Source organism: Protopterus annectens, chromosome 12.part0, assembly GCF_019279795.1.
Source record: "Protopterus annectens isolate FY-2018-M chromosome 12.part0, PAN1.0, whole genome shotgun sequence".
In the NCBI taxonomy this organism is placed as follows: Eukaryota; Metazoa; Chordata; order Ceratodontiformes; family Protopteridae; genus Protopterus; species Protopterus annectens.
The window spans coordinates 713,878,452-714,022,630 of NC_056746.1; positions in this window are offsets into that span (position 1 = coordinate 713,878,452).

A 144,179-nucleotide genomic window follows, 5' to 3' on the forward strand; every position below is an offset into this window, starting at 1 on the left:
GCATGTATTGAAAAATACAGTCATTTCCCTTTATTTTATTCATATTATGCAATTTGGACTTTATTTCAAACATTTTTTGTACTCTTCTTCTTCTTCTTCTTCTTCTTTCGGCTGCTCCCATTAGATGATCTGCTGTGGCGACCCTTGTTTCCATTTCTTCCTGTCCTCTGCATCTTGCTCTGTCACACCAACCACCTGCATATCCTCTCTCACCACATCCATAAACCTTAACTTAGGACTTCCTCTTTTCCTGTTACGTGGCAGCTTCATCCTTAGCATCTTTTTCCCAATATACTAAGCATCCCTCCTCAGCACATGTCCAAACCAACATAATCTTGCCTCTCTGGCTTTGTCTCCAAACCTTCCAACCTGGGCTGACCCTCTAATATACTTATTCCTAATCCTGTCCACCCTCATCACACCCAGTGCAAATCTTAACATCTTTAACTCTGCCACATCCAGCTCTGATTCCTGCCTTTTTATCAATGCCACTGTCTCCAACCCATATAACATAGCTGGTCTCACTACCCTCTTGTAGACCTTACATTTCACTCTTACTGGTACTCCTCTGTCACAAATCACTCCTGACACTCTTCTCCACCCACTCCATCCTGCCTGTACTCTCTTCTTCACCTCTCTTCCACACTCACCATTACTCTGTTGATCCCAAGTATTTAGACTCATCCACCTTCGCCACCTCTACTCCCCGAATCCTCACTATTCCTCTATCCTCCCTCTCATTCACACACATATATTCTGTCTAAGTCCTGCTGACTTTCATTCATCTTCTTTCTAGAGCATATCTCCACCTCTCCAGGGTCTCCTTCACCTGTTCCCTACTCTCACTACAGATCACAATGTCATCTGCAACCATCATAGTCCACGGGGACTCCTGTCTGATCTTGTCTGTCAACCTGTCAATCACCATTTCCAATAAGAAAGGGCTCAGAGCTGATCCTTGATGTAATCCCACCTCCACCTTAAATGCATCTGTCACTCCCACCGCAGACCTCACCGCTGTCACACTACCCTCGTACATATCCTGTACCACTCGTACATACTTCTCTGACACTCCCGACTTCCTCATACAATACCGCAACTCCTCCCTAGTCACCCTGTCATATGCTTTCTCTAAGTCCACAAAGACACAATGCAACTCCTTCTGACCTTCTCTGTACTTCTCTATCAAGACTCTCGGAGCAAACATCGCATCTGTAGTGCTCTTTCCCGGCATGAAACCATACTGCTGTTCACTAATCATCACCTCCCTTCTTAACCTAGCGTCCACTACTCTTTCCCATAACTTCATGATGTGACTGATCAATTTAATCCCTCTGTAGTTACTACAGTTCTGCACATCACCCTTATTCATAAACATCGGTACAAAAACACTTTTTCTCCATTCCTCAGGCATCCTCTCACTTTCCAAGATTTCATTAAACAATCTAGTTAAAAACTCCACTGCCATTTCACCTAAACACCTAATTTGAATAATTGTATCAATATTGTACATATCGGTTTATGTGAATATTGTTTAGAATGTTCTGTATGCCTTGTTTCATATTTTGCAAATAAGAAATAGTGCTGAGCAAGTTTTAATATCTGAAATTCATTTCTGACCTGTTTTTGCGAAGTATGTACAGTAGGGATGATTCACTCCTGTATATTCCACCAGTTCCAAACAAGTGCCTTAAGTCGTTTTAGTCAGGCCACCTCTAACATCATGTCCTTTAGACATGCCTCTTCTGACACCATGTCACTCATCCTTCTCTAACATAGATGACTAGCAGGTGGGATATTTTGTTTAGATGCTTTAATACATAGAAACACATCAGGATGGATAGCAGCATCATAAAATATAAACAAACTTGTCAACAGACAGACCTTATATACATACATGCTTACATCTCAACAGTTAACTACAAAATGACAATCAGGCTCACAAGTGCTCAGTATTTATACACTTGTGCAAGCCATTGGATAGCTTCTTAAAGGTACATACACACACATTGATCTACAAGGCCTATTACCCTAGCAGCAGTGAGTGAAAAAATCATGCAGAAAATCTTGATGGAAAGTTTATTGCTTTTCTAGATAGGAACAATTTCTAGGACAGGACTCTAAACAGGTTTATGGCTAAAGGAAGCAAGCAAGCAATCATGCCTAATCCAGTATTATGATTGGATTATAGAAGAACTTGATTAGGTAACATTGTTAGACATGGTGCACCCAAATATATCCAACAGCTCTGACTCAGTCCTGCACTGATGGCTGCTAGTAAAACTAGATGGATTGTGGGTAGGATCAAGACTAAAGAACTGGGCAACTGCATTGCTGAAAGGTGTCACAGAGATACATTTGGTGAGATGAACAAAATCAGGAATAAGGAGATAGTCTGTTATATACCACAGAGCTTGGCCTTAGTTTTGCTACTTTTCAGACATAACTGAGGTAATAGGGAAAAGGATCAGTCTCTTTGTTGATATCAAACTTGGTACATCAGTGAAGGATGACGAGGATAGAAATTAAGCTCCATAATTTCACAGGCTCTTATTAAAGGAAATCTGGACCATAAATAATGGGGAGACAAAGACCCAAAAATAGGGACAGTTTTTAAATATTGCTCATACACACTTTGAAAGTTGATAGAATAACAGATTTTTCATTTGCATGCTTTTTTGAAGGATATGAAGTCTGAAACTCAAATGTATGTCATCATTTTATGACTTCAGTCCTCAAAGATTTGTGAAGGATTATTCAGAAAACCCAAATTTGATGAGGAATAGACCAACAATAAGAGGCAGAAATCTGGACATTCAGCAAAAATCTGGACAGCTGAGAGGTATGGCACTAGCACAAGTCTCTGAAAGGAGGTCACATATAGTTAGAATATTCAAAAACAGTATTGTAGGTAAATGAGTGTGTGATAAGGCAGATTTCTACAAAGATTGAAATGTGTAAAAAGGATAAAAAAATCATGTGAGTTGTGTTTTGTAATTGGTTCTTAGATTGGCAATCTAGTGATATTGATGGCAGTTTATTTCTTCTTTGCCGTGGACTGCATTACTACATGCTGTATGCTTGGCATATTTAACTGTTCCTTACCCTGAACACTGAAAATTGTGTATTAATGTATTCTGTTGACTTTGTTTGTTTATTTATTTATTGCTTGATTTAAGTTTGTTAACCATTTAAGTGAAGTGGTCATCATTCAGCTATTATGTAATTCCACAGGGCAAGAGCGAAAACATAGTATAACATTTTAAAAAACAATAACAAGTCGTACAGACAAATAGTAAGAAAGAAGTCAGTTATGTACAGAAGAATAAAGAAATAGTAATAAAGAAAACTAAGAAAACAAATTATGCATGTAACCTCTCCAGGGAAGAGACCAAGTTATTGTCTTAGGTTAAATCATTGAATATTAGGCTTATGCAACCTGATAAGGGTGGTGGTCTGGTGATAACAGATCAGCAAAAATATCTGAAATGGATTTATGCCCTTTTATTTGATAAGACTTACAAACAGATCTCAAGGAATTAATTGAACATTGCATATCAAAAGATTTGATTCCAACTTAGAGACAAATATCTTTATGTAGAGAATCCTGTTATTCCTACCATCTTTGGTCTCCTTAAAATTCTTAAAAATCTTCTTGACACACCTATGCATCGTATTGTGGATGCATGCAATTCTATTACAGCCCCTCTTGCTAAATTTCTGGATTTTAAACTTAAATATCATGTTGATGCTGAAACACACCTCTACATTGATTCTTGGGATTTTTTAAAACTGGAATGATCTTGCTTTTAATGAATCATTCTTGTTTTTAACTGCTGATGTGAAGGATATCTATTCTGTAATTCTGCATGAATTGGATATTTCATGGTTTACAGAATTTTTATTTAGAAAATGGGAGAATCAGGATCCCACCAACTTGTATGAAGAAATTTTAGAAATTATTTTGAAACATAATTATATCTTCTTCTTCTTTCAGCATTTCCCAGTTAGGAGTTGCCACAGCAGATCACCTGTCCGCTCATGATTGGCAGCGGAGTTTTACAGTGTTGAGTTGCCAGCCCGGTGACCAACCCTTCCACACAAGGCACACACATGCACGCACTCACACCTAGGGCCAATTTAGAGTGTCCAATCCACCTACAGCATGTCTTTGGGATGAAACCGGAGCACCCAGAGGAAACTCACTTGACCACAGGGAGGACATACAGACTCCACACAGAAGGCACCCCAGCTGAGGATCGAACCGGAGAACCTCTTGCTGTGAGGCAACAACACTAACTGCTGCACCACCGTGGCTGCCCTTGAAACATAATTATATATTTTTTGCAAATTCATTTTTTGTGCAGGAAAAGGGTGTTGCTTTGGGGGCCACTTGTGGTATTTTTTTCGCCAACATTGCCATGCTAGAATTTGAATACAGATTTTTGTTTAACAGTGAATGGGCATGTCAGGTATATCTCAGATACCTGGACAATAATTTTATTGTTTGGAGGTTGCATATACAAAAAATACAGGAATTTATTGACTACATAAATACTACTACAACTGTTTTATGATTCTGCTATGAAATTGGAGCTAATACCATTCATTACTTGGATGTATTGATTTAAAAAATTATGTTCAATGAGTCTATACCTCTATAATTTACTGCAAACCAACATATTCTAATATGATTTTACATTTTAAGAGTTCCCATCCCTTAGCCAAAAAAAAAAAAAAAAAATCAGTTGCAAAAGGACAATTTTTTAGAGCAGCCTATATGATAACAGCATTTGACGAATTCCTGGTGGAATGTGAGTTACTTAGTCTGATGTTTTTAGGAGGGTAGGAGGGATTATCCTAGAGAATTGTTTGATAATCTTAGGAATGAAGTGGTTCAAAAGAGGGTAAACAATTTATTTACCCCAATCTTTAGTGTGATTGAACAACAAACATGTACAGAAACCTGTCTCCTTTCTAATCAAACTGATGGATTGAAATTTTCCATGTCTTTTATATCTGTTTTTACTTGTAATAGTTTTATTATTTGGAATATTATTTTGAAAAATTGGATAATTTTAGATGATGATCGAACAGTAAAAAAACAAAACTTGGGGACAAACGCAACCTTATTTACAAAAAAGGTTCTAACTTTAAGAACATAACTGAACAACCATATGTCCCTAAAAAGGTAACCATTTTTTATGGTCAAATGTGTATGTTGCCGTTTTTGTAAATATATTCACGTGGGTGAACTTTTTGACATTAATGCTTATACCTTTAAGGTGAGGGGCAAATTTAACTGCAATGCAGGAGCTATCATTTATGCATCCTTTTATGTTGGGAAGACTGTATATATTTAAGGGATAGGATGTATGAACATCAAAATGATATTGACAAAAAGAAAACTACTAATGCATTATATCAGCATATTTTAGAATTTCAGGGCATAATTTTTAATTGTTTGTCATTGAAAAGGTTGTACCTAATGTTAGGGGTGGAGCTTGGGCATTATCTTTGGAGAAACACAAATTGTATTGTATTTTACATTCTAATGCAGTGAGTTGGCTTGGTCTTAATGAATTGGTACCTACTGAGTATCTTTTAAAATTAAAATCTCAAATAAGATAACTTATTATTTATGCATTTATATTAAGTTTTTATTTATATTATCAAAATATTTATATATTATTTATTTGTTTTGATTAAAGATACTTGATACTTGATTGTTTTTTTACACTATGTTTTTATTTGAGTTTCAACATGTGATTGTTTTTGCCATTTAAGTTGAGTCTGTTTTAATCATTTTGATCTGAAGTCTCTCTGTGACTGCATTTGAGATGAAAGTGGATATCTTTTGGATTAAATTTAATTTAATTTTGTACCGCTCTTAGTCTGGGTCTCATCTTTGTTTTAATTTCATTGGAGTTTGTTTGCTTTGTTGTTATAACTCAGTTATACACATAAGAATAAAGAAGTATATTATACACTATTTACAAAAGTTAAGATGAGTGCAATATTTACAGAATAAATAGTTTAATGCTTGTTATGCTACATTAATGATAAAAAACAAGGTAATTGTGCCATGTATTACCATTCCTGCTCTTCTCATCAAGAGGTGGGGTGGATTTGACTGCTGCTGATGAAAGCAAAAGTCTTTTTTTTGTGCTCTTTGAAGAACAGAGGAGAAAGTGGATTTGTAGGATGCTCAAAACAGCTACAACCATTAATGTGTTCCTCACACTGTGGATATTTGCTGCAGATCAGTCTGTGGAATGACTGCAAATGCCAGGTCCAAAATAGGGCCAAATTTTAAATATTGCTCTTATAAACTTAGAAAAGTCTAGAATAATCTATTTTCCATTAGCATGCACTTTCTTAAGGATATGAAATCTGAAACTCAGATGTTTGCCATTATTTAGTGACATCAGTCCTCAGAAATTTGTAAGACATCCCCAAATTTTATGAGGATCGCACCAAAATATCAAGCAAAAATATGGACAGTCTGCAAAATTCTGGACAGTTAAGAGGTATGATAAATGTTTAAAAGACCTGGTAACTAACCTAACTCAACAAAGTAAGGTGAAGTCAGATAACTTCATCTGTGCATTTAGATTCTGCTTCAAGCTGAAGTAAGGCTTTACGTTTTATGAAAAATACTGTTACCTATGGTAGTTTATGAAGGAAAAGGTTTTCAATTTTTATGGCCCATAATAGACGATGCTTTGTTGATGTAGTCTAAGAACTGATGAGGTATAACCAATGAAGAGGATGATGTCTCAATAAGTCCAAGTGTTGTAGTACTCTGTTTAGTTCTGTGTGAGATATGAGGATTTACAGAATAGATTGTAAATTAGACATTTGGTTTGGATACAAGTAGGCATCCATTTAGTTATGTATATGGGCAACAACAGTGATCTCTTTTTGAAGTTCCAGTCATAAAACAACATGCTTTATATAAAGTCATTTTGATGTAGAAATATTGGTTTGGTGGTACCTATCATGCACTCCATTATGCTCTTCTTCATATGATTGTTCAGGGAATTATGAGAAAGCAGTTCAAAGACCAATGAGTGAAGAACCTCAGTAGCAAGAGGACACTAGCATATAGTGCTACAGCTATATTGTTGGAGCAAGCCACATGTATGCATATGTAAGCATGCACATCTACATGTATGTGTGCATGTGTGCGTGTGTGTGTGTGTGTGTGTGTGTGTGTGTGTGTGTGTGTGTGTGTGTGTGTGTGTGTGTGTGTGTGTGTGTGTGTGGTGTGTGTCTGTATGTGTGCATGCATGCACGTGTGCGTGTGTGTGTGTGTGTGTGTGTGTGTGTGTGTGTGTGTGTGTCTGCATGTGTGCGAGCGCATGCATGCATGCATGCTCATGATTATGTGTGTGTATTATGACGGCATGCATGAAACTGTCTTAGTGTCTGTGTGTATATGTCTGGGTGTGTGTGCATGAGTGTGCATGCATGCATAACAGCAAATGTGTATGTGCGTGCTTGCGTGCCATGTTTATATGTCACTGTGCAATAGCATTGCATGGGTTTGTATGGGAACAATGGCATGGTTACATCTAATTGAGCTGTGTTCCATTTAGGGACATGCTAATGAGCCTCTAGTGAGCTTTTGTATGTCTCAAATTGTTTTGTTTTCTTTATCAAATTAGTGCTATTACAGTTCATCAGCAAAGCACTAACAGCACTACACTGATTGCTTATCTGAATATTCTCCATTATGTCTTGAGATATTTGAAATAAGTGGATGGGCATATTCAAAAGTCTGCATTAGAAGCTCCTTACCCACTGCAAAGTTAACCGGGTTAAATAACAAGCTGTCAAAATGGTAGCATCTGTTAAATCACTTAATCCATCTGAAAAACACTTCTTAATTCATTGATAATACAATTCAGTAACAGAAGCGGACATTTTGTCTGAATTTATTTATTAATTAGTATTAGTATTAATTAGTTAATACTAATTAATCATTAGTATCTCCAGCTACTTGCCCCATTCCATAAACCACAAGCCCAGTAAGTAGTCCTGGTAGCAATACCTGCTGAATCCACTAGGTGGCTCCCTTCTCCTAGAATTGTTTACCCCTGCAAACTTTTTCTACCTAGCAATTTCTATGTATCTTATTATCTGTTAGCCTTTTTGTGCTGTTTTTCCTCCTATCTCCTTTCTCTGATATTTCCAGCTTTACCTCACTCAAACCTCATACACCAAACATTCTTGCATCCCCTTGGATTACTTACCTTTACTATTAGCACTTCACTGATTGTTTTCTCCTCAACCTCTCTTCTTTGGCTCTTCCCGCTCCATTCGCCCTGCGGGCTCACTCCGCTCCTCTCCCTACCCCCAATTCCCACCCACCCCCAGGGGTCCTACATTTATCTTGCTTCTGGCCACACCCCTTGATATTCCTCCCCAATCATATCCAAACCTACCTAAACTGTCCAACCCTCCTGAACTTAGATACACCCACTTACCTAACATAACCACCCCCTCCCCTTTCTTACTAGCACACCTAAAACATCACAGCCCTACCATTTTCCCTACATTCCCAGGGTACTCTCACCTTACAATACACCATTACACTACATCTATCTTCTCTGCAAACCTACATCTACATTACTATGCCTACATCTATCCTCCATTCACAACTGAAAATACCTATCTCCTTTTTACTATTTTCCTCTCTTATTACTACTTACTTCCTAACCTCCTATGAACATTCCCTGACTGTTTCTCTCTCACTTCCCTCAAAACACACCTGTACACCTGCAACATCCCTATCCCCATCCTTCTTACACACTTCCTCACAATCCATCTACCTTCTTCCCAAATACCACAGGCTACTACACTGCAAACTACTAAAATCTAAAACAAAGAAAACATTTGACACTTTCCATAAACTTAGCCAAGAAAAATATTTTATATTTCTCCATCTACCACAAGATGGTGACATACACCCCAACCCAGGCCCACATGATAATAAAACCAACACACATCAAAACCATACCAAACCCTTCTCTCTCTCATCCTCTAAACCCTCTAACCTACTATCCATTACCCATCTCAATATACGTAGTATCTGTAATAAAATTAGTCAACTCCATGCCCTGCTTGAAACGCACAAATTTGATATTTTATGCTTATCAGAAACTTGGCTAAAGCCTTCAATTAAAGACATTGAAATTACCCCACCTGGCTATAACATTGTTAGACTTGATCGCACCACCAGAAAGGGAGGGGGAGTAGCAATTCTATATAAAAAAAACTAAAGCTTACTCCTCTAGACCTTACCCTTACCCAAAACAACAATGCCGAAGTAATTTGCTCCAAATTACAAGTCAACGATACTAAAGCAATAAACGTCATTTGCGCATATCTCCCCCCTGGAAATAACATCTCTACCTTAGAACATATTCTTGACCAACTGTCTAATAAACTCCCTCAAGAAACACTATTCCTTGGGGACTTTAACATAGATTGGAAATCCTGTAACAATAATAACCCTACTTCCCACATAAACCTTTATGGTTTCAAACAACTCATTAATAGTCCCACTAGAATCAATAAAAAAAGGAAAAAAGAAACCACCTTAGACTGGATCCTTACTAACTCCTCCCTGCAAACCTACCAAACTGGCATCCTTCCTGATGACCTTAGTGATCACTCCCTCACCTACGTCATTAGAGCTAAAACTAACCTAACCTTACCTACCACTTTCAGAACACTACACTCCAAAAAACAATTTAATCCCGAACAGTTTCAAACAGAACTTTCACAATACAATTGGACCCCTCTAAAACATCTCACACTTAACAAGGCAGTTGAACACTTCAATTCAACATTCCTTTCAATCCTAAATCAACATGCCCCAAGTCGCACCATTAGAACAAAATCTAAAACAGCACCCTGGCTAACCACTAATACTAAGCATAAAATCATCCTCAGAAATAAATCTTGGAATAAATGGTGTTCCTCTAAAAACCCAACAGATCATCAAACCTTTAGAGAGCTCAGAAACAGTACCAAAAAAGCCATCCTTTCAGATAAAAAGAACTATTACTTTGAACTTCAGCAATCCACCAGAAAAGAACCAAAAAAGTTCTGGTCCAGTATTAACAATCTACTAAACCCAGGCAAAATAGTTACACCCAACCCTCAGGATTCTGACCCTGATGATCCCACCTTAATAGCCAATAACTTCAATACTTTCTTCACTACTTCCATACAAAGTCTAGCTAACCACCTATCACCTGACACTTCTCAACTACTCTTAAGTAACCTCAATGACTCTCTTCCTCCCCTTCAACTACAACCTATATCTACCTCCTATATACAATCTCTTTTACAAAAACTTAAACCCACTACCCCTTCAGCAGATAAGCTTCCTGCTGAATTCCTGCAAATAGCAGCTAAAGCTATTGCCTACCCTGTCTCTATCCTAACAAACAGATCCATAAAAGAAAGTACTTTCCCTGCAATCTGGAAGATATCATACATCATACCCTTACACAAAGGAGGTAAATCTACTGACCTCTCTAACTTTCGCCCAATAGCACTATTATCTCCTCTAGCTAAAATCATGGAAAAATGTATACACAAACAACTACTTAACCATCTCCTCCATAACAACCTACTAGCTAACACTCAACATGGATTCAGACCATCACATAGTACCACCACTGCATTACTCTCTTTTACCAACACTATCAACTGTAACCGTAACAACAACAAACTAACCTCTTCTCTTTTCCTAGACCTATCAAAAGCCTTTGATATGGTAAACCATACACTTCTCTTACACATACTTAAATCCCTTGCCTTGGATTACTCTTCCTTAACCTGGTTTTCATCCTATCTTGAAAACCATCAACAAGCAGTACTCTGGAAAAATTCACTATCTGCTCTACTTCCTATCTCTTTAGGAGTACCTCAAGGATCTATACTAGGCCCACTTTTATTTTCTATCTTTATTAATGATCTCCAATCATCTATCCAAAGCACTACCTGTATACAATATGCAGATGATTCTACCATAATTTGTACTGCTTCCTCTCAAATAGAACTCCAGTCTCTCACACAAACAACCTTCTCAACCATTGAACAGTGGTTCTCAAAAAGATGTCTTCTCCTTATCCCCAAGAAAACTAAACTATTACTATTTTCACCTACCCACAAATCTACTCAACTAAACTTCACTATTACTGCAAGTGATAATTCCCACATTTCTCCCGACTCTACAACAAAACTGCTTGGTGTTACTATTGATAATAATCTTAACTATGATTATCACATCAATAACACAATAAAAGCAGTTAATAAAAATATTGGTTTGCTGTACAGAATCAAACCCTTCCTTACACCTGAAGCACAGACCACCTTAGCCCAATCACATCTTATCTCTACCCTTCTGTATGCTTCCTCTATTTACACTAATCTCTCTAAAAGTAACCTCAGGAAACTGACTACATCTTACCATAATATTGCTCGATTTGCCACAGCATCTCAGTCTAGAACTCACCACTGTCTAAACTTAAAACAATTACACTGGTTTGAACTTCCTAACAAGCTTATCTATCAACAACTCTTAATAGCACACAAAATCCTATATCAACCATCAAAAACACCAGCTCTTAGCAACCTCCTGACTCCCTATAATAACCTGAAACAACTACGTTCTTCTGAAAAGCTACAAGTTAACACTACTAGAATTACAAATTCTACAGGTAACTGCCTTTTCTCCAACTCAGTTGGCAAAATATGGAATAACCTTCCCTCACACATCTCCTCTCTAGCCACTCTTCCACTCTTTAAGAAACAACTTCTATTACATCTGAACAAATTCTGGCTCTGCTCTTGTACCAATCCTGACTAACCTACTTTCATCTATCTCCTATCATAATTCTTTATTCACCACTATAATATTCTCTCTGACTACAAATGACTTAATACCTCTATAGTTACTACTGTTCTCATATAGTTAAAAAAAAAAAAAAAAAAAAAAAAAAAAACAATAATCATTTTTTGTTTTATCTTTAACAATTATGTATTACATATTAAACTACGTAATACTTCCATTCTTCCATATTCTGTACTGAAAGTAGTTAATGCCTTACTTATTACTTAGTTGGTTTTTATTTGTTTTCTTTTTAGATTTGTATTACCTGTACTAAAATCTCTGTATTTTTGCTCATTGCCTTTGTAATAAGTGTTTATTGTTTATGTTTATTATCTTGCTTTAATCTTTGGAGCTTTTCTCCCCAGGCCTCCACTGAAAATGGACATTGATCCAGCTGGACTAGCCCGGTCAACAAATGTAAAATAAATAAAAATAAAAATAAATAAATAATTAATAATTCTGATACAAAATGTATATTTCTGTGCAATGTGTGGATAGGTCTTATATGACAGCATTCAGAAATATGTAACTATATGCAATGCTAAACATTATATTTTCTTTACAATATAATAAAGGTCTGTTGAAAATAACATTTTTCTTAATATTTTATTACATTTCAGACTTGCAAAAATGCTTCTTATTAAACATACATTTAAAACTTTAAATTTCCTAAGGTGCCTTTCTCATAGCAGTAATGAACTTCCACTAACAACATCCATAAAGAATTAAGCTCTGCATTATTTCACTATTCTTAAATCTATAATGCACATGCAGAATATGAGTTTGTTTTGTCCTAAAAGTCACATTTCCCTACTTTTTCTCCTGGGTTGTAAAAATCATTATGGCCTATCTCCTTCATTTACATTACCCTATGGTCTTACTGTGCTGATCATTAAACATTTGCCATGGAAATTTCAGCTTCAAAGTTATTTTCAGCTTCTGCTAGCAGGAGTACTGCTCCCCAGTAGACCTTAAACTAAATGTGGCAATAACCTTAATAACAGAGTGACACAAAAAAACGTGATTTTTTTCAGTAATTATGATAATCTGTAGAAGAGCACTTTCAGTGCTAAGAAGCAGACATATGCAATTAAAAGCAAGAATGCTGTCATTTTTTATTAACATGTTTATGCTTATAAACAATATGCAATAATTGTTGAACCATGACATAAATGGCCCTGATTCCAAAAGACTTGCTATCAGTGTGAAGTGACCATTTACACTGAGAGCAGGCTGAGAGCAGGTGTTTTGGAATCTCATCCCAATAGTTAGCTTGCTCATAGCCAGGCCTTACACCACAGTATGTCACTTACACTGAGAGCATGAAACAGCGACAGACCACTTTGCATTTAAGCCATGATAAATGACAAATTATTATTCCAGGGATAAAAATTCAAAGGCGGATATACCAGGATGAGTCCCTATCACGCTGCTATTCTGTCTTGCCCTTAACCCTTTAAGCTGTTTAAATAACAGATCATAATTTGACTCCTAGAAAACAACAATGTAAAGACGTCTCATCTTCTGTTTGTGGATGATTTAAAACTGTATAGCTCATCAGATGAGGAGCTGAAAGCACAACTGGAAGTTGTCAAAACTTTTTCAGATGATATAAGAATGCCATTTGGTCTTAATCAATGTGCAAAAGCAACCTTTTAAGCAGGAAAATTGCAGCACCAAGAAAATATCAGTTTGGGACAAGAATGTGATATAAAAGAACTTGAGCAAGAGGGAGTGTATAAATATTTGGAAACTGATGAAGGATCAACAATAAAACGTGAACAAATGTGAATAAAACTTAGTAAGAAATATTTTAGAAGACTTAAATTAAACCTGAAAACAGCATTGACATCTAGGAACAACATTCAAGCTATAAACTAATTTGTTCTTCTTGTCCTAACTTACAGTTTTGGAGTGACCGACTAGCCCCAAAATGTATTGGATAGATTAGATAGGAAAACATGAAGGATGCTTCATGCTCACCAAATGATTTATAAAGTTCAATGCATACCAAGATTATATATTCCCCATTCTGAAGGAGGTATGGCCCTCCTTGAAATTGATTATATGTACAGAGCTGCAATTGTGGGACTGCACACATATCTGTTGACCTCACAAGATCCAATGCAGTGAAAGTTTTGAAACATGAGGAGAATAAATTTAAGATGACTTCCTCTTAGTCTAGCAGAAGCATATTGGCATGAAGCAGGAATGGAAATCAAACTAGAAGTAGATAAAAATAAGGCATCAACTGAATGTGCCAAAAAAACGAAAGAATATAAAGTGCCGGATCAGATGAGAAGGCAAGAAATGTGGAAAATGCATAAATACAGTTGCAAGTATAGAAAACTTCTGGAAGAATGTCATGTTGATCAGGATTGAAGGCAGGAATTGTTAAGGAGCAGCAAATTCAAACCAAAAGATGAAAGGGTAATATTGGTGTCCCAAGATAGTGGGCTATTTACACGGTTTACAAAGTCCATTGAACATGTGGGAGAAACAGACAAATGTAGGTTTTGTAAGACAGAGTTGTAAACAGTCACACACCTTGTTGCTGGTTGTGACATACTAATGGCAGAAGTATTGTATACTAAAAAGCACAATAATGTGGCAAGACTGTTGCACTAGGGATTGTGCAAACATTATGGTACTGAAGTGGCTGAAAAACATTGGAAACATGAACCACAAAGCATCATAGGATCATACTAGGGTAATGGTTCTGGGGCCCTTACAAGCTTAGCGAAGAGTTTATCCCCAAAAATGAAACCTCAATCAGCATCTGTCGCTCCTGTCAGTGAGGGATACAGGTGGAACCCCTGGGACAAATTTGTGATTGCCCATCCACTCATCAAGGTCATGCTTGAAGTCGGACAGCATTGTACTTTGTTTGATGTATATGGGGAGTCTATTCCAGAGATGGAGCAGCCTCTGGGAGACAAACCTATTGTGCCAGCAGGTTTTGTTAATGTCACATATTAGATTTAAGCCTTTCAATCAAGTACTACTCTAGGTATTAGACATATTGATATGGAGCATCTCTAGTAGAGCAGGGTCTGAGATTGGCTTGTAGGCAAGATACAGATCACCTCTGAGCAATCTGTATGACACAGAGTAGAGTGATAGTGATTTGAGCCTGTCCACATAGGACAGGTGTTGGAGGCCATGGATTCTCTTTGTGAGGTATTTCTTTGGCCTTTCAAGTTGGTGCATTTGTTTGGAGAGGTACATACCAAATGGGAGATTGTACTCAATTGTTAGCCTTATGAGAGAAGAGTACAGAGAGGTAATAACCTCCTTTTTTTCTAGATGCAATCCCTTTACTTATGAGATGAACCAAATAAAAGGATTTTCTGACCACTGCCACTACATGATTGTCAAATGTGAGATTGTTGTCAACTTGTGTACCCAGGTCTCTCACCACAGGATGTGTGCTTAGGGGATTGCTACTAATGTGGTAATCAGTAGGCACCATGTTTTTGCTGAATGATATGATAATACATTTTTTTGCACTTAACTTAAGGCCATGACTTTGGCACCAATCATCTGTTGCTGTGAGACCCTTTTAAATTATGTTGGCATCATTTGGGGAGTCAAGGACAGCACCCAACTTAAAGTCATCCACAAACATGGTCAGCCACATGCCTTTTTTCTTTGCCTGGACCTCTGAAAAGTAAATGGCAAACAATAGGGGTCCCAGGATAGATCCCTGGGGGACACCACTAGTGACAGGTCTTCTATCAGTGGTAGTGGCACCTATTTTGACCTTGTGGGTCCTATCAGTGAGTCAGTTGGCCTCCCACCTGATGAGACAGAGATTTACACCAAGTTCTGTTAGCTTTTCGATGATGCCTGAGTGAGGGATTGTGTCAAAGGCTTTTGCCAAGTCAAGGTAAGGTATATGTACTGACTTTGCCTCATCCACTGCCTTGGTGACAGTCACAAAAAAGTCAACCACATTTAACAGGCAAGATCTGCCCTTGACGAATCTGAACTGGGTGGGGTCAAGTGCTTGGAGATTGCCTATGTTCTTGTTTATGAGGTCCATAATAATATGCTCCATAGCCTTACAGATCAGACTTGTCAAGCTAATGGGGTGATAGTTTTCAGAGTCAGTAGTGGTACGACTTTTGTGCAAAGGGATGGCAATGGCAGTTCTCCATTCTGCTGAAATGAAGCCTGTACTTAGGCTATAGTTGAAATGGGTGCTCAGTGGTGAGGCCAGTTCTTGCTGGAGATGTGGCAGAATACAGCCAGGGATACTATCAAGTCCCATGGAAGCTGTGTTCTTTGCTTTGGATAGGGCCTTTAATATTTGATCTATGGAGATGTGATGTGAGGGGCAAGTATCAGGGATGTCGAATGGGCCTTTGCGGGAAACAGGAGAGGTGAAGTTTGCCCTGAATCTATCTGCTAGCAGGTTGGCTAAGCCAACAAGATCAGTGTAAGTGATGAAAATAATGAAGTCTACTTTACACGGGATCACCCATTATCAGCAGTTCAAAAGATAGATGTCAGAAAACCAGATACAGTGGCCCATAAAAAGAAGATAAATGTAGCATTGATCATTGAAATTGCTACACCAAGTAACTACAGTGTCTTCCATACAGTGAGACACAATGTCATAAAATATGAAGATTTGGAGGCAGAAATGTGAGCAATGTGGAAGAAATATACTCAGACAGTTCCAATAGTAGTAGGAGCAATGGGTCTTATAAAAAAGAATATACAATCATATTTACATGTATTACCAATACATGTAAATCCATATGAATTTCAGAAGGAGTCATTACTGGGCATGTTGTGGGTGCTGCAAAGAACACTTTTGGCTGACATCAAAGAATGAAACAATACCTATTTCATGAACTTTAATCGTACTTTGATTTTGGAATAGGGTCTATTCCCGTCATGGTATTAGAAACCCAAAAGATTTGTAGAAATTAAAAAGAAGAGAGTATGCCTTTCAGAATTAGGACAAACTTACACTGACAGTAAATTTGGAATCTAGCCCATTGTCTGTTTTATTTAAGTTATTTTCCCCACAACTTCTTCAGTAGTTTGTCCATGAAACATTTCTCCCAATGACCCCTTCAGTAGTTTGTCCACGTATGCACAAGCATTTCACTGACATTATAATGAAACATTCTCCCAAAGCCCCATTCAGTAGTTTGTCCATGTATGCACACTGATACATATATGCACACACACACACACACAAACACACACGCGCACGCGAACATGCACACACACACACACACACACACACACACACACACACACACACACACACACACACACACACACGCACGCGCAAACATGCACACACACAGACACACACAAAGAGTTTAAGCTTCTTCACACATACTAGCAGTAGCACACATAGTGCCAGAAAGCATAGAAATTCTTAAAAAGAAAAGTTTTCCCGCAATCGTGCTTCCCCTTCCACATTATCTGCTTCCTTCTTCTTGGCTCAGGCTGAGCCAATAGGAAGAGGCCTCACTGCATCCTGCAGCAGACTAGTGAGCTGCTCATTGAGCAACACTTCTGTCACTGCTGAATGCTACTAATCAAACATGATCAAGGACCAGGAAGCCAAATGCTGGACCCAGTAATTGTAAGAAGCAAAATTTTGTTTGTTTGGTTAGAATCTCCTCGGAACTCTGCACATGCACATGCATGGAGTTCTATATTTATTTATTGACATTTGTTGACTGGGAAAGTCCACCAGGCAAGAGACCCATTTTCAGTTGAGGCCCAGGGAGAAAAGCTTCAGTTACAGCATACTAATATACATATTAACAGATCAAATTTTTTATAAGTTAATGTTCAAATTAATAAAAAGTGTACATAAACTATATTTACAATGACACAGGCTGTCCTATGGCAGAGCAAGCTGTCATCCCAAGTTCCTCTAACCCTAGGTGTCCCACAAGGGTCCATACTAGGTCCCCTTCTTTTCTCTGTCTTTATCAATGATCTGCACACCACCATCCCAGGAGCCACCTGCATCCAATATGCAGATGACTCAGTGCTAATATGCTCTGCCTCCTCTCCTACACAACTTCTAACCCTCACCCAGACCACTTTCAGCACGATAGAAACATGGCTAGCTAATCGCCACCAGCTTCTAAATCCTAACAAAACCAAGCTACTACTTTTATCCCCTAACCATAGAATTTCTCCTCCTTCCTTCAACATCAAATCTAGCAATGACACCATTATCTCCCCTGATGACCATACAAAGCTTCTAGGCATAATAATAGACAGCAACCTTCCATTTGATAAACATGTAAATCACACTATTAAGTCCATCAACAAAAAAACGTGGCTTCCTGTACAGAGCCAAACCTTTCCTCACCCCCCCTCCTAGCTAGGGCAGCTATTGCAAGATCACACCTCCTCTCTACCCTTATGTATGCCTCCCCTGTACTCACCAACCTATCCAAAACCGATCTCAACAAATTATCAGGATGTTACAATCATATAGCCAGATTCGCTACTGGCATGGCTTTTAGGACCCACCATTGCCAGAACCTCAATGCACTGGGATGGTTAGATTATCGTACTCTTCTACAGTTCAACCAGCTTATAGTACTGCATCAAATACTCCATCAACCTAATAACACCCCTGCCCTTAAAAATATTCTTATCCTTCATAGTGCTCCCAGGCCATTGCGCTTAGCTCATTTCTATTGATACGGACCCAAAAATCCAACAACTCTGCAGGCGATGCTATATTTGCCAACTCAACTGGTAAAATCTGGAATCTACTCTCTACTACTGTTATCAAGGAAACCTCACTACCCCTATTTAAAAGAAAACTCAAAAAATACCTCACATCTCATTGGCTGTGCTCTTGTTCTAAACCTGACTAACAACTTCACTAATACATGTCTTGCTACCCAACCTGCTGTTTAGCCAAGTATCTATGCCTCATAGCATTTGAATGTCTATGCATTGTGAATTACGAAATCTGATTGTATTCTATGTTCACATTTTCTGATACATCTCTGCCAATCAGATGTAAGTCTCTGCACATTGTGTATATTGATATCTGCCTGTATTCTTTGTCTATATTTTTCTAAACATGTCTGCCTGAGTTTATCACTCAGTGATGTATGTACTGTCTCTTTTTTGGTATGTGGAGCTTTTCTCCCCAGGCCTCCACTGAAAATGGACATATATCCAGTCGGACTATCCAGGTCAACAAATGTAAAATAAAAATAAATAAATAAATAAATAAATAAATAACTTTTATAAAATGTGGTGATTTCTTATTTGTAAACATACAGTAGACAGATTCATAGTAATCAATTCATAGTAAACAATAGATACATTCGTAGTAAGCAGATACAATCATCATAGACGGTTCTTATTTATACAATGAATTACAGTCTGTTTGCAAATTAATTGCTTAAGCTTGAGAGGGACCATATAAGTCTTAAAGTATGAGTCAGAAATCATAGATTTTGTTTATGGAGGTCTATGATTCTGGACACAAACTTGGGCAGATATGATTGTTAAGAAAATGTCTTTTTAGGGCAGATTTGAAGGTTTTTATGGAGTCAAGTTGTGTAATAGAGGGGTAGGGAGGTCCATAATTTAGCTATGGAGTGGGAGTAAGCTTTGACCAGCTCTTTTATTGGACTTGTATAGATTTAAAAGCAGTTTATTTGAAGACTGAAGGGTCCAGAAGGAGATGTAGAGTTGTATGATAGAATCAAGTGAGGGGCAATTTTCTGAGTTGTAAATAAGTTTGTGAGCAAGATTTAGGTGGGTATAATGAAGGTAGTGATGGAATTCAAACCATTTCAGCTCCTTAATAACTTGACAGTGGTGTGTGCGGTTTAGTAGACCAGAACCAAATTTTGCAATTTTGTAATAACATACGTGAAGTTTATTACTTACAGATGTGTGAAGGTTGGTAAAATTGGGGGAACCATTTAGTAGGGAGGAAGTAGGAGGGTATTTGCCACTTTTATTTTTGTGTGTTTATCAATGTAGAGTTTATGTCTATAAAATTTGCCTAGTTTAATTGTTTTTTATTGTGTTAAGAATATGCTGCTCGAAGGATAGTTTGTCATCTATACTAATGCCTACTAGTTTTGCTGTCTCTACTTCTTTAATTTCTGTCTTGTTTTGGGAGTAGATTTTAAAATCCTGTGGGGGTGGTTTGGAAGAAAATAGTAGGAGCTTAGATTTTTGTGGGGGACTAATAATAGTTGTGCTTCATTTAGCAAGGTTTCTATGGCTGAGAAGGCATGCTGTGTTATTTTTAATAGATCTGGGAAGTTGCTAGAGGAGGATATGATGGTAGAATTATCTACATATTGTACGAGTGAACATTGTACAGAAGCTGCGTTGTGATTATTTATAAATAGTCCACAGAATAGCAGCAGGCAAATAACTCCAAAGCATAAAAACAAAATAAAACACTGTGTCCATACAGAGTCTGTAGCTTTATTAAATCCAAAGCCAATAGTAAGCACTTTTGTCTCTTCCCTTGGAGACTTCTTCAGACTATGGCTTTGTAAATACAAAACATACATTTATACTTAAATGGCTCATTAGCCAATTAACATTTTAAAAGCACAGTATCATGAAAACATTTCACTATATTGCATAAATATATCTAAAACTATCTAAAACTAACTAAGTTAATGTTTTAGCCCCTTCCTTTTTAAATACATAATAAATTATTCTCTATTATTTAACCCTGGAGTGAAACAAGCATTTAGTTTCACTTGCCAACAGTATTTCAGCCATCCCAGTTCTTCCTTAACATTTACTATGTTAACATTAGGGTGCAGAACTTCCAAAATCATACATCTAAAATTTATTTTACATTTTTTCTCAACATACTGTTTACTCATAGCATTTTTCATATCTGCATGAGTGATAGCATAATTATGTTCATAAATTCTTCTGTATAGTTCTCTCTTTGTTCTCCCCACATAAAATGAGCAACACTCTAAACAAATTAATAAATAAAGCACATTTTTTGCTTTGCATGTAAACCTCCCTGGGACCTGTACTAATGTTTTGCCCACTAGCAGTTCATTGCTGTCAGTATATAAATATTGACAATAATTACAATTGTAATACTTTACCATCCCTTTTCTTACCTCAACTTCTTTAACTTTTTTCAATTTACCTTGGAAATAATCTTTAAAGTTTCTAGCCCTTTTTTGTACAAACTTGAGTTCATGTCCTATTTTCTCAATAATTTTTCTATTTCCTTTCAAAATCCCCCAATTTCTCCTGACAGTATTTTTTATTGCATTTGCATCTGTACTATTTTGTACTGCTAGTGCTGTCGTGTAGCTTTTAATTCTATTATTCCCTTCATTATTAACAGTACTTACTAAATTGTTTCTTTTTCTCACTTCTTCAGTGAACAACCTTTCTTCGTCTACTTGTGGGTATCCTCTTAATTCCACTCTTTTGCAAAAGTTAGAAGCTTCAGATTCGAACACCTCATCTTCTTCTGTTAAATTGTTTATCCTTTTATGTTGTCCCTTTATTATGTTAGTCTTAGTTTCTTTTTAGTTTTTTTTGGGATGTAAACTAGAATAATGTAAATACATATTATTTTGAAAATCCTTCTTATATATCTTGGAAATAAGTCTATCCTCATCTTTATATATTGTCAAGTCTAGAAAATTAATTTTATCTAAACTATAACTATGAGTAAATTTTATATATGAACAGACATTATTAATATAATTTAAAAACATTATTAACTCATTCATAGTACCATCCCATATTAAAAGGATGCCATCAATAAACCTGAACATCTTAACTATATTTGCATTATATTCACTTTCTAATATATTAGCAGTTTCCCAGCCCTGCATAAATACATTAGCATAACTTGGGGCTAAAGCTGCACCCATTGCAACACCATTTGTTTGTACAAATGTTTGATCATAAAAATCTAAATAGTTATGACTCAAAACTAAATCAATCATTTCCATTAATAATCCAACTGTATTTGGGGAGAACTCCTTAGATTTTAATAATTCCACTCTGACTGTTTCCATCCCTTCTTTGTTGGGAATCATAGTATATAAAGAATTGATATCTAGAGTGACCAATATATATGTCTCAGACACCCGAATTCCTTCGAATTTTTTCATACAATCATAACTGTCCTTAACATATGTAGTACATTTTGGTACTATTCTCTGTAAATGTTTATCAACACACACTGACATTTCTTCTGTTTTGCTATTTCTACTGACCACTATAGGTCTTAGTGGTGGTGAATCTACATTTTTGTGGATCTTTGGAATTCCAAAGATCCTACTTATTTTTGGATTGGTGTTGGATAGATTTCTTTTAATAGGGAAGAATTTATTATGTATTTAAAAAGGAAGGGGCTAAAACATTAACTTAGTTAGTTTTAGATAGTTTTAGATATATTTATGCTATATAGTGAAATGCTTTATGATACTGTGTTTTTAAAATGTTAATTGGCTAATGAGCCATTTAAGTATAAATGTATGTTTTGTATTTACAATGCCATAGTCTGAAGAAGTCTCCAAGGTAAGAGATGAAAGCGCTTACTACTGGCTTTGGATTTAATAAAGCTACTGACTCTGTACTGACACAGCGTTTTATTTTGTTATTATTTATAAATACATTGAAAAGCAGAGGCCCATGGATAGATCATTGTGGGACTCCTGTTTTGTTAATCAGATAACCAGAATGATTGCTTTACCATCCCACAGATTTCTCTCTGTTGTCCAGGTAGTTGGAAAACCAGGTTATGGTATGGTCAGAGCATCCTATTGCTGCTAGTTGCTGGAGTAGTTTAGTATGTGATACTATGTTGAAGGCTTTGGATAGGTCTAATAAAACTACTGTTGTAGGCAGACCAGAGTCCAGAGTTTTGTTCATGGTATCAGTGAAAGAAAGTAAGGCTGTAGTAGTAGTAGTACTATGTTTAGTGTTGAAGCCATTTCATGTAGGGGCAAGGAGATTATTATCAGAAAGGTGTTTCAATAGCTGAGAGTGTATACACTTTTCTGGTATTTTGGATAAAGGTGAGATGATGGAAATGGGTCTATAATTAGTTAAGTCATTGGTATTTGCACCTTTATGCAATGGATTATGATGGACTTTTTCCATATTTGAGGGATTCTGGATTCTATGAAAGATTGTTTGATTAATATACTGATAGGGTAGGCAATTGTGGTGGCATCAATTTTCAGTTATTCAGCAGGGAGGTTATCGGTGGATAGGGAGCATGGCCTTAATCTAGTTAGTCAATTTAGTATTAGAGAGGTGGGCACAGGCTTTTATGGAGAATAATGGAATTACTGAGGTATTATTAGTGGGTTCCTTGTGGAGATTGGGGTGTGAGATGGGGTTCTCATGATCTGAGTTTGTTGTGTTTGTGTTATTAGGATGGCACAGTGGTGCAGGATGGTGCAGTGGTGCAACAGTAGCATTGTTGCCTCACAGCAAGAGGCTTTCCAGTTCAGTTCTCAGCCAGGTTGCATTCTGTGTGGAGTCTGCTTGTCCTACCTGCATTCATGTAGGTTTCTTCCGGGTTCTCTGGTTTCCTCCCACGTTGTATAGGCATATGTCTGGATTGTTTCTCCTCGGGCCTCAGCTGAAAATTGTCTTCATTCTAAGTTGGACTTTCCTGGTAAACAAAATAATAATTAAATATTGTTTTTTGGTTTATTTGTTGTTTGAGGGGGTTCTTTGACAAGTTTAAGTATGCTGTCAATAAAGTGGGAGTTGAAAATGTGGGCTATATGTTGTGGGTCTTTATCAGGAAAAGGGGATGGATTTTGTCTGGTCCTGTGATTAAGGAAAGAAGAGACATTTTCAGATTTTTTTGGAGTTATTGTTTTGCCTTGATAAGTGTTGTGAGAAATATATATGTTTTGTCATTTGTAATTAATTTCTTTTCTTTGTTATGAAGTTGTTTGAAGTTAATTTTATTTGCTTGTTTTTTGTTTTTACACTGTTCTTTCCAGGCACGGTCTCTGGAAAGAAAAATTTATTTTGTTGTTTTTTGTGAGCCAAGAAGCATGATTAATTTTTGTTCTTTTGTTATAGAGTATCAAGGAAGACCTTGTCAAAACAGTTTACAGCTTCTTCTAGGGGTAATATTTTTAGTAGGGTCCAATTTTAAGCTTTTAGAGAGTCATTGAAAGTTATTTGGTTAAAGCTAGTTAAGTTTCTAGATATTCTATAGGACTGGGGTCTGAGTATTTGAATATGGGTTCTGTGCGTAAAGGCTAGTAAGTAGGTCACTGAGGGTATCAGGGAGGGTACCACTATTGGAATATTTGTGTGGATCTGAGACTAGGATCTAATCCAAGGTGGATTCAGGTTGTTTGTTTAGTGTTCATGTAGGGCCTGTGACAAGCTGTGTATACAAATGTATGTTAATATAATTAGCTGGGGAATTTAAGATTATGTTTTGTCAGTTAATGTTAGTATCCCCTAGAATAATTGTTTCATTAGATATGTTAGAGGTAGTCCAAGATAGAAAATCTTCCAGGATAGGGATGTTTTGGCCTGGGGTAATATATATTGCCGCTATGCATAAATATTTAGTCTTATTAATTTGTAATGATGCTAGTAGGATTTCCATGTTGCCAAGTGGATCAGGTTTTGGAAAAGAAGTATGTGAAAGAAAACAAAAGCTGGATAAACGCCTGGTATACACCTCAAGCAAAAAAAATTAAAAGACCAATGGTTAGACCACAGCTGAAGATAAAAATGGAATAATCCACGTCAGGAAATAAATCACTTGCAGCTTCACAGTAGTGCCCTTTATAAAACCAAAAGTTGTAACTGAGATGTAGTAGTCAAGGTAGGAAATGGTTCACTTGCAGTTTCACACCACTTTAATAAACAAGAGTAAGCGCTTTTGCTTTATAAAGCTTTATAAAGGGCACTACTGTGAAGCTGCAAGTGATTTATTTCCTGACGTGGATTATTCCATTTTTATCTTCAGCTGTGGTCTAACCATTTTTTTTAGAAGAGAAGTGATGGTTAAGGAGTTATGATAGATTAAAGCTACGCCCCCACCTTTCTTTTGAAGTCTATCTTTGTGAAGGATATTGCTACCAGTTGGAACTATTTCAGTGTCAGCTATGTGAGGCTTGAGGCAGGTTTCTGTAATAGCTACAGTATCAGGGGCATAACAAGAGAGCCAGACATGAAATTCAGTAATTTTGTTACAAATACTCCATGGGTTGATTGTTATTATAAATAGGTTTCAATTGTTAGTGGGTAAACAAGGGGAGGGAGCGGGGGGGTTGGGTGATTTTGGGAGCCAGCATGTCAATTTAAAAATAATAGTTGACTTTCTGAGTTAGCAGATTTTTTTTCTCTTTTCAGCTGGGGGTCAGGGTCCTACAGCCCAGCAGCCAGTGCCACAACCCTCCCCTGTATTTAAGATGTAGATTATATCATCACTGGGAATTGGAACAATGTCTAAAATGGCTGCAGTACAGGTATAGCAGTGATGTTGAGTAGCATGGCTTGGCTCTAAGTTAATTATTAAAAATAAAGATGCATTTAGTGTCTCAACTAGTAACTAATTAAGAACTATGCCTACATAAATGACATTTTCAGTGAATATGGGAGTGTACTGTGGATGCAGTTACAGACTTTCTGAACAGCAGAACTGGGATTGTAGCATGCACTTGAGTCTGTGCACGTACAAGATGAATGTTGTGACATTATAAGAATTGCTCAGAGCAATAATATGTGGCATCCATTATAGTACCAATTCTGTTCATTGAAATGAGAAGGAAATGGGAGCACAGGAAAATCAGAAAGGGAGAAGAGCAAGCAGAGAGGCAAACAGAAGGAGATAGGGAAGCAACCTGTGAGAGTGGGAGTGCGAGGAAGGGGTATTTATATATTTATTTATTTGGTGGACAGGTGCCCTTTTGTATTTTTTTTTTTTTTTACAAAGGGTGGATGGGGAAGTATGTTAAGGGAAGATGAGGGATAAAAAGTGGGTTTAGGGATGGAAGCAGGAGCAGTCAAACAGACATAAAACACAGGACAAGTGGTACTGGAAAGGACTGGACTGCAAAATCAAGAGGGTAATGATACACAAGGAAGAGGAACACCATGAATGGGGATAGGGAGGGGTGGTATGGTAATTGCTTTGTGAGTCAAACTAGTAGTCCATTTTGTCTATTTTGACTTTCCTATAACATTTTGTAAGGACTTTTAAGAAAATGTTCTTCCAAAACAATAATCATTAAAGCTGTAAGTCTGTACTTAATTTGTCAACTGTGTTATCAAAACTGTATTGTAGTTTAATAACCCAGCTTCAAAGACAATCTCCAAATTAAGCAGCAGAAGCATTTTGGCCATATTGTGCACAGTAGTGACATGAGACAGTAGTACTCAGCTTTCCATGTATGCATAATACAGTATATACCAGCATGTCTTGCAGTAGTCTTCATGATGATCATATCACTGATGAACAGATCATGAAGAATTGAATGAATATTTACCTATAAGAAGATACAGCTGGAAGAGGTGTGCATTGGGGCAGACAGTGCACTTGCAATAGTGTTAGCACAAGTGACACTTGGTGGGGTAAACAAGACATGAAAGCTATACAGCTGTAGTCTGTGCCCTCCTGGTAACTGCATGTCAAACACATCATGATGCAGGGACATGGAAATTTACAAACTGTTGCCTGAAGTACAAGTCCCAATCACTGATGTGAAACTGAGTTTAGGATGATGCTGAAGTATGTAGATGTACTGGGCAGCCCATGAGCTTTCATCTAGACAGAGACAGAAAAGCAAACGCATACATATGCACACACATATGCTACCATATTACATGCATGTGGGATGGAGGTAACACTAAACTGGTCATGTGCAAAGAATAGTAGAAAGTTCATTGACATGCTGTTGCAAATGGGACATAAGCAGTGTCAAATATAAGCATTTTAGTGTCTTTCTGGCTTTGTTTTACCTGTCATACTTAACATTAAACCAGCATTATAACATATATATATATATATATATACATATATATATATATATATATATATATATGCATGTGTGTATGGGACTGGTAGTTTTGAGCAAAATGTTCAAATGTGGACATTGGTTTTGTCAACATGTTTTAGTCAGCAGAACAAATGGACAAATGATTAACAGGAGTTTGAAATCAGCAATCTTTTGGGTAGGGTTATATGCCCTTACCCCTGAGATTGTGTGATCTAGGAGGTAGCATATATTAGCAGGGAATATGAGCAGTCCAAAAACGATGTCTGTTATTTTTCTGCTCCAAAATCAATCCTTGAAGTAATTGGAGAAGCATGTCAGTGTTCTGCTGTCAATGTTAATGTGCTGAAATTTTGAACATTGGTATTCCACCCTACTAATTAAATATTCTAATTCTGAGATCACACTATGGGGGGTAAAGGGACAATTCCCCCAGTCCTCATTGTCTCTTGATCTCATGCAACTCTTTTCCCATGTAATTCTATTGTTTAGTGTTTTTAAGTTAATCTTACCAGGACGCTCTTTTCCCACCTGATATTTTTGGGCTGTTGTCAAATTCATAGGCACCTGTATATATGTTATCTCCTTTTCATCCACACTCTTAATACATGAAAGAATAGAGCTCATAAAAAAACATAACTCCTCAAGGTACTATTAGTATGAAAGAAACTCTACTTGCGGAGGAGGGTGTATAGTGAATAGATCTAGAAAATCTTTACACACACTCACTGATACCTACACCACCCCCCACACACTTATTTTCCATGTGGACACTGAAAATTCTGATGCTGTAAGAATAATTAACTATGTCACCACACTATTGTAGAGAAAAGACATAAAGGGATGGAGCAAGCTGTGTTTCCAGACAAATTTCCTTTATATCATTCTTAGGTTAAGAATGTTCAGGGAGTCACTTTTGGAGAACTGTAACTCAAAACATCATAGGCCTGCCCTCTCACAGCCTTTATATCATATATTGTCCTACGTACTATTATGGGTGACTGCATAAAACTTTGCAACTACTGACTTACTTATCATTTTGATGTCAATGATTCCTGAAGTACAATAGTCTGTATAAGAACTGCTCATTTCATTTCTGTTTCGAACAAAGGTGCATCAGACAAATAAAAGGATATTTTTGCTGTAGGAAACCTTTGTAACGTTTTCTGAAACTTAGTAATGCTGAAGCTGATTTTAAATAAATGCATTAAAATAAACAAGCAAAGCTGTGCACCTGGTAGTTAGACTCTGCTTATAGTAAACAGTAAACAAGTATGTAGATCGCATAATGTATCAAATTCTAATGTAATTAATTTTGCTGGAAAAGACTCGTCATCCACATAAAACAAAATTCATCCCTGTCCATACTGAAGCACAACTTGGATCTATGGATGAGAAACAAGAAATTTCCCCCAGGACTGTCGATGTACTACTAATGGACAGAGGCAGCTCCTAAATGCTTTATCCCATGCATGGGTCCCCTCAAATTATCTGTGGTATGATCCTAATTATTCTCATTAGGGGTAATATATAATTATCGATCATCGGATGGGTAAGGCCAATCTACAGCTAAATGGGATAGGTTATTTTGAGCACAAAAAGGGAAACTGGCTAGGCTTAAAATGGCCCTCAAGGGCAGCTAGCCTAGTACTTACCTACAAAGCTGTGAATTAAACGTGTTGACTTTGGAACAACGCTGATCCCCAAAGTGTATTTTCAGACTCAGGCCTACAGTGCAAATTCAAAAATATACAAACAATAAAATATAAAAATACAGGGCATAAAATATATGCAAAAAGAAGAAATGCAAATATACATAATGGAAAAATAATGTTCAGTAACTGCAACACATATTTGATTTATAACACATACAAAAAAGCTATACTATGACATCAAATATACTGTGGAACTATATATGAACATGGAGTCAGAGAGAAAATAAGAAATAAAAGAAAAATAATTATCCATGGCAGTTGTACACTATCGATACAGGCATGATGCCGAAGTTTATAAAACTGCAAAGTATATTGTTGGAGAGAAAGAGAGAGAGGGGTGGGTCTTTGGGGCAATATTGTTATAAAAGCATCTACATTTAGTAACAAGAAGTAGACAAGTTTCAATATTATTCTGGGAAATTGGGTAGGATATGTTCCATTTTTGGAAAAGATAAGGGAAGCCCATTGGCTGGATGCTAAAAGATTTGTTTTCAGAAGTTGGCAGAAATAAGTCATTGGTGGCTATTGACTTGAAACTGTAATTTTTGTTCCTAAGCAAAAGCCTGCTGATTAAAAAGAGAAAAAACAATCCTCATTTTGAGAAGTTTGAAGGATCTTGGTACTTGTTCTGCTATTTAATGAACAGGGTGACATTTAGATTTAGCTAAGCCTAGGCAATCTTGCTTACTACAAGGCCCAAGAGAAATGAATATGCAGAATCTTATGGATGTTATCTACAAGAATGAATGTTCATTTTCTAGGATGGCTAGAGTGAAAGGGAGCCTGTATTAGACAAGTGCTAACAGATCTAATCTTCATACAGATGAGTGTTTATGCTTGGAGCTAGCGATACTAGCTGATACTTGAAAGTATCAGTGATGTCAATAATTTCTTCACTGCTGTGTTGGATGTGCCAAGCTTTTTGAGTCAAGATTGTTTTGTTAGTATCTGAATGCCATGTATTTGGTTTTCTTTTGGTTGATTATAAGTTCCATTTTGTGCAGCCTTGAGGAACCTTGGGGAAGGCCATATTGAAAGAGGTTTTTGATTATGGAAAGCAATGGAATAGATATGTATACATAATAGAAAAACTTTTTGCTGTGATCAGTATAGAGTCCGATAAAAGTGAAAATAAAAAGAGAAAGAGAGAGAGAATGAATTCTTGAGGAACATCCTCTGTCAATTTAACAAAAAAACTGTTGCATAAAGACATTCAGGAGAGGGGGGTGTCATGCAAAGGTCCAGCATTCAGCAAAGCAAACTCAGTGTTACAATATCAAAAACCTGAAAGAGTATAAAATCACAAAAATAAATCAAACAAAAACAGTATTTAAAAAGGTGAACACTTTGGGACAAAACTACAATATCTCATGTCTATCCTAAGAGTGCCAAATGAAATGCATAACAGACGCTTTTACATGCACTTATTTTGACTAACTGATGGTCAATTATCACCTTAAAAAGGAGAAAATCATCCAGTCAGCTTCATGAAATTTATGTTTTTATGCATATAAAGAATGAACCTAAAGTGATGCTTAACACAAAGTGTGCATGTAGTAACTGTTGTGTTACAAACTTTCATTTTTTTAGTTGGAAGTAGTGATAGCTGATAGCAGCTGCGCTGCAGTAACTCTTGGAGAAAATAACCTAATGACCATGTGAGTGGCTACCAAAAATATTTACCAGATGTATGGGATGTCTGTCTGTTTTTTTTTTTTAATTTCTCCAAAACATTTGGGTTTCTAATACCATGATGGGAATGGACCCCATTCCTAAGTCATACCATGATGGGAATGACCCCCATTCCTAAGTCAAAGTATGATTAAAGTTCATGAAATTAGTATTGTTTCTATTCTTGATGTTAGCCAGATATGCTATTCGCAGCACCCGCAATGTGCCCAGAACTGACTCCTTCTGTAACTCATAGAGTTACATGTATTGATAACATATCTAAGTAAGATTGTAAATTCTTTTTTTTATAAGACATATTACTCCTACTACTACTGGAACTGTCTGAATATCCTTCTTCCAAATTTTCCTCATTTCTGCCTGCAAATCCTGGTATTTTATGACTTTCTGTCTCTCTGTACATAAGACACTGTAGTCACTGGGTGTGGCAATTTCAATGGTCAGTGCTACCTTTGTCTTCTTTTCATGGACTACTATATCTGGTCTTCTCGCATCTATTTTTGAACTGTAGGTAAGGGGTGATCCCATGTGGTATAAATGTCATAATTTTCAATGATGCTTTGAGGCTCGTATTTCCAATGTTTTCCAACTACTTCAATATTATAATGTTTGCACAATTCCCAATGCAACAGTCTTGCCACATTATTATGTCTTTCAGTATACAGTTCTTCTACCATTAGTATATCACAACCAGCAACAAGATATGCAACTGTTTCCAGTTCTGTCTTACAAAACCTACATTTGTCTGTTTCTCCCACATATTCAATAGACTTTGTAAACCAGCGAGTATGTAGTTTACTATCTTGGGCTACCAATATTAACTTTTCATCTTTTGGTTTAAATTCACCTCTCCTTAACCATTCCAGCATTTCAAACTGATCAACATGAGGTTGTTCCAAGATTTTTCTGTACTTGCAACTATATTTATGCATTTTCCACATTTCTTGCCTTCTCATCTGATCCTTCACCTTATATTCTTTCTTTTGTTTATTTGACAGATTCAGTTGTCGCTGGATTTTTATCTACTTCTAGTTTGATTTTGTTTCCAGCTAGACAAAGATATGTTTCTGCTAACCTAAGCAAAAAAATCATCTTAGACTTATTCTTTTCATGTTTTAAAATGTTCATTATGTTTGGGTCTTGTCAGGTCAGCAGATATGTATGCAGTCCTATGATTGTCCTACAATCCTACATTACTCTGTGTCTGTCTGTCTTTTGCTATGTTTCTAGAGTTTGCCTATTTTCATCAGTGATCGCTCAGAAAAAAGAGAAGTAAACTTTAAAGGCAGGTAAACGGTGATGTAATAAGTAACTGTGATGTAGTTTTGTGGAATTACATAGGTAGCTAGGTACCTGATGGGCATGAATTCCAGAAGACCAATAATGAGTTTAGTGCCACAAGGTACTGTAGGCTAAGGGATTTGCTCAAGGTCACATATTAGGCAAATGAAGGCTGAGGGAATCGAACCCTGCACCACAAGAAGTAGATAAACTGCTCATAGCCTTAATTCTCTCCACCAACTTCCATATCTGGCAGTGTTTTTGCAGATCAGTGATTCTAATAAAAGTTTTAATCAGTCCTAAAAATGGGGTGTCTAAAAGTCAAATTAATTTATATATTTTATATAAAAGCATACAATATAGATTTAGATGAACAAATAAATATTGTTCTTGATTCGTCTCATATTTGTATTTTACAAGAATTTAGTTCAAAGCAATCCATGCAGGAATTTTAATTTAATAACAGACTTTTCATTCACCTTTACTTATCTAATATAAAATGGCATTATAATAACTTCTTTATATTGCTTCTTGTTCACAATGCCTCATTATTCATTGAGCTTACTTGCATTTCCTTAGATTACTAAAAAAAAAAAAAAAACATTAAGCAGTGAAAAGGAAATTCAGGCCTTGAATGCAGTTACCTAGAGTCTATGCACATTTCTACTGACAGAGCCAGGTGTAGCTGCAGGCTGTTGGTGGAGCTCATGCATCGATCCACATCCCTGGGGACTGTCTGCAAACAAAAACAACAGAAACTCGATCAGCATGTTTTCTACTGATGCAGAAATTTTAGAAGAAATGCTTGCAGAGTGACTTGGATATTAGAGCAGACTCAGATGACTGCTATTGAGACAGAAGTGTTTTTCTTATGCTATGCCTCACTGAAAAGGCATATTGAAAACAGTCATTCTTAATATCATGTTTGTCTTCCACAGTATCTCTGTGGTAATATATAAAGTCTCTTCTAAATAAACCCAAAGCAGCTAGAATAATATGGTTAGTAATTGTGCCTGGATTCTGCATTACATTTTACTTTTATTAAATGAGATAAAAGGTAAATAGGAGCAGGGAAGAGACAGAGAAGTAAACTTAACTGACAGATTTTGCTATTTTTTTTTTACTCCTTTGCTCATTAAATGATCTACATTTTGCTCAGAAATAAAATATGGTCAGAATAAATGACATGATGTGGAAACAGAAAGAATGATACTGGGGGAGGAGAGCTATCCCCAAAGCATATGGTAAATTGAAAACAGTCCGGTGATATCACCCATGAAACATCATTAAGTGCAAAATTAGAGAGTAAGACTCTGGGAAATAAGATACTACAGTGAAAATAGCACAACCTGTTCATTTTAATGCCTTTTACTGAGGGTCGCTAATTTTGTTTCTAACAATGTCTTTTGTAACAAGAAACTAAAAAAACGACACACTAAAGGAGAAAACATAACTTACAAGTCAGGACAAGACAAGGTGTTAATGAGTTATGCTTCTGCTATGCCCATAACTTCAGATTGCAAACAGAATCACTGAAATATTCTAATCTCACTAGATCACATATAATCTTTCATGTAATAAACTCTGAATCACAAGGGATACAAAGAAGAATTGTGTTCCTTTTATGATCCTTGGGGGCTTGGAAAGCTGTCTTCTAGAAAAACAGTTCATGAGTAGTTCTTTGCAAAGGCAGGCAAGTAGAACATGTAACTGTAAAGGTAACAAAAGTAAAGGTAATATACAGCCTGTGAAAGTAACAGCTGCACCATACCTCTCAATCCAGTGTGATACAGGTACATTTGCAGAAGTACCGATTGTCTTATAAGTTCTCTTAAAAGTAAGTTTAGAGCTGATGCCCCAGAGAAAAAGACAGGAAGATGTACAATTTATATACAGTTTCCTTTTAAAACATGAATATAAAAGCATTTATACAAAAGTGTCTCTAACTGAGTTTATTGCTGGAAGACATGATTCAGGAGACTAAAGACATGAAATATGTCTGAATGAGAGCATCATGTGTTTGAGAAAAATTGGTTAGAAGGGTTCTTGAATGAGGATGGCAGTTTCTGAGAATGCTCTATAAATAACAGAATGCTCGGTTGGTTTCAGGAAGCTTTGTCATTTGACATACAAATATGGGAGGCAACTGAGGGACAAATGGTATGGTTGCTGTAAAATCAAATGCCAGACAGCATTGTATGTAAAAAAAAGAAGAAAACATGAATGTGTAGAGCAGAGAAGAATGCACTAAATAAAAACTGAATGAGTCTTTCAGCAGATATTGGACTTTCCCTCCACAATAGGTTGTTAGATGTGGTTGACAGGAAGGACAAAAGGTAAAGATGGACAGGAGGGTGGGTATCACTGACAGAATCCCTGAAATTGGTTGTATGCAACAGACTGGGCGTGAGAAAGATTGAAATGTGAGCAACAGAGGGATAGAAGGAAATTAAGTTATCAAAGGGTTATCAGAGATGGTGTTGCAGACAAAAGGCAGTATGTTCAAGTGAGTTCAAGGATGTGGGTGAAGAAAGGAAAGGGAAGAAGAATAGGGAATAAACTTTCATGACAGAAGGCAATCATTGTGGACTGCAAAGACAAAATGAGGTAAGCTAAATGACGAACATAAGGTGTAGAAGAGTATGATACCACTAGAGGAAACTTGTGACTAGTATCTAAGCTGGGAAAGTACATGGAAGATATAAAACAAACAAATCCCAGTTAAGGGTTAGCATTTAGAAATGGTAGAAGTGCATTAGTATCATGTCTGTGGCACAGCAGTTTTTTTCCAAAGGAACATAAAAGACATAATATAATGGAATTAAGAACTTTAAGGAAATATTAGTAAATAATGGTCATAGTCTCATAAGGCAGAGTGAAACTGTTCTTGCATAGTAGATTTCAAGAGCATATTCACCTAGATGCAAAGAAATACAAACTATATGTGGCTTGTGACAGTATAAGTATAATATACATTATATAGTTTGTTGGTTAACCATTTAATATGCTGGGACCTGCTAGAGTGAGCCCCAAAACACAAAATCTAGATAGCCAAAAAATGGACTTACATATATTAAGTCCAAGATGATAATTTCTCAGAATATTCCATTTTCTGTAAGGTAAAGTGATCCCAGAGTTAGAGTTCAGTGGTGGGGTAGGGGTGACACTGGCCTCCCTGTAAAAAAGAAGTTTAAAGGAGAATAGCAATCTTTGAGATTCACTCTTCTTTTTCCATCATGTTGACACTCGCCATCTTGAGTGCTGACATTTCAAATGGGAGCCAGACTGCTGCATGTAGATGTTCCAGCTCTCTTTATTTTCTTATTTATTTACCTATTGAACATTGAGATCAGTTTCTGGTACAGGGACTTAAAAGGACTTGCTCAGAGTCACACAGTTTGCAATTAGATATAGAGAGAATCAAATCTAGGACCACAAGATAAACTTGTTAGTTGCTCCTAGACCATTTCAAATAGTTGGTAGTAATATACTAGAAGAAAAGAGAGCACTAAACACAAGAGTTCTTCAAGGATCAGTCATAGAAACATTACTGTTCTCCCTATATTTTAATGATACCATATATCACTTATGTAAATAAGACATAATTGTATAAGCAGATGATAGTCTCTTCATAGAATGTCATACAACCCATTAATCTGTACAGCAAAAGACTCAGTCGCAGTTCCACAACCTTTGCAACTGGTTTCACAGTAATGAAATACAAGTTAATAGCATGAAGACTAATTTCATGATCCCTTCTACAGCTAAAAAGTTTTATCTTCCTTTCCTTCCTGTACCTTAACCAACATAAAAGGGAATTGTATACAAAATATGAAACAGTGAGGACATTGATCAGGGAACTGTGGCTATTGCAGCTTCAGTGCCTATTGAGTCTGGCCATAGCCAAAGTGTTGGAGAGGTGCCACACAGGAGGATTGATAGGGGAGCTCAGATGGGGCCTGCTGTCCTTCCTCTATTTGGTGCAGGTGTCACTTCCCGTGCCACTCAATGTATGTTTGAGACCATCATGGAGGCACAGGCATGTTTCCATAGGTGCTCCAGACAAATGCTCAGGGTTGTGGATGTGGCACAGTCTGACATGCATGACTGCCTCCACAGGGTTGTCTGTCATAGAACAGGCAGTGCCTGTGATAGGATGTCTGCTAGGAGGAAGCAGCATCCTCGTGGACATAGGTCAGTCACATCATCTGCTGTCAGCCAACGTGGCCATTCTCGATCATGCTCCCATAGTGGCAGTACTTTCCAGTTGCATTAATGGATGAGCTGTCCATACCGAGATGTGGAAGGGCATGGGGACATGGCCCTAGGTATCCTTGTGAAGAGAGCTTGTCCAGCAGACATCATTCACATTCAAATAGAAACACTGCATCTGACCCTGGGTGTGGAGGTGCCAGTGCAACTCCTGGCAGAACCAGTTCACATGGTTGGGAACAACAATGAAGAACTGTCATCTCTATCATGCACAGCTCACACCTGTCTGACAGACCAAGATGTCAAGCTAGCACAGAGCTTGGTTGCGTTCATGCAGACACTCACACACCAATTTCACCTGGAAGACCCCTACAGACACACATACAAAACAGTTATTCATTTTGTCTCACTCGCTATTTGTTGTTTTGTCCCAATGACTGCTTTCTTTGCCTTCTTATTCACACACACTCACTGACCTTTTGTGTCAACCTAGGCTTTGCGCCCCCAGACACACACACAACATCCTGTGCAAGTGATGATAACTGTGCCATATCCCTGTTTTCTATCTTTTGGATTTAGGGATGCAAAAGCTCTATCTGATGCTCAGGGTGCATGTTTGAATTAGTGCTTAGAATATCTGCATTTGTGTTGTTGAACTGCTCATTGTACTTTTGACTTACATTGGCCTGACAGTTGAGAGCAACAAAATTTCACAACTGTATAGTGAATGATGTTGTAAGGGTTGTGAAGTCAGAAACTGCATTGTGTATCATTACTTTCTAACATCTGTCTTTAATGATTTTCCAGGACAAACATATGGTGCACATCACAAGTCACGTCATCATATTCAAATCTTAGGACTGTTGGACAGCACTGTAGTCAAACCTCATTATCTCAGTACACTATAATGCTCTCTTTTGCATGTACTTCAACAGATACATGCAGCAGCTTGCGAGACCACAGGGCTTTCTCAGCAAGATAACACAGAAGCTACAAACTGTCCAGTGATAAATATGGATAAAGTAAAAGCCATGCCACTTTAATCTGTATTGTATAGGATGAGGTGATGTCTGTCTGGCCTCCAGGCCATGACTGCATATCCAAATATCTGATATAGCTGATGATATCAACAGCGTTTGTTGTGAATATGTAAATAACAGTGTCCCACATGATGTGATAAAAAGCTCACTGTAATACACGCGCACACACACACACACACACACACACACACACACACACACACACACACACACACACACACACAGTTGACTGCAATGAGAATAGAACCTATCAATTTAAGTACACAGACTACAGCACACAGTACTTAATGCAAGCACCATAGCACAAGTCTGACTTTTGCGAGACTGCAGCTGAACTTGTAGTACAGGACATCAGCAGGTCATGTGTGAGACAAGAAATTGACAGGCCTGCATAGGTTCATAGCTTCATAGGTTCATATGAGGCTACCTCCATAATGGCTCTAGGTTCATAGGTTCATAGGAGGTTACTAGGCTAATTGCCCTAGGGCATTTTCAAGCCTAGCAAAGTTGTACCATTGTTCCCTTATAGACCAAGATATGTAGTCCATATTTGAGAATCCATGATCAATACTGGTTGGCCCTGTCTAAGAGTGATGTAGGTAATACCACCAGGGTACATTTATAATTTCCCATCCAATTGTCCATGTTACATTTAAATAGGGTCATTGAAGAGCTCAGTTTCATGTGAATAGGGAGTTTGTTGCACAGCAGTGGCAATCTCTGGGAGACATATCTGTATCTCGAGCATGTCCTGTTTATGTTGCAGGCTAGGTTAAGGTCCCTAAAGCGAATGAGTCTTGTCCCATTTGATTTGTGGAGGTGCAGCATTTCCATTAAGGCAGAGTTTGAGAGTGCTTTGTACGCCAAGCAAAAGTTGCCTCTCAGCAGTCTACACAATACAGAGTACAGTCACAGGGCCTTCAGTCTGTCCATGTAGGTCATGTGTGGAAGTCCCTTGATTTTCTTGGTGATAAACCTCTTACATCTCTCCAGTTGCTGCTGCAGATGTCTGGTGAGGTACATGCAAAAGGAAGCATTGTACTCAATTGCTGGTCTGAAGAGGGAAGAGTGCAGTGGATAGATAACATCCTTAGTCTTGGATGTTATGCCCTTACCTATGAAACGTTCAATGCAAAAGCCCTACCTTACTGTAGATCAGAGTATATAATATAGCTTTAAGAAGCTTTCCAGTGAGTCAGCATATGCATATAAGTACTGAGTATGTGCAAGCAAGAGTGCCATTTTGAGTGAAAAGCCAGAGTGGGAGCATGTAAGTATATAGTCAGTCAGTTGGTTAGACAGTTCATTTAAGTTTAATGTTCCTGCCATCCATCCTGATGTATTTGTATACAATAAACTACATAAATGAACACACAAGCCTCAACGTATTCTTAATGCACATAAGAAGAGCAACACTTACCACTGTGGACACATGATGATCAAAGTTGACTTTGCTATCAACTTGCATTCCCAAATCTCTCACCATTGATTTGGAACTTAAGGGGGTATTATTAATAGTGTAATTTTCAGGGACCTCTCCTTTGCAGAAAGTGATAATAGTGCATTTTTTTGGGTTAAGTTTAAATCTGTGGCTTTGGCAACAATAATTTATGTATCTAAGCCCATTTATAGCATGTTGACACATACCAGCTTTACCATCTACCAGTAGTATTCCTATAAAACCTGTTCATCACATAAATGACCTGATGGAAATTAAAGAAAATCCTTTCTTGAATATCTCTTTTAACACAGCCGACACCGAACTGGACACTCCTCTGATAAAAGTAAGTGAATTCAAGGAAAAGATTAATTGTTTAGAAAATTTGATGCATAGCTTTAAATGGCTCCAATGGCAATGACTTTCATTCAAAGCATGCATTGAATTAAAAGTGGTACCAAGAGGTCTATGGATTTTCAAGTTACCTACTTATAGGGACACTTATCCTGAATTACTTAGAAGGTGGCAACATTTAAATCTGCAATTATCTTTTCAGTACATAGTGTTAATGAATGAGTATTTTGAACCATTTGAACAGCAGTATAAATCTGAAATTAGAAAGCTATTCGATGAACTTATTAGCACGATAGAGAATAATACACATTTGTTGCTTTTAAGCAATGTACTTGACAAATTTGTGCAGTATGAGCAACAACTCAAGGAAATCAAGACAAGAAAACTTAAACAAAATTTAAATGATTTTTCAGGGTGGATATGTTTTCTCCTGGCCCAATCCATGAAGAACCAATCAGAGAGAGGATCTGGATAAGCAACCTACCAATCCAAATACAGAGGAGGTTTCTGCTGAGGCAAATGACATCACTATTAGCTCGGTAAAGGAAAAAATGGCAATGAAAGTAATGAAAGCCAATATGCAACTTCAGCCTGAATGTTGTGAACAAAGTCACAAAGTTACGGGTGATGCTACATTGGTTTCAGCTTTAGATCCAATGGAATTACCAGAAGACAAAGTTCCTGCTGACAGCAAGAACATTCCTATTCCAAAGAAATTAACAACGGAAACAAACCTAGCAAGGATTTTTTTGTCATCTGAAAGAACCATTTCCTATTCCACCCAAACGGAAATGAATAAACAGCCAACCAGAGAGGAAGAAGAGCAAAATGACATAGGAACAGGTACTGTGCAATCTAATATTGTGTTTAATTTATTGGACTACAGACTAAATGAATGTGAGATTAAAGTTTTAAATAAGGGTCTCACATTCGTTCTAGCAACTACAGTGAATATTTCTTGCACCATTACCGATTTTAAATTGTTTATTCGAAAACTTAATTTAAAATCTTTTTTCTATCAGCAGCCTTTTATTGGACAGCTACTGCATAGTAAATATAAGATAAATAGTGCTTTTATACCACCTGCTAATCACATTATTTCATCATTTGAAAAACTTGTAGAATATGACTTATATAAATGTTTTACATATTAAACCAGGAAAGAAAGCTTTTTACAATGTAAGCAAAGAGGAAAATGTAGACTTCATACAATAACAAAAATACTGTAAGTAAACCTGCTGACAATGGAGGGGGTGTATTGGTGATGAATATTGAAAGATACACTGTATCCATGAATAAATTGTTGGAAGCTAGTGATTATAGCTGTATCACTACTATTTTTGTTAGAAGAATTATCCAACATGTTTTCCTCACCCCATCAAATATGTTACAATAGGACAGAAAAGATAAAAAATGACTACTTTGAGGTAAAAAAAAAACATAGTTTCTGTTATATACAGAATTCCAAAAATACATATATCTTTGGTTGACCCCCCCCCCCACTTCATCCTATAGTTTCAGCACGTGTATGGGTCACTGCACGAATCTTGAAATACTTATAAAGTGAGCTAAAACAGGTGCTCTATATTTCTACCACAACAGTCAAAGATAGTAGTGAATTTCTTGAATTGTTATATCAATGGTGTCAGGATAATTCTGTGCTTACTTGTTATTCAGTTACTCTCAATGTAGACTCTTTGTTTACCTGTATTTCTAATGATGAAGGTATTAGAACGCTTAGACAATATATACTTGACCAACCTAGTTTAACTAATCTCAAAACTGAATTAATATATGACTATTACGCTTAGTATTAGAGAATAATGTTTTTCTATTTTACAAGAAATTCTACAGACAAGTGACAGGGGTAACCATGGGCACCCCAGTAGTGAATACTTATGCCGACATAGTCATGAATTATTGGGAGCTTAAGACAATAATAAATAATGATGAGAATTTACTGAGTAAGAAAATAATCTTTTGCAAAAGGTTCGTTGATTACCTATTTTTATATGGGATGGTTCGCTTGTTGAACTAAATGACTTTATTACATACTTACACACTACTACAACATTTTTAATGTTTAAAAAGAATGTTCAGTGTTGAACTATTGACTTTTTAGACATGACTTTAAAGAAAAATTTTACTGGTAAACTAGAAACAATGTTATATAAAAAAACAAGTGAAAAAATGTACTTACTTATCTAGGGATAGCATGCACCCTACCTATATGTTTCATAATATAATGCCAAATCAAATGGCAAGGGTCAGTAAACTAAACACACAAACTTATATTTTTGAAGAATGACTAGATCAAATGGTGAATGATTTTGAAGCATGGGGTTACCCTAGACGAAGAGCCATAAACACTAGAAATGAAGTATTAAGTAAAAGGGAATCCCAGTACCCACCTATTTTTAACATATATAGAAATAAATGAAATAATAACAATAAAAATATACACGTGAAAGAAAAAACAAACTGCAGATATATTTTAATATATGTCCAAAACACCAGTGTCATAAAGTACATAATTAATAAATGCTGACCACTTTTATCACAGGTTCCTGAAATGCGTGATGTTTATCTAGAAAAACCTTCATTTACATATAGGAGATGTGCTAACCTTAAAAATAGAGTATGCTATAAAGAACAGCATATTTGAAACACCCATGGTCATTTGAACAAAGTGGTAACATATAATGTCATTGGTGCTCCCTATCCAAATATATTTTTACTGATACACATTTTGACCAAGTGAGAAAAATTAAGTTTAACATCCATGCTTCTGGAAACTGCGACTGTGAACCCCAAAATTTGGTATATATGGCTAAGTGCATGAAATGTGTTTCATTTTATGTTGGCAAAACTAATCAGATGCTTAAGAATCAAATTAGTAGTCACATAGCTGAAATAATACGAAACATTATGACAAATGCTTTGTTTAAGCATATATTAGAAACAGATGAGTCACGTAATTTTAAGTTCTGCATACTAGAAAATGTTTATGATTCTTTGAGAGGAGGTGATATAATAAATATAACAGAGAGATGTGAAATAAGTGGATACTTTACTTCAGAGCCTTCTCTCCCCCTGCTTAAATGTTTTTTACTCTTTGAAGCCTGAGTTAATACATTTACAAGATTGTGTTAAGTAACAACATTATACAGATTGCTTTAAATGTTTTTTTATATATGTGTGCTTTATATGTGTTTTTTTATATGTTTTTATGTATGATACTTTATATAATGTTTTATATATATATATATATATATATATATATAGTCTTTTAGTATAGGTATACATAGTAAATTCTAGCAATATGCATATAGGTTCATAGGTTCATAGGTTCATACTAGGCTATCTGCCCGAGGGCATTTACAAGCCTAGCCCATAGTTTTGTGGCTTACGCCACCCCTTTAGTATGGGGAACTATACCCATTATTTTGCTGTGCCTCTGTTGAGCAGTGACACTGAGGTAATCCCTGGGGTATATCTGCGATCTCCCATCCATTGGTCAAGATTTCTCTTGAACAAGGCCAGCGAGGTGCTCTGCCTCACATATACCGGGATTTTATTCCACAGCATAGGGAGTCTTTGGGTGATGAATCTATCCCTCCAGCGGTCCTATTAATAGCCGTGTCGAGGTTTAAGTCTCCGCCCTTGTGGCTCTGACGGATCTAGATTTTTGAGGTGAAGCATATTCATCAAATCTGGGTTTGACATGGCCTTGTATGTTAGGCAAAGGTCACCTCTGAGCAAGCGGTAAGCGACTGAATAGAGCTGGAGTTCTTTCAGTCGGGCAGCATAGGACAGATGTTTGAGACCCTTTATCCTTTTGGTGAGGAACTTTTGTGGCCTCTCCAGCTGCTGCAAGTGTCGGGTCAGATACATTCCGAATGGGGCATTGTACTCAATCATTGGTCTGATGAGTGATGAGTATAGGGAGACTATGACCTCCCTTGATCTAGATGAGAATCCCTTCATGATAAGGTGGGCAATGTAGAAGGTCTTCCTAACTACTTTAGCTACATGGGTGTCGAATGACAGACTACTATCAACCTGGGTCCCCAGGTCCCTGATAACTTCTTCTATGCTCAGTGGATTGCCACCTATTTGGTAGCTAGGGGTAACCTTGTTTTTCCCGAAGGGTATGACTATGCATTTTTGGCATTTAACTTTAGGCCATGGCTCTGGCACCAGTTATCCGTTTCTGTGAGACCCTTCTGAAGGATATCTGTGTCAGATGTGTTTTCCACTATGGCCCAGTTTGCAGTCATCTGCAAACTTTGTCAGCCATAACCCTCCTGTGTTTGCTTGTACTTCGGAAAAGTAGATGCCAAACAAGAGTGGGCCCAGGACTGAGCCCTGTGGTACACCACTTGTGACAGGCTTTGAGTCTGACATGGCGCCAGCAACTCTGACCCTGTGGGTTCTGTCACTCAGCCAGTTTGCAACCCATCTTGTGATGTATGGGTTAACATTTAAGCTGATGAGTTTTTCAATGATACCCGAGTGGGGTATTGTATCAAGGCCTTCGCCAGATCGAGGTAGGCTGTATGGACTGCCTTTCCTCATCAATGGCTTTGGTGACTGTTTCAAAAAGTCAACCAAGTTTAGAAGGCATGATCTGCCTTTGACAAAGCCAAACTGGGATGGATCCAAAGTCTGCAAATTCCTATGTCTTTATTTATGAGGTCCATTATGATCCTCTCCATGGCTTTGCAGATAAGGCTTGTCAAGCTAATGGGCCGGTAATTTCCAGGGTCGGTGGAGGCACCGCCTTTGTGAAGTGGGACCACAGTTGCAGTGCGCCACTCCCTGGGTACGTATCCAGAGGTAAGACTATGATTAAACAGCTGTCCTAGCTGTGGGTTTAATTCCTCGTTGAGTTCGTGGAGCACACAGCCGGGGACACCATCAGGTCCCATGGATGCTGTGTTCTTTCGCTTGGGAGAGAGCAGTTCTCACTTGGGCGTTGGAGATGTTGGGGGGGCTGCAAGCGCTTGGTATAGATATCTCTCCTTTGGGGGGGGAGGGAGAAGTTTGCACTGAACCTGTCAGCCAGTATGTTGGCAATGTCTGTAGGATCAGTAATCTTCACATCATTTTGAACTAGTTCTGAGCATATCTGGGAGGTTCCTCCCAGGTTTCTAACATAGCTAAAGAAGGCCTTATGATTGTCTTTTGAGTCTTTAGCTATTTTTCTCTCAAAATTTGCTTTGGATGATTTTATGAGAGCTCTTAGTTTTTACTTATAGTGATCAAGGGTGTCTTACCTTTTAAGGATTTTGCTCTATCTTGTAGTAGCTTCCTCCTTTTGTTGTAGAGTTTGTTTATGGCTGGGGTCCACCAGACTGGACGCTTGCCTTTGGTACAAAGAGTCTTTGTTTTGCTTGGGATTGCCTTATCCATGCAGTCCTGCAGGTGCTGGTAGAAGGCATTTGTAAGTGATTCAGCGGCTTGAGTACTGTTTTCCCGGCTCGGGGCCTTAAAGGAGACCACACTAGTCTTTAGAAGTGTGAAGTCGGCTTTCGAGAAGTTCTTTACTGTGGTCTTTTTTATTTCAGGTGGGGTGGGATGAGGACCTCCAGCGAGATTAGTTTGTGATCTGATCTCACCAGTGAGGGTATACTTCGGTGTTGAACATTGTGCTCCCATGTTCGTGATGATGAGATCAAGTATGTTTTCTCCTCTTGTGGGGTTGGTGACTAGTTGTTCCATGGCATGTGAGTTTATGAATTCCAGGAACTTTTGGGCTAGGGTGTTTGGGCTTGAGTAGTGTTCCCAGTCTATATTAGGGTAATTGAAGTCACCTAGTATGATGGTGTTTGGTGATACATTTATCCACTCTAGTGTTTTCAGGAAGGCCATGTGAGGTTCCTGAGTTTGTGAGGGTGGCCTGTAACATGCTACAATTTGCAGAGCAGTCTTGCCTATGGTTAATTGCACCTGGATGGTCTCCGATGCATCGTGCGTTGCCACCAGTCTTGAGGTGTGGGTGTCTTTGATGAAAATGGATACCCCCCTCCTTTCTTGGTATTGTCCGGATTTTGGGGCCGGAACGCATGATAAGAGGTAAAACCTGATAGTGCTGGGGTGCTCTCAGGAGCCTTGAACCAGGTTTCTGTCACTGCACAGACATCGATGTTCTCCATACTGAGAAGGGCCTCGAGTGCGTGCATTTTGAGATTTAGACTTCTGGCATTGAGCAGCATTACCCTTAGTTTTTTCCTTTTTGTGTTCTAGGGTGGTAGGTTTAGAATTTGAGCCTTGCCTAAAAAGGCACTATGGGGTGGCAAGAGCCTTTGCCAATATCCGAATCCCAGGGTGACAGGTGCAAGCCGTCCCTTGTAAGCAGCGTGGCTTGTCCAGCATGTCATCCCAGGCAGACAGACATTGGATCCCCTTTGAATGACACCAGAGTTTAAGCCAATTGTTAAAGCTGATCATCTTATCTCTGTATTGTGGCATCATTCTTGGTGAAGGTAGGATACTGCTCAAGGTCAGGGTCATACCTGCCTGGGCTACATAATCAGAGAGCTCCTCAATGTCTCTTTTCATGTAGTCCAAGGAGGTACGTCTCAGGTCGTTTACACCAGCGTGGACAATGACTGAGTCGTATTTGTACCTGCTGTTGAGAGACCTGAGTGCTTGCGTTATGTGGCGGATTCTAGCACCCGACAGGCAGCTTACTGTGACCTTCTCCTTACTCAGTCTGGTGAGCGGACGTCAGTGTGTCTGACTATGGAGTCACCAATGACTAGTGTGTCTGGCATTGTGTTTGGCCTTAAGGGCTGTGACTGTTTGACACTCTGACTGTGAGGTCTATGTGTTGCAGGTGTTGTGTTCTGAGGTGGTGGTTGTTTGGGTGTCTGCTTTGGTGGCCTCTGCTGTTTTGGTAGATTTTTGATCAGAGCCGCCGAGTATGTCTTTGTGTGTTTATGTGTATGATTTGAGGTTGTGATGGTACTATGTGAGACTGGGTCTATAGTGTGTGTGGTAACCTTCTCCTCCTGACTGGTCTTGCCAGTCCTATGTTGAGAGAGCTCAGCCTCCAGTTTGGCCGTATAGTTGCATCTCTCGCATGTATTTGTGTTTTGTGGGAGGAGGAGAGGGTTGTCTGTGTACATGAGGCAATTGTAACATTGCCTCAATATTCCCAGGTTCACCAGCTGAGCAGGAGAGGACACTAGCAACTGATCCCTCGACATGCTAGAAGGACTAGACAAAAAACTTTAAAAGAGATTCGGGGATGTGGGTGACCGAGAAATGGGGTTTTGCCCTTTTGGGGTGCTATCTATAAGAGTGCCGTATCAAGGTAATAAGTACTGTAGGAGCAAGTGCTAGGTTTAACAGATAGAGAAAAGTCTACTTGGAGTCAAGTAGAGATGATCTTTTAGGTATTAGAGAAAGTGCTAGTAACAGGGATGCTTAAAGGTAAGATTGAAAAGAATGCACTCTGCAGTGTGCACTAGAGAAGTTAGATATGAAAGTAGGTAACTTGAGTTTTACCTGTTTAAAAAGTTAAGGTTTAGTGGAGAGTTACTATTTTTAAAACAGCAAGATGGACTGAAAGGGGTGGTTATTTTGGTACTATGAAATACTGTAGGATGGCCAATAAATTTAAATAATTGAAGGGGTGGGATTTCAAAAGTGATGGTTTTGTGATTACTCACATAAGCCAGTGAAAGTAGAGAGAAATGAGATATATGGTCAGATTAACATAAGAGGCGGGCAACTAGAAAGACAGTGGTATTTAACAAGACAACTTAAATGGGTGGGAGGGAAAAATTCTGCTTGACTCAGAACAGAGAGAGCTGTGGTCTCTTTTGAAGTTTTAATATGCTGTTTAAAACAGAATGCAAGCAAAACACAAGATAAAGAAAACAAACTACAGTATTCAAAATATAGAAAGGCAATACAGAAATACAAAAAGTAACAGCAAACTAACCTTTCCTTCACAGCAAAGTGTAGCAGAGTCTGGATGAGCCTTTAAATACTAATTAATCTGTATCAGCTGACCTGCTAAGTAGATATTCAGCAGCCTTAGTTAAACGGTTTAGTTAGAATATTTGGTTGATGCCTGAGGAAGCAGATTTTTTCCTGTGAAAGTACTATCGCATTTTGTATGTACTAGCGTTGCTTATTAAACCTACCAAACATCATGTTGTGGCTTTGGTGTAGCTTCTTCTACTTGCTGCAGTGGATAGATAACATCCTTAGTCTTGGATGTTATGCCCTTACCTATGAGGTGTTCAAAGTACTGTAAAAGCCTTACCTTACTGTAGATCAGAGTGGTGTATGAGATACCTTTAAGAAGCTTTCCAGTGTGTCAGCACATACATATAAGTACTGAGCATGTGCAAGCAAGCGTGCCAATTTGAGTGAGCAGCCAGAGTGTAAGAATGCAAGTATATAGTCATTCAGTTGGTTAGATAGTTCATTTAAGTTTAATGTTCCTGCCATCCATCCTGATGCATTTGTATACAATAAACTACTTAAATGAACACACAAGCCTCAATGTATTCTTAATGCACATAAGAAGAGCAACACTTACCACTGTGGACACATGATGATCAAAGTTGACTTTGCTGTCAACTTGCATTCCCAAATCTCTCACCATTGATTTGGAACTTAAGGGGGTATTATTAATAGTGTAATTTGCAGGGACCTCTCCTTTGCAGAAAGGGATAATAGTGCATTTGTTGCGGTTAAGTTTAAGTCTGTGGCTTTGGCAACAATCATGTATGCATCTAAGCCCAATTTACAGTATGTTGACATTGTTTGGGAATTCGGTGATTGCACATGATTTGGAGTTGTCAGCAAACCTGGTGAGCCACAGGCCTTTTGTTATCACCTGAATTTCTGAGAAATAGATTCCAAACAGTAGGAGGTCCAGTACAGACCCTTGTATAACACCACTGGCAACAGCTCTGCTGGTAGAGGTGGAATCCCAAACTATGACTCCATGCATTCTGTTGGTGAGCCAGTTGGCTACTTATCTAATGACTTATGATTAATCCCCAGCTGGGTGAGTTTCTCAATGATGCCTGAGTGGAGGATTTTGTCAAAGCCCTTGGCCAAGTCCACAGGCAGTATGTATGGATGTGTCTTCTTCCAGGGCTTTGGTGACACTCTTGAATAATTCCACTAGGTTTAACAGACATGATCTGCCCTTAATGAAGCCAAACTGGGACAGGTTAAGAGTTTGAAGATCGCCAATGTCCTTGTTGAGAAGATCTAAGATGGTTCTGTCCATGGCCATACAGACAAGGCAGGTCAGGCTTATGCATCTGACTATAGTTTGCTGGATTGGTTGAGGGACCCCCTCTGTGCAAGGGGTATCTTCTTCTTCTTCTTCTTCTTCTTCTTCTTCTTCTTTTGGCTACTTCCATTAGGGGTCGCCACAGCGGATCATCTGTTTCCATTTCTTCCTGTCCTCTGCATCTCTCTCTGTCACACCAACCACCTGCATGTCCTCTTTCACCACATCCATAAACCTTGTCTTAGGCATTCCTCTTTTCCTGTTACCTGGCAACTTCATCCTGCCTGAGTGGAGGATTTTGTCAAAGCCCTTGGCCAAGTCCACAGGCAGTATGTATGGATGTGTCTTCTTCCAGGGCTTTGGTGACACTCTTGAATAATTCCACTAGGTTTAACAGACATGATCTGCCCTTAATGAAGCCAAACTGGGACAGGTTAAGAGTTTGAAGATCGCCAATGTCCTTGTTGAGAAGATCTAAGATGGTTCTGTCCATGGCCATACAGACAAGGCAGGTCAGGCTTATGCATCTGACTATAGTTTGCTGGATTGGTTGAGGGACCCCCTCTGTGCAAGGGGTATCTTCTTCTTCTTCTTCTTCTTCTTCTTCTTTTGGCTACTTCCATTAGGGGTCGCCACAGCGGATCATCTGTTTCCATTTCTTCCTGTCCTCTGCATCTCTCTCTGTCACACCAACCACCTGCATGTCCTCTTTCACCACATCCATAAACCTTGTCTTAGGCATTCCTCTTTTCCTGTTACCTGGCAACTTCATCCTTAGCATCTTTTTTCCCAATATACTCTGCATCCATCCTCAGCACATGTCCATACCAATGTAATCTTGCCTCTTTGGCTTTGTCTCCAAACCTTCCAACCTGGGCTGACCTTCTAATATAATTATTCCTAATCCTGTCCAGCCTCGTCACACCCAGTGCAAATCTTAACATCTTTAACTCTGCCACGTCCAGCTCTGACTCCTGCCTTTTTGTCAATGCCACTGTCTCCAACCCATATAACATAGCTGGTCTCACTACAGTTGCTGTTTTCCACTCTGACGGGACAAAGACAGTACTTAGATTGTGGTTGAAGAAAGTACACAGTGGTTCTGCTAACTCCTACTTTACACCATTTAGTAAGCATCCTGGGATATTATCTGTTCCCACAGAGACTGTATTTTTGGCCTTGATGAGTGGGGTTATGACTTATTCTTTGGAGATAATAGGTAGAAAACTAGTATCAGGTATGCTTTGGAGTATTATTGCTGAAGAAATGTTTGCCAAACCTGTCTGCTAACAGGTTGACAATGTCCTTAGATTCTGTATGTCTGATAACTGTCCACTATGAATTCAGTGCAAAGCTAGGCCTTCCCTTTCACATTACAAACATAGCTAATGAATGCCTTGTGATCATCCTTAGGGACACTAAGTTAATTTTTTAATTTGCTTTAGAGGACTTTACAATATGTCTCATTTACTTGTTCAAGCTATGGAGGGTGTTCTTCTGCTGAGACTGTTCCCTCTAATTCCTGGACATCAGTTTATTTCTCATGTTGTAATCTGTTTATGCTAGCTGTCCACCAGGTTGGCTTGTTTTTTGTGAGCAAGTTTCGATCCATTCTGGTATGGCTAAGTCTATACACTTGTGAAGCTGTATTTATACAGGGCTTTTATGTACACCTCCATATAGGAGGCTTTACTGTCAGTGGTTGCAGGAGGTTTAAAAGTATGGATGCCATCACTTAGGAGGCTATAGTTTGTTTTGTAGAAACTTTTCAACCTTCTGGATCCTGAGGGGTGGTCATGTACGATTGTTACATTGAACTTAATGTATTTATGGTCAGACCTTGTGAGAGAGGGTCTCACACATGGGGTGGTGCAGCCATCTCCCAAGTGGGTGACTACTTGGTCAAGGACATTCCATCACTTTGTTGGATTGTGGACTAACAGTTCCAGACCATTTGTGTTTACAAAGTGCAGGAACCTTAGGGCAAATGTCTTTGAGCTCATATATGTATCCCAATCGATGGAAGGATAGTTCAAGTCACCCAAACATGGGGTGTTTGGCTGTATTATGAGTGGATCAAGTAGGTCCAGGAAGGCACTGTGTGGATTTCATGGCTCATCTTGGTGGACCTGTAGCTAACAATGATGTGAAGGGGTCGTTCCTACAGTTAGCTGGACTTGGAGTAACTCTAGGGAGTCATCCTGTTTAACCAGTCTTGAGGTGTAATTTGTCTTTCATGAAGATGGCTACACCTCGTCTTTTGTTTCTTTCACATTCATTTTGCAGCCTGAATGTGTGGAAGGCATTATAACCTTTCACAGCTGGAGTAATTTCTGTGGCCCTAAACCATGTCTCTGTGACTGTACAAACATCGACATCTTCCTAAATAAGTTGTGCCTCCATTCAGTGTAGTTTCAGATTTACACTCCTAGCATTAAGCAGCATAACATTAAGTTTGTCTTTTGAGGATATTTTTATGTCTGGAATTTTGTTCTTATGATATTGCCTAAAAAAGCCTCTATGGGGTGGGCAAGTACCTTGACCAGTAACTGAAAGCAAGAGGCGACAGATGAAGACCATCCTGGCAAAGCAGCATGGTCTGTTGACCATATCATCCCAGGCTGACAAATACTGGATCCCCCATTACTGACCCCAGTAGCTAAGCCAACTGTTGAAGTCAATAATTACTTTGTTTGTATTGAGGCATCATCCTAGGTGAAGGTAGAATGCTGCTTAGGTCTACGGAAATACCTGTCTGTGACAGCTCAGTCATATCTCTCTTCATACAGTCCAGCGAGTTATATTTCAAGTCATTAACTTCAACATGGAGTATGACAGAGATGTAACTGTGTTTGTTGTTGAGAGACTTGAGTGTATGCATGACTTTTCAGATCCTGGTACCTGACAGGCAGTTGACTGTGACTTTCTCCTTGTACAACCTGGTGAGGAGGACATCTGTGTGTCTCTCTATGGATTCACCTATGACCAACATTGGTGTTCAGGTGTTTTGCTTTAACGGCTTAATGGCTGATGCACTGATATGTTTTTTTTATGTGTAGTGAGGTCCATTGGGACTGTAATATTTGTAGATGGTTTGCATTTGTAAGGTCTGTGCTCTTTTGGTAAGCTTCTAATGACTACATCTGCATATGTGGTGTAATATGTTGTGCACTTGGTCTGTTGAGCAGGTAAAGTGTGTGTGTTGACAACCTGCTTGATATCTTGTTTGTTGTTACCTAGCGGAGAGAGCATTTATTCTAAATTAATTGTATAGTTGCATCTCTCACATACTGTCTCTGTCATTTTTATGAGTACATGGTTGTCAGTATACATGGCCAATAGAATCCTAGATTTGTAAAAAAACAAGTACCCTTATTAAGCATATTTAGATGGTCATTGTTAGCAAAGCAATTTTATGAGCAGCAACACCTGGGCCTCTCTCTCTGGGGGACATAGGTACCAGGCCAGAGGTGACTTTTCAATTACCAAAACAGTTGTGAAGCTTGCTCTTAAACATGGTCATTGAGGAGCACTGCTTCACATGCAATAGGAGACTATTACAGAAGATTGTGAGTCACTGCATGATATATCTTTCTCCCCTGCATGTTCTGTTTATGTCACAGGTTTTCTTGAGAACCCTGCCCCAAGTTAATCCTGTCCCATTTGATTTGCGGATGTCCAGCAATATCAGTAGGGCAGGGTCTGAGACTTCTCTGCCGGTCAGGCATAGGCCACCTCTTAGCAGCTTGCAGGATAGTGAGTACAGCGACAGGTGTTTTAGTCTTTCCATGTATGTGGTGTTTAGAAGACCTGCATTCTCCAAGTCACAAACCTAGTGGTCGGATAAGGGTGGAGTACAATAGAGCTATGACCTCCCTGGTCTTGGATGTGATGTCCATATGTATGAGGGTACAATGCAGAATGTGTGTCTCAACACTATGGACACATAGTGATGAAAGTGTAGATTGGTATGAACATGTACTCACAAATTTCACAACACCGTGTTTGAGCTGAGAGGGGTGTTATGTATATCATAATTAGCTGGGGTACTTCATTGCCAAAGGGGGACAATGAAGCATTGTTTGCTGTAAGGTTCAGTCTGTGAGTTTGGTACCAATCATTTGTCTCTGTCAGCCCCTTCTTTAATATGTTAGCATCACTGTGGGAATCTATATGAGTGTGTCTGATTAACAGTCATCTGCATACATGGTAAACCACAGGCCATCTTCTGGTGCCTCAACTTCAGGGAAGTAGTTTCCACACTTTTGAGCATCCAGCACAGATCCTTGGGGTATTCCATTGGTAGTGGCTAGTGGGTGGGTGCAGTCCCCAACTTTAAGAGTGTATGTTCTGTTTGCGAGCCATTTGGCTATCCAGGAAGTATTATATGGCTTAATTCCCAGATAGGGCATTTTTGCTATGAGACATGAATGTGGGATATTGTCAAAGGCCTTGGATAACTGAACATAAGTGGTATATCCTGTTATCTGTCATCCATGTCTTCAGAGTTAGTATCAAAGAGGTCCATGAGGTTCAATAGACAAGAATTATCCCTAACAAACACAACATGGGTTGACTCAAGTGGGTTGAAGGTCACCTATGTTCCTGTGGATAAGGTACATACGGCTTGTTAGGTTTATAGATGCATTACTTATGACACAACATTTGATATTATTTTCTGTAGTGTACATGGTATATGTGTGGAAAAAGTACTGAGACACCAGGGTTTCAGGTTTACAGTTAGCAAGGTGCATACACATGCACAATACACATTTTCACACTGTTTAGCAGTGCACAAACAAGAGCCACATTGGTAAAGTCTGACAGTTGGTAGTGAGTTTATGAAAAACATCTGCTACTTAACTGAGGCTGTGGTAGCAGGTGTTAACACATTAATACTTTCTTTTTGGGGGCCAGATGGTACTGGGTTTGAATCTTTTTCTCTCACTCTCTTTTTCCTTTCAGTGTTTGCACACTACACCACTTAGCACAAACAGGGGAATGGATAAAAATTAATATCGGGTTTGGCTGTGTTTATCTGGTATGCATGAAGTGCAGCAGTGTGCAAACTGGCCCACCCAGGAAGAAGACAGGACCCAAACAGCCAAAAATAGAAACCGGAAGCATTTAATTAATACTCTTGGGCATCACTCAAAACCCGCTAAATGACATTGCACTGCAGTTAAAGTGAGACCTTAAGAATGAATTGTAAGATAGAGAATCTCATCTAACTAATCCTCTGGCAGCATGTGTAAGTATAGGGCTGGATATAGATGGTCCTGAATTATAATATAGGGTGTGCAGCCTTTGATTTACTGTTGTGACATTACAGTTTATAGCAATGAACTGAAACCTGAACAGCTGTTATTTGAACTCTCTTGTGGCAACAGGTGTTAGTGTAGGACTGCCATGCTCATGGTCCTGGGTTCAAAAATGACATATTCCATGCACTTTTACTGTTGTTCCACTTCCCATTATAGTCACTCTCACTTGTAACACTTGATATAGTGTACATGATATTAATTATGTGTTTCAGGGCTGAAACACTAATATTGTGTCAGGTATTTATTTGCCTGTTTATCTATGTATTTCCACATTTATTATCAAATGTATGACTGTGAGTATACTGTGTACTATATTCCTGTACATATATTTCTGTTCTCTGGACAGCCATGACCTTCACATTTGTCAAACACACATACACAATTGCCTGTACTTCAAATAATGTTGAAATTGCATTGCTTGCCACTGTTGCACACCTCTTAACACTGTGCACCATGTTTTGCATGATGGTAAGCGGTGCACAACATTTGCAAACAGTGTGCACACTACCAGTAAATGTGATAATTGGAATTGGTGGAAAACTATCATTCCCATTGCTCTTAATCCATGATAGACACTGCAAGCATTTGGGGAAAGTGTCTGAGATTTAAGGCTCAGAGATGGGGTGTCCAGGAGTCCAAGATTTTTACTGAACTCCTAGGGAAACACCAGAGTACTAGGTTGCTGCAGGGGGACTATTCTGTCTCTCAATATAAGTCAGAGGCTTGGGATAGTTTGACCAAGGCTGTGACCAGTGCCACCGGTATCCCCCACAATGGAGACCAATGTAAGCATCACTACAGTGACCTGCGGAGGAGGAAGAGAGATAACCTCAATGCTTGGATCAAAGAATTTAGGATGGAGGACATCCCACAGATGTGTAAGTATCAACTACAGAGAGATCTTGTAAGGCTTAAAAGCTGAATATAAGCAAGGCTAGTATTTATAATGGTAGTCTGTTGTGTTTTTTTTTCCACAACTGCCATGGGAAGGGAGTGCAGTGTTAGGACTGTGACATCGCTGCACTGGCCCAGTAATCAAGCAGCCTCAATCCTTACCACTGGCAACAGTGGGGAATGTACACACTGGGAGGATGACAAGTACACAGAGAGTAAAGTGCAATATCCCTTAAGAGCACACAGAGATCACAGTCAGTCTGAGGCTGGTTTCTGCCTCTTTCTCCAGATCCACGATAAGACTCCTCACTGGTACAGCTATAGGTTTGAAATCTCAGCTGAGTGGCCAATCCAAACCTCCAGCACCTTCTCTGTCCACCCAGTATTTTGTGTCCCTGCACAATTATCTGACACAAGTACACTTTGAAATTTAATTGATATTCAAACACACAAACACACACCTGGGAAAGGATGGCACAGGTTTATTAGCTATGCCTACTTCTGCCAAGACTATAAGGTAGTTCTGACTGCCACCAGCCAACTCTTTTTCAACTACTTAAGGCCTTTAACAAAGGGTGTCCAATCCTGTAATGTTACTATTATCCAAATGGTAGTCTGACCAAGAGCAAGGCTATTTAGGAGTGGCCTGTGCAGTGTCACCAAATAGATATGCAAGTACTCTAAGAGCTTAAATATGTCTCACAGATATCAGCCACAATGAAAGGATTAAATATATTTAATAATAAATAATAGAAAACAAGAAAATACTAAATATGTATTCACAGTGACTTCAGAGTTCAAAATCACAGGAAATATTTAAAGCAACATTGCAGGACAGTCTCAGATAAAGAAAGCATGTAAGCTATATTTTAGTTTATTCCTATCTGAATTTAAAAGAGTTACTATGCCTTAAAAACTTGCTCACAGAACAACACGCAGGCAGAAGTGCAGAAGGTGGTGATGAGTGAATGTTTCCAGGTCAAAGACAAAATACAAAAAGCACTCTCTCTCTCTCTCAGAGAGTTCATAAATTAATATCAAATATTACTGCTGGGTTAGCTTATATGACATCACTTTTTGTCACCTGACTTTAGTTTCCAAGCAAAACCCCCTTTGTCAAAAACTAACAGTATTTACATTTTCTGTGTGAAAAATACATATCTCTCAGATGTTTGAAGACCCTGGAAGTCATAAAACAATAAAGCACTTCTGCATCTCAAACCTAGTAATTACTTTTCTTCCAAGGCAATACAAAAACTTCTAGCTCTAAACATGTCTGGTACTGAACTGAAACTGAGAGATAACTTTTATAGCACAATCACAAAACAATTTCATTTCAATTTATTTTCTTGAATTTTTGCAAGTTAACTCTCTGTTTTCTAGTTTCTACTGTTAAAAGATATACATTTATACAATTATCATAGTTTATATATATTTCTATTCTAAGCTAGCAGGGCATGCTGTGGTTACATTTTAGCTCAGTACTTTACACCTTTACACACACTTATGTATGAATCTTATCAATATTCACAAATGACATAGAATTATTTACAAAATTCCAGATATCTGGGAGAGGGGGTATTTCCTTTTGTGAAAACGTCCCATGGCAAAAGATTGGTGAGGATGAGTTAGGCATGTGGTATGTGTGCAGCAGAATAGTAGTGTTATTGTAGCTTTAAAAATTAAAGATGCTTGTTTAGTATTCTACACAGTTGTATGAAATTCAGCTTGCATATCTCAGCTGTAAAAGCAAGTATGCATGCATTATTCTACAGCACAAACCAAGAGTACAATATTAGCCTTAGTCAGAGGTGGTGAGTTCAAATATCACACTCCCCAATTATACAGTACTGTTAATTATTCAGTCATGTGTAACTTAAAAGTTTAAAGTAAAAGCTCTATACTAGTGGCAAACCTGCCCTGCTGTAAACTGTAATATATATATATATAAGTGGAACATGCATATGTATAATATATGCACATGTAAAGGAGTACTTGCTGCAATCTATAGTATAATGTGCATCTGTTAGGAGGTGATAGTCTTAACTCATCCTCACCAATCTTTTGCAATATATAGTTACCCATTAGGAAGTGGTAGTCTTAAGAGTAAAGGTTAAGATAATAGTGTCAACTAATTGTATTAATGCATTGTATGCTATGTATGAATGTACTAATCTTATCTTTTTCTCTCTCCCCAACCCTTATCTCTCTTTTTTTTTAAGTTGTTTTATATTATGTGTTGTCAGAATGTTGATAGCAATCTACACTTTCATCACTATGTGCCCATAGTGATGACAAACATAAACTGCACATCATACATATAGGAGTCTATATCACCACATTGAATGGTGATAAGTTCAAATGCCCTTTGTTCAAACTGAAAAGTCCAAAAGCTCTAAACCGCGAAGTTACAAAACATCGATTTTGTTCCCAGGGAAAAAAAAATGGTGGGTCATCTTCAGGGCTTTGCTATTTCCTCCACTGTAGTGCGATCTCAGAGTTGGTGTATTTAAGTAGGGGTGTGTGGGGGGGCACAGCCCCCCAAAGGGGGGTGTGAGGGGGCAAAGCTCCCCACTTCAATTTATTTTAAAGTTGTAATTTTTTTTTTCCCGAGCAGCTATTTTTCCCCTGGGAAAAAGAATTGCTCTTCTGTGAGTTCGCTTTTTAGAGTTTTCAGACTTTTAGGTTTAACAAAGGGCATTTGAACTTATTGCCATTCGATGTGGTGATATAGATCCTACATGTAGACATCACATACAAGACCAGAGTTGTCATACCTCTGCTGTACTCTACCCATATCCCACTAATAATGGAGTACAATGCTCACATCTGTCTGTACCTCAGCAGACACCTACAGCAATTTCAGAGAAAACATGGTTCAGCATGGGAGACTCCAAGGCCTCTAAACATGACATTCATGGAAAGACTGGCATACCTGTCACTGTACTGGGTACCATGCAGGCTGATGAGAGGTCACCTATGGCTGCCCTGTAGAGCAGACTCAGACTCAACCCTTCTGGAAATGATGGTCATCTGCAATTCAAATGGGACAACTATAATTTGCCCCAGGCTTCTCAACCTAGCCTGTGGCATAAAAAGAAAATGCTGGGGAGACAGATATGTCCCACAACAATTCACACTCCTCTGTAATAGGCTCCCACTCTTACCCTGTTCAAGTGCAACATTGACTACTGATTGGGTGATTGTCAAGACACCTATAGGCTGAAACCAATGTCCATCATGGACAGGGCCAGTTGGTGCTGCTCACAGTCATGATCTGCTAAAAACAACCATCCAAATATGTTCAGTAAAGGTACTTGTGTTTTTGCACAGCTAGGCATATAAGCACCCTAGTGCTAATTAGCCTAGTAGCCTCATATGGACCTATGAAGCTGTGTGCCTGTACAGGCCTCACGACCTGTTGACCTCCACATGGGGTGCTGAGGCCATCTACTATAAGTTGAAAGGACTATACTATAAATTAGACTTGCACATTGGTGCTTGCCTAATGTTTTGTATTCTGTGAACTTAGATAGTTAGGGGTTCTGTTCTCACTGCAGTCAAGTGTGTGTGTGTGTGTGCGTGTGTATGTCTAGACAGCAGAGCAGACATGTTTATCCTACAGTTACTTCTTTAATTACATGGATTGTCAGTATTTTGATACTTCCTCATGCCTACACATCCATTTCATACCAGCCTCCCAACCTCTTGTCTCCCACATGGCCTGATGATGTCATCTACAATAAGTTTGCTGCAGTCTTACATAAATCAAATTTGTACTATAGTGCTTGCATTAAGTACTGTGTTCTATAGTCTGTGTGCTTAGATAGGTAGGGGTTCTGTTCTCACTGCAGTCAACTGGGTGTATATGTATTTACACAGCAGAACAGATGTGTATCCTACAATTACATCTCCAGTTACATAGACTGCCAGTATTTTGATACTTGCTTAAGCCTACATATCCATTTCATACAGGCCTTCCAACCTCTTCTCTCACACATGGCCTGCTGATGTCATATACTATACGTTTATCTGCAGTTTTATATAAACCAGACTTGTGCCATGGTGCTTTCATTAAGTACTGCGTTCTGTAGTTCATGTTGTTAGATAGGTAGGGCTTCTGTTCTCACAGTAGTCAACTAGGTGCATGTGTAAGTGCTGTTGCTTGACATTGCAGGAAGTATTTTACACTAGCATGTGGGTCACTGTCATCTTCTCCTCAACAGACACTGCTAATGTCATCAGCTATATCACATTTTTGGATATGTAATACTCCCACCAGGACAGGGTCAGAGACTGGCCTGGGGGCCAGACAGAAGTCAACTCATCCTATACAATAAAGTTTGCAGTGACATGGCTATTAATCTATCCACATACATCATGACATGATGTGTAGACCCTGTGTTATCTTGCTGAGAGAGCTCCATGGTCTCTCCGGTTGATACATATGTCTGGTGAGGTACATGTAAAAATCCACATTATACTATATTAGTGCTGTAATGATGTTTGACTACACTGCTGTCATATAATCCTAAGATCTGAATATGATGGTGTGACTTATGATGTGCACAACATAGGCTTTCAATTGCAGTGTGGGCACTTGGTGGTCAAAGTCAAAATTGATTAAATGTGTTCCCAATGCTTGCATCACTGGGTAGCTGCATAGCAGGGCTGTTGATAATACTGTGATTAACATGGATCTCCACTTTTTAGTTGAATATTACAAACACACATTTCTGCATTTATTTGTACATCATGTGCTTTTCTCACCATTCAGTTGTGTATGCTAACTCCTCCTGTGCTATGTCATCACCATTGGTGGACTCAGTGATTCCACATGATATGCATGAATCAGCAGACTTGGTAAGCCAAAAGCCAGATGATTTTCCCTGAGCTGTTGAGAAATAGAGTTTAAACAGTGGAAGGCCAAGCAGAGATCCTTGGCGTTCGTTAACGGTGACAAGTCTACTGGCACAGGTTTATTCATCAACTTTCGCATGATGTGTTCTGTCAGTGAGCGAATTGTTTACCCATCAACTGATGTAAGGTTTAATCACAATGATATCTGTGTGTGTGTGATTTTGTCAAAATCCTAGGCCAGATCACAATAGGCAATATGCACTGACTTATCTTCATACAGGCCTATCACATGGAATCCATATGCTGTGACAATATCACAGATCACCTATGGCATGACCCAACACACATCTTCCTGATACTGTGGTATACACAGTGAAACACACCCTCCACATGGCCTATGTTCCCATACAAGGGTGTACATCAACATGCATCCATCTGAGTTGGAGGGACAGCACCTGATGCATGCATGTATAGGGACATCCTGACTCTCCTTGACTGTAAGCTAGACCAACACTTTATCATGGACCTCTTCTACATGTACACTAGTAATATTCCAGGTGTGTGCAACATACTTGTGTGAGTTCTCACTGCTACATTAAGTCCATTACATCTGATAGATTACCTCAAAGAAGTCATTAAGGGTATGCATGATGACAACAGCATCATTTTGTGGAACTTGAACAGGTTAAGGCATTTGACAAAAATCTACACTGAGATATTTGATCAGCACTGTCATATGTGGCCATGAACAGCTATATCACCAAAAGGGTAGACCAGTGTATGAGATTCATGAAATCTCAGTATGTTGAAATGTGTGACGTGGCATATAACTCATGTCCAGTGATCAGGTTGGTAAATCAGGGGTGTCTGCTAGATCTTTTCTTGCCCATTAGTTATGTGATGGACATTACAGATGACATGCACGTGCTGTGTCCAAACAGCTGCTTGAAGGACTACGGCTTGTGGACAATCATTGACCCCCAACTGTGATATTAGTATAATACCGACAGTATCAACACATATCAGAAACTGCTGCCACAGATGACAACACCTGCATTGATGAGAAACATGGAGAGATTTGTTGAATCAGGAAACAGACAAACATAATGTGGACATCATACTCTATATCCAGACCAATAGTTATGTGACCTATGTCCTTGAGTAGAAGTTAAGTGGTGCATCCACCATCATGTGGTTACAGTGCTGACTACTCCCATGAATGTAACACAACTATTGGACATGTGAAGGACATGCACATCACAGGCCATAATAACTTCATGGTTCCCAGTCTTCAGCGCACCAATAACTGTGTAGAATTTACCCTTCTTCATGTACCTCATTACACATCTTCCAGTGATGTGTAACTGAAGTGTACAACCTTTCTCATAGTGCACTGTCACACAGTTTATTGCCCTACCTAGGTATTCTTTCTGGGGAATATACATGACTGCCTGATCGTGCAGAACTAACCATGCATCCCAAATATCTGACAAGTCCTGATACCCTTGATAAGTGTAAGCAGGGGCTTAGGAGATGAAACATTTACAAGCAGGGGCCTGGGGGATGAACAATTTACAGGTTGCTTGTGTCCATTAGAGACACATGTGCCAAACCAGGGGTGAATTTCCAGTTCCTCATACAATTGTCAAAGTTGCACTTGAATTGGGTTAGGGAGGAACTGCTTCACATGGATAGGGAGCTTGTTCCAGAGACAGGGTAGTCTCTGGGATACATACCTATCTCTCCAGCAGGTACTATTATATTGCAGGCAAGGTTTAGGTCTTTAAAATGGGTGATTCTGGTGCTGTTTGTTTTGTGGGTATGCAGGAGGCCCATCAGAGTGGGATCTGACAATGCCCTGTATGCCAGGATTAGATGTCCCCTCAAAAGCTTGTTGGAGGCAGAATACAGGGATAGGACCTTGAGGGGGTCTGCATAGGACATTTTATGTATGTCATGTATTCATTTAGTGTGGAGCCTCTGTGGATGTTCCAAATGTTTAGATATACCTGGTTAAGTACATAACAAAGTGGAAATTGTACTCAATGATAGGTGTGATGAATGCAAAGTACAGTGGAACAATGACTTCCTTGGACTTAGATGCCATACCTTTGTTTATAAGTTGCACAATATAGATTGATTTCCTCACTACTGTAGACATGTGATATGTTCTTAGATGTGATGACAGAAATAAAAGTAACTTAGGTGAGGTTCCTAAATTTTGTTTTAAGAACAATGTTTCTTTGAGGAACGTGTTATAAACCATTTCATAAGGCTCACCAACAGGATAGGAACTCATCCTTGTAGAGACTGTAATTTGTGTCAATGTAATGAAACTACTGATAGCTTTGAGCATTCTGAGACCAAACATGTCTATAAATTTAACTTTTTTTGCAAATTGCAAGAGCTGTAATCTTGTGCATTTAGTGAGCTGCACTGTTTGTAAAAGTATCTGCATTGGCAAAACTAACAGAGCACTGAAAGGTCATGTACATGATGTGTCTAGAAATTATAAAAGGAATGCATTGCCAAAACATATTCTAGCCACTGGAGATACTCATAAGTTTAGGTTTCTTGTGCTTCAACCTCTTAATGTCAGCATTAGAGGTGGTGATGTTAAAACAAACTCAAAATGTGGATTAAAAACAAAGAATAATGCTCACTACACTCTGTTCGCCTGATAATAAACAAAACTTATAAAATACAACAAAAAAACAGGCTTAAATAGTGGGAAGTATACTTGCTATGTTCAGTTCAAGTCAGTCACAGAAGGTAACCAAATGTTCCACAAAGAGAAACGAAGCTGTAACCTATAAACCGCTTTACTTTGCAAATTCTTAATCCAATAAAAAAGAGTCAAAATCACCATAGAGTGTTCATTCGAACCTGCTCATCCACTGGGCAATAGCTTGTAGAAAAAACACGCAGCCAGCATGTAAAAATAAATCCAAGCGTCCAGTAGAAACCACGTTTATTAAAATAATTAAAACACAGGGCTAGCGCTTTCAACGAATCTTCATCAGGCCACTAACAAACATACTAGCATCCCTTTTATAGCAAAATGCTGAAGTCAACTACTGATGTCACATCCTGTTTGGACAAACTGAAGTAAACTCTGATGTCACATCCTGTTTATACATAAAATATTTAAACTGACATCACTTTTATAGTAAAACACTGCAAACAACTCTGATACCACATCCTACTAAATATAAAATATTATAAAATATTTTAAAATGTTTTAAATTATTTAAAATATTTAGAATATGTATGCAGACATTTTTGTAAACAGTGTACAATAGAAATGTTCTAAAGTAACATTTCACCCTACTTTAACTGCTGCTGCATATAACATTCAAAATGTTTTAAAATATTTTATAAAAACAATTTTTGTTACTAGTATGCATATAAGTAGCAGTATTTATAGGAAGATAGTATGTAATTTTGAAACACTTTATTTGCTGCAGACTGTCTATGAGATGGTTACATAGATATTTAAAATATTTTAAAACATTTTGAATGTTATATGCAGCAGCAGTTAAAGTAGGGTGAAATGTTACTTTAGAACATTTCTATTGTACACTGTTTACAAAAATGTCTGCATACATATTCTAAATATTTTAAATAATTTAAAACATTTTAAAATATTTTATAATATTTTATATTTAGTAGGATGTGGTATCAGAGTTGTTTGTAGCGTTTTACTATAAAAGTGATGTCAGTTTAAATATTTTATGTATAAACAGGATGTGACATCAGAGTTGACTTCAGTTTGTCCAAACAGGATGTCACATCAGTAGTTGACTTCAGCATTTTGCTATAAAAGGGATGCTAGTATGTTTGTTTGTTAGTGGCCTGATGAAGATTCGTTGAAAGCGCTAGCCCTGTGTTTTAATTATTTTAATAAACGTGGTTTCTACTGGACGCTTGGATTTATTTTTACATGCTGGCTGTGTATTTTTTCTACAAGCTATTGCCCAGTGGATGAGCAGGTTCGAATGAACACTCTATGGTGATTTTGACTCTTTTTTATTGGATTAAGAATTCGCAAAGTAAAGCGGTTTATAGGTTACAGCTTCGTTTCTCTTTGTGGAACATTTGGTTACCTTCTGTGACTGACTTGAACTGAACATAGCAAGTATACTTCCCACTATTTAAGCCTGGTTTTTTGTTGTATTTTAAACTCAAAATGTATTGAGTCTAAATGAATCTTAGAATTACTAAGTGACAGAGGGAAGTGATTAAATGGCTATGTTCCTTTAAGACCACTGCTTGGGTCATGTGACCTTAAAAGGTAGTTCTGAATCTTTGTGTATTTAAGTAGATTTCTGTGCCTGTTTTATCAGATCTGAAGAAGCACCTGGAGAGGTATGAAAGTGCTTGTCTCTTTCCTGTTTTTTTTAACATTTTTATGCTGTTTTATTAAACTTTGGAACTGTGACTTCATTGGATTCTGCCATGTTGACTGGTTATTCTTTTACTTGGATTATTTGATTTGTGTTTAACCAGACTTTATTCGCTTGCCCTGGTTTGCTTTTTTTGTTTGACAACGTATCTGGGTTATGAAGCATGACTGAGGGAGATCCTTGAAACTTGACTACAATCTGAATGACACTACTTCCTTAGCATTTCTGGGTCCATGTGGATCGCATGCTACAGACAGAAGATAATCATTTACTCAGTGCTGAGAATGTGAGTGTGGACTCTACAGTAGAGCAGACTGACTCAAGTTTTGATAGGTTCATGGAAACTTTCAGAAGAGTAGAGAATATGTTGTTCAGATTTAAATGCCTGCAATGGCAAAGGCTGCATTTAGAAGCTTGTTTGTTTCACAAAGTCATACCAAGAGGTATGAGAGTTTTAAGGATGCCCACGTATGGTAACAATTATCTGGATCTGCTGAGTAAGTAGCAAACCTTGAACCTCAAACTGGGGTTAATTATATTAGTCTGCTGATCCCACACTTTAAACCCCTAGATTCAGCTGCTTTACAGGAGCTTAACTCTGACTTTGGCACAATTTACATCTTTCCAGCCTCATTGCCTTGTAAGTGTAAATTAGATGGACACTTCTTGGATACAGCTGCTTTTGATAAGTCCTTGCAAGATGTCAAGCACAAGAAATTAGCAAGAGAGTTTGCTGATTTTCAAAATGGCTGTATATTTCATGGCCAAAGACTGAACCCTCTAGATGACCCATTTTGAGTGAAAGGAGGGCTAATCTTAGAAATAGAAAAAAAAAAATTAAGCTTATTTCCTGCCTTTCTTGTTAAGTGGTACAGACTATTTGTAGGCTTCTGAGCCCCCAAGCCCTTCTGTGTTTGAGGGAAGCCTTCTAGCTTGTTTTTTTCTTATAACTAGCCAGTTTTCTAGTTTCAGCACTCAAATCTGTTTCTTTGATCTCAGCACTTGTTCAGAAAAAAAAAAAAAAAAAAAAAAATTCATCTGCTTTTACTGTACTTGTGTTTTTACCTACTTCTTTTTACTTTTGCATCATCTTAAAATACTCAATTGTATGTATTACTGCTTGGTGTAACTCATTCTAAGCCTTTTGGTTTAAACACTTGGGCTTCGGACCAATTAGTTGTTTTGCACTGAGAGGGTTTGTGGTCTGCACTGTTGTGGCAGAACAGGTAGCTTACATTCTTCTACGTTGAGAACTGCTGATTGAGGGCTCAGTGTCTGTTATTCTAAAAGTGTATTAATTCTGATTTAAGCACTTGGGCTTTCAAGCCAGTTATTTTACATTAAGAGGGTTCGTGGTCTGCACTCTTGTGGGAGGAGAGGCTGGACTCTGCCCTTCTGAGCTGGGAATTTCTGGTTAAAGGCTTATAGTGCATGCATATCTGAACTGTTTCTTACTGAAGTTGGTGCGCCTTGTTTACTGTGGCATAGACTGGATTCGGGCCTGCTGGATCTAGCTTTGTTTGTGTAACTTGAGCACTAATCCAGACATTCTCTAAAGTATTCAATGGTATTTATTACTGCTTGGTTGTAACTTGATTAAAGTGTAGCTATCATTCAAGTCTTTTGGATTAAGCACTTGGGCTTCAGACCAGTTGTTTTACATTAGGAAGGTTTGTGGCAAGCACTGTGGTGGCAGGACAGGTAGCTTTCATCCTTCTAAGTTGGGAACTGCTGATTGAGAGCCCAGTGTCCAAGTGTATTAGTTCTGGTTTAGGCACTTGGGCTTCAGGCCAGTTATTTTACATTAAGAAGGTTCGTGGTCTGCACTCTTGTGGGAGAAGAGGCTGGACTCTGCCCTTCTGAGCTGGGAATTTTCTGGTTAAAGGTTTATAGTGCCTGAATATTTGAACTGTATCTTACTGAAATTGGTTCACCTTGTTTGCTCTAGCATAGACTAGATCCAGGCCTACTGAATCTAGCTTTGTTTATATGCTTGTTGTTTGTTTGCTTGTTATTTCCCTGGAAGCTAATTCCACCTAATACGCAACTTCTCAGCTTCTGTTGATCACTAGTGATATCTGCATTGCTTACTGTACTTATTTCCTTGTTTCACTTGAAAGAAAGTTACTGTTTATCGTTTTGCATTTAGTTACTTGTAACACATTGCACTCAAGTTACCTGGCACTTGCTCACTAAAGCAATTATATAAGTCAGCACTAAAAATTAAAAGCACTACACCCTCACTCCCCACTGGCCCTTGTTTTCAATTAAGGATTTCCCAATATTATTCTAGCATGTCCAAAGGTCAGTTGTCAATCTCCTCTCCGGTCCAGCTGGTGAATCTGGGAATCTTGAGGCAATGTTATAACTGCCTCATGTACACAGACAACCCTCTCCTCCTCCCACATAACACAAATACTTTGAGAGATGTAGCTATTTAGCCAAACTGGAGGCTGAGCTCTCTCAACTCAGGACTGGCAAGACCAGACAGGAGGAGAAGGCAACTACACACACCACAAAACCAGCCTCACATAATGCTACCACTCCACTGAATCAAACACATAAACACACAAAGACATACTCGGATGCTCTGAGTAAAAATTTACCTAAACAGCAGAGGCCTCCAAAGCAGACACCCAAACAACTGCTACCTCAAGACACCCCACAAGCAACACATAAACCACAAAAGCAGTGTGCAAAGCAGTCACAGCCCTTAAGGCCAAATACAACACCAAACATACTTGTCATAGGTGACTCCATAGTCAGACACACTGACGTCCCACTCACCAGGCTGAACAAGGAGAGGGTCACAGTAAGCTGCCTATCGGGCGCTAGAATCCGCCACATAACACAAGCACTCGGGTCACTCCACGGCAAGTACAAATATGATACAGTCATTGTCCATGCTGGTGTGAATGACCTGAGACGTACCTCCCTGGACTACATGAAAAGAGACATAGAGGAGCTCTCTGATTATGTAGCCCAGGCAGGTATGACCCTAACCCTGAGCAGTATCCTTCCTTCACCAAGAATGATGCCACAATATAGAGACAAGATGATCAGCTTTAACAATTGGCTTAATGTCTGGTGTCATTCAAAGGGGATCCAGTGTCTGTCTGCCTGGGATGACATGCTTGACAAGCCACGCTGCTTCGCAAGGGACGGCTTGCACCTGTCAACCCTGGGATTCCAGATATTGGCTAAGGCTCTTGCCACCCCCATAGTGCCTTTTTAGGCAAGGCTCAAATTCTAAACCTACCACCCTAGAAAACAAAAATGGGAAGAAACTGAGGGTAATGCTGCTCAATGCCAGAAGTCTAAATCTCAAAATACACGCACTCGAGGCCCTTCTCAGTATGGAGAACATCGATGTCTGTGCTGTAACTGAAACCTGGTTCAAGGCTCCTGAGAGCACCCCGGCACTATTAGGTTTTACCTCATATCATGCTTCCGCCCCAAAACCCGGACCACACCACAAAAGGAGGGTGTATCCATATTCATAAAGGATACTCATACCTCCAGGTTGGTGGCAACGCATAAGCTCGGAAACCATCCAGGTGCAACTAACCATAGGCAAAACTGCTCTACAAATTGTAGCATGCTACAGGCCACCCTCTCAAACTCAGGAACCCCACACAGCCTTCCTGAAGACACTGGAGGGTATAAATGTATCTCCAAACACCATCATATTGGGTGACTTCAACTACCCGAATATAGACTGGGAACATTACTCAAGCCCTAACTTTCTAGCCCAACGGTTCCTGGAGTTCATAAATTCAAATGCCATGGAACAGCTAGTCACTGTTCCCACGAGAGGAGAAAATATACTAGATCTCATTGTCACAAACATGGGGACAAAATGCTCCACACCGGAAGTATATCCCTCATTGGTGAGATCTGATCATAAACTAATCTCACTGGAAATCCACATCCCGCCCCCACCCCAAGCAAAAGACCATAGTGAAGAACTTCTCTAAAGCAAACTTCACACTACTCAAGACTGGTGTGGTATCCTTCAAGGCCCCTGAGCCAGAGGAAACCACAACCCAAGCTGCGGAAGCCCTTACAAATGCCTTCTATGAACACCTACAGGACTGCATGGATCAGGCAATCCCAAATAAAACCAAGACTCTTTCCACAAAGGGCAAACGTCCAGTCTGGTGGACCCCAGCCATTAACAAACTTTACAATAAGAGGAGAAAGCTATTACATGATAGAACAAAATCCATAAAAGGGAAGTCACCCCTGATCATTATTAGTAAAAATACGAGCACTCATAAAATCAACTAAGGCCAATTTTGAGAGAAAAATTGCCATGGATTCAAAGGACAATCATAAGGCCTTTTTCAGCTATGTTAGGAACCTGGGTGGAAACTCCCAGATATGCTCAGAATTAGTCCAAAATGATACAAAATCACTGAACCCACAGACATTGCCAACATACTGGCAGACAGGTTCAGTGCAAACTTCACCCCTCTCCCCTAAAGGAGAGATAACTATCCCAGCCGAGTGTAGCCTCCCGGACATCTCAAATGCGCAGGTGAAAGCTGCTCTCTAAAGCTAAAAACACAGCATCAATGGGACCGGATGGTGTCCCCGGCTGTGTGCTACATGAGCTAAATGAGGAATTAAACCCGCACATAAGGCAGCTGTTTAATCTCAGCCTTACCACAGGATACGTGCACAAGGAGTGGCGACGGCAACTGTGGTCCCACTCCACAAAGGCGGCGCCTCACGGACCCTGGTAATTACCGCCCCATAAGCTTAACAAGTCTAGTCTGCAAAGCTATGGAGAGGATCATAATGGAGCTCATAAACAAAGATATAGGGGACTTGCAGACATTGGACCCGACCCAGTTTGGCTTTGTCAAGGGAAGATCATGCCTTTTGAACTTGGTCGACTTCTTCAAACAGTCACCAAGGCCATTGATGAGGGAAAGGCAGTCCATACAGCCTACCTTGACCTTGCAAAGGCTTTCGACACAATACCCCACTCGGGTATTGTAGAAAAACTTACCAGCTTAAATGTAAACCCATATGTCACAAGATGGGTTGCAAACTGGCTTAAGGACAGAACCCACAGGGTTAGAGTTGCTGGCGCTGTGTCTGACTCCAAGCCGGTCACAAGTGGTGTCCCACAGGGCTCGGTCCTTGGCCCCCTATTGTTTGGCATCTACTTCCCAGAAGTACAGGCCAACATGGGAGGACTTTGGCTGACAAAGTTTGCAGACGACTGCAAACTGGGCCATAGTGGAAAGTGCATCGGACACGGATATCCTTCAGAAGGGACTCAGGGAAACAGATAGCTGGTTCCAGAGCCATGGCCTGAAGTTAAACGCCAAAAATGTATAGTCATACCCTTCGGGAAAAACAAGGTAACCCCAAGCTACCATATAGGTGGCAATCCACTAAGCACAGAAGAGGTTATCAGGGACCTGGGGACCCAGGTTGACAGTGGCCTTTCTTTTGACACTCACATTGCTAAAGTGGTTAGAAAGACCTTCTACATTGCCCACCTGATCATGAAGGGATTCACATCCAGATCTAGTGAGGTCATTGTTCCCTGTACTCTTCACTTATCAGACCAATGATCGAGTACAATGCCCCATTCGGGATGTATCTCACCCGACATCTGCAGCAATTGGAGAGACCCCAAAAGTTCCTCACCAAAAGGATAAAGGGACTCCAAAATCTGTCATATGCTGCCAGATTGAAGAAACTCCAGCTCTATTCAGTCGCATACCGCCTGCTCAGAGGTGACCTGTGCCTGACATACAAGGCCATGTCCAACCCGAATTAATGGACATGCTCCACCTCAAAAATCCAAATCCACCAAAACCACTAGAGCAAGCGACTTAAACCTTAGCACGGATATAAATAGGACGTGCTGGAGGGATAGATTTATCACTCAGAGACTCCCTATGCTGTGGAATAAAATCCCGGTCCATGTGAGGCAGAGCACCTCGCTGACTCTGTTCAAGAGAAATCTAGACCTGTGGATGGGAGATCGTAGGTTTACCCCAGGAATCATCTCTGTGTCACTGCTGGACAGAGGCACAACAAACTAATGGGCACAGTATTTTTTCATATAAGGGGTGGCGTAAGCCACAATAATTTGGGCTAGGCTTATAAATGCCTTAGGGCAGATAGCCTAGTATAAATCTATGAATCTATGAATCTATGAATCTATGTGGCCAGTGTTTCTGAGAGTATAGATGCTGGTGTGAATTCTGTGAATCTACACTATCAAGCCACTGTTCCACATGCCCCCCTCCCCTTTCCTCCATTTTGGGTGAAGGCGGTTTACCAGCAGCAGAGACTTTAGTAAGTGGGAATGTATCTAACATCACTCAATTAGCTAATATTGATAATTAACTGGTATGGACACTGTTTTGCTATGTGTTTACCAGAACCTCTACCTACCAAAGAGAAGAGAGATCACTCACAGAGCAGAGTTAGGCAGGCTTGAAAAAGGACATTGATGGCTAGGCAGCTGGACTTGGGACCAGCTGTACAGAGCAAGATTCCACAGACTTAATTGTGAATATATCTGCAGTCATTCTAACCTATGAACAATGGCAAGTGTTAAGTAAGCACTTTTCTTTTGTGCCTTCCAAAGGCTCTACTTTTTGTGAAGTACTCATAGACTGGAGACTATTTGTCTGGAACATTTCAATGAAACTGATGTATGGTTTTAACTCCAGTGTTCGGAGTGATGTTTATAGGAGACCTAGTTAGTTTGTTCCAGTGAATACACCATTGGTTGAGACTTCTGAAACTCTGTGAACAAGATATAAGTGAGTTGTTGCAAAGTAAATATCATAGAGATTTCTTTAACCTCAATGAAGCACAGTTTAAGGCTCTTATTGACTTAACTTTGATGGAACATTTCTACTTTATACCTGCTGACAAAGGAACTGCCATTGGTGTGATGGACACCTCTATGTATATTGAGAGTATATGTAGTATGTTATCTGATGGTTTCACTTATGCTGTTTCCTCTAAATCTGACACAGATAAATTGCTATTAGAAATATGTTCAACTTTACATGATTTGTTGATGGAAGGTGATATCACTAAGGAGCTATATGAATATTTCTTGGTAGAACATCCTACCATCCCTATATTATACAGCCTTACACAGATACATAAATCCTTGAAGAATCCCCCAATGAGGCCTATTATTTCTGGTTGTGGTTGGCCAGCTAATCCCCTATCTATATTTGTTGAAAAGCAACCGTGACCAGTATTAGATAAAGTCCACACTGTCCTTAGAGACACCAAGCATTTTTTAACATCTTTATTGGAGTGGTCCAATACCATTTAGTAGTGACATTTTTCTGTTGGTTACAATGGGTGTGGTATCACTTTTCACAGTGATCAAAATGTCACAGAGATTTAATATGTTACTCTGTTTCTGTCTAAATATTCTGACTATAGTGAAAGATATATTCATCTGATTAGCTCACTTCTTCTTTTGATTTTGAGTAATAATGTTTTCACCTACAATAATGAGCTTTATATACAGAGGGTGGGAGTAGCTATGGGCACATTTTGTACTAATAGCCATGCAAACTTAGGGCTTGCTTATTGGGAGACACTTTATAGGTTCATAGGTTCATAGGTTGGTACTGGGCTATCTGCCTGAAGGCATATATTAACCCAGCCATGTTGTGCGGTATTCACTGCCCCTTTAGTAGTTCCCTAGACCCTTGTACTAGCAGCTAGTACCCTTGGCCCCTATCTAGTAGTGCTGTTGGTGTGATCCCCGGTGTGAACTTTCTGTTACCCATCCACTCATCAAGGTTCCTCTTGAAGAGTGATAGTGAGGGGCTCTGTCTTATGTAGATCGAGACCCTGTTCCATAGTAAGGGAAGTCTCTGCGAAGGGAATCTATCCCTCCAGCATGTTCTATTCATTGTTGTGTTGAGGTTTATATCCCTAGAGCGTGTAGCTCGAGTAGATTTGGTTTTGCTAAGATGGAGCATGTTCAACAATTCTGGGTTCTTTATGTCATTAATGAGAATAACCTTTTTAAACAATACATTTTCTACTATGCTAGGCTTGTGGATGATATTTTTTTTGTATGGACAGGGTCAATCTCTATGCTGCATGATTTTGTTGAACACATGCAACAGAACACTCAGTTCTTTTGCTTTGTCCCTAATTTCTCTGCTTAGAATATTGAGCTTTTGGATGTTAAAGTCATCCAGAAACTGAATGGTATTGACACTCAAGTCTATAAAAAACAAAAACAAAAACAAAACAAAACAAAAAAAAAAAAAAAAAAAAAAAAATGCCAAGGGTCTTCTCCAAACACAGTTTATAGATGTTCAAATAAAATCACAATCCAAATAAAAGTGCTTTCATACACATCAATGTGTGAACTTCTTCAGGCATACTTTAAAGGCAAACAAGCTGCTTTTATAGCATAAAACAATTAATGACATCATCCACCCTATTCATACTTAAAGGACTACTACATATATTTGAAGTAGTGTACTACAAAATGTAAAACTACCCACAAATACCTATTAAATACTATAAATATAAAAAGACATATTAAATTGTATATAACGCTATCTTCCCATTGCTCTTAATTTCAAAATGCATTTAAGGAAACATTGATCATTTAGTCCCAGGTAGACAAATGCATTTAACCTAAGTTGCCAGCAAAGTTCTTTTTCTTCTAATAGCAACAGCCAAGGGCCACCCCAGTATCCTTCTTAACATGATCAATAGCAAAATAAAGGAAATTGTGCACAACATTTTCAAGGGAATGTCTAGCCAAAGCATTAGTCAAATTCTGTTTATTAATATGATATTGGTGTTCATAGACTCTCTGTTTCAAATGTCTCTCAGTCTTTCCTATATAAAAGCCAGGGCAAAGTTGGCATTGGGTAAAGTTAATCACCCCCACACTATCACAATTATATTTGTCCCTTATTTTAAAACTACTGCCATTAATTAAAAATGAACTGGTTGCTTTCATAAACTTACAAAAATGACATCTACCACATTTCCACATTCCAGCATGAAAAGGACTGCTAAGGGGTTTATCCTCTAATAAATTCTATAAATTTCTACCCCATTTAAATATCATCCCCAGTTTATCCGGGACCTTACGTCTAATTAATGAATCTTCCAACAAAATTGCCCAATTTTTGGTCAAAATGTTCAATATTCCTTAAAGGAATGGCATCAAAAAGAAATGCTGTAATGAACTTTAATAAAAAATAATCTCTCTCAATTAGAGTTAATGGATTACAAATATCAACTCTGAAATTAGGATTTGAGTCATCTGAAATGTCAGTTAAAGATCCCCCTATAATACCATGCCCATTTAAATGGGTTTAAACCAGCCTGAAGTTCATTTCATAACAACTTCAGACATTATTTCATCAACCACATGAGCAGGATAGGCCCTTTTGACAAACATTTCCTTTAAATTTTCACATTCTTCTAGAAATTCACTATCCAAACTAGCCATTCTTGCAGCTCTCACCAATTGGCCTTTAATAACAGCTTTTTTTTCTGATGAAAAGGGTGAGAGCTGCTAAAATACAAAAAAAAAGCATTAGAATAAGTAGGTTTGGGAAAAATCTGAGCCAAATACCTATTATACATCCTATCCTTCCTTATCAACACATCCAAATAGGAAATAAGATCCACATTAAATTCAAATGTGAATTTAAGGAAAGAGGTGGAACTAGAAATGAGTTCTACAAGGGATAGGGCAGTATTGTATTCACCCTTATGGATGATAAAAATATCGTCCAAAAATCGAGTATACCAAAGTACTCTCTCTTAATGATCAATGTTCCCTTAAAAGCATTTTGAAATTAAGAGCAATGGAAAGATAACTTTATATACAACTTAATATGTCTTTTTATATTTATAATATTTAATATGCATTTGTGGGTAGTTTTGCATTTTGTAGTACACAAGTTCAAATATATGTACTAGTCCTTTAAGTATGATTAGGGTAGATGATGTCATTAATTGTTTTATGCTATAAAAGTAGCTTGTTTGTCTTTAAAGTATGTCTGAAGAAGTTCATACATTGATGTGTATGAAAGCGCTAACTTTTATTTGGATTGTGATTTTATTTGAATGTCTATAAACCGTGTTTGTAGAAGTCTATAAAAAACTTTGCAAAAAATGTAGTATCTTACGTAGGCAGAGCATTCATCCACAACACATTCCCAAGAATGTTTTAAAAAGTCAGTTTCCTAGATATGTCAGGCTCAATGCAGATGATGAACGCATGGTATTTGCATTTTTATGAGCTAGTGAAAGATTTTAGCAGTAGATGCTATAAACAGCATGAGATAGGTATTACACGACAAGGGGCTCTATCTAGTAGAAATGCTCAGGCTAGACCATATTTTTCTCACCATGACCCACAGGCTAAGAGATATGGGAAGTCACAAGGAGACACTTTGAAAATTACCTTTACTTTCTCCAGTAGTGTTAGCTCTGTTTGTGATAGTATTAAAGACATTGGGATGATTTTACATGTGACAATAAAAATAAAAGTATCATAGGTGAGGTCCCTAAATTTTGTAATAAGAACAATGTTTCTTTGAGGAAAATGTGTTATAAACCATTTCATAAGAAACCAAGGCTCACCAATAGGGTAGGAACTCATCCATGCAGGGACTGTAATTTGCATCAGTTTACTGAAACTACTGATAGACTTGAGCATTCTGAGACCAAGCATGTCTATAAATTTAACTTTTTTACAAATTGTAAGAGATGTAATCCTGCATGTTTAGTGAGCTGCACTATTTGTAAAAGTTTCTATGTTAGTAAAACTAACAGAACACTGAAAGACTGTACACATGAACACATTTATGATGTGTCGATAAATTATAAAAGGAAAGCATTGTCAAAACATATTCTGGCCACTGGAGATACTCATAAGCTTAAGTTTCTTGTGGTACAACTTCTTAATGCCGGCATTAGAGGTGGTGATGTTAAAACAAAAACAGAATGTATTGAGACTAAATGGAACTTAAAATTACAAAGTGATAGAGGGAAGGGAATGCATGACTATTCTCCTTTAAGATCACTGCTTAGGTCACATGACCTTAAGAGGTAGTTCTGAAACATTGTGTATTTGAGTAGCATTCTGCACCTGTTTTATTGGATCTGAAGCAGCACCTGTATAGGTATGAAGGTGTTTGTCTCTTTCTGGTTTGTTTGTAACATTTTTTATGCTGTTTTATTAAACTTTGGAGCTGTGACTTGATTGGCTTCTGCTGTGTTGAGTGGTTATTCTTCTATTGGATTATTTGAGTTGTGTTTAACTAGTCTTTATTCAGTTGCCCTGGTTTGCTTTTTTTAGTTTTACATAACAAAGGGGGCATTGCACTCAATGAAAGGTGATGAATGCCAAGTACAGTAGAACAATGACTTCCTTGGACTTAGATGCCATACCTTTGTTTATAAGTTGCAGAACATCAAATGTTTTCTTTACTACTGTAGACACATGATGGGCAAAGGCTAGATTGTGTCTATGTGTGTTAACAGAGGTGGATGACTTCCCAAAGGATACTATTTGCATTTATTGGCATTACGTTTTAGTCTGTGGCTCTGAGACTAGCTGCTTGTCTGTGTCAGCCCTTCCTGGAGAACATTTGTGTGGGATTCAAAGACAGCTCCTAATTTGCAATCTTCTGCAGATTCAGTCAGCCAGAGACCATTGGCATTGACCTTTACATTAGAGATGTAAATGCCAAAATGAGCCTTCCAAGGACTGATCCCTGAGGGACTCCACTTGTGACTGGCTTCTTTGTAGATATGGACTCCCCAATTCTAACTTCCTGGGTCCTATCTGTAAGCCAGTTGGCTATTCACCAGGTGACATATAGGTTTGTACCTAAATTTGTCAAGAATGCCTGAAAGGTTATTGTGTCAAATGCCTTAGCAATGTCAGCATACACAGTGTGAACCATTTTGCCCTCAACCATCACTTTGGTGACCTTCTCAAAAAAGTCCACCAAGTTGAGTAGGCATGACCCTCCCTTGACAAAATCAAACTGGATTGAGCCCAGTGTCTGGAGATTTACTATATCATTATTGATTGTTTCCATGCTAATTATTTCTATTACTTTACATATAAAAATAGTGAGACTTATGGATCTGTAGTTTCCAGGATCTGTAGATGGCTCACCTTTGTGCAGAGGGATGACTGTTGCTGTTCTCCATTTGTGAGGCATGACGTCTTTTTGGAAGCTATTGTTAAATAATAATTCCAGAGGACCTGATAGGACATGTTTTATGCTATTTAGAAGGCATCCTGGGATGTTGTCTGGGCCCATTGATACAGTGTTCTTCGCCTTAGAGAGTTGTTACTCCAGATGCATTCATGCTACCTGTTTAGCTTATGCACACAGTGCATACATTGGTGTTTGACAACATTAATTGCATGTATAGCATTTATGCAGTGTGGATTGTGCCATAGATATATGCCATGCACACAAGGCGACTAGCCTGTATTGGCCATACTGTGACGTGCAGGTATACCAATGCCCTCTCTTAACACCTCTGCAGATATTACAGTATCAAAACAGTATGCATGGTTACCTTTATAGAGTGTGGATGTATCACAATAGTTGTCAAGTGTGTGTGTGTGTGTGTGTGTGTGTGTGTGTGTGTGTGTGTGTGTGTGTGTGTGTGTGTATATATGCAGGCTCATCAGTTATTACTACACATCACATACATTATGTCACAGGTATGGGATTAGTGGTGGTATTATTCTGATATTGTCCATGATTGTGTTGGTTCTTGTAATGCTGGTCATGATCCTTTATCTGTGGCCACTTTGCTGGAGACCTCTGATGAGAGTACACTCATATTCCGGTATATCAGTTTACACAGCTTCCCCATATGCACCCTACCACAGTTTTATGTCAGATCCTTGATATATGTCCTCTGCATTATTCATGCAAGGATGCTTATCTCTCTCACACACACATCCTCCCCATTGTTCTGTCACCTTGTGTGACAGTCACAGGGAACATATTTTCACTGTAAAGTCCTTACTGTACCATACAGATATGTGCTTGGTGTTGCTGCTACAACTGTCTTCCACTGACATGCCCTTCTCTGCCATACATGCAGGAATTTCACTTGTACTTCTTCCCTGTATTCATTCTTACAATTCATCTGTGTGTCCCTATTCAATACACACACTTGTCCTGACTGATCACTTTACATGGCAGTCCATGTCCTGTTACAGATAATTAACACAGCTTCTGTACAGTATGCCAGGAATGGGATATCACACCCATACCTCTCAACTGCCCAAATTGTTGCAGAATGCCCAGATTTTTGCCTGTTAGTTTTGGTCTTTTCCTCATAAAATTTTTATTTTTTCTGGAAAATCACTGAGGACTGATATTACTAAATTATATAAAATTATGACAGACATTTGAGTTTAAGAGTTCATGCCATTCAGAAAATATATATAATAATGTAAAATCTGTCATTCTAGCACATTTTAAGTTTATAGGAGCAGTATTTAAAATCTGTTCCTATTTTTGGGCCATTGTCCCCCATTATTTTTGGCTTTGTCCAGAGTTTTTGCACTGAGAGGTTAAGAGGTATGCACAATATTCTAAACTGTAGGTACACTGTCATGTACAGTGTATGGTCAATATATTTCACATTCATACCTCTCAACTGTCCAGACATTCCCTGGATGTCCAGATGTGTTAGTATCAAATATGGGATATTCTGCCATATCACTGAGATGATCTCTGGACTGCTGTGGCTCAAAAATGCATATGTTTGAGTGCATACCTCTCAGTTGCCCTATTCCGTACAGACTATGCAGTTTTTGTCTCATATTAGTGATCTTTTCCTCATAACATTTATTTTTTTCCTGGCAAATCACTGGCATGTCATTGCAGAGTGCAGTCAAAAACTGATGACTGACATTTGAGTTTTAAACTTCATAATCTTCAGAAGGTTCATGCTAATGTACAACCTATATATTCTATCAACTGCTTGTCCCTGTTTCTGGCCGTTTGTCCACCCATTTTTATGGCGTTGTCCATATTTCTTGCTCTAAGAGGTTGAGAGTGTTGCATTCTAACACATTCCTATGTGACATCTATGTCAAATATGTCCCTATCACCTGTTGTTTGTCCTCTCACTAAGTTGGCCTCTGTGAAGATGTGTTGCACTAACAGAATGGCAGCTATTAGTAAAGCCCTGATGATCATTGTGGCATTCCGTGCAAATCTGCTCTTCTTTACATGGAATTTCTATCCTTCTTCGCTTACAAGGTTTTGTGGCTAGCAACACTGTTGTGAGCTGTGAAACTTAGCTGAGGCATGCCGTGCCTCAATAATATGCATTGTACATTGACATGCACTTTGCACCTTTGTGCTAACACATATGCTTGCAGCATTGGGCCTCATAACATCCCTTGGTAGGTATTAATTACACTTTAACACATACCCCTCACACCATGTCAGGCATTATTGCTTGTGTAAGTCACTTGTTACATCTTTTATAAGCTGTTTGCTGCTTTTTTTTTTCTTTTGGGAAAAGATTGACAGTCAAGGGGCTGAAGGATAAAATAAGTCTTCACCAACAAAAAGAAACTCTTCCATTTGTCTCTGCAAGAAAGCATGTTTCATTACAACATTACAATTAACATTATTACAAGCTTTGATAAAGTCAATTTAGTGTGATAGGATGAAAGTGTTCCAGATACTGGCTAAGGTGCTTGCCACCCCTATAGTGCCTTTTTTAGTCAAGGTTCAAATGGCAAATTCACCACCGCAACAGGAATAGGAAAGCAAAACTGAGGGTAATGCTACTCAATGCTAGAAGTCTAAATCTCAAAATGCACTCACTCGAGCATTCCTTAAAATGGAGAACATTGATATCTGTGCAGTAACTAAGACCTGGTTCAAGGCTCAAGAGAGCACCCCTGCATTACCAGGCTATAACTCATACCACACTTTTCGGCCATCTAACCTGGACCAGAACACCAAAGGTGGAGGTATGTCCATATTCATTAAGGATATCCACACCTCCAGGTTAGTTGCGCAGCATAATGCATCCAAGGTTATCCAAGTGCAACTAACTCTGGGCAAAACTGCAATCCAAATTGTAGCTTGCTACAGATCCCCACCATGCCCCGGGATTCCCACTCCTCTTTTCTTTATATATTGAAACATATTAAGGTTCAACCAAACACCCTAATAATGGGCAATTTCAACTACCCCACCATTAACTGGGAAAACTACTCATGTACCAACTCCTTCACTCAACGGTTTCTGGAATTCAAAAATTCCAATGCCCTGGATCAACTTATCCACACCCCCACCAGGGGCAACAATATCCTAGACCTAGCCATTACCAACATGAGTGACCGGTATTCCACACCTGAAATCAACTCCTCATTGGTCAGATCCTAACATAAGCTAATCACCTTAGATATCCGCATCCTGCCCCCACCCACTATTAAGGAAACCATGGTAAAAAATTTCTCCAAACCCAACTTCATGCTCCTTAAGATAGAAGTGGTGAACTTCATGAGACCCATGCAGATGGACAATACAGTTACGACTGCTGAATCCTACACAAATACACTCCATAAGCACTTACACAAGTGCATGGATCGTGCTATCCCAAACAGATCCAAAACACTATCCTCCAAAAAAAGGAAGCCAATCTAGTGGTCCCTTGCTATAAACAAACTCTACAACAGAAGGAAGAAACTGTTGCAAAAGAGTAAAATCCCAAGCGTGGAGGAGCTGCCTGGTCAGCCTCAGTAAGAAGCTGAAATCCCTTATAAGATACTCCAAAGCTAGCTATGAAAACAAAATCACCACTGATTCTAAGTGCAACCACAAAGCATTCTATTGCTATGTCAAGAATCTCAGTGGCAACACCCAGATCTGCTCTGAGTTATAGCACAACGGCATGAAAATTACAGAACCAACTGATATTGCCAACATCCTGGCAGATATGTTCAGTGCTAACTTTACCCCCCTCTCACCCCCTAAATGGCCCATATCTATACAGGAAGAATGCAGAGTCCCTGTAATCACATCTATGTATGTAAAAGCTGCATGCTCTAAAACCAAAAATACAGCATCCATGGGACCAGATAACATCCCAGGCTGTATTTTACACGAACGTCAGAACAACCTGGCTCCCTACCTAAGCACCATGTTCAATCATAGTCTCACATCAGGCTTTGTGCCCACTGAATTGTGCACAGCAACAGTTATCCCACTTCACAAAGGGGGAGCCACCACTGATCCTGGGAACTATCACCCTATTAGCCTGGTGAGCCTGGTCTGCAAGGCCATGGAACGTATCATCATGGAACTCATAAACAAAGACATTGGTAACCTCCAAACTCTGGACCCCACCCAGTTTGGGTTTGTGAAAGTCAGATCATGCCTTCTGAACCTGATCGACTTATTTGAGGCAGTCATCAAAGCCATAAACGAGGGCAAGGTGGTTCACACAGCCTATCTTTACCTCGCCAAGGCTTTCAACACCATCCCCCATTCTGAAATTATAGCTAAACTCACTAAGCTAGGTATAAATCCCTATGTCACAAGATGGGTTGCCAACTGGCTCACTGACAGAACCCACAATGTAAAAGTTGCAGACTCCAAATCTGACTTCAAACCAGTGACAAGTGGAGTACAACAGGGTTCAGTCCTGGGACCCATCCTGTTTGGAATCTATCTCTGAAGTACAGGCTAACACAGAAGGCCTCTGGCTAACAAAGTTCAGAGAAGACTGCAAACTAGGAGCCATAGTCGAGTCCCCAAATGATGTTTTCATCCTACAGAAGGGCCTCACTGAGACAGATGCCTGGTGTCAGAGGCATGACCTCAAGCTCAATGTCAAAAAGTGTATTGTCATCCCCTTTGGTAAAAACTCTGTACCCATGAACTATCATATAAACGGCAGTCTACTTAATGCCAAAAGTGTGATAAGAGACCTTGGGACCCAGGTGGACAGTAGTCTCTCCTTTGATAATCACATCGCCACAATACTCAAGAAATCCTTCTATGTGGCACACCTCATCACAAAAGGGTTCTCATTCAGGAAAAAAATAGGTCATTGTTCCCCTCTACTCGGCACCCATTATAGAGTACAATGCCTCTTTTGGAATGTACCTCACAAGACATCTGCAGCAGCTGGAAAGGCCACAGAAGTACCTCACAAAGAGGATTACTGGCCTCAAACAGATGCCCTACACTGAAAATGTCAAAAAACTCCAGCTTTACTCTGTAGCATATTGCCTACTCTGAGGAGATCTCTGCCTAACATATAAAGCTATGTTAAACCCAGAGCTGTTGGACATGCTACACCTTAAGAAATTTCAATCCCAGCAAGCTACACACTCTAGGGACATAAACCTTGTCACCACGATAAACAGGACATGCTGGAGGGATAGATTCCAGTTCCAGAGACTTCCTATACTCTGGAACAAGCTACCCATCTATGTCAGGCAAAGTTCCTCATTAGCATTCTTCAAGAAAAATCTTGATGAGCGGATGGGAAATAGGAAATACACCCCGGGGATCACTTCTGTGGCTCTGCTTGACAGGGGTGCAGGAAATTAACTTTCCTGGGGGGCGTAAGTCAGGGAACCTTGTTGGCTAAGCTTACTTAGGCCCTTGGGTAGATAGACTAGTACCTACCTATGAACATATAAACTGTTTTTGTAATAAAACATGTTTTCTTACAGAGACAAGTGGAGACATTTCCTTTGGCTCCTAAACATTTTATTTATATCTATCTATCTATATATATATATATATATATATATATATATATATATAATTTAGAAGCGAGAACATGGACAGCTCTGATGATGAGATTTCAGACCATAAATTTGTATAATTTTCTGTAAAGAAAGGTATGTTTTCATTCATTCATTCTTTGTATATGTTGAGGCATAATTGCATTAAAATGGGATTTATTTCACAAAAATACAAGCAGCTATTCCATTGCCTTTGTGGGGTAGGAGCTTAGTACAGTGGTGCTATATACACAATTACACCAACAACATTCTTAAAAATGATGAATAAGTGCCAAACCATTTTGAAGACATAGGCTTTTATATAGAAAGGGAAAAATAGCAACAAAACAGCCAGTGTAATGGGGAGAGAAGTTCTCAAAATGCTCAGCTGTTGAAGATTAAGGTAAGCAAAACAGGAAAGGTTTTAGTCTTTGGAAGTTATCAGTGCTCTTGTGAGTGTTACTCTGTGAGTATTTGGATTTTCTCACTCATTCGCCTTGTCATTGATTTACTATTAACCTTGCTGCTCTTGAGTTGCCTGCTTCTAAAGGACATTTGACTTTAGAAGCTCCTCTAAGTCTAATGTCATCTGCCCATACTGGTGACAGAAGAAGAAGAGTCTGGATTCACAAAGGCTTGCATGGAGTCTAAGAGTAGAGTAAGACTCCATGCAGCCAACATGTCTGCCGAGCGATCCAGGAACAGCCGGCAGGGGCATGCAAGAGAGCTCCTAAAATGACTCTTGCATGGACAGTGTTAGTTTATGCAAATTACCTCATTTGCTGCTGAAAGCTATGCAAATGAGGTAAATTTGTGATCCAGGAAACACTAACCTGTCCGAGTAAGAGTAGTGTTATTTGCCGAAAAGTACTTGGTTGGCAACTGAGTACCGTTCTGCAAATAGCAAAATGGAGCCATGACAGCTCCAAATAAAGGATGCATCCAGTTGATGAAGCATGCCAATGGCCAAATATATGGCCATTGGCATTTTTATGTGTTGCAAAATAATAAAACATATATTTTTTTCCTTGATCTCCGATGTTTAAGCGTAGAGCAGCTCTGCGCAAACATGCGGCACACTAAAAATCAGAAAATCAAGAATTTAAAAGCCACAGATATGGATTTAATTCACAATATTCATCTGCCATGCAAGTGAATGGCAGGCTGAAGACAACATGGCTACTGAGTAGTGGTTGCTAAGGGGGGAAGCTCAGTCTGAGAGATGTAACCAAGCATTAATAGGCAATCCTATGCAAATGAGGATAAGGATAGTGAATTCCAATTTTTCCTGCTATGTGAACCATGTCCCTAGAGTGTAAGAGTAGGATAAGGGGAGTAACAGAGTAGAAGATGGTTGACATCATGAGGGGGTATGTATCAAAAAGACTGTAAGCTTATTGGAGCAGAGTGGCAAGTGTTTGCTGTGAATTACGCAGGACTAAAAGAGGTGTGTCTACAGTTGTCTAAACTGAAACCCAGAAACCGAAGGTGTACGCTGTGGCTATCACTAAAGTGTCTTGCAAAGCTGCTTACACTGTGTGCGCACGTGTGCACGTGTGTAAACCTGTTTAAGCCTGTGTGCGTGTGTGTGCACCCCTGTAAGCCTGTGTAAGGCCGTCTAAGCTTGTATACACGAATGTGCACCTGCCTAAGCCTGTGTAAGTTTGTGTAAGCCTGTGTGCGCATGTGTGCGCTCGTGTGCACGTGTTTGCGCTTGTTTGCGCGGTGCTGCCCCCTGTGGAAACAGAAAGGGAAAAGGAAGGAAACGAAGTAGTAGGAAGTTAACCAAGGAGAACTAGCAGAGCTGCCAGGTGAAATCAATCAGAATCAGCCAATGACACAGGCAGTACAGTAGCCCTGCCCAGCACTTAAAACTCTGCAAACAACATTCCCCCATGTTTTTCTCAGAAACGCTGCAACACTGCAGTCAACAAAGAGAAGTGAAAACTTAAAAAGCTTAAACTGAGACATAAAAATGTTAGGGGCTGCCATTGCTGTTATAAGACAACATGTGCAAGATGCTGAGGGTGGTGCCATTGCGAATACTGCTGAGCAACCCACAGTGAGGAGACAGAGAAGAGTGTACAGACCCAGGGTAACCTACCAGGGGCTACGTCAGCTGGAGATAGTGGAATGCTATAGAGTGGACAGAGAGCTCCTGCAGCAAATTGTTGAGCTGTGCAGGCCATGCCTCACACACAGAACCAACAGAGGGGAACCCATCCCAGTGGAAACCAAGGTATGTGTTGGCCTAAGAATACTAGCAACAGGTACCTTCCAGAGACCAACTGGTGACATGATGGGGATTTCACAGGCATCAGCATCAAGGGTACTGGAACAGTTCCTGAATGCCATGTCAGCACATGTCGGTGATCATGTATATTTCCCCAATTCCCGTGAGGTACTGGCCAGCAATATGCATCTCTTCCAGCAAATAGCGGAATACCCTGAGGCAGTGGGTGCAATTGACTGCATGCACATACACATCAAAGCACCAGCTGGTGAGTGGGGTAGGGCCTACATCAACCGCAAGGTCTTCCACTCCATCAACTGCCAGGTCGTGTGTGATACCCAGGGCATAATACTGAATATGTGTGCTGGCTGCCCTGGAAGCTACCATGATTCCCATATCTGGCATCTGTCACAGCTGTACCAGACATTTGCCAATGGGGACATCCCTGACAGTCACCTAGTGGGGGATGCTGGATACGCACTGGAGCCGTGGATGATGACACCCATCAGAAATGCACACACACCTGAACAAGAACTCCATAATGAGGCACACGCACAAACACGAAATGTAATTGAATGTGTGTTTGGGATGCTCAAGTCATGGTTCCGGTGCCTGGACACATCTGGTGGAGCCTTGAAGTACTCACCAACTACATGTACCCAAATTGTCATGGTACGTGCCATGCTACACAATATGATCCTGTGAAAACAGCTGCAGCAGGAACAGCATGGGGCAGGGCCAAACAGCCCCCCACCATTGCCAAGGCCTGCACAGCATCACTCGGAGGAGGAACAACCTGAGACTGCCCCAGTAGGCAGAAGGAGGCGTGCCCAGTATGCTTTGTCCTTGGCAAAGAGGCAATGCATAGCACATACACTGGCTCAGTAGGAACCCTGGAAATGATACCTCTCTCTGACTCGCACATAAAATAAAAGGGATGCCTAACTTGACACTACCTGTTTCCAAACATGTATAGGCAGTGCAGTATGTTCATCCGACATAGGCAGCCCTGCAGCAATACCTGAGGCATGATTGCTATGTTTTAAGCAATATAAAGCAGTCCTAAGCAGCTTTCATCAATATCTAGTATATGTAAACAAAATTGCTCATGCAATGTGGGCACGGTCAGGGAAAGTTGAGCAACGTCAGTTAAACATGCTCATATCTGCTTTACTGTTCCTTAAGCAGTCTGGTCTGGCCAGCATGAAAATAAAAAGCATTGACAGGGCTTGAACCCAGGATACTGTGCATTATAGTCACAGTACTGAACCACTAAGCCATGATAGCATTTCAGTAGCACAGACAAAGCAGGACAATTGTACACTAATGCAAACACAAAGCAATGCTGTATCATGCCCCTAAAGAGGCAAATGGGCAACCTCACCCACATGCTTATGCAGACAGAGAACATCAGGCCAGGCGTTGTGATGTGGAATGTGTAGGCTATGAAGTTGCAAGCTAATATACGTGACATTGGATGCTAAGATCTGTAGTACAGTAGTATGCCTCAAGCCAGTATGATAGGCAACAGTACAGACTGTAATGGTGTCCTATATATAGCAGTGCAGGCACAGCAAATGTGTATAAGTGTCAGGTGAAACCCACATCCTATGTACACCCACAGTAACAATCCGGTGTGCCCATGGGTAGAAATGTACAAAGAATAGCTATCCCCCCTGTATGTAGAAATGTTGATAAGTCTATGCAAAGTGTCTCATGGAAGCCCTGCAGGCACAGCATGATCCCTGTTGATCTATGACACAAAGGTGAGCCTTGCTGTAAAAATACAACTTGATTTACCATACACATAAAGTATAAATGTGTATACTGTGCGTGCTCACACACTCCAACAAATGTAGTGGATTTCATTCAGCATCACACTGAAAGGTCATCCTGGGCATGCACACACACTTAAAGAAACAAAGCAAATGTCAGGCAGGAAGATACTGAAAGGTCATACTGGGTATGCTCACACACTTAGGCTAAATACGAATGTGATAATAAGGGATCTATGGAAAAATGTGTATAGTCATCTCTATTTCCAGAAACACATTCACAAAGTGGCCTGAAAATCCTGCTATGTGTTCACACAAACTGCCAAGGTCTGTGCATCTAGGTCATAGGAGGTTGCCACTACTCAGCAGTCATCAGACCTGTCAGAGAGTACCACAACACACTCGCGATGAATCTGACTAAGCACGTTCAGCAGCTAGAAAGACCAATGAAGTACCTTAACAAGAGGATTACTGGCCTCAAATAGTTGCCCCATGCAACAAGACTGAATGTAACCCAACCTGTACTCTGTTGCATACTGTCTACTCAGGAGATCTCTGCCCAACAGACAGGTCCATGTCATGGTTACACTCAGATCTGTTCTGAGTTACAACTCAATGGCACTAAATGTACAGAGCCAACTGATATTGATAACATCCTGGCAGATAGGGTCAGTGTTAACTTTACTCCCCTCTCAACCATGAAAGAACACATCTCTATAATGGAAGACTGCAAAGTTGCTGTCATCACAGCTGCACAGGTAAAAAACACTCTCCAAAGCCAGTATCACAGCAGCCATGGGACTAGATAACTTCCCAGGCTGTGTAGTATCTACTTCCCTGAAGTAAACATTAACATGGAAGGCCTGTGGCTACTGAAGTTTCCAGAGGACTGCAAACTGGGAGCCATCATTGTAAACACTAAAGATGTGGACATCCTACAATAGTGCCTCACTGAGACAGATGGCTGTTGTCCAAGTCATGGGCTGTAGCTCAATGCCAAAAGGTGCATTATCATCACCTTTGTTAAAAACTCTGTAGCCAAGAACTACAACATAGGTGGTAGTATACTTCACACTGTAAGTGTGACAAGAGACCCTGGGTCACAGGTGGACAGTGGATACAACTGTGATAAGCACATTCCCACAGTAGTCAGGAAACCCTCTTATGTGGCACGCTTCATCACAAAATGTGTCTCATGCAGAATAGAAGAGGACATTGTTCCCCTCTACTCACCACTCACTAGAACTATAAAAAAGTACAATGCCACTGTTGCTATGTACCTCACAAGACAACTACAACAACCGGAAAGCCAGCAGCAATACCTCGCAAAGAGCATTAGTGGTCTGAAATACATGCCATACACAGACCATCGCAAAAAGCTCCATCCGTACTCCCTTGCATATCGCCTACTCAGAGGTGTTCACTGCCTAACATACAAAGCTATGTCAGACATAAAGCTGTTGGATATGATCCACGTAAAACACTCGCAATCACTCTGACCTTTGGACCCAAAACCACGAGTGAAATACAAAAGGAAGGGGTGTAGCCATTTACCTTATGGATATCCACACCTTCAGGTTATTGGCACAGCATGAGGTCTTGGAGACCATGCAAGTGCAACTAACATTGGGCAAAGCTGCCCATCAGATTGTAGCCTGCTACAGATCACGTACCTTGTCTCAGGAACCTCACTCAGTATTTTGGAGAACAATGGCAAATATAAAGGTCATATCAAACACCATTATATGAGGAGATTACAACTACCCAAACATTGAGTGGGTGAATTACTCGTATACAACGTCCTTTGCCCAATGTGTCCTAGAGTTAAGAAACTCTAACACCCTGGAAGAGCTGGTCAGCATGGTCACTAGAGGTGACAACATACTGGACATGATCATCACCAACATGGGGTACCAGTGTTCCACAAAAGAGATAAACTCCTCGCTGGTAATATCAGATCATTAAGTAATCACACTGGACATCCACATCCCGCCCCCACACCCAGTCAATGAAACCACTGTGAAGAATTTTGCAAAAGCAAACTGCACACTTCCCAAGACCAAAGTGGAATGTTCCGAAGACCTCTTGCTATAGGATAATGGTATGCAATCTGCAGAATCATTTACAAGTGCATCCTATGAGCATCTACAGGGATGCATGGAATGAGACATCACAAATAAAACCAAAATGCACTCCTCCAAAAATAGGACAACAAGCAGGTGGTTGTTGTCCATAAATAAGCTAGACAAGAGAAGGAGGAAACGAACACATGATAGATCCAACTTCCCTAAAGGAAAAGCATCACTGATAATTATCAGGAAGAAACAATGATCACTCATAAAATAATCCAAGGACGTTTCTAAAGACAAATAGCCAAGGAATGTAAGAATAACAACCACAAAGCCTTCGGTAGCTATACCAGACATGTAGGTGTCAACTTCCAAATATGCTGTCAGCTACTGAAAAAAGGAATGAAATACACCAAACCAACTTTCATTGCCCACATTCAGGGGGACAAGTTCAGTTTAAGCTCCCCCATCACCCCCAAAAGGGCCTGTGTCCATCACAGAAGGATGCAGAGACCCAGACGTCATGGACATGCAGGTAAAGACAGCCCTCACCAAAGCTAAGAACATAGCATCAATGTGACTGTATGTTGTCCCAGGCTGCGTCTTACACTAGGCCCATAAGGAACTACACCCACACCTACATTCACTGTCCAGACTCAAGCGTACCACAGGCTATGTACCCAAAGAATGGCATACACTAACAGTCATCCAGCTCCACATAGGGTGTGGCAAAACAGAACCTGGAAACCATTGCCCAATGTCTACTCAGCCGGGTCTACACAGCTATTGAGCAAATTGTCATGGAACCCATACACTGAGACATTGGTGATCTCCAGACACTGGACTCTTCACAGCTTCGCCTTGTTAAAGGCAGAGCGTGGCTCCCAAACCTAGCTGACTTATTTAAAACAGTTACCATGAACATAGATGGAGGTGAAAGTAGTCCACACAGCCCACCTGGACCTCACTAAGGGCTTACTACACCATTCCCCACTCTGTCATCATGAACAAGTGTACCAGCTTGAACATTAACAGCTATGTCACAGGATGGGTGGCCAAGTGGCTCACAGATCAAACACACATGTTCATAGTTGCGGGTGCTATGTGCAACTCAAAGCCAGTTACAAATGGCATCACACAGGTCTTGGTCCTGGGACCCCACCTGTTCAGTAGATACTGCTCAGAGGTACAGGCAAGCATGGCAGGTGTATGGCTGAACAGGTTTGTAGATGAATGGTAACTGTGGTCCATGATCGACTGTACAGTTGACACAGACATCCTCCAGAAGTGTCTTACAGAGACAGATACCTGGTGTCAAAACAATGCCCTCAAGCTGAATGGCAAAGAATGCATAGTCATCCACTTTGGGTAAAATAAAGTGCACACAAATTACCACATAGGTGGTAATCCAGCATGTACGGAGAAAGTCATTATGGCCCTGGGGACACAGGTAGATAGTAAACTCACCTTTGATGATCACATGGCCAAAGTGTTTAGACATTCCTTCAGTGTAGCTCATCTAATGTCACCCACTTCGTATAGTCTGATGATGTCATCATCCTACAAATATACCTGTGGAAAAAAAAAGCATCCAGTAATGTGTATAGCGCATTGTGTTAATGCATACTGCTATAGTATCATGAAGTAGTTAGGTAGGGGTTTAAATCCTGCATTGGGCAATTTTGTGTGGTCTCCTTGAGAAGGAGCAACCTTTTAGTAGAGTAGTAAAACACCTCAAAAGCAGTAAACTAACTCTTGTCAAGTGTGATGATGTCACCATCCTACAAATATACCTGTGGAAAAGTAAACTCTCAGTAATGTCTGTAGCGCATCATGTTAATGTGTACTCCTGCAGTATCATGAAGTATTTAGGTAGGGGTTTGAATCCTGCACTGGACAACTATGAGTGTGGTTTCATTGAGAAGGAGCAACCTTTTAGGAGACTAGTAAGAGACCTTAAAAGCGGTAAACTAACTTTGTCAGGTCGGATGATGTCACCATCCTACAAATATACCTCTGGAAAAGAGAACTCCCAGTAATGTGTATAGTGCGTTGTGTTAATGTGTACTCCTGTAGTATCATGATAGTAGGTAGGTAGGGGTTTAAATCCTGCACTGGACAACTGTGTGTGTGTTTGTGTGTGGTCTCCTTAGGAAGAAGCAACCTTTTAGGAGAGTAGTAAAACACCTCTAAAGCAGTAAACTAACCTTTGTCAAGTCTGATGATGTCACCATCCTACAAATATACCTGTGGAAAAGAGAGCTCCCAGTAATGTGTATAGCACATTGTGTTAATGCATACTTCTGTAGTATCCCGAAGTAGTTAGGTAGGGGTTTGAATCCTGTAGCACACAACTGTGTGTGGTCTCCTTGGGAAGGAGCAACTTTTTGGGAGAGTAGTAAAAGACCTTAAAAGCGGCAAACTAACCTTTGTCAGGTCTGATGATGTCACCATCCTACAAATATACCTGTGGAAAAAAGAGCTCCCAGTAATGCATATAGTGTGCCATGGTAATGCGTACTCCTGTAGTATCATGAAGTAGTTAGGTAGGGGTTTGAATCCTGAACTTGGTGAGTGTGTGCCTAGTATGTGTGTGACACTGTTGATTAATGTGTTGTGGGTTTTGCTTTTACCACTGTATGACATATCAGTATGCATTGCACATGTGAGCTAGCTGTGTGGCAAATACATATACATACATGTTACCTCAATGATTGCATGTGTAGGAGCGCTGCACTTGGTGAGTGTGTCCAGTATGTGTGTGACACTGTTGATCAATGTGTTGTGGGTTTTGCTTTTACCACTGTATGACATATCAGTATGCATTGCACATGTGAGCTAGCTGTGTGGCAAATACATATACATACATGTTACCTCAATGATTGCATGTGTAGGAATGCTGCTTTCTCCAAGAACACAGCTGTCATCCTTGCCAGACTGTGCTGCTGCTTCCCAGACCTTAGGTCAAATCTGTATGCATGTAACAAGCCCAGCCACTGCAGTGATCCCTGGCCTAGGTCATCTGTGTCACACAAACTCATTACAGTTCCTATTGGAATGTGTGAGTGAGGGTCTATGGCCGAGGTATATGTCAGACCTGCTCAAATGCAGCAAAGTCTGTCAATGATGACTATTCATAACAGGTGTAGAACAACCTTTGTGGCTATGCTTGCAGACCCCTTATTGCTTGTGTGATCCACTGAGGGATTCCAAAATACCATTGGAAATGTGATTAACAAAGGAGAGATGACGTAACACTTGGTTGCATGTACACATTGGTACCTGTTCATCATGTTGGTGTCTACTACCTATGTGGTACTGTGGGGATTATATGTTCCGTAAAGGTGGATGACTATGCTTAGTTTGACTTATAGCTTTACAGCATGGGTTTGACAACAGGCATCTGTCTGTATGATACCCTTGTGGAGGATGTGTGTGTCATCTGGAGAATGCATTATAGGCCACAGTATGCATTACCAGACATGGACGGACATATCCCTGTTGTGATTGCTTGTACCTTAGAGAGCTATATGCCAAGCAGGAGTGGTGTCAGTAATGGGTGCAGGTGAATACCAGTGGTGACTGGCATAGTATAGTACCTGAAGGATCCAAATGTTGCTGTGTGTCCTACATCTGTGTGTCAGTTGTCAAGATATCATCTAACAATTGGTTATGGTCAGGCTGTTGAAGTGATGTATACTACCATAATGCAAAACAATGACAGATAGTAACAGTATCACCCACAGCACAGTGTCAAACCATGTCATACACACACATGTTTAGTCAGGTTCCGGAATGTGTGTAGTACAATGCATACTGGCCACCAATAGAAACTATGGAGTGTTACTGTGTAATACAGAGCATGTCACCCTAGCCATGTGTCCACTATGCACGTACATGCAGACAGTGCACCTCCACCATGTTCACAACTGTACACCTGCAAATCTGTGCTACACACATCCCACACATACTGTCCACTCTCTAACACATGCTGCCAGTACTGCACACATCAGCCAAGTGGCACGTGGCCGGACAATACACAATTGGAATCAACACTGGTGTAAACAGCACTACAATGACAATCATAGCTTTAATGCATCATGCCTGCTCAGCTACACCTTCAAGCATATCATTACACTCTACTGCTGACAACATGCTAACATTGCTATACTGCTATATAGGCACCCTGTGCATCAGCACAATGGTAGCCTGTTCCTGCATTGATGTTACAGATGACAGGAGGTGGCACAGGTTCATCATATGCACAGGGTGTGTTGTTGGTTTGCCAGAGGCCTACAGTGAGCCATCCAATCGACATGTGTGTGTGTGTGTGTGTGTGTGTGTGTGTGTGTGTGTGTGTGTGTGTGTGTGTGTGTGTGTGTGTGTGTGTGTGTGTGCCGGGCAAGAATACTGGAATGGGCCAATGTTGTTACAATGTGTGTGGGTATGTGTTAGCCCTAGGTGTCTGGAGCATGTGTGTGTGTCTGCTTGCACACAGTTCCACCATGTGGCTGCCATATACGGGTATTTGTGGGACAGCCACAGACTGTGCCTGCGAGGCTTTACAGATCACCGTCTCTGGCCATGGATACGGTACCTGTGCCTGACAGGATTGCTACTGACACTACCAGGTACTAAGCCAGACTAGGTACTATCCCCAGAGGTGGATGGATGTTCACTGGACACAGGTCCCTGCTGGGACTGTCCAGAGCCATGTGCACATGGTATTTTAGGACATTCTATGGACAGCCCACCCCCAACATTGCTGGGGCTGGTACTGGTGCTACAGGAGCGGCTATGGCTTGAGGGATGTCCGTGGCGACTGCCAGCTGCTGTTGTTGCTGGCATACATCCACATCGACTAATCAACCATCCTGCACTGTCCTGACACATGGACATGACATTGCGGAGGATATCTAATGTCTCTCCCCAACGTCTATCAGTGACCTCGGTGTAATGACAGATGGCACCTGCTAGGTCACAGATACTGTCAATGACGGCAGTGTTATGTGCCCTCTGTGCCCTTAGTTCCTGTCTGGTGTACTGTTCCATACGTGCCTGTGCCTCCATGACAGCCTGGAACATGCATGACGTTGTCAGACCTGTGGCATGTCTGCCAGTGGCATGATGAGCAGCAGTGCTCCTACGAGAATCCCTGGACATCTGCCTATGTGGTAACCTTCCAGACATTTGGGTATGGCTGCTGTGTTGGGATGCATGTGCCATGGATACCACACTGTCCTGGCCAATGCCAACTGTATGCTGTCCTTCAGCTATGGGCATTGGTGATGGATGTATTGGCAGTATGACTGGTGGACAGCTGTGTATTGTCGATTGGTGGCCCAACGACAGACCTTGGCAAACATGCCTCTGCCTCAACACACCTATCATCAGTATCACTGTTTTGCTCAGTGACATCAGTTTCCCAGCTGCAGTGAACCAGCCCAAAGTCAGCACCTGTAAGAGGAAGACAGGAAACACACTTTACAACCTGTACATGATGTCAGCCACATGCACACATGCGCACACGAACACATGCACACATGCACACATGAACACATGAACACATGCACACATGAAAACATGCACACATGCACACATGAACACATGAACACATGCACACATGCACACATGCACACATGCACACACATGTACTCCTCACTAAAACACACACACACACACACACACACACACACACACACACACACACATGCACACCACCAGCAATCCAGAACATACTCAATAGCGGGTGATGGTGGGGTACAGTATCACAAGGCAAACAGTTATATCACACGTGTCAGCATGCAGGACGTGTGTTTCCCAACAGCACGCAGTGAGGGTGTTGACAGCCCTTGCCAATAACACTATACATGTCTTTGATGCATGTGTGTTATTATTCTGTGATTGGCCTCACCCTGGAATGCACAGTGTACATGGACACGACAGTGCTGTGCAAGTATTATAATCTTTGCAATGTCCGGTGCACCATCTTTCACAGGTATACATACCATAGATGGATGTGTATCTGTGTGTCACATAGATATCCATTTCTGATTACAGCATCTGTGTCTTCAGCAGATAATTGTGGACACAGGATTAGCACATGCATGCTATGTATACACACAGGATGAGTGGTGCATGTTTACCTGATGGAATACCATTGCTCAACATGGCCATTGTACAGTGGTTATGGTGAGTGTAGGACATATTGTGGACATGCCAGTGCCATGCATGACATGGCATGCTACAACACAACTGCAACATTAAACATCACACAGAGACAGTGTGTGTCATGTGACCTATACACTCAATAGCATTACAAGACATATATGTGTCACTTTGTACAAATGGGGATTGCTATGCATATTGTGTGTAGGTGCCTATGTTTGCACACACACAACACTGAGGTGTGTAGCAGGTAATGCTATGTGTAGTACTGTGGTCACTGTAACTGGATGGGGTGTACTACCATGAGCCATCATCATGCAGCATCATGTGGTCACTCAAGGCTACTAATGTGTGCCAGACCGGCACATACCATGCTGTACTGGAACTGCAGTACCATGGCTACATTCACCATTTCACAGCCAGTTGTTACATGGGTTTGTAAGGTGTACAATAGAGGGCATTGCCTACCATGAATGTGTAATGTGTTGAAGAGTGTCGCACAGCCACATGTGAGGCATCTACCCCTCAGGTATATTATGTGTGTTGTGTGGATGAAGTGTGGGATACTGTAGTGTGACCTTACAGTGGGCATCTGAATACGCCATGTGTAGCATGTTAACGTGTACTGCATATGACAATTATTTATTTTATTTTACATTTGTTGACCGGGCTAGTCTAACTGGATATATGTCCATTTTCAGTAGAGGCCCGGGGAGAAAAGCTCCAAGCATTAGTAGTGACAAAGATTACAATATATAGTAATAGTCAAAACAAATTACAGGACATTGTTACATTGAGGTTGACATAAGTTATTTAGAGTACTTAGTAGGTTAACACACAAATCAAATAATGTGAGCAAAAATTTGAGAGAGAGCAATCAAAAAAGCAAAGACAATATTGAATTGTAAAAAAAATTTTTTTACAGGTATGTGACATAGAACAGTGGAGTATAGAAGTGTAAGGAGAGCAAAAAGGGGAAGGAGACAACAGTCAGGGTATATCAGTCTGGGTTAGAGCAGGGACAAAGCCAATGATTTTTAAGATATTCTTTAAGATGCCTTTTAAAGAGATGAGAGGAAGCAAGAGATGAAAGTTCACTAGGAAGCTGGTTCCAGCTTTTTCCTACTGTGTTGGCGAAAAGTGAGTCCCCAGGTTTGTTTTTAGATTTAATAGTGGAGACTAGAATTTTGTTAGCTGAGCGTAGAGTTGCAAGATTTTGTAGGGGTAATCAGCTTAGTAAGGATTGGGGTATTATTAGGGTGATAAAGGATCTTTTGGGTGATAACAAGTTGTTGACAAAGTAGTAGGTTCTGCAATTCTAACCATCCCAGTTGTTTGAGGTTATGACAGTGGTGAGTTCTGAAAGGGGTGCCAGTGGCAAATCTGGTTATGCTATTGTGACTAGTAGAAAGTTTGGCGAGGTTGTTTCTAGATAGGTTGGTATCTATTGCAGAAGCATAGAAAAGGGTAGAGATTAGGTGAGTCTGGGCAATAGTGATTCTGGTTGAAGGGGTAAGGAAGGGTTTGATTCTGTAAAGGGTGCCTAGTTTTTTGTTGACAGACATTATAGTAGCATTAATATGGTCATCATAGCTAAGGTTGTTATCAATTGTTACTCCCAGTAGACGGGTTGTAGTGTCAGGAGATATGTTAGTTCCATTGCTAGAGGTGACTGTGAAGTGTGGATGAGGTGACCTATGAGTAGGAGCAAAGAACAGTAATTTTGTTTTTTTGGGGTTTAAAAGGAGACAGTGTTGCATAAACCAATTTTCAACACTGTTAAATACTGTTTGAGTGAGGGCTTGGAGAGAGGTTATGGACTTGGCTGAACAAATTAAAGTCGAGTCATCTGCATATTATATGCAGGTGGCTTGAGGAATTTTGGTATGTAGATCATTAATAAACAATGAAAAGAGAAGGGGTCCTAATATAGAGCCTTGTGGTACTCCAATGTTCACAGGGAGGGAAGAAGAAAGAGTATTGTCCCAAAGTACTGCTTGTTGTCTGTTTTCAAGGTAGGATTTAAACCAATGTAGTGCTTGTGTATCGAGTGATTGGGCTTTTAGTATGTCAATAAGCAAGTTATGGTTCACCATATCGAAGGCTTTTGAGAGGTCAATAAACAGTGCAAAGGAGAAAGTATTATTATTACAATTTTTGTTTATGGAGTCAGAAAATGATAGCAGGGCAGTTGTTGTGCTATGAAATGGTCTAAAACCATGCTGGCAGTCTGCAAATAAATTGTTATGGAGAAGGTGGGCGAGTAGTTGTTTATGTATGCACTTTTCCATTATTTTAGCTATTGGAGAGAGTAAGGCGATAGGCCAAAAGTTGGAGAGCTCGGTAGATGATCCACCTTTGTGTAGAGGGATGATGTGAGATACTTTCCATATGGAAGGGATTTTGCTTTCTAAAATTGTTCTGTTTATAAGGATGGAGATGGGATAGGCGATTTCTTTAGCTGCAATTTGCAGGAATTCTGCTGGAAGACAGTCAGCAGAAGGGGAGCATGGTTTAAGTTTTTGAAGGAGGTTGCAAATGAGGGATGTGGGTACAGGTTGAATATGAAAGGTTGGAGTTACAGTATTATTGGTATGTAATGGTGTTGTGGTGATGGGTGGTAAAGTATTAGTTAGGGTTAGAATGGCTTCTGTAAAATAGTTATTAAAGGCATCAGGTATCAGGCTAGAGTTACTAGGGTTAAATCCTGAAGGGGTAGGAGATTTAGAGTGGCCCGGTTTAAGAAGTTTATTAATGCCTGTCAAGAATTTTTGTGGCTTTAGTTAGTGGGTTTGTTGATGGTTAAGGTAGTAATCTTAATGTTGTGTATGTTGTGTGTATGTGTATCGACTCTGCCTATCCAATGTCCACATCAGTGTTGCCACAATTGTGTGGAATGCTCTGTATATTGTATGTGTTTTAGGCAGCTACCCACGTTACTGGGATGTGCATAGTGTCACAGCAAACATGCACAGCATGCATTATGCGTATGTGTGTTACGTGTACATGGCCTACACCTCACCTATGACATGCACATTTAATTGGCAGTATTAAAGGTAGAACACACTCACCAGCATGGATCAGTTGCCTTGCTGTCACACCAGAGGGACCTACAAGGATATAAGTCACTTTGTCAGTGGCAACAACTGTGGCATTGCTACTGTGTGTTTGCAATCATACAGTAGTACAACGGTTGACAGTCACAGGCCTACAGATTGTATTCCTAATTATTACTATTGCACAACACTAGGCATCACATCGTCTAACTACAGAGTACACATCTCACATAAGCATGCTCTGACAACAGAGGTAACAGTAGTCTACAGCTATGCCATGTTACCTGCATGCTCCATGTCAGCTTGCTGGGTGACTCCGGCCTCCATGATGATGACACACATTAGTTGTTGGGGTTGTTGTTGGCCAGGAGCACCTGGCTGAGGAGCAGCTCCTTCACTCTGGTGAGGGGGGTGGATGGCTATCCCCCCACCTGTGGCAAGCTGCTGTCTGTGGATATCAGATGCATGCTGCCGGACATGTCTAATTAAATCACTGCAGTGATGGCATACCTGCTCATATGTCCGGTTATGCATGCCTATGTCATTTACCCGACGGACAAGCTCTTGCCAGAGTGCAGTCCACTCATGCTGGTCCTGGCTGGTTCTAGAGAACAGCAGGGCATACTGCTGCACCAGGCTGGATGTTATAACCTCTTCCTCCGCCATGATATAGGTGGGATTATGATGGTGCGACATAACCCTGGAAAACAATGAAACAATATGTGTGAGCAAGTCATGAGGCACACGTATATTTCTAATGTACAGATATCAATTAACTGCCATCTATAGCAACCTATTGGCTGTCAGAAGATACACACTTTCAATACCACATGTCAGTTCTCAACCCACAACTGCCTGGCAGTGCCTGACACACTCTATATATCAAACCATGTTTTGCACAGCAACAAACTTACAACAGTATGTAATACTATACAAGAGTACATGGCACACTGTATGCGACACAATGCACAACCTAGACACAGGAGGTATATATCATGCTAATGCATCATGAAAAGTGTAATCCATTGCAATGATTGTAAAGTCCAGTGACAGTATTACCAGTATACCACACTAGTCATTGATGGCAGACCCCTGCCTAACATATGTGCACATTCGTGAATATAGGTGGCATACTGCTGTACTACACTATACATGTTGCTAGATACGCAGTTATATCCTGTAACACACATATGACTGAGGCCATGGTACAGGCATACACACACACACACATCAGACATACATACCAGACACATAGGTATGGCAACACAGGTGACCTTTACCTGTGTACCTTACAGTACTGTGTGTCAGTAGCTACGAGACCATACGCCTGAGGTATGTAATCTGTGAGGACTACAGGGAACACACGGAACAGTGGTTCCAATAAATGTGGACGTACACCATACTGTGCTGTTTAGGCATACAGCTTCAGGTAGTACTACAGTTCATACAGGAGTTGGATTCGCCAGCAGTAACACTCAATAAGCATGCATGTACTGCTTTAGCTTACAATGGGCACCCCAGTCGACAACAAGGGACTACATCAGAACATATGGCATACTGCTTTTTCAGCCTAGCAATTGTATACACATCTTTTGCTGGGATCACAGCTAGGACACATAATACCATGACAGAAACAGTTTCCCACTAAGCTATGACACATAAACCAAACTCTGACACATTCACCAACACATTCACCATCACACTCAGTCAAACTCACATAGCAATTATTGCAACAAGTACATGTGGGCATGTATCACTTCATAGGTAAGTAAGAGGCTATTGGTCCTAGGGCCTATAGAAGCCTAGCCATACATTACCCTGGCCTTTGACACACAGGTCATTGCATTTCACGTGGCCCTGTCAAGCAGAGACACAGAGGTGATTGCCTGGGTGTATTCACTATCTCCCATACAATCTTCATGATTATTTATGACGACTGCTAATTAGCAGCTTTGTTTGTTATGGATAGTTGGTTTGTTCCAGAGTATGGGATGTCTCTGAGATGGGAATCTATCCCTCCAGCATGTGCTGTTTATTGTGGTAAAATGGTTTGGGTCCCTAGAGCATGTATCTCATAGAGATTGTGATCTGTTTACATGCAGCATGTCCAACAGCTCTGGCTTTTACATAGCTTAGTATGTTAGGCAGAGGTCACCTCTGTGTAGGCGGTATGCAACACAGTGTGGTTGTGGGTTTGTGAGATGGTCTGCATAGGGCATCTGTTTGAGGCTGGTATTACTCTTTGTGAGGTATGTCTTTGTCGTTTCCAGTTACTGTGGATGTCTTGTGAGGTACATACCACATGGAGCATTATACTCTATAATGGGCTTTATGTGGGATGAGTAGAGGCGAACACTGACCTATATTTCCCTGGATGACACACCTTTTGTGATGAGATGTGGCAGGTAGACAGATTACATGACTAGTGTGTCACTGTGATTATCAGAGGGGAGACTACTGTCCACCTGTGTCCCATGGCCTCTTATCACACTTTTGGTGTTAAGTAGACTACCACCTATGTGGTAGTTCATGGGTACGGAGTTTTTGCCAGAAGGGATGCCAATACAGTTTCAACATTGAGCTTGAGTCCATGGCTTTGTGACCAGGCATCTGTCGCAGTAAATATAACCTTCTCTCTCTCTCTCTCTCTCTATATATATATATATATATATATATATATATATATATATATACACACACACACACATAAATATAAACATACATTGGTGTACATATAGATATACATATAGGCACATATATGGTCCACCTTTCATGGTGGGAATATCAATTATGCGAAGGTTGCAAGGTATACTGTTATGTACTAATATTGCACAGTGTTGTGCGGAATGCATTGAAGGTGTTCTTAGCACATGTAGCTTTAACAGGCCTCACTGGCTGCAACACTACAAACCTGACAATTCATACCCACAGCGTTTAACCACCACATGTCATATACCAGCACTGTATGCTGTCTTGTTTGCACACACTACAATCTACATAGAAGTATGCACATAACAACCTTCAACAACATATATATGTCCACCCTTCACAAACAGTTGCAGTATGTCCCTTGCTCTATACACATGTACAGATGCTAATATATCTGACACAGACAGATCTCTCCGTATGTGTGTGCCATAAACACACAAGGTCCACACTGTTGTAAGTCCATGGACCTCACGGCTGACCTGTTGGACCTTGCTGCAACATGAACAGATGTCACATGTGAGCACACAGTAATATTAGAGGGTGTATATATAGCTGCAAATGCTAGATTAGCATACTAGCCTGGTACAGCTGTTGCCAATGCTAAGCTACACGTTAATATGACTATCATGCATTTGTTACTCTGTCACATCCTTGTTTATATAACTGTATGCGCTACTCCCCCAAACAGCCATTGTAGACACTACAGTACAGAACACAGATAACATGGATCAGATGTTTGACATTTAATGCTGAACTACGTATATCACAGTCATATCCCACTGCACACAGCTACACACTGATTTCTCCATGGCAGTAGTTATGCAGGGCATCTGTGCATAGATACATACTGCTGCCACATATGGATGATTCAAAGTATGTAGAGTACTCTTCAAAAACATTTAATACATATCAGTTACATACCTTTACTTTGTATGGGTTTGTATTATTACTGTCTGTCTGTGTGTGTCTCTGTGTCTCACTTGCTTGCTTGCTCGCTCTCGCTCTCTCTCTCTCTCTCTCTCTCTCAGTGGCTGCAATGAAATGATTGCATGTGTGGACAGCAAGTACAGCCTGCTTTTAGAGGTATCTGCGCATGTGCATGTGATGGCCTCTGCACCAATTGGTGAGCACCATTTGGTAATTACATGCAGCCTGCTGTGTGGTAATTGCAGTATTCACTGTCATAGCAACCCAATGCTATAAATTGCTAGGTTAGGTAGGCGTAAGCCTTTCAGCTTTCCAAAGTGGGGCCCATGCTTGTTTGCTGTGGACACCGTAGTGCAAGTCAGAAGGTTGGTATACTTCTTATATATGAAGCTAGGGGGTGTAGCCAGTGATTTGAATGTTGTACTCAGACCTGAATGTTGCCACTTCCAGTACGCAGTTGACAGTGTAGAATTGTACTCATACCTACAAATGCTAACACAAGCTACATGGGAGTATTTAGTTTCTTTTCTACTTATACAATTAACTACCATACATACGTAGTTATTGAGATGTTTTCATTTGGCACATGAACTGTTTGGAAACTGCTATACTGTGGATATTAATGTACTCACTTCTGCACAGTTTGTGCTTTTTATTTTGTTGACATTATCACAGGATGCTAATGGAAACTGGACAATTCCAGTACTGAGTATGCCTACCTACATCCTTGCTGTACCTTAAACACAGTGGTAGTTTGTACATTTGGGTGGGATACTGTGTGGGGGTTGTAGAGTGCTGCAGTAAAATTATTTCCTGCTAGAATGTGTGGTTCTGGTATCACAGTCATGTAATTCAATTCCACAACAGCTGCTGGTAAAGTTCCACAGAACAGGTTTTGTGTTATGGCATTCCTATCTTTCCTTGACATTCACACATTCTGATGCATGATATATATATTTCAGCAACAACCTGCTGTATATTTACTGTGGCCTAGTGGTACTTCATGCAGTCTAGTGTGTCCAAGGTCCGGGGTTGGAGACTGACAGTGGTGTTTTATTTTGCTGCTGAGTAGAACAAGGGCCCTCATATGCAGGGTGACTAAGGCACTTTTAAAAAGTTGTAAGTTGGTTTGCATGGGTTTGTGCAATGCTTAGCAATACTTAGCTAACCGCACACATGCGCACACTCACACAAGCCTGCTAATTACTGCTTAAAAGTGCTTACTCCCACTAACCCCCGCGCTAATTTCTTTGAAAGAAAAGAAAATGGGGTGATAGGAAAGTGGTGAAAAAGGGGTACAAAGAGGTTAAGACAGTAGGGAAAACAGCTCGGGATGTGCAGGACGGGTGTAGAGAAGGTCCATAGCTGCCCATTTCTTTAACAGCAACAGCTGTGCATATACTAGTAATTTGGAGGGAAATTTGAAACCTTCCACCCCTGAGAGAGGGGCGGGGACAACAAAGTATGTTGTACTGCCAATTAAATTACAGTTTCTGTGTCCAGCGGACATTTGTGCAAAATGGTCAGCTAAGTATGGGGCGTAATTTTTTTGGGGAGCAGATTGCCCATTTTTTTTTTTTTTTTGCAGGTGAGAGTGGAATGTGGGGTAGGGGAAGTAGGTATATTTGGGGAGGTAAACAGACAAGACAAACAAGATGCATATAGGGGTGGAATATGACACATGGGGGGTGAACACCATTGACAGGGAAGGATGTTTGGAAATCGCAAGCCCATGAGCCCACAGATGGCACCAGTGGAACTGACAACCCCACCCATGGGCAGTCATCACTGCACCTGCACAGCCCAGAGGGTGGCTGTGCTGGAGGCTGCATAGGTGGGGCAGGCTCACCCGTGAGTCACGCCACTCTCGCCTTGAGCTGGCATAGAGGATCAGCGACTGAACGCTGGATCTCCCTATGCACCACAGCCCAGACCGTTTGGAGGGTCATAGGTGGCCCTCCTTTGGACACGCTTGTACGGAGAGACGTGCCCCATCCCCTGCAGCGCTTCCACCTGAAGGTGGCACAGAGCCAACAGAGGAGGAGGTCCTGGGCAGGGCACCGGACCTGCTGGTGCCAGGTGCCATCGCCAGCTGAGGTGGGACTGGTGGGTCTGCTGGGACCGGCCTTCCCATACATTCTATGTTTAGGAGGATTTAATGACATTATGGGTTGGTAACAGCCAACAGCATTCCAAATTAGTTGTAACAGCATGCAGTAATATTCCCATTAACCCAACCCACCAGAGTTCCAACAGTTGAACAGCAAGCATAACACATGCATATATAGAACAACAGTGGACATTCCAACAGCATGCAGGATTGATTGGTGGCAACAGGCCACCAAGATTGTGGTGTTTGAACAGGACACATGCATCAAAGTAAATGCAGATATTTATAGAAAATAGGACATATGTCCCAACAAATGTTTTGAGGTTAGATATACCCACTGAGGTGTGGAATTGCATTTTTTATGCACATACAGTAGGGTGTAAAAAGATACCTCCATTAACATCTTATATGTACTTATAGTTTACACTACATTTCTATTGACTGTAGGTGTATATCCCCTACATGTATTATTACACAAGGCAACGTGCATTAAGTTGTGTAATGGGTTTGGCTAGTTCCTTATATACCTGACCTATATCTGACATACTAACTGTCCAGGATGCAGATGTTACTGCTACGTATTTATATATTTTATTTATATTTATATATCTACATATCTGGATGTGTTCACGTGTCATTATCAGTTATATTTCTACAGCCCCCTACATTTCTAGCAGCACACTCACATTTCTGGGGAACACATTAACAAGCTACTCGTGTGCCAGATTTACGTTTGCATGCCAGTCATTAACCAACTGTTGAGGACTGTATATATGCTTCACAGCTACTGGCACTCCCTTCATCCACTTTATATGGGCCTGCCCAACTGTGGGTTGACAGCGCTTAATACAACAGTACTATTTATATAATGCAAGAGTACAACAACATTTCAAAGTAAGTGACATGGACACATTCCATGTATTATACCTTATTAATTACATTACACACTTTTCTAGAGGCTCTCTCATTTATTTGATATTACAGTGCATGCAGAAGACTTATTCAATACGTATTATACCTTTATTAATGGATTACAACACTCTTTTTCAGGCTGTCTCACTTATTTTATATAACAGTACATGAAGAGATATTATTCAGGACTTATTTACCTTTATTAATGGGTTAAAACACCCTTTTTCAGGCTCTCTCACTTATTTTATATAACAGTACATGCAGAATAATTGCTAACCTGCCTGGTGGTGCAGCCTTAGCAGCCTATCTGCATAGGCTTGCTGATTCGCAGCACGGACACCTGCAACTGTGAAGTAAATGAAGGGATATTGAGACATACCTGTCCATTATAAAGACTACAATAGCTATTCTTACATACTCCATTCCATGGATACCTACTCAGTAGTGGGGCATTGTCATTTCCACAGGCCTCCTGTATCCACTGGTTCAATTGGTCCTGCTTCCATCTCTTCAGGTCTGCATGGTGGTGTCTGACCTGCTCACTAGTCCGAGGGACGCCTGTGGCACTGGTGAGATCATGTGCTAGACGGTTCCAAGCCTCTGCTTTGTACTCCATGCCTTGGAACTGGCCCTGCAGGAGTCTTGCATCATGATGATGGACAAGGAGCCAAACCATCAGTTTTGACTCCTCAATGCCCCGCTGTTGTGCTCAAAAATGAGAGCCCTTTCCAGCACCGGCCATTCTGACTGCAGATGGGAGCTACAACCAGTTATGGCAATTATTCCCACCTATGGGGCTTAAATATGGCTCATTTCCCACACTTATTTGTGATTGGCTGGTTTTGAAAATTCTCAGCTGAGTGCAAACCTGCTTAGCACTGAGTAAACTTTCATTAATATGTATATGTATGTTGACAGTGCATGAACAGCAAAAGCTGTCATGGCTTACTGGTTCTGTACTTTGATTATGATGCACAGTATCCTGGGTTCGAAGCCTGTCATTGCTTTTTATTTTACTACTGGCCTGCCAGCTAGGAGGTGTGGCTATGTTTAGCCCACTTTGCTCTACTTTGCCCAACGTTGCTCTACGTTGCCGGACGTTGCCCAACGTTGCGCTAGTTGCGCGGTACGCAGCTCCGTGCAAACATGTTTTGTATGTGCGAGTTGGCGTGATGCGCAGCTACGCGCAAAGCCATTGCGCTAGTTAAAGCAGTGCTAAGCTATGGGCAATTATTCTTAAATGTGCTTAATACTGGTAAACATTGCTTAGCAGTGCTTCACATTGCTTAAGAGAGGTTACTTATACATTCATTAGCATGCATGACCATTTCACCTTCTTATATATATTTAAAATATCGTTCACTACTACATGGGCCATTTCAATGCATTTTAATAGAATTTAAAAGGTAAATGCCAGGAATTATTTTTATGCACAGATTTCCTAATGAAAATGGAAAGGGGAGTGGTGGGACTCAAACTGGGAATGCCTCCTCTTTGTGCGAAGGCTCTACCACTACGCTATTGCAATTTGGCTTAATTTGCATATTAGTAGTTTATTATCCTCTTCGATGTCTAAACTTCTTACTGTAGCTAAGCAATGGGCACACCTGCGCACACACGCGCAAATACGGGCAGCTATTTTGGGAATAATCAAAAAAAATGTTTTACCTTTTATTTCATTTGTACAGGGGTTTTGAATGTAGGGGAGTGTAGTGTTGGGGGTATACACATTTGAGCGGACTCGCTCATATCTGCTGACATTTGCAGATTTAGGAACTTGCAGAGGCGCAGATATTTGGACTGCTTGGCAGTCTGACACGCCCCCTGCACTCCTACACGGTCCGTGTTAGCCTTAGAGTTGAGTCAGCGTGCCCTCATGAATATGCATGGCGCGCTGACGTCATACTCTTAGTCGGCCGTTTCTGAGTAAGACTTAGTTAGTCTTACACGGAGGATTACTGAATCCCCCCACCAAGATCTTTTATAAAGGCCCTCCATTACAGTGATAAAACTGTAATTGCTCCCACTATCATATCTTCCCATCTTCTAAGTGCACACTGCAATATCTACTATTAACTCCCTCTTCCAGCTTACTTTTAAAATCTGCAACTTTGAGGATATGACTACCAATAACTGGAAAGTCTGTGAACAACTTCTGGGAAACTAGCTTATGATTGGTATTTCTGTTTTATTTCTGGTTAAAAGAAAAAGAACAGAGTAGCATTGTTTCCTAGCTTTTCTGAAGATTACCATTCACTAGAAACACTGAAAACAGCTACATAAATAATGGGATTAGTCCTACTGTTTTTCTCCAGACAAAAGAAGGAACAGAGGAATATTGATTCCTAACTGTCTCAAATGAGGGAATATATGATTAACTTCCCTGATTGGTATTCAACATCTGGCATGAGAGTACTAGTCATTAAAGATCCTGCGACCTGCTTCTCCGGAGCCAGTTTGGGATTAGTGCTGCTGTTTTAATCATGGTGAAAAAAGAAGCAAAGGGCCATTAATTCATAGCTGTTCACAGCTATGGTGAGACCAGCACTAGCACTTTTATATATGGGACTTCTTTTCCAACAGAGACAGTTAAAACAGACATGGGTACTTATCTGGACAATGTTTTCTTATTTCATCAAAATGATTCCACCATAATCAGAAAATCCTTTTTATCTAGCCAAGTTAATTTCCAAGAGAATATCTTCCAAAGAATAATCCTACCACTGTACTCTTCTGTTATCAGATTCCCCATGGAATATTGTGCCTCCTTTGGTATCTATAAATCCAAGAATAGAAAAAAAAATCCAACTGAAATATAACCAAGGTAACCCACATTTTTATTGGTAAAAAAAATGAATCAAATCTGCATTTACATCCTGAAAGGGACATTTTCAGATTGAAAAACCTCCTTTCATGACAAAAGTGCCCATTAACATACATTTTTTTAATTTAGCAATAAAACTTTCATTCTCATTCTTTATTCACAATCAAAGGAGAAACAGTAGAAAGGGTGAAGAGCACCAAGTTCCTGGGGATGCATATTGTGGAAAACTTGTCTTGGTCAATAAACACTAATCACATTGTCAAGAAGGGGCAACAGTGTCTACACTTTCTAAGAAGGTTGAGGAGAGCAAAACTACCACCTTCAGCTCTCACAATCTTCTACAGGGGTACCATTGAAAGCATCCTGACTAATAATCTCTCGGTGTGGTATGGAAACTGTGTGGTTTCAGATCACAAATCTCTCCAGAGAGTGGTGAAAGTGGCAGAGAGAATTATCAGGTCCACACTCTCATCTCTCCAGGACTTGTACTCTGCTTGGTGCCTCAGCAGAGCCATGAAAATAGTCAAACACTGCACTCATCCTGCCCATGCTCTGTTCTTGTGTTTGTTGTCAGACAGGAGAAACTGTCGCTTGTGTTGCAAAACCACCTGATTTAATAGAAGCTTTTTCCCACAAGCCATCAGACTTCTGAACTCCTGTAATAACATACAGGTCTATATTAAATAAATGAAAATCCATTACATTGAATACCAAAACAGCAACACATATTACTTGAACCGCAAAAATACCGAACGCACTAAACCACGAAATTTAAAATATCGAACGTTCATAGTCGGCCAACCCACCACCCACTACATACTACCTACCCAAACAAAATAAATAAACCACATACATACTCTAACCAAACCCTACTCCTAACCCTAAAGTAAAGCACAAAAACTCAACTTCTAACCCTACACTAAACCCCACATACACAACTATCTATACACTACCCTTAACCTCTCCCTAATCCTAAGGTCCGTAACGACCATACACTTCCCCTATGGAATAAATAATACAAATAAATACATTCAACAAAACTCTACTTCTAACACTACACTAAATCTTACACCCATTACCTATCTATACACTTACCTTAATCCGCACCCTAACCCTAAGGTCCATAACTATCGCACATTTACCTTACAGAGCTATACCGCAGATGGGCCAACCAAAACAGTTCGACATTTCAAATTTCGCAGTTTTGCACATTCAATGATTTCGTATTCGCATAAACGGAGTTTTGACAATCTAATAGGAACCCATAATATACACCATGCTGCTCATCGAAGTCTGAAGTTACAATGCTGAATTAATTCACAAACATGTGCAATAACTCTATGAAAGTACAATATTTTACTTTATGTGGAATATTAATGATGCCAAGTTAATATTCTGTGTAATATTCCTTTCAAGTTAGTGTTCTGTTCAATTTGAAATTTGTCTGATTCTGATCTGTGCAATATATTATCTGTGCAATATTTTGGGTGCTGATGAAGCATGTAAGTGGAATAATCTTGGTGGATGTCATTGTACTTGTTACTGCACTGCATAAATATCTTACTGTTGTTATTGTTGAATTAGCATTAATATGTGTGTTTTTGTTGTATTAATATTAGTATCAATATATGTTGTATGCACATTGAGTTTGAAGTAATGCAATTTCATTCAGTTGCACTGTTGTGCGGTCTAGATGACAATAAATTTCACTTTGACTTGAAAACTTCTGGTTGTAGGGAAACCCACTTGAGCTTTTAGAAGACCTGGGTAAAACTCCCATCAATCCTCTGCAAATGCCCCAGCTGAGAGGGCTGCTACTGACATTTATCAGCACCTAAACAGCCAAAATAAAAAAAAAAAAAACAGTACCTGTCCTCCCTACATATAATTGTAAATTCCAGAAAAAACTCTCTGGTGGATTTCATACATTAATAAACTAGAGAACAAAAGAAGGAAAATAATGAAAGAATGTATGAAATCCCCAACCCCTCCCTCAAGACTGAACTGGGACATATAAAATGGAGCTTAAGATAGCTACAGATATCAAATGAAATGACAAATATGTCTTCAGTATTACAAGAAAATAAGGCAACACTGTCCAACTATGCACTGAGCTCATCCATTATATCACACATTCTTACCTAAGCCAATATAGTAGCAGGCAAATTTAGTGCTAACTTTAACCCACCTGCCCATATTGTAACCACTACTATCACGTACATTTGTGTTTCTCCTAAAATCACTTTAGAACAGGTCTCATAATCCATGTAAAAGGTTAAAAATAATACTTTCAGTGGGTCAGACAGCATAGCAGTTTTCATTCTCATCAATGCCAAAAATACACTTGAGTCTGTACTTAAAACTTTTCTGTCTCAGCCAGTCCACAAGGTTTGAGTCTGATGTCTGGAGTACAACCAATGTCACTTCCTTACAGAAGGGAGGCCCTCCTACAGACCTGAGTTATTACATACCCATCACTTTCACCAGCTTTATATCCAAAGCTATGTAAAAGCAGACCTCATTAATGAAGACAAAGGCAACTTAGTTGAGCTTGACCCCAATCACTTCAATTGTATGATGACCAGCCATGGGATTCATTAACACCTACACTAAGTGTGCAATATGTGTACACCATTCTGAATGAACAGACAACACAAGCATAACACACACCTTCTTCCTCCTGATTTTAGTTTTTCCTACTGATTTTCTTGCAGCCTTAATTATCAGTGGGGAGGGCTCATAAAGGTTACCTTAAAGTGTAGACTGCATGTACACTTATCGTTGTCTTTCTGAGTGAATAGCACAAAAAAAATGTGGCAGAAATGTTCTTGAATACAGATTGAGTACACTGAGTGTACACTTAGTATAGGCATTAATGTCTTACTCCCTGTACCTAGTATGCTTTTTTTGAAAAGGTTACAGAGGCTATGGGCAGAAATCTCTCAGTGCATACTGTTTACCTCAAACTGGTGAAGGCTTTTGACACTTCTCCCACCACTGTGTTATTGAAAAATAAGTTAAAAGTAACATAAACCATGATGTTGTCTGTCGGTTTGCAGTTGAAATTACCACCTCAGAGTTTAGAATTGTAACTACTGGAACACTATGGATAACTGGTGGGATTTTAGGCCTTCTTCTCTTTGGCATTTATTTTGCAGGCATCTACACTGAAATGCAATTCCTGGCATTTCTTGTAAAAAAACTATGACAAGTGGCAATTCCAGGTTTCTGATTCTTGGTGACAATTGACATTAAATACCCTTTTACAGTTATACCTCATGAGGCAGGAGAGGAAGTTAATAGATTATTCGGTGTTCTCCAGACCTTTGCCAATAAACAAAGAGATGTAGTCTGCAATTTATTAGAATGTAGATTGAAGAAAACCTTTTTGCCAAAATTATTTTCAGCAGTTAAATGGTGTTGTAATGGGAAGGACCATACTTCCAGCATTCTCTAATCTGGTTATCAAAGAAGAGGAAAGATTTCATATCTATTGCATCATTTATGACATTTTGATAAGCGTTTAATGGCTGCTTTGATGGTGATATCCCTTTGCACATTTCTAAATCTGTGTTGGAATGCTAAAAGTGCGCAGCCAAATATTGTTTTGTTAAGAAACATTGCTAAGGGACAAGCTCTCTAGATTAATCACAGATGATGGCAATTTTATAACAGAACTAGACAACTAGGACAAATGTTTGTGGAAAGGGTCTATAAGAAAGAAGAAACATGGAATACTGTTCTGTTAAGAAAAAAATACTGAGGTAAGCCATTGGAATGTACACGATGTGGCAAATGGTGGTGATGACATACTGAAACAGTCATACAAAAGGCATGGATTACAGCTAGGTGCAAATAATGTTAAAAATATCATAAAAGGTAACAGAAATATTTTACAAAGAAGTAAGCTGTATTTCCACTGCAGATATGGAATGAGTTTTTTTTTCAAGAAGAAGAATATCAATCTACAAATTTTATTGGAAAAGTCTGAAAAATGTCAAGTTTTAACTTCTAAAAACTTAAAGGTACCTAAAGTGTGGAAACTGTTCCCAATATCAATATATTAAAGAGGGCCTCGATGACTTGTTATTCCATCAAGGAATTAGTTTCTCAGCTAAAGAGAGAGAGAGAGAGAAATACTTGTAATTTAGCAAAGGCTATTTATTTAGCAATGTGTGATTACATTGAGGGATTCTATGCAGGGAGAACATCTCTCAAGTTTTCTCAGAGAATTTATGAATGTTGTTAAGGAATAAAGAAAAATACACCTATATCCATGTGTGCCCATAGTGAGATACACAGATGTCCTATCCATCAGGCTAACCAAGGAGAGAGCCACAATCAGCTGCTTATTAGGGGCCAGGATTGATCCTTTCACTCACTCACTTAGGTCACTGAACCAAATGTACAAGTATGACTCAGTCATAGTCCATGTGGGTGTAAATAACCAGAGATGTACCTCACTGGACTATATGAAGAGAGACATGACTGAGCACTTAGTGTATGTATCTCAGGCAGCTTTAAATGTAACATTGAGAAGCATTCTACCTTCACCAAGGATGATGCAACAATAAGAAAAGACCATAATTGACTTTAACAATTGGCTTAAAGTATGGTGTCATTCAAAGGGGGTACAATGTTTGTCAGCTTGGGAGGACATGGCTGACAGGCTACACTGCTTTGCCAATAATGGTCTACACCCATTCCCTCTGGGATTTTGAATATTGGCTAAAACCTTTTCCACCCCCATACTGCCTTTTTTAGGCATCACCAGCCAAACAGGAAACTCCACTCCCTGCATGTTCACAGATACCCTGTATAGCCGTATCAACAGCTGTATATTGACTGCGACTACTACTCAAAATAAGTGAAGTACCAAAATAAAAATAAGACATTCTGGTGGAATCCCAACATAGATAGGCAATACAACAAAAGGAAGAAACTCATGGCAAAAATTAGGAGGGGCAATACCCAGCAAGGTGAAAACTCCCTTATCAGACTAAACAAGTAACCCAGGCAGTCATTTAAATCCACAAAAGCCAAATTTGATGTAAAAATATCTGCCCAGGCCAAGGACAATCACAAGGCTTTCTTCATCTATGCCTGACACCTCAAAAGCATTATACAGCAATGTATTAAATTAAATTTTAAATGGTACCACCTGTATTGAAACAGAATACATATCTAATTTCGTGGCCCACAGATTTGGTTCCAGTTTTAACCCCCCTCCCCCAGGTATTTCTCAACAAATTTCAGTATCCATCATTCTTCCAACTACCTCTAAAGAGAAGGTCCTCAAGGTGCTCTGCAAGGTCAGGAACACTACATTTTTGGTTCATAATAATATCCTAGGATGCCTCCTTAACAACACAAAATATGAGCTATTTATCCTACTAGAATATCTGTTCAATAACATCCTCAAAATGGATTTCATACCAAATAAATTTAGGACTGTACTGGTTATACCACTTCACAAAGGCTGACCATCAACAGACCTAGGGAATTATCAAATCATTAGCCTGACTAGTGTGATATGCAAAGCTATGGAGTGGATAGTCATGGATATTACAAATAAGGACATAAGTAACTTAAAAACGCTGACTCATAATCAGTTCAGGTGTGTCAAGATTAATTATTGCCTGCTCAACCTAGTAGACTACTTTGAGAAGGTCATCAAAGAGATGGATGAAGTCAAATCAGTGCATGATACCTACCTCAGCCTGGCTAAGGCATTTGACACAACACCCCACTTCAGTAGTGTTAATAAGCTCTCTAAATTAGGTATAAACCCTTGTGTCACCCACTGAATTGCTAGCTGTCAGAGAGAGAACCCACAACGTCAGAATACTGGAGTGTACCTCCACAAGAATGGTGTTTATTAGATGGGTGCTGCAGGGCTCAGTATCGGGGCTGCAACTGTTTGGTGTCTACTTCTATGAAGTCAAAGATAATATCAGTGGCCTCTAGCTGATCAAGTTTGCAGATGATTGCAAATTGGGGGCAGTCATCAATTCCCTCAAGATACAAATATCCCGCAAGAAGGACTGATACATATCAATAAATGGTGCCAGAGTCATGACCTAAAATTCAATGCCAAGAAGTGCATCATAGTATCTTTCAGTAAAGTTGCCATCCTCTGTGAGCTACTGTATTGATAATACACCCCTGAGAGTAGACATTGTAGTCAAGGACTTGGGAGCACATGTAGACAGATATTTGGCATTTGACCACTATGTTTCTACTGTGCTGAGGAAATCTTTCCATGTTGCACAACTTAAAGGCATGGCATCTAGTTCCAGACAAGACATTGTCCCATTGTACTCTGTGTTCGTACATCCAGTCATTGAGTACAGTACCCCCTTTGATATGTACCCCACCAGGTATAGGTAACAACTATAGCATACAGTGAGATTTATCACAAAAATAAAATCATGCAGTAAAAAAACAAGTCTTAGGCAGACCACCTCAAATCACTATTCCAATATTCAGTATCCTACATGCTCCTGAGAGGTGACCTATGCCTAAATTACAACTCTTCCTCAGGCCAAGCCCTAATGGACCTGTTGCACATTTGTAAAACACCTAGCATCAGAAACACAAAATCCAGGGACCTAAACCCGGCCAGTAACATAAATAAGACATGTAGGGATAGTTAGGCATCCCAGAGGATCCCCCTTCTGTGAACAAACTTCATATCCATGTGAATCTGAGTCCTTTCTGTATTTATTCAAGCAGAACAAGTGGATGGGGAACCACAAATATACATGTAGTTTACCTCCCATGTCACTACAAGAGACATAAATCATATTAATTATAGACTACCACTGCCCTAATATATTTACCCCTCCACAAAACATTTGTAAATGATTACCTATCCATTTTTATTTGGTGTGTTCAGCTAGGCTCAAAATGGCCCTTGGGTCGACAGTCCAGTATTCTATTATGATAATATAATACCATAAAATGCACTGTATATGCAGTCCACATTGTGACACAGTTTTTGAAAATTTCAGTTTTGTATTTTAGAACCTGTTTCATTAGATATAAGGTGAGGGGACCTAGAATCTTCCTAAGTAAAAAACAAAATGCAATGGTAAATACCTTTGCATGCTTGCTGCAGTAATCCTGATAACTCTGTGATTAATTGTCCTCATGTACTCAGCCACAGTTCGCACTCAGCAGTGTGCCATGCATATTAATAATGGCATGCTGCTGAGGGAGAGCATAGTAACAGGGATATTGCATCATTGTAAGTAGACATGTAGAGGCTGGTCAGATGTTACGTACATGGTGAGCCTCCCTGCAATGTTCTGTGCTATTGTTGAAATGTGCTGTGTATTAATAATTTGTGCTTTCAATTTATAAATTGTGTTTTTGTTATTTTTTATATTTTAATTTTTTTAATGTCTGTTTGTGCGGTGTGGTGTGGAGAGTAGCAATTCCAAACCATACTTATACTTGCTTACACCTGCCAGGCATCTGCAAATAGAAACTGGATGTTGGAGCTTTTCTCCCCTGTCCTCCATGGAAAAAGGTCACCTTGTGTCCAGTCGGACTAACCTGGTAAACAAACGGAAAATAAAATAAATGAAATAAATAAATTAATTATAATAACTGTTTGCTTTTTTTAATTTTTTAAAAAATTTCTGTTTGTGTGCCACAGCGCAGAGCACAGCAATGCAAAACTGCGTATGTATATATGTGTGTGCATATATATATATATATATATATATATATATATATATATATACACATATACACACAGTAGACACCTGCCAGACATTTAAAAATAGAAAGTGGATGTAATTAATTATTTATTTCTGCATATGTGTACTCCATTTAAACCTGTTTGATTGTTACACTGCAATTGCTTAGTAGTGTATGTGAAGGTATACTACTTTGCATGCTATCCAAGTAAGTAATGGGTACAATGACAATCTACATTTCTGAAGGCCCTAGGTTCAAGTCCCTAGCCCACGTGTAATTTGTTGAATGCAATGTAAAATGTAAAATTTCTTTTAAATTTAAATAAATATTTTTACATTTGGGAGAGTTGCACGGTGCTAATTACTGCTTAAATGTGGTTAATGGCTAATATTGTTTGCGCTTTGCTAAGCTTCACTAGAATCATAGTTCTGTGAGTTTTTGTGCTGCTCAGCTTCGCTTAGCTAGTTTGTGTGATGCTAAGCACCACAGCACTTTTTTGAATGCTGCTGAATGATGTGTAAGGGCAGCAAAACAGCCTATATTAAGGCCAATAGGTGGGAATTCTGCATAATTTGTTGGACTCTGCTTATCTGCTGATATACCAGGTGATGTTGGAGAGGATGTGTGGTTTTGAGCACATAGATGGGGTGTGCAGGAGTCCAGAGCTTGTTTTGGGCTTCTCATACAGAATTGTGAATATAGGCTGCTGCAGGGTGGTTACCAGGGCTCAGAATGTAAGGCTGAGGCCTGGGATCAGTTGGCCAGTGATCTTACCTATGCTACTGGTATCCCCCAAACTGGTAAGCAGTGTTGCCACCACTATGATGACCAGAATTGGATTAAGAGGGGAATGTAGGACATCTGGGTCCAACAGGCTAGGTCTGGGCATGCCCCACTAATATATAAGTATTTTACGACTGTTTTGCTAAAATGCAAGATGAATGTGTGCAAAACTGTTATGCATAATGATGTGCTTCTCTCCCATCAGCTGCAGCTGAGCGAACTTGCAATATTCAGTCCCATGCCAGGCAACCGGCCAGGTTACTCTGTGAATGTGGTATGTACGGATATATTCTGCTACCTGTAGTGCAATAAGTAATAAAGAATAAAAAAAAAGTACTGCAATAAAGAATAAACAATAAAAACTGTAGTGCAATAACTGGGCAATTAGAAATGTAGTGGAATAAATGGGCAATTAGAACTGTAGTGCAATAAATGAACAATAACAACTGTATTGCAATAAATAAGGGAATTATCAGCAATACCAATAAAGTGTTAAGCAGCATTGTGGTTTCCTAAATAAACCTGTCTTAATATTTGCAGAATGGCTGTATTCATGTGTGGCCTACTGTCAATGTAGTCAAGTATAAAACTGTAGTAGCTCTACAATGCAAAAGGAATGTCTTGTAAAATTTTTTTTCTCAACTAAGGAATGTCCTGTAAAATGTTTTTTCTCAACTAATAGTATGTTTCAAGATTGTCTCCAGGCCAATTACCATCACATAATGCTCTTATTTTCTTCCACTTTAGTAAAAAAAGTTATATGGCTGAGGTAGCCGTCTGTATGAGTTTGTAGTGTGTATAGATTTCACAGAGCATTATCAGCAATACTAATAAGGTGTTAAGCAGCATTGTGATTTCCTAAATAAATCTGTCTTAATAATACAGCTGTATTCATTGCATGTGTGTTCTACTGTAACAGCAGTCAAGTGTAAAACTGTAATAGCTCTACACTGCAAAAGGAGTGTCCTGTAAATTGTTTTTTTTTTCAAGTAATAGTATGGGTCAAGGTTATCTCCAGGCCAATGTAAGTCACATAATGTTCAAATTTTCTTCCACTCCAGGAACAAAAGGTATATGGCTAAGGTAGCCCACTTTATGAGCAGATAATGTGTGTAGATTTCACAGATAATTACCAGCAATACCAATAAAGTGTTAAACAGCATTTTGGTTTCCTATATAATAATCTGTCCTAATATTTGCAATAAGGATAAAGTCATTGCATGTCTGTTCTAAGTTACTGCAGTCAGTTGTTACATTATTTGCAGATGTCTCCTGCAGTCACAGTATTGGGTTCTACATTCATGCCTGCCAACTAAGGTGTGACACCTGTCCAGTTTACTTAATGTACACAAACATGCCTCTCACCTATCACAATTTTTCATAATATAATTACAACTGCAACAAACCAGTTGTCTGAAGAAGTTTTGAGAAATGAAAACGTAATATTGAGTGTGGAAAGCGTTTATTATTCATTGTCTTGGAAACGTATTAAATTTCCCTCTTGGTGGAACCCAGGACTAAAGCCTTATTTCCTTCAAGTGATTTTGGTTTGCTGGTGCTTTTTTCACTTGAATCCATTTGTACGTGATAATTACAGCTGCCTAATCTATCTGTTCCATGATTACAACATAAATGATTACCCTGGAATGCTAAATATTTTCAAATCCATTTGCGTAACACCTTGGTAGCTAAGTCCACATTATGTGAAACTGTTCTGTGTAGTTCTCTACCTGCATTTGTTACTGCTCGGCCCATACTGCCCCATGCTAACAGCTTGACAGGTGTGTATGTGCTACATCAGCTATAAAAGAATTATAGTCACTGTACGTACAACTAACACTGCATGCCTGTAGAAATTTGTAGTTGTACTCTGTGTAGTAATATGACCTTCAATTAACTAACGGTATGTTTCTCTCTCTCTCCCCACCCCCATCTTCTTTAATTTATTATTGTTATTTATTATTATCATTTAATATTAACATATTTTGTTGCACTAACTGTTTTACTGGCCTTATGGTTTAATTCATACTGGTTTGCTGTTAAATACTTACTGTTGTGTTACTTAATGTTCTGTTGCACATAATATACCTTAATATGTATTTGGATTAATAAATATTATGTTCCATTCTGCTAATATTAGCATTGGTTTTGTTAATACTAACTTTAACTTATTGTTATAACTGCTATACTACAGTGTATCGAGGTTGGCCTGTTCCTCGTGATCCCCCTACCTTGCCTCCTCCAGCTGTGGCACTGGGTCCCAGCACATCAGGAACCCAGCCTGGTGGTGCCCCCTCTCCTGCCCCTGCACTACCTGAGGCATCGGGTAGTTTCACCCCATGGGACGGGGATGGGCCCCCTTTTAGGAGTGATGGTGCAGGGCTAGCTGTCACCCATGATAAACTGCAGGGCTTTGTGTGCAAGATCATCTTCCATAGGTTTGGATGATGTCTGTGCCAGATGGAGAGAATGCTGGCCACCCTGGTGGGCCTGGCTCACCCCGGAGCCCAGCTACTGCCATTGCCACCCTCTGTGTGTTGACAATCCCATGGGTGGGGATGTGAGTCACACTGCTACTTTGTGGAGGCACATGGGACTGAGATTCCAAAACACCCTCCCCATCTAAGTTGTTTACCCCCATCATGTTTCACACACAACCCGTGTCTGTTGTCTTGACTGTCTTGTCTATCTGCAAAAGCTTTCTCACCTACCCAACTTACCTCACCCAGACGTACCTATTTCTCTCCCCCAACATTCCACTCTCATCTTAAAAAAAATGGGCACCTGTCCCAAAACAAAATATTGTCCCATATATAGCTCTCCATTTTTCACATGCATCCACTGGATACACATAATTTGGTAACAATGCAATTATGCTGCCTCACCCCTCTCTTTCTGGGGGTTAGAGTCCAAAGTTATGTAGAAATACTGCCAAAGGGCACAGTTGTTGCTGTACAAGAAATTGATAGCTATGGTTCTTTCCTACACCCTTCCTGCACATACCTACCCGTGTTTCACTGTATTTTCTCCCTGCTTGCACCCAATTTCACCACTTTCCTATCTCCCCATTTTTCTTCTCTTTAAATTTTTAGTGTGATGCTGCACAGCACGCCACTTCATGCTGTAAGTTCAGTTAAATGGAGCTATATTGATATACAAGTTTTAAATATTAAACATGTGTAAAATAAACACCTGTCCCCTATTTCAAACCCATGACCATCACATCTGCAGGGTGCTGTATTAACCTGCCAAACCTGCCATGCCACACAGCTGTTAATACAAATAGGTGGTTTAAGCAAAACATAGTAATTGCAGGTTACATTCATTAAGCATGTTTCAGATGAGCTGCGCATTGTGCCATGTCATGCAAACTTACTTAAAGAGTAATGCAAAAATTGGGATTGCACCTTGCAGTCTGCTGCAAGAGTACACTACTAGAATTTCAAACACACAAGAATGGATGTAAGTGAGGACTCTAATAGCAGGTAAATATCCCATTTTTTCAGCAACATTTACAAGTACACCTGCTAAGGAATAACTGGCATAAAACATGTACAACAGGAACCTTGGTACAGAAATGCATCCATATAAAGCCATGCACACAATGATGGCTGTAGAAATAGTATGTGACAGCCTGGATGTGTGTACTTATATCTTGCAAATACACCTGCTCTAACAGTGACTCAGTAGCGCAATCTGCTAAATGCCTTGCAAGCAGTACATTTTGCCACACACGGTCCTCTGTTCAAATCCAGTGGTATGTAGCATTTAAAGAACATTATTGTGAAGCCATCAATTAATTACTAAGTCATGCACTTTTTATCAAAGCAATGCATTACAAATGAAATGTCTGCTTGCCACTGATGGAAGTCACAGGCCTGCAGATGGGAACATACTTCACTTATCCCCATAGCAAAACCTTAAGTGTATCAAATGTCATGTCATGCATTAATATGCATTCACAGAGAATTTTAACTCGAGTAATACAAATGAGGCCCACTACTATAAGAGTGCTGTACACGATCCTTTCAAAGTCACAGTGCAGATTATTACAGCTGGATAACTAACATACACATAGGAAGCCACTGCTTGTAACAAGGACTGCCAAGCATACATGTTCCAAATGAGTAACAGACTGTAACACATGGTCTGACAGTTGCCCAAGTGATGGACATAATGTTATATTGCATTTATATCATGTTAGTAAAAAAAGAACCAGGTTACCGCTGAGACTGTCCTTCTTAAACAAAAAGTTCTAGTTTTATTAACACAAAATACTTCTTTAAGCGCAAATATACTGATACACTTTTCATCGTTGTTAGTACTACGACTTCCTCAGAAGAAAACACATGCATAGCAGTTTACCCAGTTTATAAACCATGCCTTTGTTAATTATTTAATTATTTAATTGGTTAATTCATCATCAATTCTTTTAAAGGACTGCTAGCATGAGGTTTACTAAAATACAAGTACTTCCTTTTGCCTCTACAATTTTTTAAAAACCTTCAATATATTATGCTTAAAATAGTCTTACTTTACTTATCATGAAAGTACTGAAAGTATGTTGCAAATCATACTTTTATAACATTGTTAACAATGTACTTTTTAACCTCTTTTAAAAAAATATATATGCATTCTGTTAAAAAGTTAGAAACAACCTTAGAAAGAGCATTATGAAAAACACATTTTAACTAGTACAAAAGACTTATGAGAGTTTAAAAACTTAAAAAAGGTTAAACCCTAGCAAAGGGTTCAAGCTTTATAGGGGGTTAAAACTTTATAGGGGGTTAAAACCCTTTCTCTACTGATTACTGACTTAAAGGAAGCTCAAACATTAAGCTTTCTTAAAGCATGAGCTACTAAAAGTAGTGTACACCAAAAATAGTGTACTATAAGGGTTGTATGAATATAATGTACATTATACAGGATTTGGAATTCTCTAGATAAAACCTGTTCTTAATATAAGTGTTAAGAAAGGTACTAATAATCCATGAATGGGACATAGAGTAAAGTATCCGACTATTTGGAGTCGTCAGTAAAGTTTGTTAAAAAATGTTATGGAAGGAAATGTTATATAAAAAAATGTTATATAAAGAAAACCACAATTATGTTGCACATTAATACTATATATTCAATATTCAATATATTCAATGTTTTGGGCTAGGCCTGTATACATATATAGTATTAATGTGTAACATAATTGTGGTTTTCTTTATATAACATTTTTTTATATAACATTTCCTTCCATAACATTTTTTAACAAACTTTACTGACAACTCCAAATAGTCAGATACTTTACTCTATGTCCCATTCATGGATTATTAGTACCTTTCTTAACACTTATATTAAGAACAGGTTTTATCTAGAGAATTCCAAATCCCGTATAATGTACATTATATTCATACAACCCTTATAGTACACTATTTTTGGTGTACACTACTTTTAGTAGCTCATGCTTTAAGAAAGCTTAATGTTTGAGCTTCCTTTAAGTCAGTAACCGGTAGAGAAAGGGTTTTAACCCCCTATAAAGCTTGAACCCTTTGCTAGGGTTTAACCTTTTTTAAGTTTTTAAACTCTCATAAGTCTTTTGTACTAGTTAAAATGTGTTTTTCACAATGTTCTTTCTAAGGTTGTTTCTAACTTTTTAACAGAATGCATATATATTTTTTTAAAAGAGGTTAAAAAGTACATTGTTAACAATGTTGTAAAAGTATGATTTACAACATACTTTCAGTACTTTCACGATAAGTAAAGTAAGACTATTTTAAGCATAATATATTGAAGGTTTTTAAAAAATTGTAGAGGCAAAAGGAAGTACTTGTATTTTAGTAAACCTCATGCTAGCAGTCCTTTAAAAGAATTGATGATGAATTAACCAATTAAATAATTAAATAATTAACAAAGGCATGGTTTATAAACTGGGTAAACTGCTATGCATGTGTTTTCTTCTGAGGAAGCCGTAGTACTAACAACGACGAAAAGTGTATCAGTATCTTTGCGCTTAAAGAAGTATTTTGTGTTAATAAAACTGGAACTTTTTGTTTAAGAAGGACAGTCTCAGCGGTAATATGGTTCTTTTTTTACTGGTTTGTCTCATGGTCCTGCTTTCGGTAATTTATATCATGTTATCGAAAGATGAAAATAGCGAACGCTATTTCTTCGGCCCCAAAACATCTAAACATGAAAATATTGAACATTCAGAACAGCGATTTTTTTCCATGGAAAAAATTTGCTGCTCCGAAACACATACACACAACACAAGGACATCAAACAAACAGCAACCACACACATACACTTAAATTCCTAAATCTAATGCTACACTAAACTAAACATAAACTACTATTTACCTACTTACCTTAACCCAAACCCTAACCCTAAGGTCCGTCACCATCGCACACTCACCTAACCCGTGCCCTAACCATAACTCACTTAACTCACCCCTACCTCTAACGTACAAACAATCGCACACTTACCTGAACCCAACCCGTAATTTTCCACCACAGCACTAAGAATAGTGAAGCCACAGAAATGGCCAACCAAATTCTTTCCTGAGGAAAGAATTAGCTGTTCTGCATCTTCATTATTCTTAGCGTTCGCTGAATAGTGTTTGATATCAGAACATTAGAAGTTTTAATACTTCGATGTTCTGATATAGACCCATTACATTTATCCCCTGTGTTGCTCAAGGACACAACAAACATGTAGACTAGTACTCTGTTAATGATACCATTGCCTAACATACTTACCTTCAGCACATGCCTTAGTTGGAGTGGAATGGCTACCTTCACTCTGGCTCTGCCTCTACTGCAAGACTGCCACAGCTGCCACAGTTACTTATACAGCATATTGTCCTCCAAAGTGTTCACACTGTCTGCCTAGACTTATTACCTGCAGCAGCAGCTGCAGCCTGTACCACATACATCTCTACGTAACAGTAGCTTCTACAGACCTACCATCTGCGATGATGTAGTCTGCTCACACCAGTAATGTCTTGCACAACATATCAGAAAGGGCTTGTAATCTACACGGAGGCCTTATATCTTGTACAGTGGTTGCATGTCATTGGCTGATGATACTGCAAATCAACTGTGTTGCCTGCAATTAGCATTTCAGAACCACTGATTGGTTAAGAGGCAATCAGCTGTTAACCAGAAGCCTTCTAAAAGGCAAACATGCTGGTTATGGAGAACCATTCTCTATGACACTTTCTGCACACAGACATGTGTTTGCAAAAACCTAAAAATCACCACATATCAAGGGAGGAATTTTGCACTCCAGTAGGTATGTAACCTTTTTGTTTACAACAGGATACAGATGTGTGAATATACTTACAGGGAATAGGGAGTACAGCATTAAGCCTTTCATAGAACCATGACAATGACATGTCATTGATATCCAGGCATGTTAAACCTGCAGAGGAAGTACAATACATCAAGGGAGGAATGCTTTGTGTCAATGTGGCATACTAGTTTCTTGGGACTGTCCCTTTATAGTGGTTGTAATAGCACGCTGTTATTTGTTTGGCACTGTTGTTCTGATATGTTATCCGGGGATTGTCCCTTGGGAACACACTACAATAGACTCCAGTGTTAGCTGTATGATCATACAGAAGTATCTGTCATGGCACACACGGGAATAGCTGACTATCGCTAGCATCTTAGTTGTATCCACACACTTAGTATGTTTGCACACTGTGGAATATGACATGTCTGAGCAAACATTGGATACTGCCAGACATTCTACTCTTGCTGTATCTCTACACAGTGTACTTCTATGTATGTGATCCTGACATGTGTTCACATTCTGCTGTCTTTCAGGACACATGTATCCAAGATGCCATGCATCTTTCATGGATGCGGAGAATGAGATAATATGTGAAGGCCTCCGGCAATATCATGAACTCTTACTGTCCAGGGAAAGATAAAACAGGGAACAGTGGGCAGCACTCTGGGCTGATCTTGTCCATGACGAGAATGCTACAGGTAATCAGAGCAGGACATATGAGCAGGTTTGACACCACGGAACAGACATGATTACTGCTCCACGCAAAAGAGCAGCAAATGTAGGCAGGGATTGTGGCATCACCAATGAAGGGCCTGCAGCAGAACAACCACACTCAGCCATTGAGGAATTCCTGCTGAACCTAGGTACACAAGACAACTCCCAGGCATCCATAACACTGTACATCACGGAAGTGGGTGCCACAGTTATCATAGCAGAGGAGTGTGCAGGTAAGCTTAGTTTGATCACCATTGCAATACTGTAGCAGTCAGTGTATCAGGGTGTATATACTCTTATCTGGGTGTCAGGTCTGTGTTCTTTGTGGGGGGAAGGGTGAAACTGCAGTTTGACTCTCCTGCTCAGATGTTAACTGATATAATAATTTACATAGTAGCTATGGTAAATGTGAGATATATGGATGCATTACCTTGTTGTTGTGCAACATGCAGTGGTAATTACATTATCTATCTGTCTACTTTACACAGATCTGTCGGGTATCAGACAAGGATGTGGTCCTGCTCCTGGAAAGCACAACACTGTTTTGTTATAGGTGTAGGTTTACAGCAATGCAATCTCTAAAGTGTCATCCCATACTTGTTGCCTGGAGTGCTGTACTGTCAGCATGATTGACAGCTGCACAGATATTTTATGACTGTACACATGTTACAGTCATATGTATGCCTTGTAGGTGTCACCACACTGATAGATGTGACAGTATTGTCAGGACATTGCAGATTGCCATATGTGTCAACTGTGCAGAGTCTTCACAAATGTCAAAAATGTACCTCATTTTTGCCGATAAGATTGCTGTGTACAGAGCTTTTATTTACAAGTAACTAGAGCTGTTTGTGGGTATATTAATGTCCTCTTTTCCTACTATATGAGGTTGGGGTTCCAACAGGTGTGTAATAGTGCCAACAGTCAAATAGAGCTGTACATTTATTGCAACATAGTACTTCAGAGCATAATAGTGTAGGTATTAATGTACTGCTTTTTTCTCTCTTATCACAGGTGATTGGGGGGGGTGGTCTCTGTCCCCTACACAGCATGATGTCAGTGTGTCTTCAGACTCTGATGATGATGGTGGCCACAGTGAGGCACAGGTGGGAGTTTCAGGGCTGAATATGTCCCAGAGGTTGACATCACTCTTCTGCCCTCATTGTCACCACACACAGTCAGTATGCCTACACATGCCCACTCCCCAGAAGCCACTGATATTGGACGATCAGCGGGTTGGGGCATTGAACAGGAAAGTGTGGCAACTATGGCTCCAGTGAGTGTAGACACTGCTCATAGCTAGAGAGCTGAAGATATTCCACACAGGCGGATTGATAGGGGTACTCATAGGAGGCCTGCTGTCCTTCCACCACCTGTTGCAGGTGTCACATCACGGTTCACTTGGCGTATGTTTCAGGTCATTCTGAAAAGAACTCCAGATTTATGCTCAGGGTTAGGGATGCAGCACAGTCTGACATCAATGACTGCCTCCACTGCATTGTTGACACCCTGGATCAGTTCAGTGATGCAATGGACAAAAGGTGGGCCAAGACAGTGTCTGTCTTGGAACCCAAAGTGTCTGCGCCAGAATGTGTGGTTGGAGTTGAGAGTCAGCCTCATGGACATAAGTCAGCAACCCCATCTGCTGAGAGTCCACATGGCCATGTGCAATCATGCTGCTATAATGGCACTACATCCAGTGCTACAGAGGGGAGTATGCTGTCCACACCAAGATGTGGCAAGCCATGGGCTCATGGTCTTGGGTATTCCTGTGGAGGACATGGTCCCAGCAGACAGCAGTCACCGTCAGGTACTAGCACTGATTCTGACCTTGGGCATGGAGGTTCCAGTGTAACTTCTGGCATAGCTAGTTCCCATGTTTGGGCCCAGAGATGGTGAATTGTCAACTCTACCGTGCATGGTTCAAAACTGTCCAACATGCACACATATAGGGCAAGCACTGAACTTGATTGTGTCCTCCCACACACTCACAAACCACTGTCAAATGCAGGTCACTTACAGACACATACAGCACAGTTCCATGGTCCACCTTGCCTGCTTCCCTTCCTGACTCACCCACATGCTGTTAACCTTTTAGGTCAACCTAGGCATCCTGCACCCCCACACAACACCCTGTGCAAGTGATGATATCGGTGCCACATCCGTGTCATTCTCATTATCTATGCAGGGAAATGAAGCTATCTGTCTGATGCACAGGGTGCTATATAAATTAGCATGTACTTGTGTAATGCATTGTTTAGCCATGCCAATGGTAGTGGTTATGACAGATACTGTATACTGACATTTGTAATGCATAAGCCCGATACTTTCATGTACCGTATGTTGTGTGTTGTTGTAATGGCTGTATTCTAACACAATGAAAGGTGTATCATGGAGCTGTTTCTGTTTCAGGATTCTGTTGGGCACATCTATGGACACACAGCAGCAAGACAGCCATAGATGTCACAGCACAGGATAGACTGTCTGAACAAAAGAAATATGTCCTCAGCAAGGTACAGCACTATAGGTGCATGGCTCCATAAGTCATATGTGTGTAACAGGCTAACAAGGACAGTGGCCTCATGCAGCATACTCATGCATCCTTAATCTATGAAAAGGTCTGATACCCTTGCTAAGTGTCACCACGCTGTTGGGAGCTATCACATCTACAAGCTGAGGTGCTGGAGATGACCCATCTTCACATTTCCTGTGTCCAGTACAAACATTTGTCAGAAAAGAGCTATGATTGTCATGTTCTGCATCCCATGGTGTAACCTGAACATGATGTGTGTCACAGCCGATGTGTGTTTCATATGCATGGGGGCCCTGTTACATATAGGGTGTACTGTCTGTGTGACATTCCTGTCTCTCCAACATGTACTATTTATACCACAGTGATGGTATAGGTGTGTATTTTGGGTAAGATGTGTTAGTCCTGTCATGGATGCACAGGAAGTACACAGTGGGATCTGATACCTCTCTGTATGGCAGCCATACACATCCCCCACAAAGCATTTATGAGACAGACTACACATGTACAGTCATGACACTGACTCCGTAGTACATGTTATCTGCAATGTTTATTGCAGTACCAACGAATCTGTGTGGCTGCTACAGTTGTAGGATATGCCTGTGTATTGACATAACAAGGGTGCCATTGTACACAATGATAGGTGTGATGAGTGCCACCTTCAGTATGGCAATGATAGTCTAGGATTTATATCACAGACTTGTCTGTTTATGATGTACAGCATTGACTGCATCCCCACATCTCACTGACCACTGAAAGTGAAAGGCTACACTTCTCCCTGTGTCCATATGCCCATGATTAATGGCTCAACTGTTTGTGGTGTGGATACACTATTATATTTCCCATGGGTGGATGACTTTCCAGTGGATAGTATTGTGCAGTCATTGGCATTTAGTATTTGTCAGTGGCTCAGACCACAACTGAATGTGTGTCACAGGCCATCATGGTTAACTGTTAGGTCTGTGTCGGATTTAGTGACAACTCCTGATATGCAATCACCTGATAATGTAGGCAATCAGAGGGCACTGAAGTGGCTGTGACTGCAGAGAGGGAATAGCTAGAAGGGGTATACCATCAATTATGTCTGGAGAAAAAATCCACTGGTGACTGGTGTCATTGCAGCTTATGTCTCCCCGTGCTATCTTCCTAGATTATGACTGTCAGACACTTGCCTACCCACCTGCGAACACAACACTCAGATTGCCTACACATTTTCCAGCAAGGCCTGCTGGCCTAATATTGTCAAACACCTTGTCAGACCACAGTAGGTAGGGTGAGTAATATTCCCATTATCCATTGCATAGTGTAACACTCAATGGGGTCCACCAGTTAGAATCAGTAAGTATGATTTGGCCTTGAGCATAACAGACAAAGTGTGAGCCAGTGTCAGTAGGTGTAAGAAAGTGTTATTGCTCATATCCATGCTAACTCCTTTCATGGCATTTCATGTCACATGATAGAGATCAGGGGAAACCTTTTGGTACTACACACTAGTTGTCCATTGTGCAACTAAGTATTGCAGCTGCTTCCAGTGTGTTCCAAGGAGAGAGACATCCAAGGTGTGTGTACAGATTGCAGACAAACATGTTAGGGGAAGTGTAATATGTATACCCTTTGAAGGTAAGGTTGGGGTTTCACTCAGGTATTCTGTGGTTCGACATTACCGAAGGAGTGTGTACTGGAAGAACACAATTACTTTGTGAAGACTGTGAAAACCAGGGGAGTCCGCAGAATAGCCTGTGCCTGGCAACTACTAATGCTGGTCTCACCGACACCACTCTCACATAGGCTACCATGCTCCATACTTTCTCTGTCATCACATGCAAAATGGTACTACGAAGCCCATGATGAAAAGCAGGACACACCCTGCTTGGTTTGTTCATCCACATAGCTGTCCCCAGATCATGTAAGGCTCTGTAGACATCACATACCCTTTTCCAAGTAGATGCCTTGATTAGCAACATCTGAAATCAATTGGCTTTTACATGTGTTATGCCATCTGTTCCACAGCTGGTGCTATGTCACTAGGAAACTCACAAGAGGTGGATTAGTAGCACTGCTGTAGGACCGCAATATAATGTACAATGTCCATTGACAATGATGTCCAGTCTTGCTGTAACAATCAGCACACTACCGGTGAGCCATCATAGGTGACACTTTCAAAGCTCTTCATGCATCTTGCCCTTCAACACATTACTGGTTCATATCTGCATGACATGGCTGTGAGGCCTACTTCAGCAGATTGGCCACTTTTGGCCAATGTGTGTCCACCTGCCACATGTACTAGGTATGTCATACTGTACAGTTATGTACCCGACACACATGACTGTGTTCCCACATTATACCACACAACAAGCAGTGTGCTGTCTAGTTGCTTGACAGGCATCGTATGCTTGCAAGGCCAACGTAATGTCAGCAAAGTTGAACAAGTCCGGTATGCATGCACAGGCATCCACATCTTCACTGCAAGGTGTGCCTACAAACACTGTATATCAGGGTGTCAACCTTAAGGGTGTGGCAGCATGATTCTACCATTGTAGGACCTGCTGCTGAGGTGTTGGGAGTGTCCCCACCCCACTACTCCTATGACACACAAACACAACGTGTTACACTTGTGATTGCATTTCAAACCTTGCTTCCATGGTGCCTCCAACAGCAGTCATTACATATGGCAATAATCATTAAGCTCACATCCTGCACCACCTACATCCACATCACACACACCTGCATGTGTGCATCTCCTTACCAGACACATTGCCAAACAGACACTTCAGAACATCCTGCAACTGGAGTGCACACTACACATAATACTGTATGCACCACTCTCTCACCGATCAAACATCTGAGGCAAAACACAAAACCACACCTCTTAGTAAGAGGTGATTACATTGTGAGACACACTGATGTCTGTGTCAAGTGGCTACATATGAGATATGTGACAGATAGCTGTCTGTGGCTTGAAACAATAAGCCTTACTACACACTGCCAAAGATCAAGGGATATCAGTGAATATAATGCTGATGTCATTGTTCCTACAGGTGTCTATGACTAGGGACATTTGGTACCAGCCTGTATGTAGACACATAACTGTGCTTAGCCACTCTGTGTCTCTCACAGGTATACGCATACCTTTTAGCTGCAGTTGACACTCACCTGGGATGATGCCTCCATACACACATAAATTGATGGAAGTCAATAATTGCCTTAATGTGTGGTGTCATTGTCAGGGGATCTACTACATGCCTGCCTGGGATGCCTTGCTCAACAGATATCAATGTTTCACAAGTGATAGTGTTCGTCTCTCACCCCCAAGATTTGGAGTAATGACCATGGTTAATGACACCCCCACAATGCATCTTAGATGCACTGTTCAGGGAAAAGTTGGCAGTGAGAACACCATCTGTATACAATATCATGGTTATGCTGCTACACGGTGGGTATGGCAACACTGAACCCTACTCTGTGTAATATGTCCCCATCTTGGATTATGCAGACACGTGTGCAGTCAAGGACATCTGGTTCAAGGCTGTGGACAGCACTACAGTCATACCAAACTACATGCCCATCCACAACTTCACACCTCAAAATGACAGTGTTCAACATAATGCAGGTGGAGTATACATACTCATTAAGTATAGATACACATCCAGATTTTGTGAAACACTGTGATTTCCTGGAGACAATGCAGGTGCCATTCAGTATTGGAAGGGTACATAATCAAGAAATAGCTGGCTACAGGAGCATTTCCATGTATCCAGACATCCATTGTGTGTATTTGTATACACATGTGTCTATCAAGATATATCATCACATAATGTGGGGTGGCATTTAGTGGCCACCAGCTGTGTTGCATAGTCATGCTGCAGCTCACTTGCCCAAAGGTTAGTCTACACCCTTTACTACAATGTCCTGGACTAGTGCCTTGACATCCCTCCAAGGGGAACCAACGTATTGCAACAGGTGTTTACCAATATGGGTGACCACTGCAGCCCTCCAACACGAGGTCCTTGCTGGTGGGATCAGACCACAGATCAGTGTCATTAAAACTATTAGCACTAACACCTCTTGCAGATAATTAAGACATATATTTCAACAAAGCCATTTATTACCTCATGTGGGATGGTTTACATAGCTTGACTGCACCTTCCCCCTCTGATGGCATGGCATGTCTGAAGAGCTGTACACCCATGCATTGTGGCAGCAGCATTACAACTGCATGAACTCAGCTGTACCTGACAGGAGGAACACAGGCTCCTCATGGCACAGCAGACTTACCTGGTGGACAACTCCCATTATCAGGCTGTACAATAGGAGGTGGAAATCACTGTGTGACATTTGGGGTGAGCGTGCCCCTCCCCAAGTGGTAACAAAACCACCTCAGCTACAACAACCACATAGTGTTGTGATGTTGTGTAGATACAGTAAGTGATAAAATTAGCCATCCACACAAAGCAGAACCACAAAGCACATTGCAGTTACATGTGTAACCCTAAAGCACAGGCCCAGATTGTAGGTGAACTCATATTTAATGATGCCACATAGAATGGATCTGTAGCCATAGCTAACCTGTAGTCCCACATGTTCTGTGTCAGCTTTACCCTGCTGTGTCCAACACATGTGACAAATGATATTTCTACAACCTGTCCCATAACTTCCATATCTACAGTGTATGTTGTAAATGGCCTCTCTATGGAAGATATACAGCATCTATTGGATATGCTAACATCCCAGGCTGCATCCTACATGGGATGTGTCATGAATTACTAACACCATTGGGAACACCATGCAATCACACTGAAAGCACTGGCAGAACCCCAACTGACTGGACAATGGGAACTGTTATACCCTTGCACAGAGGTGGTGCATGCACTGACCACCAAAACCATAGACCTCTTTGCCTGAGTATCCATATATATATGGCCATAGGGGCAATCATCATAGAGCTGATCATAACACATTTATCTGATCTACACACAGTTGACTGTACACAGTTTGGATATCTAACAGGGAGATAATGTCTGTTAAACATGGTGGACATTTCCGAGGCAGTCACCAAGGACATGTGTGAGGGGATATCAGGGCATGCAACCCCCTGGACTGAGCCAAGCTTTCTGACTATATGACCCATTCAGGCATTATTTACAAAGCGCCCACTTACGCATCCACAGTACTATCATTGTAAGGGTCACTTAGTGGGCCATTGATGTCACACATACTCATCTTAGGGACATCCACCTCCAATAGCTGATTTGCAAGCAGCAGTGTTCAATCAACAGTCTCAGTCCTGTGTCTTCTACTGCTTGGAATCATTTTAACCATGATACAAGTGAATACTGAATGTAAGTGGTTAACAATATTGGCTGAGACCGGCAAAGTGTGAGCACTCATGGAGTCTGTGAGTTATGTCAATATCCTACAAGATGGTAGTGATGAACAAATGCTTGGTGGCATAGTAATGGCCATAAACTCCACTCAAATATATATGTAGTATTATTTGCATCAGTAACTCTTTTGTACCTGGTAAGTAGGACATCAGTTGCAACATGTGATGTATATACTCAAGGGTGAAAGAACTGGGTACACCTAATGTGCCTGAGATCATCATGTCTCCCCAGTGGTATGAGGGGAATCATATATCATAGCTGAGGGTACAATCACCTATAATTGACATACTCATAACCTCCATGTACTCTTCCCTCAACATACCAATATCTGAGTGCAATTGCCATTTGGAAATGAACTTTTCCCAGCAGTATTGGCTCTTGCACACAACAGTATGATCCCTCACAAAGGAACTTCACATCTTCAGCATGTGTTTAATGGGGATCGTCTGAAATGAGTGTCATTGTAGCCTGTGGCATATAGACTACTCAGAGGTGGTTTCTGCCTTGCATATGGGGCAAAGTGTGACATTGCTTGATTGTAAATACTGCATATCTGTAGGTGGCATAGTACATGGATTAATCACTTTAAGAACATTAACTTAGTATGTGACATTACTAATATATGCTGGTGGGAGAGATTTCTCTAGCAGACATTATCCCACCTTTGCAACATAACCCTGGCTAATGGTAAGCAGAGCACCTCAGTGCACCTCAGCACATGCCATCTGTATGACTGGCTGGGTAGCCATCATTTCACCACAGGGCTTCTGCCTATGTCCCTCTTGGAGTGGCGCAATATGTGCTGATCATGTAAATAAGGGTATGCAGGTGTCTACAATTGTGATGGCTGCATGGCCATTATGCTATTGAAGTTCAAACATCCTATGGTTCCATAAGATTATGTAAATTGCTATAACAGCCACACACACAAACATGGTTACATTGAGGATAACACCACTTCCAATTACTGCTTATAGGGCACAGGACTACACACACATAGTGCAAGTTGGCTGTATGTAGATTAGAACACTTACTCATGTAATGATACACAGTACAGATCACAGTACATGATTCATGCAACACACCTCATGTCTGATAGTACTGTTGGTTTTGGACATGTCATGCTTAATGACATCAGAAGGACAAGTTGCAGTTGGGCATTTTTAGGGCCACATCACCTGCTACAACTAAAATTCTGTAAAAACCCTGCTTCTTTGTAAGTTACCTGAGGTGATCATATGTAGCTATATGGACATACACATACACCAAGTGTCCTGCCATGAAAATATAATCCCTACCTATTTAATCTTATACACTATAGACCACAATAATTATCACATGCACTACAGCTTACGTCGGACACTACAATGGCAGCAGGTAGTCTTAAGGTAGATGACATCATAAGGCCATGTAGAAGAGGGCAGCTTGGAAGCCAGCAGCAACCTACAGGGATAAGAAGTGCATAACCATTGCAGTTTGATAGCCAGTGTGGGTTTCTCAGTTGTTTGGGAGGGAGGATACACACACATTCACAAACATGTGCATGCGCGTGTGTGCGCACACACGCACCATGTGGCCTGCAGTGAGATTAGAACATTTACCTATGTAGTTTTACACATTATAGATTACAGTACTTATCACATGTGCCACAGCTTAAATCAGATGCTACAATGGCAGCTGGTAGTCTTATGGTAGATGACATCATCAGGCCTTATAGAAGAGGGCAGTTTGGAAGCCAGCAGCTACTTACAGGGACAAAAATTAATTGCATAACCATCACAGTTTGATAGCCAGTGAGGGTTTCTCAGTTGTTTGTTAGGTAGATACACACACACACACACCACACACACACACACACACACACACACACACACACACACACACACACACACACACACACACACCATGTGGACTGCAGTGAGATTAGAACCCCTACCTATCTAGTTTTAGACACTACAGATCACAGTAGTTTTCACATGTGCCACTGCTGATGTTTATTTTATATGTGATTGCAGGCAAAGTACTTGTGGATTATACAAACTAGGCTTGTGTTGAACAGCATCTATGGCCTGCAGAGTCATATTGCTTCATACTATCTGCATCTCATGTCCTAACAGTGGGATAACTGTTATTATCCTAGCTATGTGTGTATAGTTACCAGTATGGGTATATGTGGCTGTTTGCACTTAGATGGGTAAGGCTGTGGGCAGGAACAATGTACCCTGTCCATTCATGCATAGAACACATTATAGATTACACCACCTGCTCACCTATTGCTGTCTATGTGGTAACATCCAGTAGGTGCAGTGGTCTGTAGGTGACTGCATTATGCACTGTTGAGCCCTTATTTTGGATCCTCTGAACAACATTATAGATATGTGACGACCCAGCTTTACTCACCAGTATTAGGGTATGTAGGACAATACAGACATCTACACACAAATTTCTGTATATAACAGGGATGTATATATACATGAAGCCGTGTGTGCATATAATATGTACATGTGTTGTGTAGATCTATGGGGAGAGATATAGAAGTATGTTTGTATATATATATATATATATATATATATATATATATATATATATATATATATATATATATATATATTTTGTATGTATATGTGTATATATATATATATATATATATATATATATATATATATAGTTCCCCTTTGTAAGCTTGAAATATCTCGAGACTATAAAGGCGAAAGACCAGAACCTCGAAAGCCGAGAAGCGCGAAATTCAAAAGGTGGAAAAGTGACTGACGGCAATGCAAAACAAACACAAGTATCTTTTACTGCAGAGTATTACATATGTTCATTGAAATTCAGCTTGTAGACAATGATTACACTGCCCCAGGTCCAATTGGTGAAATTTATGTGACTGTCTCATCGCAGAAAGGAGCTCTGGTGCTATTGCTAGATGGCTATGTGTTACACAGAGAGAAGATCCACAAACACAAGACGTACCGGTGCTGTAAATGGAAACGTGGTGAAAAATGTAAAGGTAGGGCCGTGTCTATGAGTGTGCCCAATGGGGAAAAGTTGTTGAAGTCAGTGAGACATATGTATCCTGGAGACCCTGTTGAAGGTGAGCAGTACAGAGTATGCCATACATTAAAGGTGAAGGCGAGGAATTCCAGAGATACTCCATGTTTGTTAGTGGACGATGTATTGGCATCAACTTCTACTGTGATTGCTCCCAGTTTGCTTGCTCGTAAAGCACTAGTGCAGCAGGTGGGAAGGATGCGACGTAAGGTATCAAAATGTTGTAGTAGTCACATTGCAAAGTTGCAAGATACAGATGTGAATGAGTTTGCAACTAAGTCTGGAGTATTTTTCAGTAAGATTATAGTAGATACTGTCACAGATACAGCAGTGGCGGTGTTTTCCACTAAGCAAAATTTGCTTGATCTAAGTACTGCCACTATTTGGCTTGTTGATGGCACTTTCTTTTATAAAGGGATACTGTGCCAGCAGTTGTACAATATCCATGGGCTGATTAAATACAGCGGGTTCCATAAGAGTGTGCCATTATTGTATTGTATAATGAATAAGAAGTCACTTAAATCTTATAATTTCATGTGGAGTTGTGTGTTGCACTTAATGGATGAACAGGGCTTTGAAATATCTGTGCAGTACATGTTGAGTGACTTCAAGATAGCAGCCAGAAGTATACTGATAAATTTACAGGGTGTTACAGCTAAAGGATGCTTGTTTCATTTCTCGCAGAACATATGGAGAAAGGTGCAACAATTGGGACGTGCACATCTGTATAATACAGACTTTTTGTTTCAGTCGCATGTGAAATGTCTGATCGCATTAGCATTTTTGCTTGAGAGTGATGTAATGAGTGGTTTTGATGAACTGAAAGCAGTGTTTCCTGCTGAAGGTAGGGAACTGCTGTGCTACTTTTGTGATTGGTATGTGCTCGGCAAGGTTCATAAGTTCTGTACTAGGACTACTGGATTTTCTTGGTTTCCCCCATTGTTTCTAATATCGTTCTGAAACATAGATGTGTTAAATATGTTGTTTTTGCCTCGTACACAGAATAGTGTAGAGGCGTGGCACCATAGACTAAAGTCTTTGCTGGGGCACAGACAGACCGACCTAGCAGTACTTATGAAAGTGTTGGCTAGAGAGCAGGATAGGGTGGATGAGCTCAGGATTCGTATGAGCTGTGGTACGCCTCCGTCACCTAAGAAATGGAAGATTTTATGTCGCCATACTAAATTTGAGCATGTATTACAACATAGATCAACTTTTGCTTGTTTAGAATTTCTGATGGCTATTGCCAGATTACTGAAGATTTGATGCGAGTAATCTTTCTGTTTACAGACCGGATATTGGAAGGGTATGAGTATACGGGACATTTCAGTTCATGTCAGTTCATGTGTGATGTTACATGAGTAAGGGAAGTCACTGTTGGAGCAGCAGAGAAGATGATAAGTATTGCTACTGGAAAAGAAGATAAGTCCTGTTTTTGGAGAAACTGATAACTATTTTCTTTGGATTTCTGGTGTGCGGATTAGCAGAGAAGCTGATATTGTTTGGATAGCTGACGTGCTCGTATTTTGTTGTTTGTGCACTGAAGTTGTTTTGTTGAACTGGGTGCTGTTAATGTTTTAGGATGGAGAAGGAGTTATTGTTTCGTTAATAAATTATTTTAATAATTTTTTGAGCTTTTTATGTTGCGTAGCTCCACCGTGGGATAGTTTCCTGATTTTGAACGTCGACCTTTTGCACTTTCGAGGTTCTGTGGTTTCGGTCTTCTGGTTTCGGGTTTCTGCATTTCGAGCATGTAGCAATTCGAGCTTGTAAACGGGAACCATATATATATATATATATATATATATATATATATATATATATATATATATATATATATATATGTATATATATATATATATATATATTTGAATATACATAGAGATAGATATACTATGTATGTGAGAGAGATATTTATACATATATGTAGGCATGTATAGACATATGTATACATAGCAGGGCATTTTGATCAAGGGGCAACAGGATTGCACCCAGTTTAACTAAGTGTATGGGCATGCCCAGTGAACTGTCTGTACTTATAAAGTGACTCCAGGCCACACCTACCTGCACTCCAGTCTGGGATTTTGTGTGTGACAGACATTGACACCTGTCCCTGTTTCTGCTGTACTTCACTTCACTCAAAATGTCCATGGTGTTCTCCAGTTGTCTGATGTAATTAATATGTGACAGAGGCTCATAATGTTACACCACACACAGACTGACAGTCTGTGAAAACACCAGCATAATAGTACCTCACATGCAAAAGATGTGGATACTTCCAGATTTGAACTATCAATGGTATTGCCCATGCTAATGTCCCTAGTCCACTAAGTCACACAAGCTGCCAGCCAGAAAGTAGTCATTCATCACCCAATCAGCAGCATATATATGTACATTGTTATTCCTGCATTAGTGAAACATACAATGTGTGATCGATTTCTCTGTTACTGCCCTGTGTTTAACTGGATTGCTGATACACCACTGGTGACTTACTGTTAAACCGGTTGCATGGGAAAACTGCTGTATTGGGTGTGTCAGAACAACAGCATATGTTCTGCTGGGATACACAGTAGTCCAACTATCATTTGACCCCACTATTTAACATCTCCCTTGACTGATGTAGTGAATATTCCAACCATGAAGTCTAGCGAATATTAAGGAATGCATACTAGTAGACTGGGTAAGTGTAGTCCACTGTGGATGTCACATGTGTCCAAATAGCCCACTATATTTCCTCGCATAACTGCAGTGGATCTATACATACAATAGCATGTTATAGTAATCCTTACAAGTAGTGTGTAGGTTAGGAACTTACCTTGCAAATGCAGCAGTTGACAGAACTATAGTTCAGGGCCGACTCTGTCTGATGCAAACAGTACACAGGCAATACATGGATAGGTACAGGTCGTGCATGTTGCCTGACATCAACAAAGTTACTATATGCATGTGATTAGGAGTAAAGTTTCAGTCCCTAGGGCCCTAGGTTGTCAATTAATGTGCTATGAGTTGTCTCTTAGCCAAAGCCAGGGTGTACTGGGCATGCCTACATCTGCATACAGGGACATTATCTGGGATTCCTCCTCTGAGGCCTCCTGTCACTGTGGCTGTGGTGACCTAGGCAATGGTGGGGGGGACTGTGTATCCCTTCCCTTTGCTGATCCTGCTGCAGCTGTTTCCACAGGATCATATTATGTAGTATAGCACATACTGTGAACATATGTGCACATGTGCCTGATGAGTACTGCAGGGATCTACCAGATATATTAAGGCACCAGAACAGTGACTTCAGAAGCCCAAACACATACTCTATGATGTTCCTAGTTTGTGTGTATGCATCATTATGGCATTCTTTAGTGGGTGTGTGTGCATTTTTGATGGGTGTCATCATCCATGGTTCCTGGGTGTAGCCAACATCCCCCAGTAAATGGCTGGGTAGGATGCCTCCCCCCCAGATAAAAAAGCTAGGAAATCACTCCACTGGTCACCCACAAGCAAAAAATAAAGTCCGTTTTATTAAGCGCTTTTCATCTCTCCTTATAGGGAGACTTCTTCAGATAACAGACATGTACAAATGCAAAGTTTAAATAAAAAAGTCATCAATCATGTGACACTTAACACACACCTCCATTTAAAGACACCCATCCCTATAACATCCACATATTAACTATAACATTTACTTCAATATTTTACAAGTAATGCCTTAAATATACTCTTACTAAAATATTTAGCCAAAAATTCATAATCAACATTATTTATTTCATGTATATTTTTATTTTTAATGTCTTCATTCTGATGAAAATTAAAATATTAAAATAATTTATCCTGACCCATTCTGTCCACATGACAGCACCTTACAACCAGAGGGTATGGACTCACTTACACCTTTGATGAGTCTACCTCTCTAGGTTTTTCAATTTAAGAATACACAGGATAGAATACACTTCATTCAGTCCTGGAAAATGGCAGGCATCTGCATGAAGCTGCCACCTCAATTCAAGTTTCTCCAACATTAATGAATCGGGACCACCTCTTCCATTTGAATTCACACAGTCAATAGCCCTAAATTTGAATGTATGATATGGTAATGCTTCAACATGTCTAGCTAGGCACTTTCTTTTTTTGTTTTGGAAATATAATATAAATGCTCATATACTTTTTCCCTTAATTTGTGGTCCATTTTTCCAATATAGAAAGCTGGACAGTGTTGGCACTGAGCCATGTAAGCTACTGCTCTACTCTGACAGTTGAACATACGTTTGGTCACATATTTCTGTTCCCTCAATGGGAAGCAATGGCCAACCTGTTTGTCAGCCATAGACCTTTAGTTTTTGCTTGTACTTTGGAGAAATGGATTCCAAACAGTATAGTGGTTTCGGGACTGATCCCTATGGAACACCACTGGTTACGGATCAGCTGTTGGAGGTAGATTCTCCTATTTTGAGTGTATGGGTTCTATTGGTGAGCCAATTAGTGACCCACCTAACAATATAAGAGTTAACACATAGTTGTGTGAATTTGTCAATAATGCTTGAGTGGGAAATAGTGTCAAAAGCCTTGACCAAGTCCAGGTAGGCTATATGCACAGTTTTTCCATCATCCAGGTCTCTGGTGACTACCTCAAAAAAGTCTACCAGGTTTTACAGGCACGATTTCCCTTTGACAAATCCAAACTTAGTAGGGTCAAGTGTTTGGAAATTGCCTACATCTTTACTGATAAGGTCCATGATGATTTGCTCCATGGCCTTGCAGATAAGGCTAGTCAGGCTTATAGGTCTATAGTTTCTGGGGTCAGTGGAAGCACCACCCTTGTGCAAGGGGATAACCAAGGCCATTTTCCATTCAGCTGGGATGAAGCCAGTGCTTTGACTATGACTGAAAAGAGTAGCTAATGGTGTTGCTAATTCTTGTTGGACTCCATGTAGTTCACAGCCCAGGATGTTATCAGGTCCCATAGATGCTGTGTTTTTGACCTTAGAGAGGGCATTTATGACCTTCTCTCTAGAGATACAAGGTGGGGGACAGGTGGATGGAATGTCATTGAGTATGTGTGGTGGAGACAGGGGAATGAAGTTTTCACAGAACCTGTCAGCTAACAGGTTTGCTATGTCCACAGGCTCAGTGTAAGTGGTATCATTAATGGGTCTATATTAGAAGATCAAAGTTTCAAAACTTCGTATCTGATATGGTTGACACTATATGATCGAAGTTGTGAAACTTCGAATCTTTTAACGGAGATCTACGTACAGTGTGGAAAGGAAGATTTCCCTTTTCTGCACTGTAGTGCGATCTCAGAGTTGGTATATTTAAGTAGCAGGGGGTGTGGGGGGTTCAGCGGGACTTGCCCCCCTGCTTAGAGTGTTTAAATGGTTTGTTTTTGTAGGCTGTTGTGTTTTATTACATTTTCAACATTTCAAAACTTTGATTATATGGTGTCATCTATATCAGATTCGAAGTTTTGAAATTTCAATCATGTAATATGGACCCATCATTAACTACCAGTTTTGCACAAATCTGGGTCTTAAGCTTCTACTGATGTAACTAAAAGAACAGCTTATGATTGTCCACAGTTGAGGGCACTAATTTGGATTCATAGTTTGGTTTTGAGGACTTCACAAGAAGTCTTATTTGATGTTTAAACTGAGGATGGAGTGTTTCCAGATTAGGTCATTCTCCATCTTACTTTTCGACAACAACTTCTTCCACTTATTGTAAAGCCTGTTAATGGCAGTTGTCCACCAGGCAGGTTTGCACTTCCTTGAAGAGCTTGTTTTGGTCCTATCAGGTATGGCCATGTCAATGCAGTTATACAGCTGTCAATGGATGGGTAACTAAAATCACCCAGTACCATGGTGTCGGGTTATATCTTGATGGATTCTAGTAGATCCAAGTAGGCAGAGCAGGTGCCTTGATTCATGAAGGGAGTCCTGTAGCTGGCAATAACTTGAATAGGTGTCCTGCCAAAAGCTAGTTGCACCTGGAGTGTCTCCAGGGAATCATACTGTTTAACTAATCTGGAGGAGTATTGATCTTTAATGAATATTGATACACCACCTCCTTTAGTTTTTACGCCTTCTATTTGGGGTCTGAACATGTGGTAGGAAGTGTAACCCAGTATGGCTGGGGTGCATTTCACTGCCTTGAACCAGGTCTCAGTGACTGTACAGATGTTAATATCTTCCAAGGTGAGGACTGCTTCTAGTGAGTGCAGTTTCATGCTAAGACTCCTGGCATTTAGCGACATAACCTTGAGGTTGTTTTTTAATGAAATTTTTACATCAGGAATTTTGTCCTTGTGACATTGCCTAAAAAAGGTATTATGCAGGTGGCAAGACCCTTTGCCAGTACCAGAAATCCCAGGGGTGACAGATGCAGACCATCTCTGGCAAAGCATCAATGTCTATCAATCTTATCATTTCAAGCTGACAGAAAGTGGATCACTTTAGAATAACACCAGAAACTAAGCCAATCATTGAAGTCAATGATTTTCTGTTTATATTGTGGGGTATCATCATGGACGAGGATAATATGCTGCTCAAGGCTGTAATCCAGGGAGCTATGTCTCAAGTCATTCACACCAACATATACTATGACTGAATCATAATGGCACTTGTTGACAGACTTGACTACCTGTATGATCTAAAGAATCCTGGCACCAGAAAGACAGCTGATCATGACTTTGTCCTTGTTCAGCCTGGTAAGTGGGGACATCTGTGTGTCTCATTACAGAGTCACCTATGACTAAGATATTTGGAGTGGATGTGCATTGCCTTATGGGCTTTGATGTTGAGACATGTGTTTGTGTCATTATATGTAGTGTGTGTTTTGACTGTTATGGCTGGTATAGTGTATATGTGTTTTGGAGGTCTCTGATGTTTAGGTAAATTTTGTGTGAGTACCTCCGCATATGTTGTTCTATGTGTATGCTGTGTATCATGAGTAGGAGTTGAGGTAGGTGGGCTGGCAACCCACTCTGTACTATTATCTATTGCTTGAGAGACCTGTGATTCCAGATTCATAATGTAGATGCATCAATCACAAATTAATTATAAGTAGGGGATTGTCAGTGTACATGAGGCAGTTGCTACACTGCCTCAGTAGGCCCATGTCAACAAGGCTGGTAGGAGAAAAGGAGGGAAACTGGCAGTTCATGGTCCCAGGGATAATCTTGGTCTGGCATTTTCTACATTTCTGTGAAAATTGGTATGTTATCCCAGAATGTTGTTTTCCTGCCTGTTTTTGCTATTTTAAGATTATTATTTATTTTATAGAGAATAATGAATATTCTTTAGCCTCAGCAACTGTTCTACCATTTTTTTTGCCAATGTATCACATTCCTGATTTTGATCCTTCAGTTTTTGATGTGGTTGAAGAAAATTGTATTTTTTCTGTTACTTTAGTATCTAGGTCTTTTCATTGATTGCTTTTTATATCATAACTCTATTTATGTCATTCTGTGTTTTGCTTAGCCTACTTTTTGTTTTTGTTGATAGATTTTCTATGTTTAGTGTTTTTTAGTTATAAAGTTAATTGTTATTAATATTATTGTTATCTGTGTCATCATTACTTTAAATGTTAGACCTCAGGGTTTTTTATCTCTGTCCAAAGGCTCTTTATCAGGTGGCTGTATAACCATTGCTGGAACCTTCTGTGGTAGAGCTCACTGCAAAGCTTAGTGTTCATAGAGGAGGAGGACTCCTCATAGATGTGCCCACCTTACAGGTTATTCCTTTGTTGATAGGAAACATAATCAATAGGGGTGCCTGTGTACCTTTAGAATACTACAGTACATGCAGAATATGAATGGAGATATCTGTGGTCACAACTTACCTCACTCAGGCACATACCTTTTTATATTCCTCCTACAAATTGTAATATTTGGCTTGTCACTGTTCCTTTGCTGTAGCACAGTATTCCCATATGGGACACTGATGTGTGTGTTATGCATTTGAATACTGCATGATCTGTAGCACTGTTAGGTCAGGATCACTTCAAAAGTTCTGCAGACAGCTCAAAACTGCATTGCAGAATGACTTTATGGAAATATTCACACTGAAGGCTACAGTACCATGTTACACTTTTAATTGTTATTGATATGTAAAGCTCCAAAAAATAGTGTGTTTAATTGCAGCATAGCTCTGGTTTTGTTAAAGTCTCAGTCAAGAACATGAAATATTTTAATATTAGTCCTTGGAAAAGGAGGCAACTTGAAACTGAAAACTTAGTATGTGTTTTCTTGACTGGTCTGTAAGCCTTGCTGTTTTAAAACTTGTTTTTCTGATTCTATATAAGTCCAGTATTTGTGATAGGTTGCTGTCAGCACAGTAGCGGTTTGCAGTGCCTTGTGTAGACACAAAAACTTTCAAGTTAACATTTCCCTTAGAATAGCTGTCTCTGCTACCTTCCCCAGCCCCCCCACTGCTCTAAGAATACCTGAGTTGCAAGCATAGCAGCATCACCTTGCTGCGGTCCACAACGAGTACAGCATTCATTTTTCATTCATGTGCTGTCATCCCAGTCCAGTTAAATCTCCCAATTCTTCTCCCTGGTTAAATTCATAGTAAAAAAAAAAAAAAAAAAAAAAAAAAAAAAAATGGAAAGGTACTTTGCTGCTATCTTTGTAGCTACCTGAGTGGACATGGGCAAATAAACACAGTATGTGAGAGATGAAAATTGAGACAGAATTCTCACACGCTGACAAATCAAAAGACAAACAGGTTATCAACACATGTACATAATTTCCCTCACTAAAAAGTCTTAAGACATAAACCCACATATAAAGAGGTTGTTGTTGTTTTTCATTCGGCTTTTCCCAGTTAGGAGTCGCCATAGCAGAACTCCGGTCCACTAATGATTGGCAGTCAATTTTTATAGTGCCAAGGTGCCAGCCCAATGCCCAGCCTTCAACAAAGGCACGCCCATTCAGGAATGTCTTTCGAATGCCAGTCGACCATGGGCAGGACATGCAGACTCTACGCAGAAGGCGCTCCAGCCGAGAATCGAATGGGAGAACCTTTTAATGTGAGGTGACAATGCTACCTCTGCACCACCATAGTTTAATAAACCCACATATAAAAAGGAGGCCTCTGAGCCTTTGGTAAGTTACTTGCAAAAACCTACATATAAAGAGGGACTCACAAGTAACTTACCAAAGGCTCAGCCGCCTCCAGTACAGTGCCCTCAGAAACCATATTCAAATAAAACCAGGTCAACACCAACCAGTAGACATACAAATACACATCACAGTGTCTCCAAAAACAAGCCTGTAAGGTGAAACACCTGAAACACATGCTTTACTGGAAAGACACACTCAGACTCTGCTGCAGTTTGCTGTGAGGGAAAGGTTAGTTTGCTTTTTATTTGTTGTATTTTGTGTTACTGTATTGCCTTTTTCTATTTTGTATACTGTGATCTGTTTGCTTTACACTGTGTTTCACTTGTATTCTGATTTTAGCTATATATTATAACTTGAAAAGACACCAGAGCTCTGTCTCTTGTGAGTCAGACAGAAATTAGAAGAAGTCAATTAAGAACTCACATATAAGTTAGAAGAGGTCAGGTAATGTTAATCATTTGTGATCTGAGAGGGTGGAGCCAGTAATTAAACCTTCTATTTAAGGGGTAAAATAAAACATTTCAGAGCTTTACTGGAAAGGCTCACCCAAACTCTGATAGAGTGTGCTGTGAGGGAAAGATAAGTTTTCTTTTTATTTGTTGTATTCTGTATTACTTTATTGCCTTTTTCTATTTTGTATACTGTGATTTTTATGTACACTGTGTTTTACTTGTTTTCTGCTTTTAACTGCATATTAAAACTTGAAAAGACACCACAGCTCTGTCTCTTGTGAGTCAGACAGATATTAGAACAGGTCAATTAAGGAGTCACACATAAGTTAGAAGAGATGAGTCAAGGTTAATCATCTGTGAACTGAGGTGGTTTAGTGAGGAACTAAACCTTCTATTTAAGGGACAAAATATAAAACAGTTCAGAGGTATACTGGAAAGGCTCACCCAGGCTCTGCTACAGTGTGCTGTGAGGGAAAGGTTAGTTTTCTTTTTATTTGTTGTATTCTGCATTATGTTATTGTCTTTTTCTATTTTGTATACTGTGACTTGTATGTACACTGTGTTTTACTTGTATTCTGCTTTTAACTGCATATTAAAACTTGAAAAGACACCACAGTTCTGTCTCTTGTGAGTCAGATAGAAATTGGAACAGGTCAATTAAGGAGTCACACATAAGTTAGAAGAGGTAAGTCAAGGTGAATCATATGTGAACTGAGGAGGTGGAAAGAGGAACTAAACTTTCTATTTAAAGGACAAAATATAAAACATTTCAGAGCTTTACTGGAAAGGTTCAACCAGACTCTGCTACAGCTTGTTGTGAGGGTAAGGTTATTTTGCTTTTTATTTGTTGTATTCTGTAGTACTTTATTTCCTTTTTCTATTTTCTGTACTGTGATTTTTTTTCTTTACACTGTGTTTTACTTGTATTCTGCTTTAAACTGAATATTAAAACTTGAAAAGAAACCACAGCTCTGTCTTTTGTGATTCAGAAAGAAATTAGAACAGGTCAATTAAGGAATCACACACAAGTTAGAAGAGGTCAGTTAAGGTTAATAATATGTGAACTGAGGGGTGGAGCTAGGAACTAAAACTACTATTTAAGGGGTAAAATTAAACATTTCAGAGCTTTACTGGCAGGGCTCACCTAGACTCTCCTACAGTTTGCTGTGAGGGAAAGTTTAC